This window comes from Pristiophorus japonicus, chromosome 4, assembly GCF_044704955.1.
Source record: "Pristiophorus japonicus isolate sPriJap1 chromosome 4, sPriJap1.hap1, whole genome shotgun sequence".
NCBI lineage: Eukaryota > Metazoa > Chordata > Chondrichthyes > Pristiophoridae > Pristiophorus > Pristiophorus japonicus.
The window spans coordinates 296223522-296367700 of NC_091980.1; the positions used below are offsets into that span (position 1 = coordinate 296223522).

Consider the following 144179-nt stretch of genomic DNA (forward strand, 5'->3'; position numbering starts at 1 on the left):
TGAGGTTATCCACTTTGGTGGTAAAAACAGAGAGACAGACTATTATCTGAATGGTGACAGATTAGGAAAAGGGGAGGTGCAACGAGACCTGGGTGTCATGGTACATCAGTCATTGAAGGTTGGCATGCAGGTGCAGCAGGAGATTAAGAAAGCAAATGGCATGTTGGTCTTCATAGCGAGGGGATTTGAGTACAGGGGCAGGGAGGTGTTGCTACAGTTGTACAGGGCCTTGGTGAGGCCACACCTGGAGTATTGTGTACAGTTTTGATCTCCTAACTTGAGGAAGGACATTCTTGCTATTGAGGGAGTGCAGCGAAGGTTCACCAGACTGATTCCCGGGATGGCAGGACTGACATATCAAGAAAGACTGGATCAACTGGACTTGTATTCACTGGAGTTCAAAAGAATGAGAGGGGATCTCATCGAAACACTTAAAATTCTGATGGGTTTAGACAGGTTGGATGCAGGAAGAATGTTCCCAATTTTGGGGAAGTCCAGAACCAGGGGTCACAGTCTAAGGATAAGGGGTAAGCCATTTAGGACCGAGATGAGGAGAAACTTGTTCACCCAGAGAGTGGTGAACCTGTGGAATTCTCTACCACAGAAAGTTGTTGAGGCCAATTCACTAAATATATTCAAAAAGGAGTTAGATGTAGTCCTTACTACTAGGGGGATCAAGGGGTATGGCGAGAAAGCAGGAATGGGGTACTGAAGTTGCATGTTCAGCCATGAACTCATTGAATGGCGGTGCAGGCTCGAAGGGCCGAATGGCCTACTCCTGCACCTATTTTCTATGTTTCTATGGATGTTGTAGATTTGGATTTTCAGACGGCCTTTAATAAAGTCCCACTTAAGAGGTTATTGTGCGAAATTGAAGCACATAGGATTGGTTGTAATGTATTTTGACATGGATTGAAAATTGGTTAACTGACAGGAAACAGAGAGTCGGAATAAATGGGTCTTTTTCGGGATGGCGGACAGTGACTAGTGGGGTACCACAGGGATCAGTGCTTGGGCCCCAGTTATTCACTATATATATATATATATATATATATATATATAAAAATAAAATTATATATATATATATATATATATATATGATTTGGATGAGGGAACCAATGGGATTGTGAGTTTTGAGGAGGATGCAAAGACGCTGCAAGGCGATTTAGATAGGTTGAGTGAGTGGGCAAACACATGGCAGATGCAGTATAACGTGGATAAATGTGAAGTTATCCACTTAGGTAGGAAAAACACAAGGACAAAGTATTATTTAAATGGTGATGGCTTGGGAAGTGTTGATGTACTGAGGGACCTGGGTGTCCTTGTACACTAGTCATTGAAAGCAAAAATGCAGGTGCAGCAAGCAATTCGGAAGGCAAATGGTATGTTCTCCTTCATTACAAGAGGATTTGAGTACAGGAGCAAGGATGTCTTACTACAGTTATACAGGGCCTTGGTGAGACTGCACCTGGAGTATTGTGTGCAGTTTTGGTCTCCTTACCTAAGAAAGGATATACTTGCCATAGAGGGAGTGCAGCGAAGGTTCACCAGACTGATTCCTGGGATGGCAGGACTGTCGTATGAGGAGAGATTGGGTCGACTAGGCCTGTATTCACTAGAGTTTAGAAGAATGAGAGGGGATCTCATTGAAACGTATAAAATTCTGACTGGGTTGGATAGAATGGATGTGGGAGGATGTTTCCTTTGGCTGGGAAGTCCAGAACAAGGGGTCACAGTCTCAGGATATGGGGTCGGAAATTTAGGACCGAGATGAGGAGAAATTTTTTCCCTCAGAGGGTGGTGAACCTGTGGAATTCTCTACCACAGAAGGTTGTGGAGGCCAAGTCAGTGAATATATTTAAGAGGGAGATAGATAGATTTCTAGAAACCAAAGGCATCAAGGGGTATGGGGAAAAAGCAGGAATATGGTGTTGAGATAGAGGATCAGCCATGATCATATTCAATGACGGTGCAGGCTCGATGGGCCAAATGGCCTACTACTGCTCCTATTTTCTATGTTGCTATGTCTATACCAGAGCCAAAGCCTAGGCCTCTGACCAAATAGTTGTTATTTAATTATTGTGATGTGATATTAAATCCTTAAAAGGAGGAATTGAAATGCTAATTTGACCTGGCAGACCACAAATGAGGTCCCATTGGTGAGGGGTACGCACCTCAAATATTAACCCGACTTTTCTCTTTACCGACGCTGACTGACCCGCCTTGAGTTTGCAGCATTTTCTGTCCTGATTTCAGAATTTGCAGCTGCTCCTTTGCATTCTTCCATTGCTTACCCTGTGTGTGAGAGACGTGTACAGCAGGTAACCAGCCTGTGTGTGTACCACACCCTTGGGCTTCCCAGTGCTTCCCGATGTATACAACAAGAACAACATATCCTCACTCTCCATGGCAACTGGGTCACATGCTGTTTCCTCTTTCATCATTTCCTGGAAAAACAAGCCATTGCTTAGTCACTATGCACTATTATATAGCATTACATAGCTTTACATAGTATTTACAGCACAGAATCAGGCCATTTTGCCCAACATAGGAACAGGAGTAGGCCATTCAGCTCCAACCCCCCACCAACCAAGCCAGCCTATTCTGCCATTCAATGGGATCATGGCTGATCTGCCATCTAATTCCATATACTCGCCTTTGCCCCATATCCCTTAATAACTTTGGTTAGCAGAAATCTATCAATCTCAGATTTAAAATTAACAATTGATCTAGCATCAATTGCCGTTTGAGGAAGAGAGGTCCAAACTTCTACCACCCTTTGCTTGTTGAGTTTCCTCCAACTAAATACTGGGAAAACCAAAGGCTATTCCTCTTCGGTCCCCACCACAAACTCCGTTCACTAGCCACCGACTCCATCAATCTCCCTAATCACTGTCGGAGGCTGAACCAGACCGTTCGCAACCTGTGTGTTGCATTTGACCCCGAGGCGAGTTCCAACTGCATAACCGCTCCATCACAGGGCCGCCTACTTCCACCTCTGCAACATCGCCCGACTCCGTCCCTGCCTCAGCTCATCTGCTGAAACACTCATCTGCTGAAACCCTCGTCCATGCCTTTGCTACCTCTAGACTTGACTATTCCAATGCACTCCTGGACGGCCTCCCATCTTGCGCTCTCCAGAAGCTTTAGCTCAATAAAAACTCTGCTGCCTGTATCCTAAGTCCCATTCACGCATTACCAGTGTACCCCCTAATTTTGTTCAGTGTGCGATCCCTTTAACTGGCTGTGTGTCCCATTCAAATTTTCCTGCATATGGGTTTCTTCGCTGTAGAAGCCAGTGAGTGACCTGCATGGGACCTCCAAACTGCTCAGCCGTAACATTGCCCATCACCCCTGTGCTTGCTGACCTACATTGGCTCCTGGTCTGGCAACGCCTGTGTGTGAAAATTCTCATCCATGGGCTCACCCCTCCCTATCTCTGCAACCTCCTCCTCCGAGATCTCTGCGCAAATGTTCCCTTCAAGGCGTGCAGCGCACTGCAGTTCCCACGCAGTCGGCTCACCAGCTTTTAAAATGGGAAAAAACGCGCATACGCGGTATTTTGAATGGGCCATGCAGCCCCTTAAAGGGACCGAGTACCCCCCAAAAAATTAAAGGGAGATTGCTCTGCGCTCCTCCAATACTGGCCTCTTGCGCATTTCCGAATTTAATCCCTCTGCCATTGGTGGCCGTGCCTTCAGCTGTCAAGGCCCCAAGCTCTGGAATTCCCTCCCTTAACCTCTCCGCCTCTCTAACTCTCTCCTACTTTAAGATGCTCCTTAAAACCTACTTCTTTGACCAAGCTTTTGGTCATTATGTTCTAATATCTCCTCAGTGTCAAACTTTGTTTGATAACGCTCCCTTGAAGCAACTTTTATATGTCTTTGCACATTAAAGGGGCTATATAAATGCAAGTTGTTGCTTCTATTCCTTTCTCCCTCATGTGCTTATCTAGCTTTCCCTTAAATGCATCTACGCTATTCGCCTCAACAAGTCCTTGTAGTAGTGAATTCCACATTCTCATCACTTCGGGTAAAGATGCTTCTCCTGAATTCCCTCATGAATTTTTTAGGTGACTATCTGATATTTATGGCTCCTAGTTCTGGTCTTTTCCCCCCCAAGTGGAAACATCTTCCCTATCAAAACCTTGCATAATCTTAAAGACCGCTATCAGGTCACCCCTCAGTTTTCTACTTTCTCGGGAAAAGTGCCCCAGCCTCAACCTTTCCTGATAGGTATAACCTCTCAGTTCTGCTGTCATTCTAATAAATCTTTTTTGTAACTTCTCCAGTCCCTCTCTATTCTTTTTATAATCTGGAGACCAAAACTGTTCTCAGTGCTCGAAGCATTGTCTAACCAAGGCTGTATATAAGTTTACCATAAATTCTCTACTTTTCAATTCTATCCCTCTAGAAATGAACCCTGTGTTTTGTTCGCCTTTTTATGGCCTTATTGACATGCATCACTACTTTTAGTGATTTGGGTATCTGCACTCCCTGATCCCTCCGTTCCTCTACATTTTCCGAGGAGTATGTGGCCTCTTGATAGTTCCTACCAAAATGTACCACCTCACACTTATCAATATTGAGGTTCATTTGCCAATTACACACCCATTCTGCAAGTTTATTAATGTCTTTCTGTATTTTGTCGCAGTCCTCCTCTGTACTAACTACAGCCCCGAATCTGGTGTTGAGCTCAAATTTTGAAATTATACTTCTGATTTCCGAGTCCAAATTGTTTATGTAAATGGTGAACAACAGAACTATGAAGACATTCAAATACTATCCAATCTATATTCGAAACATGTGTTTCTTAAGTTTAAAGTTTCACATACACAGGAACAGAAGGATGAGAAAAGGCCAACTGATCCCTTTTTCTTGTGCACTCTCTTCATTTGGGGACTCAGCCCTCCCGAGGGGCAGAAAATATGGCTGCCTGCATTCACAGAGGGGGAGGGGTGGGTTGGCATTAAAAAAGGAGAAAGAAAGGCTTGGATTTATATTGCGCCTTTTACGACCATTGGACATCTCAAAGCGCTTTACAGCCAATTAAGTACTTTTGGAGTGTAGTCACTGTTGTAATGTAGGAAACACAGCAGCCAATTTGTGCACAGCAAGCTCCCACAAACAGCAATGTGGTAACGACCAGATCATCTGTTTTTTGTTATGTTGATTGAGGGATAAATATTGGCCAGGACACCGGGGATAACTCCCCTGTTCTTCTTCGAAATAGTGTCATGGGATCTTTTACGTCCACCTAAAAGAGCAGACAGGGCCTCGGTTTAATGCCTCTTCCGAAAGGCGGCAGCTCCGATAGTGCAGTGCTCCCTCAGCACTGCATTGGAGTATCAGCCTAGATTTACTCCAGAGGTGGGCCAAAGATAATATACAGAGGGGAAAAAGAAACTTACAAAATAAAAGATGATTAAAATTGCTGACTCCGTAAAGGATTGAAGGTTAGAAGGATAAACGACGACACAAATAATCAAACGTTCTGTTGCCTCTGTGTTCCCAGTCCGCCTGACACTGTGGCAGTGTAACCACAGAACGCAGTGTGGATTGCAACATGCCAAGGTTCCCGCGAAGCTGCGTGCAGCAATCTGCAAAGGCGCGCGCAATCAGCTCACCGGCTTTTACAGTGTAAATACTGCGCATGCACAGGAATTTAAAGAGACAAGCTGCACAGAACAAGACGCAGCTCGCTGGGAACGCTGGTTGATACCGGGAACTTTTTCTCAGTTCCTTTTCATGGACAGCACCAATGACAGTGCAAGTTGAGCCCACTCTGTAGGTGGGAGGAGGTTTAATTGAACAGCTGATCTTTTATGCTTTCACTGCCATGGAATTTTCCAGTGCGAGTTAACACGTTAGCATGACATTCCTTTGACCCCTTGTTAACCCATTTACTCTGTATGGCTTAGTGCCCGTGTTAAAATAGCGACTAAAGGAATTTCATACAAATGTACATGTGGTACTATTCACGCTGTGTTATCTCCAGGTCTTTCCACTCCTATAAACTCCCACCACCAGAGACTGCTTTAAAGCTCACTTCAATAAAAACAGTCTACTCCAGGGACTTGACCACAAAAATCTAAGCTGGCAGTCTACTGCAGTACTGAGGGAGTGCTGCACTGTCGGAGGTGCCGTCTTTCGGATGAGACGTTAAACCGAGGCCCCGCCTGCCCTCTCAGGTGGATGTAAAAAGATCCCATGGCACTATTTCGAAGACAAGCAGGGGAGCTCTTCCCTGATGTCCTGGCCAATATTTATCCCTGAACCAATCTCGTTAAAAACAGATTATCTGGTCAGTATCACGTTGGTGTTTGTGGGAGCTTGCTGTGCGCAAATTGGCTGCTGCAGTTCCTACATTAAAACAGTGACTTCATAGGCTGTAAAGCTCTTTGGGACATCCTGAGGTTGTGAAAGGCGCTATGTAAATATATAAAGACCTGTGGCAAAGGAATGGAACATGTGACTTAGTTTTATCATTCCAGCAATGTACCTCCTCCAGGGGGATATCGATATTCGACATCAGGACTTTGTTCTCTGTTCTCATAGCCACAAACACTCGTTTGACGGAAGGACACAACTTCACAGCTTGGTCTACAGTTTTCTTCAACTCAATCACCCGGCCGCCCCTCACAGCCTGGTTGCTGGTGATTATGGTTTCAGAATGTGCTTTAGGAATGAGAACAGGATGGTTAGGAGATTATACAGTAACAGCGGCTGACACTTGTATAAAGCGCCTTTAAATAAATCAGTAAGCCCCCAGGCACCTCACAGTCAGCTCGATCAGACCCGAGTAGCCCTCGGAGGGGGACCTGTGGTGCTGTTGAAGAGGCGAGATTGAAGGAGGCTTTTAAAAGTGGGAGGGGGTTTAGGGAAAGAGCTTGAAAATGTGGGATAGCGACGAAGGTAGTGGCTCTACTACTGATGGTGAAGCAGAGAGATTGGGGAGCGTGCTGTAGGTCAGAGCTGGAAGTGCAGAAGATGAAGCCAGGGACAGAGGCTGGTGGCGGTTACAAAGGGAGTGAGGGACAAGGCCACGGAAAGACTGGAGGACAAGCCTGATAGATTATTCCAAACCATTTCTCGTTCTTTTAGCAAATAAATTCATCCTGACATCCTGTTTAAATTTACCTTTCATTAGTTCTCCTTCACGCCTCTGGTCCAATTCTCCTGACTTACTTTGAAGCAATAATCTGGGTTCACCTTCTCTACGCTATTAAATATTTGATATACCTTTATGACATCCCCCTTGACCACTTTTGCTCTAGGCTAGAGAAGCTGGGAATGTTCTCCTTAGAGCAGAAAAGGTTAAGGGGAGATTCAATAGAGGTGTTCAAAATTATAAAGGGTTTTCATAGAGTTAATCAGGAGAAACGGTTTCCACTGGCAGGATGGTCAGTAACCAGAGGACACGGAGTTAAGCTAATTGGCAAAAGAGGCATGATGATTTGTTATGATCTGGAATGTCATCACAGGTAGTCCCTTGAAATCAAGGAAGACTTGCTTCCACTCTAAAAGTGGGTTCTCAGGTGACTGAACAGTCCAATACAGGAATTACAGTCTGTCACAGATGGGGCAGACAGTGGTCGAGGGAAAGAGTGCGTGGGGAGTCTGGTTTGCCACACGCTCCTTCCGCTGCCTGCGCTTGATTTCTGCATGCTCTCGGCGACGAGACTCGAGGTGCTCAGCGCCCTCCCGGATGCTCTTCCTCCACTTAGGGCGGTCTTTGGCCAGGGATTCCCAGGTGTCAGTGGGGATGTTGCACTTTATCAAAGAGGCTTCGAGGGTGTCCTTGAAACATTTCCTCTGCCCACCTGGGGCTCACTTGCCGTGTAGGAGTTCCGAGTAGAGCGCTTGCTTTGGGCGTCTTGTGTCAGGCATGCGGACGAAGTGGCCTGCCCAACGGAGCTGGTCGAGTGTGGTCGGTGCTTCAATGCTGGGGATGTTGGCCTGATCGAGAAAACCGACATTGGTGCGTCTATCCTCCCAGTGGATTTGCAGGATCTTGCAGAGGCAGCACTGGTGGTACTTCTCCAGCACTTTGAGATGTCTACTGTAGATGGTCCACGTCTCTGAGCCATACAGGAGGACGGGTAGACCATAAGCTTGGTCTCAGATTTGAGGTCCTGATCTTTGAACACTCTCTTCCTCAGGTGACCGAAGGCTACGCTGGCGCACTGGAGGCGGTGTTGGACCGCGTCATCGATGTCTGCCCTTGCTGATAGTAGGCTCCTGAGGTATGGAAAATGGTCCGCATTGTCCAAGGCCGCGCCGCTGGCTGACAGCCATGCCATGCGAGGATTCTTCACCACAATCAAGGCCACCCCCGGCCCAAGCACCCAAAACCCCACCCCACTGCTGGCCAAGAATGGGTGGATTCTCATTAAGGACACTGAGGTAGTCAGGGCCCGCTGGAAGGAGCATTTCGAAGATCTCCTTAACTGAGACTATGCCTTTGACACGAGTGTCCTCGACTCCATCTCGCAGCATGCTACCCGCCACCATCTCAGCAAAGCCCCAGCCCTGCACGAGATAGAAAAGGCCATCCGTCAGCTCAAGAACAACAAGGCATCAGGAGCAGATGGAATCCCCACTGAGGCACTAAAGTATGGCGGAGAGGCACTATTGTCAAGAATGGATGACCTCATCTCTCTTATCTGGAAGGAGGAGAGCATGCCGGGAGATCTCAGAGATGCCGTAATTGTGACCATCTTCAAAAAAAGGTCCGACTGCGGCAACTACAGAGGAATCTCCCTGCTGTCGGCTACTGGGAAAGTCATCGCTACAATCCTCCTCAACCATCTTCTCCCCGTGGCTGAAGAACTCCTCCCAGAGTCACAATGCAGATTCTGTCCACTAAGGGGTACAACGGACATAATCGTCACCACGTGATAACTACAGGAGAAGTGCAGGGAACAGCACCAACCCTTGTACATGGCCTTCTTTGACCTCACTGTTAAGCGTGAGAGACTATGGAGCGTGCTCCTCCGTTTCGGTTGCCCCCAAAAGTTTGTCGCCACCCTCCGTCTGCTCCACGACGACATGCAGGCCGTGATCCTTACCCCAGACCCAATCCACGTCCGGACCGGGGTCAAGCAGGGCTGCGTCATCGCACCATTGCTCTTCCTCACTGCAATGCTCCACCTCACTCTCAACAAGCTCCCCGCTGGAGTGGAACTAAAATATAGAACCAGTGGGAATCTGTTCCACCTTCGTCGCCTCTAGGCTAGATCCAAGGTCGTGCCATCCTCCGTCATCGAACTACAGTACGCAGACGACGCTTGCGTCTGCGCACATTCTGGAATGTATTGCCTGAAAGGGTGGTGGAAGGAAATTCAATAGTAATTTTCCAAAGGAAATTGGATAAATACTTGAAAAAGAAAAATCTGCAGGACTATGAAGAAGGAGTGGGAACAATTGGATAGTTCTTTCAAAAAGCCAGCACAGACACAATGGGCCAAATGGTCTCTTCCTATGCTTTAAGATTCTATGATCCTATGATAATGCTGTGTCAATCTCTCAGTATAATAATACTCTATTACAATAGGATAACACTTGGAATACAATTCTTAAGACCAGATCATTTCTGTATATAGTGAATAACAGTGGCCCCAACTCAAGGCCCTGTGGATCAAAACCCATCACACCGTTCCAGTTTGAGGAACTTCATCGTATCTTTGCAAACCATCCTTTGTTTTCTGGCCTCCAACCATCTCTCTATCCGCGTGTCTACATTCCCTTTAACTCCACTAGCCATTATCTTTATTATGCTGTAGTTTATCAAAAGCTTTTGACAGTCCATGTAAACCACATCCACTGCACGTCTTCATCTATCCTCTCTTTTATTCCTCCACCAAGTTCTATCACATTGGTCAAAATGGTCCACAGTATGATGGTGGTATTAAAAAGACATGAAATGGGGACAATATCACAGCTGGCCAATGCCTGAATCAGGGATGTCACGACATATATTCCCCATTGCTGAGCTAATGATGTCCAGTTGATACTTGCTGCAATTTACGTTTTATATACCTGCCCTATCGCTGTCTGAATGTCAGTATAAGATATGCTCAGAGTTATTGGAAGGTTGCGCTGATCGGGTGAGATAAAGTAGGGTGGGAGGAGGCTTGTTTGGAGCATAAACGTGTTGTGCCAAATGGCCTGATTCTGTGCTATAAATTCCATGTAATTCTATGTGTTTTAATATTCTTAATATATTTGTGGTCCTCTAGATGAAAGGCATCAAAGGTTAAGAATACAATACCCTCTCATTTGAATACTCTGTCCAACATCATGCCGATCGGGTCCAGCACAGACCAGAGTGCACTGTTTCCCAGCAGTGAGCCTCAACTCAACCTCAGAAATGCACACATATTGCCATATAGAATCATATACAGCACAGAAGGAGCCATTCAGCCCATCGAGCCCATAAGATCATGGCCGATCATCGACCTCAACTCCACTTTCCCCCCCCGATCCCCATATCCTTTCATTCCCATAGACTCCAAAAATCTATCTATCTCAGCCTTGAGCATACCCAACGACTGAGCATCCACAGCCCTTTGGGGCAGAGAATTCCAACAATTCACAACCCTCTGAGCGAAGAAATTCCTCCTCATCTCAGTCTTAAATGGTTGACCCCTTATCCTGGGATTATCCAATTAATCCCACTCCCCTGCTCTTTCCCCATAACCTCGTCAATTTTGTCCCCCCTTCATCAGCGTTCATTTACATTTCCCGCACCGGTTGTCTTTGAAATCTCTTGAATGAGACTGCCAATTTACTGTCAACATATGGCAGATCTAGGGCAGTATTTGTGCTATGGACTCCCACACACTAACAGCGGGGTTGAGTCTGCCTACACCTGTCGCACCTAGACTCCTCACAGGCAGGAGACTTTCAGCCCATTAGTCTCAGTCCCAGTGTGCTAACCAGCTGGCTACACAGTCGGTCCAAAGTTTCCTATTAATTGCTCATAAAGTCAGAATTCTCTGAAGTGTGCACTCAACTTGTATTTACAGCCACCCAATGCTGCCACAGCAATTTGGAATCTATTCCGTGGCTGTTATCAGTATCATTTACAGGTTCACACCCCCAAAAGTCTTGGTCCCGATCATAGAAATTTACAGCATTGAAGGAGGCCATTCAGCCCATCGTGTCCATGCCAGCTGACCAATAGCTATCCAACCTCATCCCATTTTCCAGCTCTTGGTCCATAACCTTTAGATTACGGCACTTCAGGTGCACATCCAAGTACTTTTTAAACATGGTGAGGGTTTCTGCCTCGACCACGCTTTCAGGCAGTGAGTTCCAGACTCTCACCACCCTCTGGGTGAAGAAATTTCCTCTAAATTCCTCTCTAAATCTTTAACTCTATGCCCCCTGGTTGTTGACCCTTCTGTTAAGGGAAATAGGTCCTTCCTATTTGCTCTATCTAGACCCCTCATCATTGTATACACCTCAATCAGGCCTCCCCATCAGCCTCCTCTGTTCCAAAGAAAGTCCAGCCTATCCAATCTTTCCACATAGCTAAAATTCTCCAGTCCAGGCAACATCCTCATGAATCTCCTCTGTACCCTCTCTAGTGCAATCACATCTTTCCTGTAATGTGGTGACCAGAACTGCACACGGTACTCTAGCTGCGGCCTAACTAGTGTTTTATCAATTTTAAAAAGAGGTAAAATATTAACAGAACCAATCTTCTAAGAGAAAATGAACGGAGAAATAAAACGGACAGACTCTCACCATCTTGAATCCTGTCGGCCAATGCATCTGCACTGAACCCAGCAAAGACAACGGAGTGCACTGCCCCAATGCGGGCACACGCCAACATCGAAGCCACTGCGATTGGCGAAGCTGGCATGTAGATGGTCACCCGATCTCCTTTGCGGACACCTTGCCTTTTCAGAGTGTTAGCCAGGCGGCAAGTTACCTCCAGCAGCTGCCTGAAGGTACAGAATTAAGCAGTGAGCACAGTACATGCCAATGACCTGCGAATCATTCAGCATCTTCCCATGGACATGCCTTTCCTAAAACCTCAGCCCTCCTGTCAGACCTACGATGCTGTTGATCTCATTAAAACAGACACCCCATTAGTCACGTACAACATCGTTGTGACTAAAATGACAAACTTCACCTAGCTCTTTTCTGTCCCAAAACATTCCAAGATTGTAGCCACACCTGTGGCTAGTCAGCGATTTCATTTGGACAACACTGCTCGACTGTAATGGGAGTGTTACAATCATGACTCAGTGGGTAGCACACTCGCCTCTGAGTCAGAAGGCTGTGAGTTCATGTCTCACCCCAGAGACTTGAGCACAAAAAAAAAATCTAGGCTGACACACCAGTGCAGTGCTAAGGGAGTGCCGTCTTTCGGATGAGACGTTAAACCGAGGCCTCGTCTGCTCTCTCAGGCGGACGTAAAAGATCCCATGGCACTATTTTGAAGAAGAGCAGGGGAGTTATCCCTGGTGTCCTGGCCAGTATTTTAATCCCTCAACCAACACCCCTAAAAAAATCAGATTATTCGTCATTATCACATTGCTGTTCGTGGGAGCTTGCTGTGCGCAAATTGGCTGGTGCGTTTCCTACATTACAACAGTGACTACACTTCAAAAAGTACTTCACTAGCTGTAACTTCCTGAGGGTGTGAAAGATGCTACGGAAATACCAAGTCATTTCTTGTTTTTCTTTTACAATCCTTGGGTTTGTTTTCAACCCCAACATCTCCACACTCTGCTCTGGACACTGACCTGTAAGTGATCTTCACCTGAGCACCAGGTTCATCTCTCTCCCAGATTAAAGCCACCTTGTCGGGCGATTTGTGGACGTGACGGTCGATGCAGTTCACTGATCAGGAAAAATAGGAAAGGAAAGGGTTAATCAATGTCGGGCCACAAGGACCTGGTCACTATTGCAGATGGCGCCAAACTGCAAAGGGCAGTGGATACAACGGAGGCAGCTCAGAAAATACTAAATGAGTCGCCCGAAATATGTAAGTGGGCAGAACAAAGGCCGATGGAATTTAAGTACTCGCCTCAAAGAAAAATGAGCAACACACATACTGTACGCATGGTGATAAAACTGTGCTATTAAAGTTGGAATAGGCCAAGAAATTATGGTGGATTCAACGCTCTAAATGTTCAACCAGAACAGAGCAGGAGGCAGAAAACCCAAAACAATTGAAAACAAGTCAGAGAAAGTCATGATCAAACTGATCAGAAAATGTCTTTCTGTATCTTTTCATCTTTATTACCTGGGCACGGGACAGAGAGGAAAATCGGGCATGCTCATCAAGGATCCCATCGGATTTTCCTTCCATGTAAGACAATGTCCATGTCTGGGCGGCATGAGCTTGGTTACATAGTTACATCAGGTCTACAGCAGAGAAACAGTCCATTCGGCCCAACTGGTCTATGCCAGCGTTTATACTCCACATAAGCCTCCTCTCACCCCTCTGCATCTAATCCTAAATGAGACGTTGCCGGACCCAATGTAGGACAGCATCAGGGACGATGGGTGAATGGGACTTGGTGCGAGTTAGGAGACAGGAAGCAGAATTTTGGATGAGCTCAAGTTTATGGAGGGTGGACGATGGGAGGCCGGCCAGGACTGATTTAGTGTCTCCTTAAATGCATCTATGCTATTCACCTCAACTATGCCCTGTGGTAGCTCATTCCACCTTCTCAACACTCTTTACCCAAAGAAGTTATTCCTGAATTCCCTATTGGATTTATTAGTGACCACCTTATATAACCACACTCTGGTGCTGAAAAGGCCATTTTGTTTGTCACACATGAACTCATTCCAGAGAAGTGTGTGGTAATGCATTTGGGAAGGGCTAACAAGGCAAGGGAATACACATTAAATGGTAGGACACTGAGAAGTGTAGAGGAACAAAGGGACCTTGGAGTGCAGGTCCACAGATCCCTGAAAGTATCAGGCCAGGTAGATAAGATGGTGTAGAAGGCATACGGAACACTTGCCTTTTGTAGCCGAGGCACAGAATGAGAGAGCAGGGGGGTTATACTGTGTACTGTTCTGGTCACCACATTACAGGAAAGATGTGCTTGCACTAGAGAGGGTACAGAGGAGAATTACGAGGATGTTGCTTGGACTGGAGAATTTTCATTATGAGGAAAGATTCGATAGGCTGAGGTTGTTTTCTTTGGAACAGAGGAAGCTGAGGGGAGACTTTACTGAGGCGTATAAAATTATGAGGGGCCTAGATAAAGTGGAGAGGAAGGACCTATTTCCCTTAGCAGAGAGGTCAACAACCAGGGGGCACAATTTTAAAATAATTGGTAGGAGGTTTAGAGGAGATTTAAGGAAAAATTCTTCACCCAGAGGGTGGTGGGGTCTGGAACTCACTGCCTGAAAGGGTGGTAGAGGCAGAAACCCTCACCACATTTAAAAAGTATATGTACTTGAAGTGCCATAACCTACAGGACTACGGACCAAGAGCTGGAAAGTGGGATTAGGCTGGATAGCTCTTGGTCAGCCAGCGTTGACACAATGAGCCGAAATGGCCTCCTTCCGTGCTGTTAATTTCTACGATTCTATGTCAAGAAGGATGGTCTTGGTTTCGGTCACATGACCGGGGATTTTGAATGTTGCTACTACACATTCTGATTTCCGCATTAGTTTTATACAGTTTTGGTCTCTTTACCCAAGGGTGGATATACTTGCCTTAGAGGGAATGCAACAAAGGTTCACCAGACTGATTCCTGGGATGAGTGGCGGGCAAGAGAGATTCAGTAGACTAGGCCTATATTCCCTAGAGTTTAGAAGATTGAGAGGTCATCTAATTGAAACGTATAAAATTCTTAAGGAGCTTGACTGGGTAGATGCTGGGAAGATGTTTCCCCTGGCTGGGGAGTCTAGAATTAGGGATCGGCCATTTAGGACTGAGATGAGGAGAGATTTCTTCACTCAGAGGGTTGTGAATCTTTGGAATTCTCTAGCCCAGAGAGCAGTGGATGCTCAGTTGTTGAGTATATTTAAGACAGAGATCGATAGATTTTTGGATACTAAGAGAATCAAGGGATATGGGAACAGTGCAGGGAAGTGGAGTTGAGGTAGAAGATCAGACATGATCTTATTGAATGGTGGAGCAGACTTGAATGGCCTACTCCTGTTCCTATTTCTCATATTCTTATGTTTGTGAAGCATCTCAGCAACTGCACTGATTGGACAGCTTCTGACGGGTAAGAGTATCAAATTCGCTCGGCACGAATACCATTTCGGAAACTCAGAAGCGCCCACCAGTGCAATGAGCAGGTGCTACTCACAAACAGAAACAGGTTAATTTTAATCATTATTTTCGAAAATTACCTCCTGCTAACTGCAAACTTTTTGAAGTCTTCATCGGTGTTGTGTTAACAGATCTCAAACACTGGCATTCCTGAAACACCACACCCTCGCTCCGCACGGGCCGGGGGCAAGATTTATTAACTCCTTCTCCGATACACAGCGCACGGCTTGTTTCAGTGCAGAACATGAGCTGCCGGAAAGGAACCGAGCGTTCTGATAGTGTCCAGCAAGGTCATCGATCTCTCGCTTTCATATTTCTTACTGAGTATTCTTCCCAATCTGGCCCCGGTGCCAGGTTGAGAGTGGCAGGTATAGGACAGTAAACTTCTCCGCCTCTGCCCCTCTCTCTCCTCCTTAAAACCTACCTCTTTGACCAAGCTTTTGGTCACCTGCCCCAATGAATCCTGACGTGGCTCGGGCTCAGATTTTGTTTCATAACGCTCCTGTGAAGCACCTTTGGGCGGGAGTCGCCATCAACGCCGGGCAGGTGTGGGATTTGGTGCGGCCACCTCTGGGGCTCTGGGATAAGGAAAGTGCTCAGGGAAGAGGTCTGGAGATGATTGCAGTGGGGTGGGGGGGGGGAGGGAAGCCCAGGGAAGGGGAGCCCCAATGGGGTCTTTGTGTGGGCCGGGAGGAATACTCCTTCTCTATCTGACTCAGAAGGAAACCATGAAAACAAATCTGTAAACTTAAGCAGGCCTCTTCTGTTTCAGCGGCGGGTCGGGCACCGAGCGCCACTGCCGCAATTGCCAGTTAAAATCGCGGCAGGTCCGAGTGATGTCACTAGATCCCGACAGTGAAATATTAATGAGACCCTCGCCTGTCTGCAACGGGACCTTCCCCGCGACAGGAATCAGCAAGGCTAACATGACGACAGGCAAAAACGCAGCCGGAAGTGCTCAGTTGCCGCTTTAACCGGGCGGGCAGCGTTAAAATGGGGCCAGCAGTGTAGATTCACTAGGTTGTTACCAGGGATGAGAGCTTACAGTTAAAGAGAGAGAGAGAGAGATGAGAGAGGTTAGGCTTTTTTCACTCGAGTTGAGGGGTGACCTGATAAGAGGTCTTCAAGATTCTGAAGCTTTCTGAAACGGTAAGATAGAGAGAGTTTGTCTCCGTTGGTTGTCGATATTCATAAAAAGGAATAAAGCATTTGGAAAAAAACTTTATGCAGTGCTCGATTCTAATGTGTAATTCTCTGCCACAAACCATTACTGAAATAGAGGAGGCCGTCAACTCTTTTAAAAGGGAATCAAGATAACTGTTTGATATAGGAATTTTACGATAGTGGGACTAGATTCGGTGACTCAGAGAAAAACAACAATACAGAGGTACTGGACATTGTCGCCTGTTCCTGTGCTGGAATACTCGCTGATTCTATGTAATGTATAATAGATATCTCACCCAAGTGACAATGTGTGCGCCATATCAGCCATGGCTCAGTAGGTAGCACTCTCTTGCCTCTAAAATCAGAAGGTTGTGGGTTCAAGCCCCACTCCAGGGACTTGAGCACAAAAAAAAAATCTAGGCTGACACTCCAGTGCAGTGCTGAGTGAGTGCTGCACTGTCGGAGGTGCCATCTTTCGGATGAGATGTTAAACCGGGGCTCAGTCTGCTCTCTCAGGTGGATGTAAAAGATCCCATGGCACTATTTCAAAGAAGGACAGGGGAGTTATCCCTGGTGTCCTGGCCAATATTTATCCCTCAATCAAAAAACAGATTATCTGGTCATTATCACATTGCAGTTTGTGGGAGCTTGCTGTGTGCAAATTAGCTGCTGTGTTTCAAACATTACAACAGTGACTACACTCCAAAAGTACTTCATTGGGAATGGTATCACATTGAAAACAGGGGCATACAATGTAGGAGGCTAGAGGGTTGGGAAACTTTTAAAAGCCAGCAAAGAACAACTAAAAAAAAATAAAGAGAGGGAAGATAGATTATGAAAGTAAACTAGCACAAAATATAAAAACAGATCGTTTCTACAGGTACATAAAAAGGAAAAGAGTGGCTAAAGTAAATGTTGGTCCCCTAGACGATGAGATTGGGGAACAGGGAAATGGCAGAGACTTTGAACAAGTATTGGTCTTCACAGTAGAAGACATTAAAAACATCCCGATAGTGGATAATCAAGAAGCTAAAGTAGCACTTGATAAAATAATGGGACTAAAAGCGGACAAATCCCCTGGACCTGATGGCTTACAATCCTAGGTTCCTAAAAGAAGTGGCTGCAGAGATAGTGGATGCATTGGTTGTAATCTACCAAAATTCCCTGGATTCTGGGAAGGTCCCAGCGGATTGGAAAACCGCAAATGTAACTCCTCTATTTAAAAAGGGAGACAGACAAAAAGCAGGAAACTATAGACCAGTTAGCCTAGCATCTGTCGTTGGGAAAATGCTGGAGTCCATTATTAAGGAAGCAGTAGCGGGACATTTGGAAAAGCATAATTCAATCAAGCAGAGTCAACATGGCTTTATGAAATGGAAATCATGTTTGACAAATTTGCTGGAGTTCTTTGAGGATGTAACGAGCAGGGTGGATAAGGGGGAACCAGTGGATGTGGTGTATTTCGATTTCGATAAGCTTTTCAGAATGCATTCGATATGGTGCCACATAAGGTTACTGCACAACATAAAAGTTCACTGGGTTGGGGGTAATATATTAGCATGGATTGAGGATTGGCGAACTAACAGAAAACAGAGAGTTGGGATCATCGGATCTTTTTCAGGTTGGCAAACAGTAACTAGTGGGGTGCTGCAGGGATCAGTGCTGGGGCCTCAACTGTTTACAATTTATATTAATGACTTGGATGAAGGGACCGAGTGTAATGTAACTACATTTGCTGATGTTACAAAGATGGGTGGGAAAACAAATTGTGAGGAGGACACAAAAAATCTGCATATAGACAGGCTAAGTGAGGGCAAGAATTTGGCAGATGGCGTATAATGTGAGAAAATGTGAGGTTATCCACTTTGGCAGAAATGCTAGAAAAGCAGTTTATAATTTTAATGGAGAAAAATTGCAAAGTGCTTCAGTACAGAGGGATCTGGGGGTCCTTGTGCATGAAACACAATAAGTTAGTATGCAGGTACAGCAAGTAATCAAGAAGGCAAATGGAATGTTGGCCTTTATTGCAAGGGGGAGAGAGTATAAAAGCAGAGAAGTCCTGCTACAACTGTACATGGTATTGGTGAGGCCTCACCTCAAAGGATATACTTGCATTGGAGGCTGTTCAGAGAAGATTCACTAGGTTGATTCCGGAGATGAGGGGGTTGACTTATGAAGATAGGTTGAGTAGGTTGGACCTAAACACATTGGTGTTCAGAAGAATGAGAGGTGATCTTATCGAAACATATAAGATAATTATTATTTTCGACAAGGTGGATGCAGAGAGGATGTTTCCACTCATAGGGGAAACTAAAACTAGGGGACATAGTCTCAGAATAAGGGGCTGCCCATTTAAAACTGAGATGAGGAGGAATTTCTTCTCTCAGAGGGTTGTAAATCTGTGGAATTCTCTGCCCCAGAGAGCTGTGGAGGCTGGGCCATTGAATATATTTAAGGCGGAGACAGACAGATTTTTGAGCGATAAGGGAGTAAAGGGTTATGCAGAGCAGGCAGGGAAGTGGAGCTGAGTCCATGATCAGATCAGCCATGATCGTATTGAATGGCGGAGCAGGCTCGAGGGGTAGTTGGCCGACTCCTGCTCCTATTTCTTGTGTTCTTGTATTGACTGTAAAGCTCTGGGACATCCTGAGGTCACGAAAAGAGCTATAATAAATATAAGTCTTTGGGGGAGAAATTTGCCCTGGAGCGGAAATTTGGTAGTGCCCTGTGAGACTGCAGTGGGCAATACCTACGTCAGCACTGTGGGGCGCGTCCCGGGCTTCAGTCCGCTCGCGGGGCGAAAATTAAAGGCGAGGTGCAGCGCTGACATTTCTTCAAATGGCCGATTTACCGCTCGCGGCCTTGCCCTCCTCAAATCGCGGGGTTTCCGGCTCCAATCCTCCAATCCCCCCCCAGTCCACCACCCGTGCCCAGTCCCGTCCCCCCCCCCTCCAGGCCCCAGTCCGCCCCCCCCCCCCAGGCCCCAGTCCGCCCCCCCCCCCCAGGCCCCAGTCCGCCCCCCCCCCCAGGCCCCAGTCCGCCCCCCCCCCAGGCCCCAGTCCGCCCCCCCCCCCAGGCCCCAGTCTGCCGCCCCCCCCAGGCCGCCGCCCCCCCAGGCCCCAGTCCCCCCCCACCCCCAGGCCCCAGTCCGCGTCCACCCCCAGGCCCCAGTCCGCGTCCACCCCCAGGCCCCAGTCTGCCCCCAGGCCCCAGTCCGCGCCCCCCCCCAGGCCCCAGTCCGCGCCCCCCCCCCAGGCCCCTAGAGGAAGTGGCGCACGAGAATTTGCGTTCCATTTCCTCTCAGGGGCGGTAGGCTTCATTTAGCTGCTGGGGTCCCAGCGCAGGAAGGCCTGCCTTGCTGCTGTTACCACCCAAAACCAGGGGTGCGGGCAGGCTATTCCACCATGGGGTTACACCGCGGAGCCTGGCTGTTCTAACCTCACATCAACTGCACCATCCAGTAATATCCTTGTAAGAGAGTGTGTTGTTACAGTAAATAAATGCTGGCCTTGCCAGCAAGCCCCACATCCGGTGAATGAATTTTGAAAAGTACACACTATGAACTCTGAACACACAAGCGAGCTACAAGCTATGTGATTGGATCAGTTTATCATCTTGTTTCTCCATTATCTGCTTTGTCTACAGCCAGTGTAGACACAGTACATTTAACCTTTAACTCTTTACACCAAGCTTTGTGTTTGCACAGATAAATACCAGAGCCTTGGGGACAACAGCTAAAGATTAAATCCCCTGCCTTACACCACCCATCTGCTGGAGGGGGAGGGATGGTTTACAGAAACCTTTCCTCGAGGAGACCCCACACTGCCCTCGAATCATTAGCTGGTGTAATTCAATCCATATTTTCCCACATTCTTAGGAAGCAGCTGTCCCCTCATAGCAGCCCAGCTATGAAGCTGTTCCCGGGATCACTCTTGGAAAGCTGTACGTGAGATGACAAGGCAGTCGTGGAGGCTGAGACCAGCATTCCTACACTTCAAGCCCTAAAGCTAAACAGTGATTGAAAATAAAATATTCCAACAGTTAACGGCCCTAGTCACAGCGAAAGGTTAATGGACACCGTTGAGTTCATGAAGAGTGTGGAAGGACTGCATGTTGGGAGGGTCGTGTCCTGTTACTGTAAAGTACAATTGTCAGTCAGTTCACTTTTCCTCTCCCACACATCCTCGCAGTCCTTTACGGCAAGCTGCCGGGAGGTTATGCTAGAACTGTATAAAACATCATTTACGCCACTACCACTTCAAAGGTTAAGTTACGAGGAGAGATTACATAAACTAGGGTTATATTGCCTACAATTTAGAAGGTCAAGGGTTGATCTGATTAACGTTTTCAGGATATTAAAAGGGAACAGATAGGATAGATCAAGAGCAACTATTTCCGCTGGTTGGACATTCTAGGACACAGGGGACGTAGTCTAAAAATTAGAGCCAGACCTTTCAGGAGTGAAATTAGGAAATACTTCTACACACAAAGGGTGGTAGAAGTTTGAAACTCTTCCGCAAATGGCAATTGATGCTAGATCAATTGTTAATTTTAAATCTGAGATTGATAGCTTTTTGTTAACCAAAGGTATTACGGGATATGGGGCAAAGGCAGGTATAAGGAGTTAGGTCACAGATCAGCCATCGCTCATTGAATGACAGAACAGGCTTGAGGGGCTGAACAGCCAACTCCTGTTCCTATAGAAGGGGGCAAGGAGTGGAGGTGGGGGAGAGGAGTGGAGGTGGGGGAGAGGAATGGAGGGGTGAGAAGTGGAGGAGGAGAGGAGGGCAGGGAGAGGAGGGGATGAGGAGAGAAGGAGAAGGAGTGGAGGGGGGAGGGGAGGGGATGAGGGGGGATGAGGGGGGAGGGGAGGGGATGAGGGGGGGATGAGGGGGGGGGGGAGGGGATGAGGGAAGGGAGGAAGGGAGGGGGGAGAAGGGAAGGGAGGAAGGGAGGGGGGAGGAGGAAGGGAGGGGGGGGAGGAGGGGAGGGAGGGGGGGAGGAGGGAAGGGAGGGGGGGAGGAGGGAAGGGAGGGGGGGAGGGGGGAAGGGAGGGGGGAGGGGGGAAGGGGGAAGGGAGGGGGGAGGGGGGAAGGGAGGGAGGGAGGGAGGGAGGGAGGGGGGAGGAGGGGAGGAGGGGAGGGAGGAGGGGAGGAGGGGAGGGAGGAGGGGAGGGAGGGGGGAGGAGGGGAGGGAGGGAGGGGGGAGGAGGGGAGGGAGGGAGGGAGGGGGGAGGAGGGAAGGGAGGGAGGGAGGGGGGAGGAGGGGAGGGAGGGAGGGAGGGGAGGGAGGGAGGGAGGGGGGGAGGAGGGGAGGGAGGGAGGAGGGGAGAGAGGGAGGGGGGGAGGAGGGAAGGGAGGGAGGGGGAGGAGGGGAGGGAGGAGGGAAGGGAGGGAGGGAGGGGAGGGAGGAGGGAAGGGAGGGGGGAGGGGGGGAGGAGGGGAGGGAGGGGGGGAGGAGGGGAGGGAGGGAGGGGAGGGGGAGGAGGGGAGGGAGGGGGGGAGGAGGGAAGAGAGGGGGGGGAGGGGAGATGGGAGGAGGAAGTGGAAATGGAGGGGGGGGGGGGGAGGGGGAGGGGGAGGGGGAGGGGGAAATGGAGGGGGAGGGGGAAATGGAGGGGGAAATGGAGGGGGAAAATGGAGGGGGAAATGGAGGGGGAGGGGGAAATGGAGGGGGAGGGGAGGGTGAAATGGAGGGGGAGGGGAGGGTGAAATGGAGGGGGAGGGGAGGGTGAAATGGAGGGGGAGGGGAGGGGGAAATGGAGGGGGAGGGGAGGGGGAAATGGAGGGGGAGGGGAGGGGGAAATGGAGGGGGAGGGGAGGGGGAAATGGAGGGGGAGGGGAAGGGGAAATGGAGGGGGAGGGGAAGGGGAAATGGGGGAGGGAGAAGGGGGGAGAGGGGGAGGGAGAAGGGGGGAGAGGGGGAGGGGGAGGGGGAAGTGGAGGAGAGAGGAGGAGGAGGGAGGGGGGAGGTAGTGGGGAAGAGAGGGCAGGGCTTCCCTCTGTGAGGGACGCACGGATGAAGAGCTGCCCAGACACTCACTCTGTCACTGACCTGAGACATTGAGCTGACCTCCCTCGAACCATCTGATGCTGCCCTGGCCCAGGTCACAGTTGCTGACCGAGTGGAAGGGGCTGATCCAGCACAGCCTCTCCCTGCCCAGGGCGCCCCAGAAGCGGTCGGGTTGTTGCAGCGAGAGGGCGCGGAGCCCCGGGAAGTCCCGCACCCCGGGGAAGGACGCCGCCTCCGGCATGTAGCCGCTGACATTGAAGGTGGAGGAGCGGCGGAGCGGAGGCCGGCCCCTGTGCCGGAGTGCAGCCGTGCCGGCTCTGAACAACAAGGACATGCTGGGGTCCTCCCTCCCGGATCGCTCTCGGACACTACTCGCTGGAGCGGCTCCCAGCCAGTGAAAGCTGAGCCCGCCACTTGCCCCGTGCGCTGTGACGAAATTCACATCTCTCTGGGTTTTAAGGGCGGTAATGTGATGGTGCCGACACCTCTCGGCTTCAGCGTCTGACTGCACCCCAGGTTTTAATACGGTCTTACACTTTCTCTCCAGTGTGCCTGAGATGCAAAGTCCGTCTGCAGCGAACTGTTTGATGAACCAGAGTCTCAATTTACAGCGGAGAAAGTTCAGGGGAGACTGAAAGTTATGAAAGGGGTTTTGATAGAATGGGACTTTTTCCACTGGAGGGTCGGTAACCAGGGGACACAGATCTAAGATCTGGCAGAACAACCAGAGGGGAGATGAGAAGATTTTTTTACCCAGTGAGTTATGATCTGCAATGCCCTGGCTGGTGGAAGCACATTCAATAGTAAGTTACAAAAGGAAATTGGGTCTCTATTTGAAAAGCAACAACCTGCAGAGGTTTTGGGAAAGCGGGTGTGGGAGAGGGACTCGCTGAAGTGCTCTTGTAGAGAGCCGGCACGGGCTCAATAGGTCATAGAAGTGTTACAGAACGGAAGAAGGCCATTCGGCCCGTCGAGCCCGTGCCGATTCTCAGCTCGTCCCACCCCCTCACTTTCCCCATATCCCTGCAAATTTCATCTGCCACAAGTCCGCCCATTTCACCAGCATGTCTGTCTTCCTGAGGTCTAGCACTCTCCTCCTCACTGTTCACTATACATTCCAAGTTTTGTGTCATCTGCAAATTTTGAAATTGTGCCCTGTACACCCAAGTCCAAGCCAAAGCAGTGGTCCCAGTACCGACCCCTGGGGAACACCACTGTATACCTTCCTCCTGTCTGAAAAACAACCGTTCACCATGACTCTCTGTTTCCTGTCACTTAGCCAATTCTGTATCCATGCTGCCACTGTCCCTTTTATTCCATGGGCTTCAACTTTGCTGGCAAGCCCTTTATGTGGCACTTTGTCAAACGCCTTTTGGAAATCCATGTACACCACATCGACCACATTACCCTCATCAACCCTCTCTGTATACCTTGTCAAAAAACTCGATCAAGTTGGTTAAACACAATTTGCCTTTGACAAGTCCGTGCTGGCGTTCCTTAATTAATCCGCACCATCCAAGTGACTGTTCATTTTGTCCCTGATTACTGTTCCTAAAAGTTTCCCCACTACCGTGATTAAACTGACTGGCCTATAGTTTCTGGATTTATCTTTGCACCCTTTTTTGAACAAGGGTGTAACATTTGCAATTCTCCAGTCCTTTGGCACCACCTCCGTATCTATGAAGCACCCCTTCATAAATCCATGCTGACTTGGACCGATCCTATCACTGCTTTCCAAATGCGTTGCTATTTCATCCTTAATAATTCATTCCAACATTTTCCCCACTACTAATGTCAGGTTAACCGGTCTATAATTACCTGCTTTCTCTCGCCCTCCCTTTTTAAAAAGAGGTGTTACATTAGCTACCCTCCAGTCCATAGGAACTGATCCAGAGTCGATAGAATGTTGGAAAATGATCACCAATACATCCACTATTTCTAGGGCCACTTCCTTAAGTACTCTGCGATGCAGACTATCAGGCACCGGGAATTTATCGGCCTTCAATCCCATCAATTTCCCTAACACAATTTCCTGCCTAATAAGGATATCCTTCAGTTCCTCCTTCTCACTAGACCCTCAGTCTCCTAGAACGTTCGGAAGGTTATTTGTGTCTTCCTTCGTGAAGACAGAACCAAAGTATTTGTTCAATTGGTTTGCCATTTCTTTGTTCCCCATTATAAATTCACCTGATTCTGACTGCAAGGGACCAATGTTTGTCTTCACTAATTTTTTTCTCTTCACATATCTAGAGAAACTTTTGCAGTCAGTTTTTATGTTCTCGGCAAGCTTCTTCTCGTACTCTATTTTCCCCCTTTTAATTAAACCCTTTGTCCTCCTCTGCTGAATTCTAAATTTCTCCCAGTCCTCAGGTTTTCTGCTTTTTCTGGCCAATTTATATGCCTCTTCCTTGGATTTAACACTATCCTTAATTTCCCTTGTTAGCCATGGTTGAGCCACCTTCCTCGTTTTATTTTTACTCCAGACAGGGATGTACAATTGCTGAAGTTCATCCATGTGATCGTTAAATGTTTGCCATTGCCTATCCACCATCAACCCTTTAAGTATCATTTGCCAGTCTACTCTAGCCAATTCACGCCTCAAATCATCGAAGTTACCTTTCCTTAAGTTCAGGACCCTAGTTTCTGAATTAACTGTGTCACTCTCCATCCTAATAAAGAATTCTACCATGTTATGGTCACTCTTCCCCAAGGGGTCTCGCACAACAAGATTGCTAATTAGTCCTTTCTCATTACACATCACCCAGTCTAGGATGGCCAGCTCCCTGGTTTATTCCTCGACATATTGGTCTAGAAAACCATCCCTACTACACTCCAGGAAATCCTCCTACACCACATTGCTACCAGTTTGGTTAGTCCAATCAAAATGTAGATTAAAGTCACCCATGATAACTGCTGTACCTTTATTGCGTGTGTCATGTATGTAACCACAATGTATTACTGTATACACTCAACCTAGATGCACACCTTGACCACAAGGGGTGAACTTGTGGAAGACACTCCTTACCTGATCACCCAGGTATAAAAAGGGAGGTCCCACGCAGAGTCATCGTCTTTGGAGTCCTGTGAATAAAGAGTTAAGGTCACAGAGTGACCTTGTCCCCAGAATGTGCCTCGTGTGGTTTCATACTGTAGAGTAAGGACTTTACATTGGTGACGAGAAACGGGAATTCACGACCCACGAGAATGGCCACCGGTAGCACAGAGGAACGGTTCTGTGTTGGGGAAGACTGGGATGATTTTGTCAAGAGGCTTCAGCAAAGCTTCATTACAAAAGAATGGCTGGGGGATGCAGTGGCCGACAAGCGAAGGGCTAATCTTTTGACCAGCTGCGGACCAAAGACTTACGCACTCATGAAGGACTTACTCGCAACCGAAAAGCCGGCGGACAAAACTTTTGAAGAACTTAGCAAATTGATCGGGTTGCACCTCAAACCGGCGAGTAGCATACACATGGCCCGACACAGATTCTACACCCACCGACGTCGTGAAGGACAGAGCATACCGGACTTCGTAGCGGACCTCCGGTGTTTGGCCTGCCTCTGTAAGTTCACAGACGCCTGCAGGGGGGAAATGTTAAGGGACTTCTTTATCGAGGACATCGGTCATGCGGGAATTTTCCGCAAATTAATTGAGAACAAGGATTTGACCTTGGAAGCGGCGGCGCTGATAGCTCAAACTTTCATGGCGGGGGAGGAAGAGACGAAAATAATATATGCGTGCAATTCTGCCTCTAACGCGGCGATGGATCAGGGAGCCAACATCATCAATGCGACTCAGAGCCCCGCAGGCAGGCAGAGCAGTCCAACACTCCCCAGGCAGCAATAGACCCCAGAGTAGGACTTCAACAGAGACAATTGCAGGCTGAACGGACATTCACGCCATCACAGTGGACAATGCGGCCCGGGAAGGGGCCATTGACACCCACTAATAGGGTACTCAAGAGCAGTCAAAGGGACAGTCGGCATGGAATGCCTGGCCATAGTCCCTTTGTTCCCAACAATGGAAACTTTAACTCATGCTGGAGGTGTGGGGGAAAACACTCAGCTAGATCTTTCAGATTTCAACAATTTGTCTGCAGGAACTGCAATCTCAGTGGCCACTTAGCTCGAATGTGCAGGAAGTCTGCAACCAGACTAATATATGAGAAGGATGGACCAGAAAAGGGTTCTTTGAGGCAGGATGACTTTTGGGGCAAATCGATGGATGCCGAGGTTCAGCGGGTCCATGTGGCGAATATTCACAGTTCATACACCAAAATGCCACCAATGATGATGAGGGTTTCATTAAATGGTATCCCAGTACGCATGGAGCTGGACACTGGGGCCAGCCAGTCACTCATGGGCGTTCAGCAATTTGAGAAGCTATGGGCACTTAAAGCCAGCAGACCCAAATTAGCATGTATTGAGACACAATTACGGACTTACACTAAAGAAATCATTCTGGTGCTAGGCAGTGCAATGTTGGCTGTCACACACAATGAGTTAGTGAATCGGCTGCCTCTCTGGATTGTCCCGAGCAATGGTCCCGCACTGTTGGGGAGGAGCTGGTTAGCCGAGATGAACTAGAAATGGGGGGGATGTTCATGCAATGTCAGCTGTGGAGCGAAGTTCGTGCTCACAAGTCCTACAACAATTCGATTCACTATTCCAACCTGGCGTCGGGTCTTTCAAAGGCACTAAAGTAGTGATATACATCACCCTGGATGCCAGGCCAGTGCACCACAAAGACAGAGCGGTGCCGTATGTGATGCGGGAAAAGATCGAGAGCGAATTGGACCGGCTGTTGAGAGAGGGCATCATCTCGCCTGTTGAATTCAGCGACTGGGCGAGCCCCATTGTTCCCATCCTAAAAGTGGATGGCTCTGGTCAGGATCTGTGGCGACTACAAGGCCACCATCAAGTGGGTGTCCCTACAAGATCAATACCCGCTCCCGAGAGCGGAGGACCTCTTCGCCACGCTAGCAGGTGGCAATCTGTTCATCAAGTTGGACCTCACTTCAGCCTATATGACCCAGGAACTGGCCGACGAATCTAAACTACTGACCACCATCACCACGCACAAGGGACTGTTCGTTTATAACAGGTGCCCGTTTGGCATTCGATCAGCGGCCGCGATTTTTCAAAGAAACATGGAAAGCCTGCTTAAATCCATTCCTGGAATGATCGTATTCCAGGACGACATCCTCATCACGGGTCGAGACACCGAGGAACACTTCCACAACCTGGAGGAGGTGCTACGCCGACTGGACCGGGTAGGCCTGCGACTCAAGAAGTCCAAATATGTGTTCTTAGCTGCTGAGGTTGAGTTTCTGGGCAGGAGGGTTGCTGCAGGTGGGATTCAGCCCACAGAATCCAAAACAGAGGCGATTCGACGAGCACCCTGGCCCTGCAACACATCGGAGTTGCGTTCATTCCTGGGACTGTTGAACTATTTCAGGAACTTTCTGCCGAACTTGAGCACGTTGTTAGAGCCGCTACACGTGCTCCTGCGTAAGGGTTGCAATTGGTTTTGAGGGGACTGTCAGGAATGGGATTTTGATCGGGCACGGAACCTACTTTGTTCAAACAAGTTGTTGACCCTGTACGACCCCTGTAAAAAATTGGTTCTGACATGTGATGCATCATCCTATGGGGTTGGGTGCGTGTTGCAGCAGGGCAATGCTGAGGGTCAGCTACAACCTGTGGCTTGTGCCTCCAGGTCGCTCTCTCAAGCAGAACGGGGATATGGCATGGTCGAGAAGGAAGCGCTTGCATGTGTCTATGGTGTAAAAGAAATGCATTAGTACCTCTTTGGTAGGAAGTTTGAATTAGAGACGGACCACAAGCCATTAACATCCCTGTTGTCAGACAGCAAGGCTATCAATGCCAACGCATCAGCTCGCACACAGCGATGGGCTCTCACGCTGGATGCTTATGACTACTCCATCCGGCACCGGCCCGGCACTGAAAACTGCGCCGCCACGCTCAGCAGGCTTCCACTGAGGGGGCAGTGGAGCAAAGCGCTGAGATGGTCATGGCTGTCGATGCCTTTGACAGCGCAGGCTTCCCCATCACAGCCTGCCAGATCAAAATCTGGACAAACAGAGATCCCCTCCTATCCCTGATTAAGAAATGTGTCCTGACTGGGGATTGGGCATCCGCACACGGAGCATGCCCTGAGGAGGTCAGACCGTTCCACAGACGGATGGATCAGCTCTCCATCCAAGCAGACTGCCTACTATGGGGCAGCCGGGTAGTTATACCCCAGAAGGGCAGGGAGGCATTCATCAGGGAACTCCACAGCGAGCACCCAGGCATTGTGCTGATGAAGGCCATTGCCCGGTCATACGTTTGGTGGCCTGGAATTGATTCTGACCTGGAACACTGTGTTCGCAGGTGCACGACGTGTGCCCAGCTGGGGAATGCCCCCAGGGAGGCCTCGCTCAGCCTGTGGCCCTGGCCCAGCAGGCCATGGTCACGCATTCATGTTGACTACGTGGGCCCGTTCATGGGAAAGATGTTCCTTATTGTGATAGATGCGTACTCGAAATGGATCGAGTGCATTATTCTGAATTCATGCACGGCATCCACCACCGTGGAAAGCCTACGTGCGGTTTTTGCAACCCATGGCTTGCCGGACATCCTCGTTAGTGATAATGGCCCATGTTTCACAAGCTACGAATTCCAAGAGTTTATGTCGGGCAATGGCATCAACCACGTCAGGACTGCGCCGTTCAAGCCGACCTCCAATGGCCAGGCAGAACGTGCGGTCCAAATCATTAAGCAAGGTATGTTCAGGATTCAAGGACCCTCCCTACAATGCCGCCTATTGCGATTCCTGCTGGCCTATAGATCCCGACCGCACTCACTCACGGGGGTCCTGCCCGCAGAGCTACTAATGAAATGGACACTCAAATCTCGGTTGTCCCTCATTCACCCAGTCCTAACCGACATAGTTGAGGGCAAGTGCAAGTCACAAAACGAGTAGCTTAACCTTAATTCGAGGGGGAAATGTATGGAAATAAATGATCCTGTATTCGTCCTCAATCACGCCATGGGGCCCAAATGGCTTGAGGGCACTGTAATTGACAAAGAGGGGATAAGGGTCATCGTGGTAAAACTCAACAATGGTCAGAAATGCCGTAAGCATCTGGACCAAGTAAAAAAAATGTTCAGCATCGACACGGAGGAACCTGAAGAAGACCATGAGATGGAGCTCACAACACCACCAGTGAACGAGCAACAAGAATGCACAGTCCCTGTGGTCAGTCCAGACAGGCTGGAATCACCACAGGTGACAGACACTCACGTCAGTGTCCAACAACCAGAACCTCAACTGCGGCGCTCCACCTGGGAGCGTAGACCACCTGAAAGACTAAACCTATGATCGCAATTAGACTTTTGGTGGGGAGGTGATGTCATGTATGTAACCATAATGTAACACCACTGTATTACTGTATACACTCAACCTCGATGCACACCTTGACCACAAGGGATGAACTTGTGGGAGATACTTCTTACCTGATCACACAGGTATAAAAAGGGAGGTCCCACGCAGGGTCATCGTCTTTGAAGTCCTGTGAATAAAGAGTTAAGGTCACAGAGTGACCTTGTCCCCAGAATGTGCCTTGTGTGGTTTCATACCGTAGAGTAAGGACTTTACAGCATGCATCCCTTATTTCTTGTTTGATGCTGTCCCCAACCTCATTACTACTGTTTGGTGGTCTGTACACAATTCCCACTAGCGTTTTCTGCCCCTTGGTATTCCGCAGCTCCACCCATACCGATTCCACATCATCCAAGCTAATTTCCTTTCTTACTATTGCATTAATTTCCTCTTTAACCAGCATTAATTTCCTCTTTAACCAGCAATGCCACCCCGCCTCCTTTTCTTTTCTGTCTATCCTTCCTAAATGTTGAATGCCCTGGATGTTGAGTTCCCAGTCTTGGTCACCCTGGAGCCGTGTCTCCGTGATGCCAATTACATCATGCCCGTTAACTGCTATCTGTGCAGTTAATTCGTCCATCTTATTCCGAATACTCCTCGCACTGAGGCACAGAGCCTTCAGGCTTGTCTTTCTAACACACTTTGCCCCTTTAGAATTTTGCAGTAATGTGGCCCTTTTTGCATTTTGCCTTGGGTTTCTCTGCCCTCCACTTTTACTTTTCTTCTTTCTATCTTTTGCTTCTGCCCCCATTCTACTTCCCTCTGTCTCCTTGCATAGGTTCCCACCCCACTGCCGTAGTGGGATCTTGCTCTGCGCAAGTTTGCTGCTTGTTTTTACCATGTGACAGGAGCCACTCTTTCAAAGATAGTTGCATTATTTGACAGGGGGTCCGTGGAATTTTTATAACATGGAGAAGGTCCAGAAGCAAAGAGGTTGAGAACCGTTGATTGAGACCATGGGCCGGGTTTTTGAGAAGTTTGCGACAGGGTTTTGGCCGTGGTTTGACCCTGCCGCGGGATCCTCGGGTACCTGATTGCGATGGCGATAGGACATACCGCCGGGGAGAGGTGCGCCGATGTGCAATGCTGCAGATTGCGTTACTGTCGGACATTCGTCACTCTCCCGACCCGTACACCGCGCCCTGAATACCGACAGGCAGCCCTGCCAGCAGCGGCAAGTATGAAAACCTGCAAAAAAGTGAGAGTTTTTTCATTCTTTTTTCAGCGGTTCGATAGATAAGGTTCTTGTAAATGTTTTTTGAATGTTTTTTAGAATTTTCCCAGCCCCCAGCCCCGGACTAAATTTGGCGAAACTCGTGTTTTTGTGCCGCAAATCCTCGTGCAACGCACCGCTTACCGACAAACGTAAAAGTCCAAAGTTTGGCCTAAAAACAGTTAAGCAGCGCATATGTTAAGATTCACGTATCGCTATTGTTTTTGCCGAAAAAACCCAAAAGCCTAAAAAAACATGTGCGTGCTTCAGTCCTCTCATATATTTCCTCAACGCATGCTGACACCAAAGCTTCCCTTTGTATGGCTAGAATTGGGTGCCCTCTGGTGGAATGTTCGGGAGACTGCAATGTCTGGAACCTGTTGGAGCAGTAAATGGCTGTAAATTGCTGCAACATGTCAGACAGTTTGTTGCCAGCGCTCCACACGGTCAAACGCAAGGCCCATTCCTTCAAAGATTTTCACTTCGTCAGTTGTGGCTCAGTGGACAGCACTCTCACCTCTGAGTCAGAAGCTTGTGTATTCACAGTTCCACTCCACAGACTTGAGCACAATAATCTAGGCTCACATAGAAACATAGAAAATAGGTGCAGGAGTAGGCCATTCAGCCCTTCGAGCCTGCACCACCATTCAATACGATCATGGCTGAACATGCAACTTCAGTACCCCATTCCTGCTTTCTCTCCATACCCCTTGATCCCTTTAGCCGTAAGGGCCACATCTAACTCACTTTTGAATATATCTAACGGACTGGCCTCAACAACTTTCTGTGGTAGAGAATTCCACATGCTCACAACTCTCTGAGTGAAGAAGTTTCTCCTCATCTCGGTCCTAAATGGCTTAGCCCTTATCCTTAGACTGTGACCCCTGGTTCTGGACTTCCCCAACAGCAGGAACATTCTTCCTGCATCTAACCTGTCCAATCCTGTCAGAATTTTATATGTTTCTATGAGATCCCCTCTCATGCTTCTAAATTCCAGTGAATATAAGTCTAGTCGATCCAGTCTTTCTTCGTATGTCAGTCCTGTCATCCCGGGAATCAGTCTGGTGAACCTTCGCTGCACTCCCTCAATAGCAAGAATGTCCTTCCACAGATTAGGAGACCAAAACTGCACACAATATTCAAGGTGTGGCCTCACCAAGGCCCTGTACAACTGCAGTAAGACCTCTCTGCTCCTGTACTCAAATCCTCTCGTTATGAAGGCCAACATGCCATTTGCCTTCTTCACCGCCTGCTATACCTGTATGCCAACTTTCAATGACTGATGTACCATGACACCCAGGTCTTGTTGCACCTCCCCTTTTCCTAATCTGTCACCATTCAGATAATATTCTGCATTCCTGTTCTTGCCATCAAAGTGGATAACCTCACATTTATCTACATTATACTGCATCTCCCATGCATTTGCCCACTCATCTAACCTGTCCAAGTCACCCTGCAGCCTCTTAGCATCCTCCTCACAGCTCACACTGCCACCCAGCTTAGTGTCATCTGCAAACCTAGAGATATTACATTCAATTCCTTCATCTAAATCATTAATGTATATTGTAAATAGCTGGGATCCCAGCATTGAACCTTGCGGTACCCCACTAGTCACTGCCTGCCATTCTGAAAAGGACCCATTTACTCCTACTCCTACTCTTTGCTTCCTTTCTGTCAACGAGTTCTTTATCCGTGTCAGTACCCCCAATACCATGTGCTTTAATTTTGCACACTAATCTCTTGTGTGGGACCTTGTCAAAAGCTTTTTAAAAATTCAAATACACCACATCCACTGGTTCTCCCTTGTCCACATGCTCAAAAAATTCTAGAAGATTTGTCAAGCATGATTTCCCTTTCATAAATCCATGCCGACTGGGACCGATCCTGTCACTGCTTTCCAAATGCGCTGCTATTACGTCTTTAATAATTGATTCCAACATTTTCCCCAGTACCTATGTCAGGCTAACCGGTCTATAATTCCCTGTTTTCTCTCTCCCTCCTTTTTTAAAAAGTGGAGTTACATTGGCTACCCTCCAGTCCATAGGAACTGATCCAGAGTCTATAGAATGTTGGAAAATGACCTCCAATGCATCCACTATTTCTAGGGCCAATTCCTTAAGTACTCTGGAATGCAGACTATCAGGCCCCGGGGATTTATTGGCCTTCAATCACATCAATTTCCCTAACACAATTTCCCGCCTATATCCTTCAGTTCCTCCTTCTCACTAGACCCTCGGTCCACTAGTACTTTCGGAAGATTACTTGTGTCTTCCTTCGTGAAGACAGAACCAAAGTATTTGTTCAATTGGTCTGCCATTTCCTTGTTCCCCATTATAAATTCACCTGAATCCATCTGCAAGGGACCTACGTTTGTCTTCACTAATCTTTTTCTCTTCACAAGTCATTAGAAGCTTTTGCAGTCAGTGTTTATGTTCCTGGCAAGCTTCTTCTCGTACTCTATTTTCCTCCTCTTAATTAAACCCTTTGTTCTCCTCTGCTGAATGCTAAATTTCTCCCAGTCTTCAGGTTTTCTGCTTTTTCTGGCCAATTTATATGCCTCTTTCTTGGATTTAACACTATCCTTAATTTCCCTTGCTGAGCCACCTTCCCCGTTTTATTTTTACTCCAGACAGGAATGTACAATTGCTGAAGTTCATCCATGTTATCTTTAAATGTTTGCCATTGCCTATCCACCGTCAACCCTTTAAGTATCATTCGCCAGTCTACTCTAGCCAATTCACTCCTCAAACCATCGAAGTTACCTTTCCTTAAGTTCAGGACCCTAGTTTCTGAATTAACTGTGCCACTCTCCATCTTAATAAAGAATTCTACCAAACAGGTGCTAAATGGGTGACTAGCCTGTTTGAAAGTGCCAGATTTAGCACACAAGTTTTGTACTAATTGCTGGTTACTATAATTTGAACATGCTTGGAGGTGCTAAATCAGAAACCTGCAGGTTTAGCACTCAAATGCTGATTAATTGCAATTTTCGTGGAGCAGTATGTGTGGGCTATACTAAAGGTATAGAGTGTGCTGGATGACACACAGCCAGGTTTCAGGGTGGCTCAGGGAACGAGCGAGAGAGCACACAGGTTCACCGACACAGCACTGGAGGTCCTGGTGGAGGAGGTCCAGAGAGGGAGAGATGTCCTGTGCCAGCAGGGGAGGGGAGGGAGGGGGAGTACACCTTGGCCTCCTCATCCTCCTGTCCCTCTATCCTGCAGCAGCTAGTGTTGTTCTGCCTGGATTCATGTCCTCCTCCCATTCCTCGTCCAGACCAAGGGGGCCCCCTAGCAAGATACCGATGACCGAACCTTTCTCCTGGTGACTCCTATAAGGTGTCCAATAGGTAGAGTAGCACTCCTTTTAGGTGAAATTCTCAGAAAATTTCCAGAATAACTGTTGCTGAAGTGTTGGTGAATTCTTGAAAAAGTGAACCAGAAAGTCTCCCAATGTGACTCAGAGGTTCTCTTCACAGCTCCAGCAGCAATGACCATGAAATGGTGAGTATCCCTTTCAGTAGCGCTTGAAATTGATATCAACACCGTGTTTATTCTGAAACAGCCAGTCCCTGTTAGGAGAGGGCGTTGGTTGAAGTGCGACCCACCAAAATGTTATGCAGCCTCTTTAATGAGCACGAGCAGGCAATTTCAGTGTCAATCAGCTGTTTAACGAGCTTCCAGGCGGCCATTCCTAGTGCAAGCTTCAAATCCCTTACCAAGATGGCGTTGTGTGCTGAATGTTGGCCAAGCCGGGGTTTCAGCTCAAGACCCACATCTTGGCCACCTCAGAGGATTGTTAGCACCCGAACGCGCTGCCTAAAATCACCCCCAGATTCTTGACGAACTGCAGCAAACAAAACTCGGGAGCAAAACTACAGCAAAGTCTCCTGATAACAGCAGGATTATTTCCCCAGAAAAATGCAGTGAGTGGAGCATATAATACAAATTGTGTATGTAAAATGAATTCCGGTCACTTGCAGCAGTGCGGTCTCCAGGTGTGACTGATGGGGGAATTATCCAATTATCTCCAATCTGGCCGCTGGTGCTGTCACTATACGTAGCCTAAAGCAAAACCCCGGTCTGTTCTAACATTCCTCCCTCAATCCATGTCACCAAGTAACATCGATCACTGTAATCACCAGATTGCTACCAGTGCCACATGGAAGAAATAGTGGGATAGTTAAGATGAATACGTGGGTTAAGGAATGGTGCAAGAGGGAGAGATTCAAATTCCTGGAACATTGGAACCGGTTCTGGGGGAGGTGGGGCCAGTACAAACCGGATGGTCTGCACCTGGGCTGGACCAGAACTGATGTCCTAGGGGGAGTGTTTGCTAGTGCTGTTGGGGAGGGTTTAAACTAATATGGCAGGGGGATGGGAATCTATGCAGGGAGATAGAGGGAAGTAAAATGGGGGCAGAAGCAAAAGGTAGAAAGAAGATAAGGAAAATTGGAGGGCAGAGAAATCAAAGGCAAAAATCAAAAAGGGCCACATTGTAACATAATTCTAAAAGGACAAAGAGTGTTAAAAAATACAAGCCTGAAGGCTCTGTGTCTCAATGTGAGGAGCATTCGTAATAAGGTGGATGAATTAACTGCGCAGATAGCTGTTAACGGATGTGATGTAATTGGGATTACAGAGACATGGCTCCAAGGTGACCAAGGCTGGGAACTCAACATCCCGGGATATTCAATATTCAGGAAGGATAGACAGAAAGGAAAAGGAGGTGGGGTAGCATTGCTGGTTAAAGAGGAGATTAACGCAATAGTAAGGAAGGACTTTAGCTTGGATGATGTGGAATATGTATGGGTAGAGCTGCGGAACACCAAAGGGCAGAAAACACCAGTGGAAGTTGTGTACAGACCATCAAACAATAGTAGTGAGGTTAGGGATGGCATCAAACAGGAAATTAGGGATACGTGCAATAAAGGTACAGCAGTTATCATAAGTGACTTTAATCTGCAAATAGATTGGGCTAACCAAACTGGTAGCAATACGGTGAAGGAGGATTTCCTGGACTGTATAAGGGATGGTTTTCTGGACCAATACGTCGAGGAACCAACTAGAAAGCTGGCCATCCTAGATTGGGTGTTGTGTAACGAGAGAGGTTTAATTAGCAATCTTGTTGTGCGAGGCCCCTTGGGGAAGAGTGATCATAATATGGTAGAATTCGTCATTAAGCTGGAGAGTGATATAGTTAATTCAGAGACAAGAATCCTGAACTTAAAGAAAGGTAACTTCGATGGTATGAGACGTGAATTGGCTAGGATAGACTGGCGAATGATACTTAAAGGGTTGACAGTGGATAGGCAATGGCAGATATTTAAATATCGATTGGATGAACTTCAACAATTGTACATCCCTGTCTGGCATAAAAATAAAACGGGGAAGGTAGCTCAACCGTGGCTAATAAGGAAAATCAGGGATAGTGTTAAATCCAAGGAAGAGGCATATAAATTGGCCAGAAAAAGCAGCAAAACTGAGGACTAGGAGAAATTTAGAATTCAGCAGAGGAGGACAAAGGGTTTAATTAGGAAGGGGAAAATAGAGTATGAGAGTAAGCTTGCAGGGAACATAAAAATTGACTGCAAAAGCTTCTATAGGTATGTGAAGAGAAAAAAATAGTGAAGACAAATGTAGGTCCCTTGCAGTCAGAATCAGGTGAATTTATAACGGGGAACAAAGAAATAGCAGACCAATTGAACAAATACTTTGGTTCTGTCTTCATAAGGAAGACACAAATAATCTTCCAGAAATACTAGGAGTCCGAGGGTCTAGCGAGAAGGAGGAACTGAAGGAAATCCTTATTAATCCGGAAATTGTGTTAGGGAAATTGATGGGATTGAAGACCGATAAATCCCCAGGGCCTGATAGTTTGCATCCCAGAATACTTAAGGAAGTGGCCCTAGAAATAGTGGATGCATTGGAGGTCATTTTCCAACATTCTATAGACTCTGGATCAGTTCCTATGGACTGGAGGGTAGCTAATGTATCCCCACTTTTTAAAAAAGGAGGGAGAGAGAAAACAGGGAATTATAGACCGGTTAGCCTGACATCGGTAGTGGGGAAAATGTTGGAATCAATTATTAAAGACGTAATAGCAGCGCATTTGGAAAGCAGTGACAGGATCGGTCCAAGTCAGCATGGATTTATGAAAGGGAAATCATGCTTGACAAATCTTCTGTAATTTTTTGAGGATGTAACTATTGGGGGGACAAGGGAGAACCAGTGGATGTGGTGTATTTGGACTTTCAAAAGGCTTTTGAAAAGGTCCCACACAAGAGATTAGTGTGCAAAATTAAAGCACATGGTATTGGGGGTAATGTATTGACGTGGATCGAGAACTGGTTGGCAGACAGGAAGCAAAGAGTAGGAATAAACAGGTCCTTTTCAGAATGGCAAGCAGTGACTAGTGGGGTACCGCAAGGTTCAGTGCTGGGACCCCAGCTATTTACAATATACATTAATGATTTAGATGAAAGAATTGAATGTAATATCTCCAAGTTTGCAGATGACAGTAAGCTGGGTGGCAGTGTGAGCTGTGAGGAGGATGCTAAGAGGCTGCAGAGTGACTTGGACAGGTTAGGTGAGTGGGCAAATGCATGGGAGATGCAGTATAATGTAGATATATGTGAGGTTATCCACTTTGGTGGCAAAAACTGGAAGGCAGAATATTATCTGAATGGTGACAGATTAGGAAAAGGGGAGGTGATATGAGACCTGGGTGTCATGGTACATCAGTCATTGAAAGTTGGCATGCAGGTACAGCAGGCGGTGAAGAAGGCAAATGGCATGTTGGCCTTCATAGCGAGAGGATTTGAGTATAGGAGCAGGGAGGTCTTACTGCAGTTGTACAGGGCCTTGGTGAGGCCACACCTTGAATATTGTGTACAGTTTTAGTCTCCTAATCTGAGGAAGGACATTCTTGCTATTGAGGGAGTGCAACGAAGGTTCACCAGACTGATTCCCGGGATGGCAGGAATGACATATGAAGAAAGATTGGATCGACTAGGCTTATATTCACTGGAATTTAGAAGAATGAGAGGGGATCTCATAGAAACATATAAAATTCTGATGAGCTGGGACAGGTTAGATACAGGAAGAATGTTCCTGCTGTTGGGGAAGTCCAGAACCAGGGGTCACAGTCTAAGGATAAGGGCTAAGCCATTTAGGACCGAGATGAGGAGAAACTTCTTCACTCAGAGAATTGTGAACCTGTGGAATTCTCTACCACAGAAAGTTGTTAAGGCCAGTTCGTTAGAGATATTCAAAAGGGAATTAGATGTGGCCCTTATGGCTAAAGGGATCAAGGGGTATGGAGAGAAAGCAGGAATGGGATACTAAAGTTGCAAAAATGATCAGCCATGATCATATTGAATGGTGGTGCAGGCTTGAAGGGCCGAATGGCCTACTCCTGCACCTATTTTCTATGTTTCTATGTTTCTAAGCTCACTGTGAGATGTGATAAGACACTATATAAATGCAATATGTAAAAATTGATCCAGTTTTATTTTCTCTATACTGGTTAACATCTGTTATACCACCATACACAGATAATGTAAGGTGGTCTGATTTTGCCTGGATGTTTCTGTGTAATCTTTCTGTGCCAGATTCCAATTTATTGCCATTTAGCAGAAAATTGTGGACAGTTTGATTAGCTAGGCCTAGAAATTTGATGCTTTAACGCCAGCCATTAAGGCTGGTTTGGCAAAAAAAATGGCGACCGCCTCGCTTTCTCCCACTTCCGGTGTGGAATACGATGGCTGCCCTATTGGGCAGGCCGACAGCAGTGCCATTGTCTGCACTTGCCGCTAGCCTTTTAATTAGCAGGAACATGGCGTCAATCGCGAATTGAGGCACGCTCATCGGTTTTGGACCTCGTCGCTCCTCTTTCTGCCCCTCCAAAGCACGCACGTTGGCAGTGCGTAGGGCCAGGAGAAAGTGGCGATGAGCTGTAAACCGAAACGGAAACAGCGGCTGAGGTGACTGGTAACTGTGGAGAGCTCAGACTTTGTAATTGCAGTGAGAGCTGCTTCTCACTGCTCTTCACCAAAATAGTGCCACGGGGATCCATTGCGTTCCCCTGAGAGGGCAGGCCGGGCCTCAGTTTAACGTCTCATCCAAAAGCCGGCATCTCTGACAGTACAGCACTCCCTCAGTATGGCGCTGGAATGTCAGCCTAAATTTTGTGCACAAGTCTCTGGAGTCAGAAATAAAAACAGGGAATGCTGGAAATACTCAGCGGGTCAGGCAGCGTCTGTAGAGAGAGAAACAGAGTTAACGTTTCAGGTCGATGACCCTTTGTCAGAACTGGCTTGCTTTCGATATTCTCTCAGGTATAGTGGTTCTAGTCACTCCCATAAGTGGTCTAAATTTATGATATTTAGGGGTGCACCCCCTACTGCCCAAACTCTGACTATGTAATAGTGTAACCCGTGTGTAACAATAGGACACTCCTATGATTAGAACCAGATATTCAAGTCTTCTCATCCTTGTTTTCAAATCTCTCCATGGTCTCGCCCCTCCCTATCTCTGTAATCTCCTCCAGCCCTACAACCTCTGAGATCTCTGCGCTTCTCCAATTCTGGACTCTTGCACACCCCAATTTTCTTCGCTCCATCATTAGTGGCCATGCCTTCAACTGCACTGCCCTTAAGTTCTGGAATTCCCTCCCTAAGCCTCTCCGCCTCTCTACCTTTCTCTCCTCCTTTATGACACTTCTTGAAACCTCCCTCTTTGACCACCTGCCCTAATATGTCCTTATGTGGCTTGGCGTCAAATTTTGTTTGATCACGCTCCTGTGAAGCACCTTGGGACATTTTACTACTTAAAGGCGCTATATAAATGCAAGTTGTTGTCGTTGTGTACCTCTCGATTTTGAAGGCGGACCAAGAAAACATTCAATCCTCCGTCATTCCAACCTTCTGGCCTAGATTTATCTCCCAGTGGTTCCTGAAGTGCTGGGATGTCCTGCCAAGAAAGGCAATCGGACCACAATGTTTAACGTAGCATTTAAGCGGTTGCAAATATTCTAGCATTTTGCTTGATTTACCTTCGGAAGTGTGGGAGGAACTATTGAGAATCTATCCCCGGAAGATGAAGTGGTTTGGGTACAATAACAGAGCAGGTTGTACACGGTGTGTGGATGGAATGGGATTGATGGGCTGAATGGCCTTTTCTCATTTTGCGCTTTCTTATGGTCTTATTCATTCGCCCAAAAAACACACATGTGACGTGAGACCCTAGTAAGGCCAGAAACAGTGCGAGGTTTTACAGGAGTACCAGGAGATCGGAGTGCACCTCAGTGCTGCTGCTTCAAGCACTGAGCAGCCTACCAATGACAGTTACGTGTTGCATGGACTATCACCAGAATTACACTGCCCCGTCCGGAGATCCTTAGTTCATTGTCGGAACATAAGTCGCTTGCAAAAATCCGGAAAATAAGACATCTAAGTTTTAATCATTTCAGTGAATTCTCATTGCACCATTTATTTTCTTTATGTGAATGTGATCTCCCATTCTTTTATACAGAAATTCAAACAAGAAACACACAATTTTAGTAACTACAATTCAATATATTTCAATATTCAGGATACCCCAGTAGAATTTGGGTCACAGTATGTACAATATTCACAGAGGTTTTACATTCCAATACTTTTCAGGTCCATTCAGTTAATATCACACCATCACAGAATGCATTCAGAAAACAATGAGATGAAGAAGGGTTGACGTATTTTGGAAGTTGCAATGAGTTGAGGGGGGAAGACTTTTGAAGCATCAGTGAGCCACTAGCCATCGGTGGTGACCACTAGCTTCCCCGTTTGAACAAGCGTCTGAAGTTTCTTCAGCTGTGGCCCAAGCCCCCATAGAGATTCACCCCAATCCCATTTCCCCTACAAGCCACCATGGACATAGAAACATAGAAACATAGAAATATAGAAATTAGGTGCATGAACAAGCCATTCGGCCCTTCAAGCCTGCAACGCCATTCAATAAGATCATGGCTAATCATTCAACTTCAGTACGCCTTTCCTGCTTTCTCTCCATACCCCTTGATCCCTTAGGCTGTAAGGGCCATATCTAACTCCCTTTTGAATATATCTAACGAACTGGCCTCAACAACTCTCTGTGGTAGGGAATTCCACAGATTAACCACTCTCTAAGTGAAGAAGTTTCTCCTCATCTCGGTCCTAAATGGCTTACCCCTTATTCAAGCAAGATATAGTCATGCCATCTGTCTAGAGTAGATTCAAACCTGGGTCACAGGCATGATCAGATTCACAGCCCTCGGGTCTTCAATGCAAAGAGTACACCTTTAGCTTATCTGCCTGGCATGAGAGCAACCCCAGGTCCTTTACCATAGCCAAGAGCTTTCATTTGAAATGTCCTCTGTCTGGCATAGATTGGAGCCCAAGCTCAACCTAGAGGTTGTCTATCGTTGACCAACTTACATCCCTCCAACAGAGAGATATTTGTATCACTGATCTATACTCGGGGTCTGGAGGAGAAAGTACAATGTTCTAATACAACGTATCACATTTATACCCAGTGTTTACATTTCTCTTCACCAAAGCAACTCTGATTGAGGCATAAAGGATGTTTCTTCAGCTTCTATCTCAGGGGAAGGTTGTCCAGCTGTCGCAGGAACTAATACAATGAGAAGAGATATGGAAACGACCAGTTCAATGGGCTAATTGGTCTGTTCAAAAGGGGACAAACCCTTAGATAACAATCCTGTTAGATTCAATTCTTATAGATCGCCACTCTCTTACTTAAGCAACCTGTAAGAATGTGCCATTTCTTTGGGCACGGCCCATTCTCTATCAGTTGTCCAATCCAACACACATTAAAGACCTGTGCATTTCCCTTCTTTTCTGAGTGATGGTCCAATAGTGCTAGCTCAACTCATTCATTACTAACGATGCTCATTTTATGTCATGTTCACTTCAGGCTCTGTTCCCAGGACACTATGAGATGGTATCACTGCAGGAATTAGCTGCAGACAAATGATTCCACAAGGGCAAAGTGTGCAACTGTATTTCTCTCATTTACAATGACTGTCGACCTATCCCCTTCCCTCATTCTGGAATACATTTGGCCATAAGTTGCTGTAGCAGATCATCTAAGTGCTTTACAAAGTACTTTTGAAGTGTAGTCACTGTTGTAATGTGGGAGTCGCGTTTTTGTTATTTTGATTGAGGGATAAATATTGGCCAGGATAAGCCCCCTGCTCTTCTTCAAAATAGTGCAATGGGATCTTTTACATCCACCTGAGAGAGCAGACGGTTCTTAATTTAGGTTTTTAAATGTTTTGGGCGGCAAGTTGCTGAAAGTGTGAGCTGGTAACGTTGCAGCGAGGGACACCGGATATCTGGGTCCTGAGTGAACAGGGAAAGTAACTGTGTATCTCCTTAACCAATCGGATTAAAGGTTTGGGAAATAAAGAGTGCAAGGACTGAGAAGGAAGTGTAAATGAGAGTGTGAATTCAATGCCAAATCAGGTACAGAAAGATAAATAAAGGGAACAAAAGGAAGATTGGATTAAGGGAGAGAAAAAAAAAGGCAGAAAGCAAAAGTAATTTTTTTTTAACTTTTACATTTTGAAAATCTCCAACAACAATTAAAACCTGGAGGGATGAGACACCACCCTTGCAATAGTTAATTTTCAGTGCCAGAGAGGTTGACTGGCAGTAATTAACACTTATCACATTGTTAAAAAGTGTACTTAGACTGAAATGGACAAGACTTAACTTTTTGTGGCAAGTTTAGTTCGTATCCACCACGGAAATACAGCAACTTCCACGCCATTCAATGCATGTCAATGGTGAGGCAGGAAGTGAGATGCCTTTTTCACGAAGCTAACGGCAGAGCAGTGCAACGTTTGGATATTTGAGTTTAACCGCGCATCTGCCCCTCGCCTGAAGTTGCTGCAGCATTTGTGCATAAATAACGGCAAGCGCCTTAGCCTCACCATCATTCTGACAACAAATTCTGGCCCATTACTGGTTAAACAAGGTGTATTTAGGTTTAGTTTGTAATGTGATTGAGTTACAGAATCAGTGAAGCATTTAAGCAACTTGGACCCACGAGACACAAGTTATGGAGAGAGTCACAAGAGAGTGAGAAGCCTTTGATTTGTGTTACACTGAGGAAAAGAATGGCTGATGATAATACAAGTTACGGGTGTAATCTTAAGAACATAAGAACATAAGAAATAGGAGCAGGAGTAGGCCATCTGGCCCCTCGAGCCTGCTCCGCCATCCAATAAGATCATGGCTGATCTGATCTTGCCCTCAACTCCACTTCCCGCCCGCTCCCCATAATTCTTGACTCCCTTATCCTTCAAAACTCTATCAATCTCCACCTTAAATATATTCAATGACCCGGCCTCCACATCTCTCTGATTTAGAGATTCTAAAAGTGCATGACCCTCTGAGAAGAAATTCTTCCTTATTTCCGTTTTAAATGTGCGACCCCTTATTCTGAGAATCTATGCCCCCTAGTTCTAGATTCCCCCACGAGAGAGGTTGTGTAAAGAAGAAAAATAACTGTAGTCTGTGATTCCATCTGTAATCTGTAATCGAGGATTACGAGCTGCTCAGCCTGATTATCAACAGGTCGCACACTTTTACATATTGACATCAGTCACAAGCGTCGGATTGAGAAACTCCCAGTGTTGTCACTGGCTTCCTGTTCTGTACCCACTTCACCACTACCGACCATTCCCGAATGAACATGCATCTCACCTACATGCGTTTATCGAAGGATTAAAAAGTAATCATACGTCCCATGCTTATAAACAAAGCAGAAGGGGCTCACCTCGTCAAGATCATCCTTTTAACACAGATTTGGCCAAATCATATGTATAATACAGTATAATCATAGCTCATAACCTTTGCTGCTCTTGGTCCAGGACCATCTCTCCCGGTCTCCAGGTGATTAGGACTCGCTTACAGACAAGCATCTCTCAGGGCTGGTTTCTGCCATTCAGTCGGTTTTCCGTCAGTGACCGTATAGAACCAGCGTCCAGCATGAGTGGCGCGGCAACAATGCACTCAGATGGGATCGTTGCCTCTCAAGATAGCAGCCATTGACCGCACGTACTCCTGCCACAATGGTAGTACCTCGGGGCAGCGCTTGACTAGGGTGAAGAGTTCCCACTTCACACACCAGCACCAAGAGGAGGCGCAATGTCAAGGAGCTACGATCGGCCACACGCACACACGTATCATGGGCATCGATTAAAATGATCATTAGGTGATAGTCATTTTTGGCCAGTGACTTTAATCAGGTGGCATTTATGGTTGATGTGCATGAAGGAGATTCAATGTGACGCCGTATTAGTGTTGGGAAGCGGAAGAGGTTTGTGCATTGGCTACATGTGGTAGTCAAAAAGTCCCTGTGTTAGCAATGGGCCAAATGTACCAGGAAAGTATCTATGCTTGGGTCTTCAAAGCCTTAATGAGGTGGTAACGCCAGAAAATGGCATGTCATTAGCACTTTATTTAAATATGCCCGCCCACACTAGGATGGGCACATCCGCCCAGTATTATTCTCTACCCGCTTATGGCACGAAACAGGAATTGCCACTATTTTGGAGGGAATCAGACCAGGTGCGATGTTACGACACTTTGGCCGTACGTTGTGGGTCATCGCAAACTAATCTCACGAGATTGGATCAGCTGGCCATTTTACTTTTCATGGACTTTAAAATCGGCAGCAGATCCAATCCAGTCACCCTCCTGCCTCGTAGGTTGGGTTCAAATGACTTCCATTAACCCTAAAAATCCTGGACTCTGGAAGGGCGGAAAGGAAAGGGTAGGGGTCAAGGATTTGGGATCCCACCCTGTGGAACTTAAATTTCAGTGGGGAGGCTGTGGGGAAACTCTATAGGCCACCCTACCCCACCATGTCAAGGGGGCATGCCTCGGGGGAGTTTCCTGGGGAAATTCCATCCTTATTACATCTACTGGCCGATACAAGTTCCCCCACCCTCCGAGGTCTTTCAAAGAATCCCAAATTTTTACTTGGGAAAGGGTAATCATCAACCACAGAGCGGACGACTGCGCCAGAGAAGTCCTTCGGTGAGCCTCTACAATGTTGGGGTGGTACGGTGGTGCTCTGGCATTCTGCCAGCGGTTCAGGGCAGGCTTCCCAGAGCAACCCCCCCCCCACCCCCACGTCCCTGACATGCAAAGTGACCCATCCCAGGGACTTGAAACCAGGTCTCTGGTTGTAGGCTAGGGTTGGTGGGCATTCCATTCCTCAGGAACTTCAGGGGTGATGACTTGAGCCCCCCTTTAATACATCTGTTGGGTGAGAGTAAGTGCTGCTCACCAGACTGGGGTTAGGAATTTCTCAAACCTATTCCAGATAACATAGGGGGAGAGGCTGGAATTTGGAAAATAATCTGCTTGACCATATTAAGTGTTTTTTACCATCACAAATTTTGAGCTTTCTCCACCTACTTCTAAGTTGGTTATTTCGGTATCACCACATAATACTGCACGGAATTATTAGAGAATAACAGAAGCCAGGATCATTTTAATAGAGTCAATCTACTTGAGTTCAGATGGTTTATATATAGAATAATGGGTACCTATGAATGAGTTACAGGCTGGAATCTAATCGAGGGGTTCAGGTGGTTTATATATAGAATAATGGATACCTGGGAGTGAGTTACAGGCTGGAATCTGATCAAGGGGTTCAGGTGGTTTATATATAGAATAATGGATACCTGGGAGTGAGTTACAGGCTGGAATCTAATCGAGGGGTTCAGGTGGATTATATATAGAATAATGGATACCTGGGAGTGAGTTACAGGCTGGAATCTGATCGAGGGGTTCAGGTGGTTTATATATAGAATAATGGATACCTGGGAGTGAGTTACAGGCTGGAATCTAATCGAGGGATTCAGACGGTTTATATATAGAATAATGGGTACCTGGGAGTGAGTTACAGCAGGAATCTAATTGAGGGGTTCAGGTGGTTTATATATAGAATAATGGATACCTGGGAGTCAGTTACAGGCTTGAATCTAATCGAGGGGTTCAGAAGGTTTATGTATATGGAATAATAATAGATACCTGGGAGTTGCAGACTGGACCCAAGGCTATGATGGTAGGTACCATCATCAAGTACACAATGTTCAGGCTCACACAGGCAGAATAGCCACTTGATTGAGATACCAGAGGGCTATCAGGACCCATGGAACTGCCCCTTGCAAGAATCATCATCTTTTATGAAAGCAGAGATAAGGAGAAAAAACTGGAGAAAAAAAAGACCAATGCATTGTGAAAATATCACATAACGTAACATAAAATGACTCTGGATTTGAGGGCTCCTTCCTTTCCATGAACACGGCAACAATTTGACTTAAATAAAAATGTAACACATCTCAAAACCGGAACCTGCACTGTCAAATATTGTAGTGCGCTGTGACAGCCCATTTTCTCATCACTGTTCCCAAGGCAACAGTGTCAGCTGAGTAAATTCCAAGATGGCTGCCATAACAGAAGTGTCTGCTGAACCAGAAAGCATGAATGGACACCGCACGCTGAATCAAACTCATAGCAGGAACTGCTTCACACTAAGGTCGACCATTTATGGAATTGAATGCCATTTTGCACAGTGACACGGACTCAGCTGAAACTTTCAGAAAGGAAATGGACAGATTTCCAACTGAACAGAGTATAGAGGGCTATGGGTTTCTTGCCAACAGAAGAAAGGATTCCGAAGTTGTGCCTACACATGGACCTTTGATGAGCTGGATGGGCTGAATGGCTTTGCGTGTTTATATTTTTATCATCAGGTGTCCCTTGTAAGTCTGTTCTACAAAAGATGGATCAATAGTCATTGAGAATGTAGAATTTGACACGAATGCTGCAACTAAGACTAATTCTGGAATATCCAAGTACATTTTGAACAGAATGAAATTTTAAAACACATCAGAGAAATTAAAAGGAAAAAATAAACTACCAAAATCCACCAGTGTTTCACTTTGGCGCGACTCCGAATGAGTAATTATAGATTATAGTTAGATAACAAGTCAATATACCAACAACAAATCGTTAAAAAAAAACACATCTGTCAAGAGTAACCTCAGTAAAAATAAAATGGAGGGAGGCCTGGAAGTTAAACCAGAGCCAATGTTGGGTAGTCTTTGACACCGTGAAACAGTCTCGGAGATACTGCATCGTAAAAGACTGCGGAGATAGAAAGAGCTAAGAGTTTGTGTATAAAGTTTTAGAACTTTTCAGTCGACATCTCATCTTGCGCCACTTTTGATGGCTCGCTCTTCGTCTCCTCAGGCCTTTCCTCCTCTGCCATCTTGCCTGGCCCATCACTGGACACCTTTCCTAACACCTTAGCACTGTGCTCCTGTGCTTTCGCCCTGAGGGCAGCTATGCTGCTCTCCCGCAGTTCCTCTTTAGAAATGGCCGTCTTGGAATCCTTGCTCTTGTCTTCACGCTCGTTGTCCTCCTGGCTGGGCAGACTGCCGTGTTCAGCTTCCACTTTCCTCACCACCTCAGATGCCTCGAGGGATTTTTTGTGCATTCCTAGAAAGAATTGTTGGTACTCGGTTTTAGAAAATCGTCTGGTCATTGGTAAGCCATCTTGAACTGAAAACGGTAAGCAAAGAAAGATGCCAAGATTAAACTGTAGTAGGAACCTGGGAGCTAGGCTCCATTTAACATAGACACGTCAGGTCAGGTCATTAGACACAAAGGTTTCACTGGAGAATAAACTCATTTGTGAATAAAGCGAGTGATCCCCAGGGACATATCCAAACCTGGGCGCCATAAAACCAAGTATTGGGGGGAACAGGAAACTTCCAAGTGCCATTCTGTTTCTAGAAATTGCCCAGTACATGTGTCATTGCTGAAGCTCTGGTTCCAACCAAGGCCTTGTTGAATCTTCATAAATAGTAAATAAGGAGGCAAATTACTTTCCCTCTTTTAATAGGGTTTATCTTGGGCAATGCGAAATGCTGATTGCAGATAAGGACATTGAGATCGGTTCCTGGGTTTAGGGTCTAAACTTATTAAACCCTCCTCCAAATAGAACGCGTGGACGTCACTGCTTATTTTGATAACACTGAAAATAAGGGGTCAAAAGCATCATCTTTGCTGGATAAAGCTAAATTCTACATGTTTATTTTGTCTAACAACATTTCCTCTAAAATAAAAATGCTTATTTCTCCTCAACAGTGATAGAGGGGATGCATTGTGGGGTAGAAATTGGTTATCGCCCGTTTCAGGCTCATAACTAACAGACTTGATGGTCTTTCCCTGTTCCTAAAATAAAGAAATCTCGATGCATTCTTGGTAGTTAAAGAGATTGCGGAGAATTTGTTTACAGCAGGGGTCCAACGCTTATATCACCAGCTTCTGAAGAAGAAAAAGAGTTCTCAACAAGACAGCTGTGCGCGGCAGTTGAAATTCAAGAAAGGAAAAGATATTTGATTCCTAGAGTTAGCCGGATTTCACACGCAGCTCATCGTACAGGCAACTCTCTCCACTAGGGACAGCCAGTTTGGACCAGTTGATAGCGTCTTGCGCTCCAGGCTGTAAACGGTTTTGAATGGCTACTTTGAATCCATTGAAAATTGGGAAACCCTTGTGTTTAATGTCTCTGACGTCCTCATAACTGTGACTGTGATGAAGTCTGGTGGGTTTCTACAGGAGAGGTAGGGAGGGGTTGGTTAGTACGAGTGCAGAGGAAGCAAAGCAAATCTGAAATGGAAGATGAATTGTTTTGGAGCACATGCTTTTAAAAAAAAAAAATCTTTAATTTGCAATTGTTTAAATATACACACAACAACAAACAAACAAAACACACAGCAAACTACAGAATGTGAAGGCTGTTTCTTTTTTATAGTTGGAGTGGAAGTGGAGAAGAGTTCTGTGGCCATCAAGCTGAGGGACATCAGCGTTGGGAGCTAGTTTTTTTGCAGCCAACCTCAGCACATTAAGTACTCCCAGATCAGTTATGGGTTAGGTGCACAGTAAAGCTCGCTCTACGCTGTCCCACAAATGAGCAAAAACTCCAACCAAAAACACCATTTCCTATTCCAACTCCTGTCATTCCTCGCACTATTGGAGTGAGACAGAGATATTGATGTCAATTAATACTGAATCCTGGTTGTTACGATGCAGTGGACCCTATCCATTTGGAATTGGGATTACATTGGCCCAATCTCATTTCCTATTGGACCTTACAGAAGAGACTTTCCTTTTATCAGTTGAGGCTGGATTGAAAACGAGTTGAAAGTTCAGCATTCCGACCTATTTTCCAGTCCCGTGATGTTTGGCTATTTATTTCCCCAATGTGAAATGTTTCACTTATCCTGAGCCATAAGGTGACTGCTCGAAGGGTCATATGGCCTACTCCTGCTCCTATTTCTTTTGTTCTTTTGTCATGACACATGACACCGGGCTAGGGCTATTTGTTCTGAGGTTGAGATCGAGGTAGAGTGGAGATACACAGTAAAACGTTCTTTACTCTACCTCAATCTCACCCTCAATCTCAGCAGAGTTACCCGAGCCCAGTGTCATGTATCATGACATAAGAACATAAGAAATAGAAGGAGAAGTAGGCCATATGGCTCTTTGAGCCTGCTCCGCCATTCAATAAGCTGATCTTCAACCTCAACTCCACTTTCCTGCCCAATCCCCATATCACTTGATTCCCTTAGAGTCCAAAAATCTATTCATCTCAGCCTTGAATATACTCAATGACTGAGTCTCCACAGCCCTCTGGGGTGGAGAATTTCAAAGATTCACAATCCTCTGAGTGAAGCAATTTCTCCCCATCTCAGTCCTAAATGGCTGACTCCTTATGCTGAGACTATGACCCTTAGTTCTAGACTCTCCATCAGGGAAACATCCTCTCAGCATCTATCATGTCAAGTCTTCTCAGACTCTTATATGATCCAATGAAGTCACCTCTCATTCTTCTAAACTTCTGAGATCATAGGCCCATTGTAGTCATTGGACAACCCTCTCATCCTAGGGATCAATCATTTTCTTTTTCCCACAGCAACCATCTTGCAGTGAGACAGACATTTTGTGTCAACTTAAGGACAATTTTGTGTTGTAGTTCCATGCCTGGCAAGAACTGCCCAAATGAATTTAACGTTGACCCCTTTGAGATCTTCACTCCATCAGTCTGGATTTGACCCCAGCTTCCTGAGGTGATAGAGGTTAATGCGTAAACCCCTCTATTACCCAGGATATGCTCACATTAAAAAACACTGAGGGTAATTTTCACATACAAAGTAGGAGTTTATATCAACTGTAAATAGTCTGCATTTATGAGGGGTTTCGATAGAGTAAATAAGGAGAAACTGTTTCCATTGAGTTTTTGATGAGGTAACAGAGAGGGTTGATGAGGGCAATGCTGTTAATGTGGTGTACATGGACTTCCAAAAGGCGTTCGACAAAGTGCCACATAATAGGCTTGTCAGCAAAGTTGAAGACCATGGAATAAAAGGGACAGTGGCAGCATGGATATGAAATTGGCTAAGTGACAAGAATGGTTGTTTTTCGGACTGGAGGAAGGTGTACAGTAGTGCTCTCCAGAGATCGCTTATAGGAACACTGCTTTCCTTGATATATATTAATTAATTGGATATGGGTGCAGATGACATGAAACTTGGAACCGATTAACAGTGAGGAGGATGGTGATAGGCTTCAAGAAGACATAGACGGCTGGTGGAACGGGCAGACACATGACAGATGAAACTTAACGCAGGAAATTGCAAAATGTTACATTTTGGTAGGAAGAACGAGGAGAAGCAATATAAACTAACGGGTACAATTCTAAAGGGGGGGGCAAGAACAGAGAGACCTGGGGTATGTGTGCACAAATCATTGAAGGTGGCAGGGCAGGTTGAGGAAGTGGTTAAAAAAGCTTACAGGATCCTGGACTTCATAAATAGAGGCATAGAGAATAAAAGCAAGGAAGTTATGGTGAACCTTATAAAACATTGGTTCGGCATCAAATGGAGCATTATGTCCAATTTTGGGCACCGCACTTTAGGAAGGATGTGAAGGCCTTAGAGAGGGTGCAGAAAAGATTTATAAGAATGGTTCCAGGGATGAGGGACTTCAGTTATGTGGATAGACTGGAGAAGCTGGGGTTGTTCTCCTTGGAGCAGAGAAAGTTGAGAGATTTGATAGAGGTGTTCAAAATCATGAGGGGGTCTAGACAAAGTAGATAGAGGGAACCTGTTCCCATTGGCGAAAGCGTCGACAACCAGAGGAGGCAGATTTAAGGTGATTGGCAGAAGATCCAAAGGTAACATGAGGAAAATCTTTTTTATGCAGCGTGTTTATAATCTGGAATACACTGCCTGAGAGGGTGGTGGAGGTAGACTCAATCCTGGGTTTCAAAAGGGAATTGGATAAGTACCTGAAGGAAAAAAATGATCAGGGCTCCGGGGAAAGGGTGGGGCAGTGGGACTGGCTGGAATGCCTTTGCTGAGAGCCGGCACGGGCTCGATGGGCCGAATGGCCTCCTTCTGTGCTGTAACTCTTCTATGAATCCATGATTTTATTGGCAGGAGGGTCGGTAACCAGGGGACACAGATTTAAGATAATTGACAAAAGAGCCAGAGGGGAGTGGGAGGAGGATTTTTATTCTGCAGCGAGTTGTTACGATCTGGAATTCACTGCCTGAAATGGTGGTGGAAGCAGATTTAATAGTAACTTTCAAAAGGCAATTGGGATATATATTTGAAAAGGACTGTGGGAAAAGAGCAGGGTGAGGGGGACTAATTGGGTGGCTCTTTCAAAGGGCTGGCACAGGCACGATGGGCTGAATGGCCTCCTTCTGTGCTGTGCCATGTTACCTGCTGTAACCAAATCCATTCGGCAGCACATGAAGCTCAGTCCCCCGCCTATGTTTTTTAAACCACCTCGATGTATTTCCATATCGACCTCTCTCGAGCGACGCTGTGACCCGGAACAATTAAACAATTACCGAGAAGCCACGGGGCGCAGGATTCCATGATCCCGTCCTTTGCTGATTTCAGGATCGATTCCGGCAGTGGTATGGAATGCCGTACCATCGCTCCGTACAGCCCGTATTCGGCCATGACGCTGCTGCGACCCCAGCATTTCTCGCGTTTCCTCCACTTGGCTCGCCGGTTCTGGAACCACACCTGTCCGGGGGGGGGGAGGTGGATTAAAATATCAGCAACATCAGCACATCTGGAGGCAAGAAATCACCAGCCCAAGGCTCAGTTTTGAACATATCAACAACAATTTACAATTATATAGCGCCTTCAACCTAACATCCCCAGGCGCTATTCAGACAGTATCTGGCGCCGAGCCGCATAAAGAGACACTAGGTCATGTGATCAGAAGTTTGGCCAGAGGAAGCGTTGAACGAGCAACTTAATGGTGGAGAGATAGTCGGAGAGGTTCAGGGGAGGGAGCCCCAGAGCTTAGGCCCTAGGCAGTTGAAGGCACGGCCGCCAATGGTGGAGCGTTTAAAATCGGGGAAGCTCAAGAGGCCGGAATTGGAGGAGTGCAGAGTTCCCGGAGGGTTGTAGGGCTAGAGGTGGTTATAGAGATGGGGAGTGGTGAGGCCATGGCGGATTTCAACACAAGGATGAGGATTTTACAATCGAGGTGCTGAAACCGAATTATTTACATTCTGACGAAGGGTCATCGAACTGAAACGTTAACTCTGTTTCTCTCTCCACAGATGCTGCCTGACCCGTTGAGTATTACCAGCATTTTCTGTTTTCATTTCGGAATTCCAGCATCCGCAGTTTGTGGCTGTCAGATTATTTATATTTGTGGTGCAGACATTTTTAAGTTATAAAAAAAGTTCTATTAAGAGTTTTCTGCTTAGCAAAGTGAGAGATATCAGTGTATGGAGAGTCTTTTCTTGATTTGTGTACCGGTTTTCTGAATCCAGCACTCTTGGGTCAGAAGAGTGCCACTAACAACACCTGTTATATCAAGCCCAAGAAGCCTGAGGCCTACAATGGGCTCAAGTTGTCTACTGCACCTCACCGTGCTCGACCAGCCTTTGAGTGGCTGGGAATCGCCACAAACTGTATGCAAGACTCAGTATGGCCCCTGAAAGTTTAAAATGTGTTTGAGGGGATGCGGGGGATCTCCTAATAATGTAACTAGAGCACCTGAGCTGTGCATGGAGCCCATTTATAACAGGTTTCCCTTAGCAGAGGGGTCAATAACCTGGGAGCATAGATTTAAAGTTGTTGGTCGAAGGAATAGAGAGGAGGTGAGGAATAATGTTTTCACCCAGAGGGTGGTGGGAGTCTGGAACTCACTACCTGAAAGGGTGGTAGAGGCAGAAACCCTCATCACATTTAAAAAGTACTTGGACGTGCACTTAAAGAGCCGTGAACTACAGGGCTACGGATCTACTGCTGGAAAGTGGGATTAGGCCGGGTAGCTCTTTTTCGACTGACACGGAAATGATGGGCCGAATGGCCCCCTTCTGTGTCGTAATTTTCTATGATTCTAGGTGCTGAATGAAGATACCATTGAGAACAAATCCTGTGTACCCTACCCTGGTATTAGCTCTGCCTCTAGCCCACAATGGAAAATGCTGCCGATGCTTAAGAGGCATCCAGCAGCTCTCGAATGGCTGCTGGTGCTTGAAATTCTAGCAGCCACATCCCCCGGTGCTCCCGGGAGGGGAGGGGGTTCATGAGTGATGCCCCCAGAGAAATATTCAAATGAGCTAATCTCAAATCTGGACAGGTGCGTGGAGTACCTGTATCACACAGCAGCGCCGAGATCAGTAGGTGAGGCCGACTCATTCCTGCCCAGGAGTGCCTGACCAACACCGGCTCAGCGGGGACTGGACTGTTGGTCCCCAAGTGGTGGGGCAGATACTAAGGGGTTGAAGTTCAGTTGCTAACGCCTGCTGATAACGCTGGTCTCAGGTGTTAACTGGGAGTTAGGCAGTTGGGAGTGGCATTGGGTGTTGCTCACACCTGACGTGAAATGCAGTGGTCATTTCTTTTAAGGGCGTTAAAACGTCACCTCCCGCCAGCTAACATCATGACGTCAGTACGCCTGAAACGCCTCCTTGGTGCCTCTATCGCGATATTTCGTTTGTACGGCTGCCGTACAGCCTGAAAAAAGTGGTGGTTAAACAATGGAACTCGAGCAGAATCGCCCAGAGAGCAAGGTACATTTTTTTTCTTTTTTTCTTTCTGCATATTTTTATTAGCTGTAACAGTGAGGAAGTGTAGGTGTGGGTCGGAGAAGTTTGAGTTTTTCTTTTCTTTCTTCGCGTGTTCCAGCTAGCATGGCAGCAGCCTCCTGATGGGAAATTCAGTCGGCCTCCTGAGCTCCTGCCTGAGGACAAGTGTGCAACGCCACTTTTTAGCACTGCTCCCTCATCTTTGGACGTAAAAACTGAATTTGGCAGTCGGAGCCTGCACCTAATGCCTGGCAGTAAAATCAGCATTGGGGCACTGACACCGCCTCGAAAAAGGCGGTACTAAATATCGATCCCTAAGTTTGCTGCAATCAAACTATACACTTTAACCTCCACGTCTCAGAACAGTGTCTCCCCTCCCCCTCTCAGAATAGTGTCTCCCCTCCCCCTCTCAGAATAGTGTCTCCCCTCCCCCCCCGCACTGAATGTCATGTATTCAACTGTCATTGTAATCCATGTATAAACTGACCTAAGTTGTTCACCATGAGAACATTGACCACTAGGTGGTGAACTTGTGGGAGACACTCCTAACCTGGACTTTCAGGTATAAAAGGGGAAGCCCCACCCACCTTCTTCACTTCAGTGCTGGTTAATAAAGGTTACTGGTCACAGAGAGACCTTCTCTCAAGTATGGGCCTCGTGTGCATTTATGCTGTATAGTAAGGACATATTATTGGCGACAAGAAACTGGGATTTAAACCACTCGAGCATGGCCACTAGCAGCACAGACGAGAGGTACTGTGTTGGTGATGATTGGGACGATTTTATTGAGAGACTACAGAAAAGGAATGGCTGGGACAGGATTCGGCCGACAAACGCAGGGCTCATCTCCTGATGGTTAGTGGATCCAGGACGTATTCCCTGATGAAAGACCTTCTAGCGCCAGAGAAGCCGGCGGACAAGACTTTTGAAAAGCTCAGTAAGTTGATCGGGGAACACTTAAAACCGGTGAGCAGCATGCACATGGCAAGACACTGGTTTTACGCGCACCGGCGGCGAGAAGGGCAAAGAGTTCCAGACTTCGTGGCAGACCTCTGGTGACTGGCGAGCCTATGTAAGTTCCCAGATGCATGCAGAGCAGAGATGCTGCAAGACTTTTTTCTTGAGGGCATCGAGCACGCTGGGGTTTTCAGGAAACTGATTGAGACCAAAGACTTGACCCTGAAAACGCGGCTTTCATGGCCCAGACATTTATCTCAGGGGAGGAAGAGACCAGAATAATGTTTGACAAAAATCTTGGTTTAAATGCAGCAAATGGACAGGGAGTCAACATTGTTAACACGGCACACAGTTCTCCAGGCAGAGAGGGGCAATCGGATATGCCCGAGCATGTAGTTGAACCCAAAGGTGGAATTCAATAGAGACAATGGCTAGCGGAACAGCTATTCATGCCATCGCAAGGGACAATGGGGCCAGTAATGGGGCCATTAACACCTGTCAATGATGCGCTTAAGGACAGTTACAGAGACAGTCAGAGAAGATCGACTGGTAATGGACCTTTTGTTTCCAACAACAGCTCATGTTGGAGGTGTGGAGGCAAACACACAGCCAGATCTTGCAGGTAGCAGCAATATACCTGCAGAAACTGCAACATCAGCGGTCACTTGGCGCGTATGTGCAGGAAGCCTGCAGCCAGGTTGATGTACAAGGAGGACGGGGACGATGTAAGCCCTACGAGGCCAAATGGACATTGGGGGAAATCGCTGGAAGCTGAAGTTCAGCGAGTTCATGTGGAGCACATATACAGTTCATACACCAGGAAGCCACCGATAATGATGAAAGTGCTCCTCAATGGCATCCCAGTATCAATGGAGCTAGATACTGGGGCCAGCCAGTCCCTGATGAGTATCAAACAATTCGACAAGTAGTGGGCGTCCAAGGCCAGGAGGCCAAAATTATTGCCAATTGATGCACAGCTACGGACATACACAAAGGAGATCATTCCGGTGCTAGGCAGCGCCACGGTATTCGTGACCCACAAAAATTCAGAGAACAGGTTGCCACCCTGGGTTGTCCCGGAGGGAGGAGTTGGCTGGCTGTCATGAATTGGAAATGGGGTGATGTCAATGCAATTTCTTCTGAAGAGCGAATATCATGCTCACAGGTCCTGGACAAATTTGACTCACTATTTCAGCCCGGCATTGGCACTTTCATGGGGACCAAGGTAGTGATTCACATAAACCCGGACGCCAGGCCAGTACACCACAAGGCCAGAGCGGTGCCGTACGTGATGTGGGAAAAGATAGAAGGCGCATTGGACCGCCTGCTGAGGGAAGTCATCATCTCGCCAATCGAATTCAGTGACTGGGCGAGCCCGATTGTGCTGGTGTTCAAGGAGGATAGGTCGGTCAGGATATGTGGTGATTACAAGGCCACCATCAATCGGGTGTCACTCCAAGACCAGTACCCGCTACCGAGAGCGGAGGACCTCTTTCCGACGCTATCCGGTGGCAAACTTTTTTCAAAATTGGACCTGATCTCAGCTTACATGACCCAGGAGCTGGCGAATGAGTCAAAGAAGCTGACCACCATCACGACACACAAGGGGTTGTTTGAGTATAACAGATGCGCGTTTGGGATTCGCTCGGTCGCTGCGATCTTTCAGTGAAATATGGAAAGCCTCCTCAAGTCGATTCCAAGGACAGTGGTTTTTCAAGACGACATCCTCATCACGGGTTGCGATACTGAAGAACACCTCCGCAACCTGGAGGAGGTGCTACGCAGACTGGACCGGATAGGTATGCGACTGAAAAAGGCGAAGTGCGTCTTTCTAGCTCCAGAGGTAGAATTCCTGGGGATGAGGGTAGCAGCAGACGGGATCAGACATACTGCATCCAAAACAGAAGCGATCCAGAGAGCACCCAGACCCCATAATACGACGGAGCTGCGTTCGTTCCTGGGGCTCCTGAACTATTTTGGAAACTTTCTTCCCAAATTGAGCACGCTGTTAGAGCCGCTACACGTGCTCCTACGCAAAGGTCGTGAATGGGTCTGTGGGGACAGCCAGGAAAGGGCTTTTGACAGAGCACAAAATTTGTTATGCTCCAACAATCTGTTAATGCTATATGACACATGTAAGAGACTTGTTTTAACGTGCAATGCGTTGTCCTATGGGGTCGGGTGTGTGTTGCAGCATGTTAATGCCAAGGGTCAGTTACAGCCAGTAGCTTATGCCTCCAGAAGTCTGTCCCAGGCAGAACGGGGCTACGGGATGGTAGAAAAGGAAGCGCTTGCATGTGTATATGCTGTTAAAAAAATGCACGAGTATCTGTTTGGCAGGAAATTTGAGCTGGAGACAGATCACAAACCCCTAACGTCCCTTTTGGCCGACAACAAGGCCATAAATGCAAATGCATCGGCCCACATACAGAGGTGGGCACTCACGTTAGCCGCCTATGACTATACAATTCGGCACAGACCAGGCACTGAAAACTGCGCCGAAGCACTCAGCAGGCTCCCACTAGCCACCACTGAGGGGGCAACCGAGCATGGTGCTGAGATGGTCATGGCTGTTGAAGCTTTCGAAAACGACGGCTCACCCATGACAGCCCGTCAGATTAAAGTCTGGACAAATAGAGACCAGCTACTGTCTTTAGTCAAGAAATGTGTCCTGAATGGGGACTGGGCAGCCACGTACGGGGCATGCCCTGAGGAATTCAAACCATTTCACAGGTGCAAGGATGAACTCTCGATTGCCTACTATGGGGAAACCGAGTAGTCATGCCCCAGATGGGCAGAGAGATGTTCATCAGAGAACTCCACAATGAGCACCCGGGCATCTTCATGATGAAGGCAATTGCCAGGTCACATGTTTGGTGGCCAGGGATAGATGCAGACCTGGAACTTTGTGTTCGCAGGTGCAACACGTGTGCCCAGCTGGGCAATGCGCCCAGGGAAGCCCCCCTTAGCCCCTGGCCTGCCAAGCCATGGTCACGCATCCATGTGGACTACGCAGGTCTTTTCATGGGAAAAATGTTTTTGGTTGTAGTAGACGCCTACTCCAAATGGATCGAGTGTGACATTCTCAATTCAAGCACATCCTCTGCCACATTAGAAAGTCTACGGGCAATGTTCGCCGCCCATGGTCTACCGGACGTCTTTGTCAGCAACAATGGCCCGTTCTTCACAAGCATTGAATTCCAGGACTTCATGGCAGGAAATGGTATCAACCATGTCAGAACGGCACCGTTCAAGCCGGCCTCAAATGACCAGGCGGAACGAGCAGTGCAGATAATCAAACAGAGGATGCTCAGAATCCAAGGGGGTTCCCTACAAAGCCGCTTATCACGTCTCCTGTTGGCCAATAGATCCCGACCACACTCGCTCACAGGGGTCCCATCCGCAGAGCTGCTAATGAAAAGGACGCTCAAAACCAGGTTATCCCTTATACACCCCACCATGAAAGAAATTGTTGAGAGCAGGCGCCAGTCACAATGTGACTACTATGACGGGAATGCGAGGGCGCGATGTATTGATGTCAATGACCCTATCTTTGCCTTCTACTACACAGCAGGGGCTAAATGGCTCGCAGGCACTGTGATTGCCAAAGAGGGGAATAGGATTCTGGTAGTTAAACTTACCAATGGACAAATCTGCCGCAAATACGTGGATCAAACAAAAAGGAGGTTCAACAACCCCACAGAAGAAGCAGAGGAAGAACATGATGTAGAGTTCACTCCTCCACAGGTGACCGAACACCGGAACCAAGCAGAGGAGAGCCCAGTCAGTGTGGGCAGTCTGGACAGGCCTGAGGCACCGCAAACAGCAGACACTCAGGCCAGCGACCAACAGCCGGAGCCCCAACTCAGGCGCTCTACAAGGGAGCGTAAACGGCCAGAGAGACTTAACGTATGATCCCAATAAGACTTTGGGGGGGAGGTGATGTCATGTATTCAACGGTCATTGTAACCCATGTATAAACTGACCTAAGTTGTACACTATGAGAACATTGACCACTAGGTGGTGAACTTGTGGGAGACACTCTTAACCTGGACTTTTAGGTATAAAAGGGGAAGCTCCACCCACCTTCATCACATCAGTGCTGGCTAATAAAGTTTACAGGTCACAGAGTGACCTTCTCTCAAGTATGGACCTCGTGAGCATTTATACTGTATAGTAAGGACATATTACTGAATGGGTCTGGAACTTGCATTTCTCACAGCAACTGTCCATGTTTGACGGATCGCTCTTGGGCTGGATCTGACTGACCTGGTTTTGAATCCCAGCCCTGTAGGTGAAATGTCAGAGTGGGGTGCACAGGCACCAGCCCTATAAACTGCAAAGTATCCAAGAACTATTTTGTCATGAGACGAATTTGTTTCACTGTCTGAGCGCCGCAGTTAATATTTTATCGCACAGTCACAGCTGGTGGAGTGCGGTTACAGTGCAGTAATACAACCAGTCAGGTGCCATTATGCCCTAAGCTGCTGTAGCAACACTCAAGCAGTTAATGAACCTGAACAGGGTGTTTAGATTGAACCGACTAAGTGCCTTAAATTTTATGTCAAACATTGATTATTCTTCACAGCTTGTAAGTTAACAAGTGTTATAGAAAATGCAAGACACGGGTGAAAGGATAACGAACTATTTATCATATCCTCCCACTTTTGACACGCCATTGAAATAAATATTTAAGCTACTTAACTCAAACTACTGGATAATTTAATTTTTTTGAGCAAATGTGGCTTCAAATTAACTGTGGACGGAATGTATTATACATTGCATAATACAAAGTCTTGTGCATAGTGAGCATTTCCTGTAAATGTCACACTTACTTCCTGTAACACGTTTCCCATCACACTTTGTTCATTTGATTTGGCAGATCAGAACTTGACTTCCTCAGTCACTATATAAATCAACACACTTCAATACCAACTAATTACCTTGTGCACACCTATAGGTATAGATACCTTAACTTCTGACACACCAGCAGTAGTTCTGTGGCAGACCAACTACTGTAACATGCTTCAAGAGTTCCACCGATCAGCCACCTGAACTTCAGCAGCAGATTGGCAGAAGCCCCATTAATGTGGGTATTTCGACAGAACTTACGGCAACCGATCGTGAAAACCACCGCCACCACTCACCCCAAAAGGAATTCCTGGCAGTAATGCACCTTATGGTAAAATGTGAACCCTACACTACACTATCTCACAATCTCAGGATGTCACAAAGCGATTTACAGCTAATTAAGTATTTTTTTTGAAGTGTAACATAGGAAACGCAGCAGTCAATTTGTGCACAGCAAGCTCCCACAAACAGCAATGTGATAGTGTGTTCATCGGTGTTGGATGAGGGATAAATATTGGCAATAACTCCCCCTGCTCTCCTTCGAAATAGTGCCGCGGGATCGTTCACATCCACACGCGATAGCGGTCGGGGTTTAACGTCTCATCTGAAAGACGGCGCCTCCAACAGTGCAACGCTCCCTCAGCACTGCACTGGGAGTTGTTAACCTGGATTTTGTGCTCAAACCCCTGGACCGGAACTGAAACCCCCGACCTTCTGGCTCAGAGGCGAGAGCGCTCCACGGCTGACACTAAAGCGGACACTGGTGCTTTAGCCACCAACATGGGTTAGGGCGTTGGGATAAAGAATCCTATCAGTCTTCAGATTTAAAAAACAACACAATAATTAAGTTTTTAACAGGCAAAATTCATTAAAAAAACACAAGAAAGCTGTCCCCAGAGGTAAATTTAATAGCAGCTGCAGATCAAGCTGCCTAACCTGCTGTTGCCTGTTAAAGTGCCAGTCAATGCTAAAGAAGCCACAAGAGCGAGAGGTTCCACAGATGTTGGCCAAATGCCTGGCGAGCCATTGCTACCTTGTTGGTGTTGTTGCTGATGACGAGTTGGGGGTGGGAGGCGAGAAGGGAAAGGGGGATACAACATTGTCAAAATCATTCAAGGGTCTTTTGTAATTCGTGACGGCTCCTCTCCCCATCAAAGACAGCCGCTGATGAAAAATCGCTTCAGCTGCAAAAGAGGCAGGCAAGAGGCGACCCAGGGGGCAGCCGGAGTCTGATTGAAAAATAAGTTAATTTCTGCATCAATCGATGGGACAGCTTAGCGACAGCCGCTCAAATATCACGGGAAATTAAACTAGCCGGACTCGAGGGAGAGGATGCATTGACCCGTCCTAATTACAGCCATGTAGTTATCATTTTCATCTTAACTGATCCCACCTCACAGCCTCCCGGGGGACAGCTACATCTTCTGATTTAACTAATTAAAATGGGAAAATTGGGTGTTAATTTTGTGGTGGAAATCTTTCAGAATTACCCTGTAATGGAAATGAAATTAAATCGCTGGCAGATTGATGGCGCAGGTCAAGACATAATCTTCTCCTCCTGATTGCCTGATTAAGGCTGTTATCATTTTAGAAATCACCTCGTGTCCTCGACTCCTTGATAAGTTGGATGCGCGGAATCGTTTGGTATAATTTATCGCTCTCTCTCTCTCTCCCCAGCTCACTTGTATTTTAATCAGACGCCACCGAGATGGGGCCTGGGGGGAGGGAGTTACTGACACCTCTTTAGTGCGGGTCATCGTGAGGTTCAGCTCCCCTCGCCAGCAGTGATGTTGTGGCCCAGTGTGAAAGTCTTGCTGAAGCTTCCTCTCACACTTGATTATTTAAAACAGAGTTGCCCCCCCCCCCCACAAGGGGATAATTTTCATCTGTTATTGCATGTCAAGAATATTTTTTTTTCTAATAATTATCGGCTTGGTCAATGGCACTAAAGTGGCTCAGTGGGTCGCCCGAGTCAGAAGGTCATCAGTTCACATCCCACTCCGGGGACTTGAGCACACAAATCTAGCCCGACACTCCCAGTGCAGTGCTGAGGGAGTGCTGCACTGTCGGAGGCGCCATCTCTCAGATGAGACGTTAAACCGAGGCCCCGTCTACTCCCTCAGGAGGACGTAAAAGATCCCACGGCACTATTTCGAAGACGAGCAGGGGAGTTATCACCAGTGTCCTGGCCAATATGTAACTTTCAATCAACGTAACAAAAACAGATTATCCAGTCATTGTCACATTGCTGCTTATGGGAGCTTGCTGTGCGCAAATTGACTGCCACGTTTCCCACAATAAAACAGTGACTACACTTCAAAGGTACTTCATTGGCTATAAAGTGCTTTGAGACATCCGGTGGTCATGAAAGGCGCTATATAAATGCAAGTCTTTATTTCTTTCTAAAGTGGGTGTAATAATGAAGTTTCCATGGTTCCCCAGCAGGGAATTGAAGGGCCAGAGGGCAGGCATCCATTTTGGTACAGTAGAAGAACAAAATGGTGGCAGGGAAAGTGAGAAGCCAAGGCAGGTGGAGGTGGATGGGCCAATTTTAAAGTTCAACCTCAGGAACTGAAAGATTATTTTTCCACTCCAAAATTTTCCTCCCTCTTCCTCTCAACCATGCTAGGGTATAGTTCCACAGTTGTTCCACTTTCTGGAACCTTGCCCAATTGGTCATTCTCCGTCCAGATAATGATTGTCAATGAGCCATTTCACACGTGCCCTATCCAAGGATCGCTGGCTAGTAATCAGGAGGGAAAACCCTACCTCATTTTCCCACTCTATAACCCCATGGCACAGATACCAATTGTAGCAGCCATAGTCACTGCCACCCTTACTGGGATCACCTAGCTCAGAGACTTACAACACCATCAACTAGGAATGTTCCACTTTAGTCCCCCCCAACCCACCCCCTCAGCAGTAGACAGCACTGTAGAGCCGAGCTATTCCCACAAGTCAGTGTGACAGATAACAATTCCTCAGAAATGAAAGGACAATGTAGAAATGCACCTTTTTAGAAAATCAATTTATAAAATCTTTATAATGTTGGCAGGCCTAGAGAGCAGAGTATTGTTCCTCCAATGTTGCTTCCAGCGTGACTCATCAAACATAGGGAAATGTTCCTGATCTTCAGTGTTACTGGTGGAAGGAAATGCACCTCCTCATAGACGGGATGTATGTTCACAGATTTAGAGAGCTGTTGAAGGTCGGAGGGCCTCCTCATAGGTCGGCTCCTGGGCCTGGCCAAGATGGCCATCAGCAGGTCCAGGCAGAGGGCAGTCGAGGGGGTCGTTCAGCCTGACTGCCTGCCTCTCTTCCGCCGCTACATCCGCGCCAGGGTGTCCCTGGAGATGGAGCACGTTGTGTCAACTGGTACGCATGTGGCCTTCCACGAGAGGTGGGTATCATCGTCCCGGCAATCAAATTTTAATTTAAACTAAGTTTCCTTTAAAGTTTTATTTGGAAATGTGTGTGTTCTCGTGTTCTTATCAAAAGGGGACACTTGATTCAAAGTTGGGCTCGAAATAGTTTTACAGCTGTTGGGTTGTGAGTGGCTGAGCCAGTCATGTGATGTTCACAAGACTCAATAAAACCCCAGCCAGTTGGGTTCGGGGATCCACGATGAGGCAGGTGGTTGTGAGCCTGGTGGATGAACTGGTAATGTATAGTGTGATTGTTAAACCTTTGCTAATAAACCAACTAGTTCTTAATAGCAAAGTGTTGCGAAGAATTCTTAAGCGAAGAACCCATGAAGCAAATATATTACAGGGCCCAAGAGCAACATGGGAAGGAGTAGATCGACTGGACCTTAGTGAATCATCCTCTCAACCAGGGATTGGCATGTAAATGGAAGAGAGAGGGATACGAGGGTGTAGTGGACACACTAGAGGTGAGAGCACTCACACATAAGAGATATGTGGACGGGGTCAAACATCGGTTTTATCCCTCTCCACTCATTCCCAAGATGAGCCACACTAAGTGAGACGGCACTCAGCTCTCAGTAAGGAGGGAAAATTAATGTCAAGTTAAACAGTTACTAGCACCTCCTGATGCCTGTTCACTCGGAGTAAACCATCTGGACACCCTTTGGATAACAGTAAGGTGTATGCCAGGAGTGGGAACACTTACATTGAAAAATGTAAAATAGAATGGAGGAAAAAAATGGTTTCTGATTTCCTGCATTGTGAGTTATTTATCTCAGTGGTGTTATTGTGGGGAGGCATAGTGTGAAGCCCAAGCAGAATCATCCTGGGTCACTTTTCATACCCGTCAACAGCCATCCACAAAATGGCACCCGCAGAGGTCACGGAGCAGGTAGCCTCCCTGTACAAAAAGTGAGAATGGACACTAAAATGCATAATGTTTGTGATGATGAGAAGTAGTTATGAATGGGTTTTGAGTGCTGGCTCTTAATGGGTCCTCCTGTCAACTCTATACCCACACCAATCAATAGTTTCTATCATTACGCCCAGTGCTAATTTTAGGAGCTCAGATTGAGAAACCTCCTCTCTTTAAAATGGTTCCAATGCTGAGACTCTACTTTAATAAAGCTCCCTTTCTTAAAGGGGTACAAGACAGTGAGGCTCCCTCTCTCCCCTAAAGGGGTATAAGATAGTGAGGCTCCCTCTCTCCCCTAAAGGGGTATAAGATAGTGAGGCTCCCTCTCTCCCCTAAAGGGGTATAAGATAGTGAGGCTCCCTCTCTCCCCTAAAGGGGTATAAGGTAGTGAGGCTCCCTCTCTCCTCTAAAGGGGTATAAGATAGTGAGGCTCATTCTCTCCCCTAAAGGGGTACAAGATAGTGAAGCTCCCTCCCTCTCCTAAAGGGGTATAAGATAGTGAGGCTCCCTCTCTCTCCTAAAGGGGTACAAGATAGTGAGGCTCCCTCTACTAAAGGGCTATAAGATAGTGAGGCTCCCTCTCTCTCCTAAAGGGGTACAAGATAGTGAGGCTCCCTCTCCTAAAGGGGTATAAGATAGTGAGGCTTCCTCTCTCTCCTAAAGGGGTACAAGATAGTGAGGCTCCCTCTCCTAAAGGGGTATAAGATAGTGAGGCTCCCTCTTTTTAAAAGGCCCTCACGGTGAGATCTCCTCTCTTAAAGAGGCTCAGAGGGTGAGACTCCCTCTTTAAGAGATTGAAACTGTGGTGCTTCCTGTACAAAATATGAAAAGAGTTAGGTTAGATGTCAGGAAGTATTTCTTTCCACAGAAAGTCATCAACCTCTTCAATAGATCACCAATTGTGTGTCAAGTATGGATACATGCAATCCTTCAAAGGGGAGCTGGATGAGGTCCTCAGTAACTGGCCGCACTGATACCAGTTACTGTTGTGTCCTGGAGTTTGCTTTATTGCCTTTGGGGGTCAGAGAGGGACTTCCTATTCTCCACCTCCCCCCCCCCACACCCCCGCCCCGCCCTAAGTTGGTCCAAGTTGTTTTCATCTCCCTGCCCCACACCTCCCTCGGATAATTGTGTGACTGCGGAGGGGACAAGTGGGGTGGGGTGGCGAGGGTCAGGATTGATGGTGGATGTAGGCTGCACTGTGTCTGGAAAGGACAGATTAGATGGACCAGTTGGCAATTTTCTGTCTTTTATGGAAAAAAAAATCGCAGAGTCCAATGTGATACGGGAATGCTGGTTTCTGACATTGGCGGGGGTCGGGGAGGGGTGGGGGATTGTGAGGGGGGGGTGGGGGTGGGTTCTGTGGGGGGGGGAGGGCAGATGCTGGGAGACAGAATCATTGTCACTTGGCTTTTTCACAGCTAAAATTATTTTTTTTTAAATGTCAAATCATCTATAAGAATGGAAACAGATTTTTTTAATAGAAATGACACAAAAAACTCATACAAATATCATTTCTGAGGATTTTCTTGTTCATGCCCCATCTCCATTTATTAAGCAGCGCTTGATCCATGGCACATCAAATTTAAGCAAAGACTTCAGGTAAATGGAATAAGCATGTTAATGGTTCACTAACATTGCTATATATATGGGATATAGTCAGGTCCTGTGAAAAAGCCAAGCCCTCCTGTATGGCTCAGAGATGTGGACCATGTACAGTAGACACCGCAAGTCGCTGGAGAAATGCCACCAACGATGTCTCCGCAAGATCCTACAAATCCCCTGGGAGGACAGACACACCAACATTAGCGTCCTCGTCCAGGCCAACATCCCCAGCATTGAATCATTGACTATACTTGATCAGCTCCGCTGGGCAGGCCACTTTGTCCACATGCCAGACACAAGACTCCCAAAGCAAGCGCTCTGCTGGGAACTCGTCCACAGTAAACGAGCCAAAGGTGGGCAGAGGAACCGTTACAAGGACACCCTCTATGCCTCCCTGATAAAGTGCGACATCCCCACTGACACCTGGGAGTCCCTGGCCAAAGACCGCCCTAAGTGGAGGAAGTGCATCCAGGAGGGCCCTGAGCACCTCGAGTCTCATCACCGAGAGTGTGCAGAAATCAAGCGCAGGCAGCAGAAGGAGCGTGCGGTAAACCAGTCCCACCCACCCTTTCCTTCAACCACTGTCTGTCCCACCTGTGATAAAGACTGTGGTTCTCGTATTGGACTGTACAGCCACCTAAGAAACATAGAAACATAGAAACATAGAAAATAGGTGCAGGAGAAGCCATTCGGCCCTTCTAGCCTGCACCGCCATTCAATGAGTTCATGGCTGAACATGCAACTTCAGTACCCCATTCCTGCTTTCTCGCCATACCCCTTGATCCCCCTAGTAGTAAGGACTTCATCTAACTCCTTTTTGAATATATTTAGTAAATTGGCCTCAACAACTTTCTGTGGTAGAGAATTCCACAGGTTCACCACTCTCTGGGTGAAGAAGTTTCTCCTCATCTCGGTCCTAAATGGCTTACCCCTTATCCTTAGACTGTGACCCCTGGTTCTGGACTTCCCCAACATTGGGAACATTCTTCCTGCATCTAACCTGTCTAAACCCATCAGAATTTTAAACGTTTCTATGAGGTCCCTTCTGAACTCCAGTGAATACAAGCCCAGTTGATCCAGTCTTTCGTGATAGGTCAGTCCCGCCATCCCGGGAATCAGTCTGGTGAACCTTCACTGCACTCCCTCAATAGCAAGAATGTCCTTCCTCAGGTTAGGAGACCAAAACTGTACACAATACTCCAGGTGTGGCCTCACCAAGACCCTGTACAACTGTAGCAACACCTCCCTGCCCCTGTACTCAAATCCCCTTGCTACGAAGGCCAACATGCCATTTGCTTTCTTAACTGCCTGCTGTACCTGCATGCCAACTTTCAATGACTGATGTACCATGACACCCAGGTCTCGTTGCACCTCCCCTTTTCCTAATCTGTCACCATTCAGATAATAGTCTGTCTCTCTATTTTTACCACCAAAGTGGATAACCTCACATTTATCCACATTATACTTCATCTGCCATGCATTTGCCCACTCACCTAACCTATCCAAGTCGTTCTGCAGCCTCATAGCATCCTCCTCGCAGCTCACACTGCCACACAACTTAGTGTCATCCGCAAATTTGGAGATACTACATTTAATCCCCTCGTCTAAATCATTAATGTACAGTGTAAACAGCTGGGGCCCCAGCACAGAACCTTGCGGTACCCCACTAGTCACTGCCTGCCATTCTGAAAAGTCCCCATTTACTCCTACTCTTTGCTTCCTGTCTGACAACCAGTTCTCAATCCACGTCAGCACACTGCCCCCAATCCCATGTGCTTTAACTTTGCACATTAATCTTGCTGCACCTTTATTGCATGCACCCCTAATTTCCTGTTTGATGCCCTCCCCAACATCACTACTACTGTTTGGAAGTCTGTACACAACTCCCACTAACGATTTTTGCACACATTGTGTGGGACCTTGTCGAAAGCCTTCTGAAAGTCCAAATATACCACATCAACTGGTTCTCCCTTGTCCACTCTACTGGAAACATCCTCAAAAAATTACAGAAGATTTGTCAAGCATGATTTCCCTTTCACAAATCCATGCTGACTTGGACCTATCATGTCATCTCTTTCCAAATGCGCTGCTATGACATCCTTAATAATTGATTCCATCATTTTACCCACTACTGATGTCAGGCTGACCGGTCTATAATTCCCTGTTTTCTCTCTCCCTCCTTTTTTAAAAAGTGGGGTTACATTGGCTACCCTCCACTCGATAGGAAATGATCCAGAGTCAATGGAATGTTGGAAAATGACTGTCAATGCATCCGCTATTTCCAAGGCCACCTCCTTAAGTACTCTGGGATGCAGTCCATCAGGCCCTGGGGCTTTATCGGCCTTCAATCCCATCAATTTCCCCAACACAATTTCCCGACTAATAAGGATTTCCCTCAGTTCCTCCTCCTTACTAGACCCTCTGACCCCTTTTATATCCGGAAGGTTGTTTGTGTCCTCCTTAGTGAATACCGAACCAAAGTACTTGTGCAATTGGTCCGCCATTTCTTTGTTCCCCGTTATGACTTCCCCTGATTCTGACTGCAGGGGACTTACGTTTGTCTTTACTAACCTTTTTCTCTTTACATATCTATAGAAACTTTTGCAATCCGTCTTAATGTTCCCTGCAAGTTTCTTCTCGTACTCCATTTTCCCTGCCCTAATCAAACCCTTTGTCCTCCTCTGCTGAGTTCTAAATTTCTCCCAGTCCCCTGGTTCGCTGCTATTTCTGGCCAATTTGTACGCCACTTCCTTGGCTTTAATACTATCCCTGATTTCCCTTGATAGCCACAGTTGAGCCACCTTCCCTTTTTTATTTTTACGCCAGACAGGAATGTACAATTGTTGTAGTTCATCCATGTGGTCTCTAAATGTCTGCCATTGCCCATCCACAGTCAACCCCTTAAGTATCATTCGCCAATCTATCCTAGCCAATTCACGCCTCATACCTTCAAAGTTAGCCTTCTTTAAGTTCTGGACCATGGTCTCTGAATTAACTGTTTCATTCTCCATCCTAATGCAGAATTCCACCATATTATGGTCACTCTTCCCCAAGGGGCCTCGCACAACGAGATTGCTAATTAATTCTCTCTAATTACACAACACCCAGTCTAAGATGGCCTCCCCCCTAGTTGGTTCCTCGACATATTGGTCTAGAAAACCATCCCTTATGTACTCCAGGAAATCCTCCTCCACCGTATTGCTTCCAGTTTGGTTAGCCCAATCTATGTGCATATTAAAGTCACCCATTATAACTGCTGCACCTTTATTGCATGCACCCCTAATTTCCTGTTTGATGCCCTCCCCAACATCACTACTACTGTTTGGAGTTCTGTACACAACTCCCACTAACGTTTTTTGCCCTTTGGTGTTCTGCAGCTCTACCCATATAGATTCCACATCATCCAAGCTAATGTCCTTCCTAACATTGCATTAATCTCCTCCTTAACCAGCAATGCTACCCACCTCCTTTTCCTCATGCTAGAACTCATGCTAAGAGTGGAAGCAAGCCTTCATCGATTCTGAGGGACTGCCTATGATGATAATGAGTCTGGGATTCAAGAATAATCAGCTGGAATGCTCATAGCAAATATATTTCCAGTTTGATTATTTAATTCCTTTCTAAATTACTGTGTCAGCTGTGGCTCAGTGGGTAGTGCACGTGCCTCTGAGTCAGAAGGTTGTGGGGTTTAATCCCATTCCAGGGACTTGAACCCACTCCAGGGACTTGAGCACATAAATGTAGGCTGAGATCTAGTGCAGTGCTGAGGGAGTGCTGCACTGTCGGAGATCCCGTCTTTCATATGAGGGATTGAACCGAGACCCTTTCTGCTCTCTCAGGCGGATGTAGAAGATCCCATGGCACTATTTCAAAGAAGAGCAGGGGAGTTCGCCCTGGTCAATATTTATCCCTCAAGCAATATAACAAAAACAGATTATCTGGTCATTATCACATTGCTGCTTGTGGGATCTTGCTGTGTGCCGCATTTTGCTACATTACAACAGTGACTACACTCAAAGTACTTAATTGGCTGTAAAGCGCTTTGAGCCACACAGTGGTCATGAAAGGCGCTATATAAATGTAAATCTTTCTTTTTTTTTACTTTAATCTGGTCTGCAGCACAAGTGCTGATGCCTCCCAAACAGGTTGCAACCTTAGTGAATAAAGGACAAAGGATGTACTTCCATTTCAAATATGTTGGACATGCTGTTCACACCATCTTCCTCACCCTAGGTGCTGCTAGCTCATTCCGTCTCCAAAACCTTTTGTTTCAGTCACTCAACATCTTGTACAAAATCTGAAATAAAATCTACAAAGGTATAGGAATGGACGGGTCTCTCACAAAACATGGACTGGCTTATAGTTGAAGCTGAAGGAATGAAAGTGTCCCATCATAAAATGCAGACTGGGATATAGCTAATTACACTGCAGCACTACATCCATTGGTGCGTCCAATTGCTCAATGTGACTACTTGGCCAATCAATGATTAAGTGTTTTGCCATCATCACTGTTATGTCTTTAGATGCTCTGATAATGACTCCACGAGGCAATGTATTGTACTTGAACTGTAATGACCTTAGTCCATTTAATGCAACTCCAGAGTGAGGATCACACATGGTGGCCTGCCTTTTATTGAAGGCCTGGCACACCTGTACAGCTAACCTACAAGACTCCCACTGCAGTGCCCTCTGGTGGCACCCCTTAGTCATCATACAGCTGGTGTACAAGTTTCCCATAGTAGTGCCCTCTGGTGGCATATCATATGTAATAGTACAGGCAGTAACATGCCTAGATACATGACATCACTCTCCCCCCAAGTCCTTAGTGCAAATCGCCTTCATGTATTGATTGTGCTCTGGGCATAGCTCTGTCTGGTTGGGGTGTCGTTTCTTTCATGTATTCAACTGTCATTGTAACCTACGTATAAACTGACCTAAGTTGTACACCGTGAGAACACTGACCACTAGGTGGTGAACTTGTGGGAGACATTCCTAACCTGGACTTTCAGATATAAAAGGGGAAGTTCCACCCACCTTCATCAATTCAGTGCTGGAATAAAGGTTACTGGTCACAGAGTGACCTTCTCTAAAGTATGGGCCTCATGTGCATTTGTACTGTATGGTAAGGACATATTATTGGCGACGAGAAACTGGGATTTAAACCACGCAAGCATGGCCACTAGCAGCACAGACGAGAGGTACTGTGTTGGTGATGATTGGGACGATTTTATTGAGAGACTACAGCAAAGTCTCGTCACTAAGGAATGGCTGGGACAGGATTTGACCGACAAACGCAGGGCTCATCTCCTGACGGTTTGTGGATCCAGGACCTTCTAGCACCAGAGAAGCCAGCGGACAAGACGTTTGAAGAGCTCAGTAAGTTGATCGGGGAGCACTTTAAACCGGCGAGCAGCATGCACATGGCGACACACCGGTTTTACACGCACCGGCGGCAAGAAGGGCAAAGCGTTCCAGACTTCGTGGCAGATCTCCGGCGACTGGCGAGTCTATGTAAGTTCCCAGATGCATGCAGAGCGGAGATGCTGCGAGACTTTTTTATTGAGGGCATCGGGCACGCTGGGGTTTTCAGAAAACTGATTGAGACCAAAGACTTGACCCTGAAAACGGCGGCTTTGATGGCCCAGACATTTATCTCAGGGGAGGAAGAGACCAGAATGATGTTTGACAAAAATCTTGGTTTAAATGCAGCAAATGAACAGGGAGTCAACATTGTTAATGCGGCACACAGTTCTCCAGGCAGATAGGGGCAATCGGACATGCCCGAGCATGTAGTCGAACCCAAAGGGGGAATTCAACAGAGACAATGGCTAGCTGAACGGCGATTCATGCCATCACAAGGAACAATGCAGCCAGTAACGGGGCCATCAACATCTGTCAATGGTGCGCTTAAGGACAGTTACAGAGACAGTCAGAGACGATCGACTGGTAATGGACCTCTTGTTTCCAACAACGGCTCATGTTGGCGGTATGGAGGCAAACAGACAGCCAGAGCTTGCGGGTATCAGCAATATACCTGCAGAAACTGCAACGTCAGCGGTCACTTGGCGCATATGTGCAGGAAGCCTGCAGCCAGGTTGATGTACGAGGAGCATGGGGACAATGTAAGCCCTATGAGGCCAAATGGACACTGGGGGAAATCGCTCAAAGCTGAAGTTCAGCGAGTTCATGTGGAGCCCATATATAGTTCATACACCAGGAAGCCACCGATAATGATGAAAGTGCTCCTCAATGGCATCCCAGTATCAATGGAGCTAGACACAGGGGCCAGCCAGTCCCTGATGAGTATCAAACCGTTCGACAAGTTGTGGGCGTCCAAGGCCAGGAGGCCAAAATTATTGCCAATTGACGCACAGCTACAGACATATACAAAGGAGATCATTCCGGTGCTAGGCAGCGTCACGGTAGTTGTGACCCACAAAGATTCGGACAACAGGTTGCCACTCTGGATTGTCCCGGGGGATGGTCCCGCACTGCTGGGGAGGAGTTGGCTGGCTGTCATGAACTGGAAATGGGGCGATGTCAATGCAATTTCTTCTGTGGAGCGAATGTCATGCTCACAGGTCCTGGACAAATTTGACTCACTATTTCAACCCGACATTGGCACTTTCATGGGGACCAAGGTAGTGATTCACATAAACCCGGACGCCAGGCCAGTACACCACAAGGTCAGAGCGGTGTTGTACATGATGCTGGAAAAGATCGAAGGCGAATTGGACCGCTTGCTGAGGAAAGGTATCATCTCGCCAGTTGAATTCAATGACTGGGCGAGCCCGATTGTGCCGGTGCTCAAGACGGATGGGTCGGTCAGGATATGTGGTGATTACAAGGCCACCATCAATCGAGTGTTACTCCAAGACCAATACCCACTACCAAGAGCGGAGGACCTCTTTGCGACGCTATCCGGTGGCAAACTTTTTTCAAAATTGGACCTGACCTCAGCTTACATGACCCAGGAGCTGGCGAGTGAGTCGAAGAAGCTGACCACCATCACGACAGGAAAGGGCTTTTGATAGAGCACGAAATTTGTTAAGCTCCAACAATCTGTTAACGCTATATGACCCATGTAAGAAACTTGTTTTAACGTGCGACGCGTCATCCTATGAGGTTGGGTGTATGTTGCAGCATGTTAATGCCAAAGGTCAGTTACAGCCGGTAGCTTATGCCTCCAGAAGTCTGTCCCAGGCACAACGGGACTACGGGATGGTAGAAAAGGAAGCGCTTGCATGTGTATATGCTGTTTAAAAAAAATGCACCAGTACCTGTTTGGCAGGAAATTTGAGCTGGAGACAGATCACAAACACCTAACATCCCTTTTGGCCGAAAACAAGGCCATAAATGCAAATGCAGCGGCCCGCATACAGAGGTGGGCACTCACGTTAGCCGCCTATGACTATATAATTCGGCACAGACCGGGCACTGAAAACTGTGCCGATGCACTCAGCAGGCTTCCCCTAGCCACCACCGAGAGGGCAACCGAGCATGCTGCTGAGATGGTCATGGCTGTTGAAGCTTTCGAAAGTGAAAGCCCATCAGATTAAAGTCTGGACAAATAGAGACCAGCTACTGTCTTTAGTCAAGAAATGTGTCCTGAATGGGGACTGGGCAGCCACGTACAGGGCATGCCCTGAGGAATTCAAACCATTTCACAGGCGCAAGGATGAACTCTCGATTCAGGCCGATTGCCTACTATGGGGAAACCGAGTAGTCATGCCCCAGATGGGCAGAGAGATGTTCATCAGAGAACTCCACAATGAGTACCCGGGCATTGTCGTGATGAAGGCAATTGCCAAGTCGCACGTTTGGTGGCCAGGGATAGATGCAGACCTGGAACTTTGTGTTCGCAGGTGCAACACGTGTGCCCAGCTGGGCAATGCACCCGGGGAAGCCCTCCTTAGCTCCTGGTCCTGGCCCGCCAAGCCACGGTCACGCATCCATGTGGGCTACGCAGGTCCTTTCATGGGAAAAATGTTTTTAGTTGTAGTAGACGCCTACTCCAAAGGGATCGAGTGTGACATTCTCAATTCAAGTACATCCTCTACCACGGTAGAAAGTCTACGGGCAATGTTCGCCGTCCATGGTCTACCGATGTCTTGGTCAGCGACAATTGCCCATGCTTCACAAGCACTGAATTCCAGGACTTCATGGCAGGCAATGGAATCAACCATGTCAGAATGGCACCGTTCAAGCCGGCCTCAAACGGCCAGGCAGAATGAGCAGTGCAGATAATCAAACCGGGGATGCTCCGAATCCAAGGGGGTACCCTACAAAGCCTCCTGTTGGCCAATAAATCCCGACCACACTCGCTCACAGGGGTCCCTCCCGCAGAGCTGCTAATGAAAAGGATACTCAAAACCAGGTTATCCCTTATATACCCCACCATGAAAGAAATTGTTGAGAGCAGGCACCAGTCACAATGTGACTACCATGACGGGAATGCGAGGGCGCGATGTATCGATGTCGTTGACCCTGTCTTTGTCCTCAACTACACTGCAGGGCCCAAATGGCTCGCAGGCACTTTGATTGCCAAAGAGGGGAATAGGATTCTGGTAGTTACACTTACCAATGGACAAATCTGTCGCAAACACGTGGATCAAACAAAAAGAAGGTTCAGCAACTCCACAGAAGAAGCAGAGGAAGAACACAATGTAGAGTTCACTCCTCCACAAGTGACCGAACACCGGAACCAAGCAGAGGAGAGCCCAGTCATGGTGGGCAGTCCGGACAGGCCTCAGGCACCACAAACAGCAGACACTCAGGCCAGCGCCCAACAACCGGAGCCCCAACTCGGGTGCTCTACAAGGGAGCGTAAACCACCAGAGAGACTTAACCTGTGATCCCAATAAGACTTTGGGGGGGAGGTGATGTTATGTATTCAACTGTTATGTAACCCATGTATAAATTGACCTAAGTTGTATACCGTGAGAACATGACAACCATTTATTAACATTTAGATCAACTAGTATTACTTCGTTATTACAAACCACTCATTATAACTAACCTTTCCTCTGGTCTTTATGGGAGTTCCGTTTCAGACAGCAAAGAAAGAAAGACTTGCATTTATATAGCACAGTTCGCAACTTCATGATGTCTCAAAGCGCTTTACAGCCAATGAAGTACATTTGAAGTGTAGCCACTTTTGCAATGTAGAAAACATGTCAGCCAATTCTTGCATAGCAAGCTCCCACAAACAGCAATGAACTAAACAACCAGATCATTTGTTTTTGGTGTTGTTCAGGACATCAAGGAGAACTCCACTGCTCTTTTTGAAAATAGTGCCATGGGATCTTTTACATCCACCTGAGAGGGCAGACAGGGCCTCAGGCATAGGGAAAATGCTAGAATCTATTACTAAGGACTTAGTAACAGGGCACTTAGAAAATAATAATAGCATTGGGCAGAGTCAGCACGAATTTATGAAAGGGAAGTCATGTTTGACAAATCTGTTAGAGTTTTTTGAGGTTGTAACGAGTAGACTAGATAAGGGGGAACCAGTGGATGTGGTGTATTTGGATTTTCAGAAGGCATTCGATAAGGTACCACACAAGAGGTTATTGAACAAAATTAGGGCTCATGGGATTGGGGGTAATATACTAGCATGGATTGAGGATTGGTTAATGGACAGAAAACAGAGAGTAGGAATAAACAGGTCATTTTTGGGTTAGCAGGCTGTAACTAGTGGGGTGCCGAAAGGATCAGTGCTGGGGCCTCAGCTATTCACAATCTATATCAATGATTGAATGAGGGGACCAAATGTAATATATCCAAGTTTGCTGATGATACAAAGCTAGGTGGGAATGTAAGTTGTGAGGAGGATGCAAAGAGGCTTCTAGGAGATATGGACAGGCTAAGTGAATGGGCAAGAACATGGCACATTTAATATAATGTGGAGAAATGTGAAATTATCCACTTTGGTAGGAAAAATAGAAAAGCAGAGTATTTTTTAAATGTTGAGAGATTGAGAAATGTTGGTGTTCAGAGGGACCTGGGTGTCCTTGGTACACAAATCACTGAAAGTTAACATGCAGGTACAGCAAGCAATTAAGAAAACAAATGGCATTTTGGCCTTTAATACAAGAGGATTTGAGTATAAGAGTAAAGATGTCTTACTGCAAGTAAATAGGGCCCTGGTGAGACCACACGCTGGGGCCGAATTCGGTCAAGGCCTCTGCCCGTCAAAGTGCCGCCCAAATTGCCGCCGATGGCTGCCGAGGTACCGGACGGCACTTTTGGCGGGGTTTTCATCGGCAAGGTCACTCGAAGGTCGGCGGGCGGCAAATCGACGTACACCCACCAATCTGGGCAGCAGCGGGCGGGAGCTCTCATTCTCAGCAGCAGAGGCGCTTGCCGCCCAAGTGCTGCCAAGGACGGAGTCGGGCCCACGGAGGGTCGAAGAGATAAAAATAAAAATCATCGACAAAACAAAACATCTGAGGACCTTCAGGGGACCTCATCCAGGTAAGTACCTGTAAAGAAATAATTTAAAAACATTCCACTTACCTTTTTTACAGGATCTTGACACTCACCATTCAGGACCGAGCAGCCGCCACGCACCGGTCCACCGCCGACTCCCGCCCGCACCAATCTGGCATCTCGGTGGGCGGGAGTCTACTTACGCGCATCGGCCGTCCGCTGACGTCAGCGGGCGCTTCCCGGCGGCTCTCCCCTGCCGCCTGCTCCAGGTCACGTCGAAAGTGGCACTGGGCGGTTCGAGCAGAGGAATGTCAGCGGCGGTAAGTTCACCAATTTCGGCCCCCGACAATATCGTGTACAGTTTTAGTCTCCTTACCTAAGGAAGGATGTACTTGCCATAGAGCGAGTGCAACGAAGGTTCACCAGACACTTCCTAGGGGTATTGTGTTATGAGGAGAGATTGAGCAGACTGGGCCTATATTTTCTAGAGTTTGGAAGAATGAAAAACATACAAAATTCTTATATGCCTAGACAGGATAGATGCAGGGAGGATGTTTCCTCTGGCTGGGGAATCTAGAACCAGGAGTCACAGTCTCAGAATAAGGGGTCGGTCATTTAGGACGGAGATGAGGAGAAACCTCTTCACTCAGAGGGTGATGAATCTTTGGAATTCTCGACCCCAGAGGGCTGTGTAGGTTCAGTCTTTGAGTATATTCAAGACAGAGATCGATAGATTTTTGAATATTAAGAGAATCAAGGGATATAGGGACAGTGCAGGAAAGTGGAGTTGAGGTAGAAGATCAGCTATGATCTTATTGAATGGCAGCGCAGGCTCGAGAGGCTGAATGGCCGACTCCTGCACCTAATTCTTATGTTCTTATGGTTGACAGCTTATCCAAAATACGGCACCTCCGACAGTGCTCCCTCAGTACTGGCACTGGAAGTTTCAGCCTAGAATTTGCGCTCAGATCTCTGGAGTGGGTCTTAAACCCACAAACCTTCTGACTCAGAGGTGAGAGTCCAACCACTGAGCCATGGCCATAGACAGCCAAGAAGCATAAATCTCAATAAAATTAAATCTTGATTTAAAGGGAAAATCAACAAATTTGTGTGTTCAGTGAGTGGAATAATGAGATTCACATGTATATACTTATCAAAAATTGCATGTAGGCTCCATTCTGCGGGGATACATACATTAAAGGAGAAAATAGGGAGAGTTTAAACAGGAAGTCTGGTCACTGGCACATCTTTTAAAGAGAGGGTTCTAATATTGGAACCCTCTTTCAAAAACGCTTGATGCATCGGAGGCAGGCTAACGCCAGAGACAGGTAGCCCTCCCACAACCATTCTACTGCCCATGTCACCAGCCTTCCCATCAATCATGCTTTCAAAGGTGATACCAAAACAATGTTTAAAAAAAAACTACAAGATTACACCTTAAGGACATCAATGGCAAAATGGTTCGCTGTCTTGGATGGGAGGATGGGGGGAATTCACAATTACAGGCAGGATGACTTCTGATCTAGAGCAATACATCTGTCACATAATCACAGACTGCTTGGTGATGTAAGAAGGACTGTGGTGCAGGGAAACTCTGCAGAAGCTCCAAATAGCAGTGAGGAAAATTAACGTTCATTTGTCAGCAGCCAAAGAAGGATCAGTGCCCTTATTATTAGCCAATAATATTAGTTCCGATAAGCTTGCTAGCAATGCAACTTCCCCAATGGCTCAGTGGGCACCAGTAGACGTGGTGCCTGTTGCAATACTGAGCCGCACAGATCAGGAAGGAGTCAGGTCCAATCCCCAGTCTGTGCTTTAGCTCAGCCGAAAATGGAGCCACAATGCTACCATTGGCTGCAGGAACTCTTGGGTTAGGCAGCGGGAAATAAACTGTGATCCCATTCCACAACACTCGCCGGTGAGTCTTGCTGGAATGTGCGTATGCTGCAACGCTGGGGGAAGAACAGACTCATCTGCGATGTGCCCCGTGGTTGAATAGCCTGCCGACACTCTCTGCAGAAGTAGAATGTCCAATTGGAGAAGGCACCAGATGTGCATCAGCTTTCATGGAATCATACAGCAGGACAGGAGAAAACAGTAATAGTAGAATCATCGCAGATAGTAGTCATTTGGTGTGACCGGCTGTGGGAATTATCTAATCACAATCAGATGGTAGATCGAGCTTTACTCACTCAGTATAGATGACCATCTAAGCTCGATTACATTCCTGCCTGTAAATGTCAACTTGGCTCAGTGGTTGCATTCTTGCCTTAGTCAAAAGGCCAAAGTTCAAGCTGCAATCCAGGATTTGAGCATGTAATCTAAAAGGAAAACGATGTCCCAAAGCACTTTTGAAGTGTAGTCACTGTTGTAATGTAGAACATGCAGCAGCCAATTTATACACAGCAAGCTCCCACAAACAGCAATGTGATCATGACCCAATAATCTGTTTTTTTAGTGCTGTTGGTTGAGGGATAAATATTGGCCAGAACACCAGGGAATCTCCCTTGCTCTTCTTGGAAATTTTTGCCATGGGATCATTTATGTCCACCTGAGAGAGTAGACAGGACCTTGGTTTAACATCTCATCTGAAAGACAGCAACTCTGACAAGTGTAGCACTCCCTCAATACTGGACTGAAATATCAGCCTAGATTGTGTGCTCAAGTCCCTGGAGTGGGACTTGAACCCACAACCTTCTAACTCAGAGGCAGGAGTGCTACCCACTGAGCCACAGCTGACACTTCAGGGTAGTACTGAAGGAGCACTGCACTGTCAGAGGTGCTATATTTCAGATGAGACGATATGCTGAGGCCTGTCTGCTTGCTCGGAGCATGTAAAAGATCATATGGCACGATTTGAAGAGCAAAGAGTACTTCTGATGCCCTGGCCACATTTATCCCACAATCACACCAACAAAAAAACCCAGATTATCTGATAATTCATCTCACTCCTGTTTGTGGGACCTGGCTGTAATGTTTCCCTACATAAAGTCACTGCTTCAGAGGCACTTCATTGGTTGTGAAGCAACCTCGGGCATCCTGTGCTATATAAATGCAAGTTCTTCCTTTCTTCTTTCAGTCACTCCCAGGTTTCTATTATTCTATATATAAACCACCTGAACCTCTCGATTAGATTCCAGCCTGTAACTCATTCCCAGTATCCATTATTCTATAAACCACCTGACCCCTCGATTAGATTCCAGCCTGTAACTCACTCCCGGGTATCCATTATTCTATATATAAACCACCTAAACCGCTGTAATCTCTCTGTCAAACACACGCTCTACCAATATCGCATTGAGTTTGGTCACTGAATAAAATGTAATGTTTTGTCTCTTTTCCAATCAAATCGTTAAATTTATTTAATAGATTTAATTTGGAATCTGGTAAATGATAAAGGTTAGATCTCTATCTATTGTGCATTATCTATTTATCTGTAATGCGTCCATCTATATATTGATCCATAGGGCATCCGTTATCAATAATATCCATCTGTCTAGTTTTGTTTCATTCATTTATGGTATGTGGGCATTGCTGGCAGGGCCAACATTTATTGCCCATCCCTAATTGCCCTTCAGAAGGTGGTGGTGAGCCGCCTTATATAACTGAGTGGCTTGCTAGGCCATTTCAGATGGCAAATAAGAATCAACCACATTGCTGTGGGTCTGGAGTCACATATAGGCCAGACCGCAGATTTCCTTCCCTAAAGGACATGAGTGAACTAGATGGATTTTTTTTTTACAACAATCCGATAGTTTCATTGTCACCATTACTGACACTAGCTTTTTATTCCAGATTTATTTAATTTATTTAACTTATTTAATCTATCATCCATCTATAATGTGGAGGCAATATAAACTTCTGTCATAAACGGGTGTGAAGCTCGCTAAGTGACCATGCCATCCGTCCAAAGCCAGGATCCATCTATCTACTTCTCTACAACATTTTCTACAGTGAATCGATCTCTTTGTTTATGTAGCTGTTATATATACATATTTATCTATGTGTTGGTCTATACAGTAACAATTTCAGGTAGGAGAAGACCTTCAGTCCATCTAGCCTACCTCTCCACAGTATTCTATTGGTGCATCCCTATTAACCCAGTATCCCATTTATTGACAAGAACCAGTTTTGTTCCTTCTTGAAACCCATTAAGTTTTCTTGTTCCACCAACCGTGCTGGTAATCTGTTCCATATACGTACCATCCTTTTAGTAAGAAAATTCCTCCAGCATTTCCTATTTTTTTTCATTGACCTTAATTTGTAAATATAACTGCATTTGTGCCTAAATTTTGTACATGACAGAAAAGTATACTCAGATTCAATTTGTCCAAATCTTTCATAATTTTAAACACTTCTTGTGCCCTCTCAGTCTTGTTTTTTCAAGAGAGAAGGGACTCAGGGTAGTCAATCTTTTCTCATGAGTCATTCGCTAAAGTTTTGGGATCAACCCTTTGGCTCTTCTCTGTATCCCCTCCAATAGCAAGATAGAGAGACTAAAACTGCCCACAGTACATAGGATTACACAGAAACAGGCCATTCAGCCCAACCAGTCCATACTGGCATTTATGCTCCACTCGAGCCTCCTCCCGTCTTTCCTCATCTAATTCTGTCAGCATAACCCTCTATTCCCTTTCCCTCATATACTTATCCAGCCTTCACTTAAATACATCTATACTATTTGCCTTAACCACTCACTGTGGTAGTGAGTTCCACATTCACACCACTCTCCGGGTAAAGACGTTTCTTCTGAATTCCCTGTTTGATTTATTGGTGCCTATCTTATGTTGATGGCCTCCAGTTATGCTCTTCTCCACTCTGTCTGTATCTGCTCTAACAAAATCTTTCATAATGTTAAAGACCTCTATTAGGTCACCCCTCAGCTTTCACTTTTCAAGTGAAAAGAGACCCAGCCTGTTCATCCTTTCCTGTAGTATGCCAGATGTGCTCTCATCTGGGCCAAATACAGTTTTAAAATGACCTCTCTGCATATATATAATACTGACCTCAGTAGTGGGTAAAATGATGGAATCAATTATTAAGGATGTCATAGCAGTGCATCTGGAAAATGGTGACATGATAGGTCCAAGTCAGCATGGATTTGTGAAAGGGAAATCATGCTTGACAAATCTTCTGGAATTTTTTGAGGATGTTTCCAGTAAAGTGGACAAAGGAGAACCAGTTGATGTGGTATATTTGGACTTTCAGAAGGCTTTCGACAAGGTCCCACACAAGAGATTAATGTGCAAAGTTAAAGCACATGGGATTGGGGGTAGTGTGCTGACGTGGATTGAGAACTGGTTGTCAGACAGGAAGCAAAGAGTAGGAGTAAACGGGTACTTTTCAGAATGGCAGGCAGTGACTAGTGGAGTGCCGCAAGGTTCTGTGCTGGGGCCCCAGCTGTTTACATTGTACATTAATGATTTAGACGAGGGGATTAAATGCAGTATCTCCAAATTTGCGGATGATACTAAGTTGGGTGGCAGTGTGAGCTGCGAGGAGGATGCTATTAGGCTGCAGAGTGACTTGGATAGGTTAGGTGAGTGGGCAAATGCATGGCAGATGAAGTATAATGTGGATAAATGTGAGGTTATCCACTTTGGTGGTAAAAACAGAGAGACAGACTATTATCTGAATGGTGACAGATTAGGAAAAGGGAAGGTGCAACGAGACCTGGGTGTCATGGTACATCAGTCATTGAAGGTTGGCATGCAGGTACAGCAGGCGGTTAAGAAAGCAAATGGCATGTTGGCCTTCATAGCGAGGGGATTTGAATACAGGGGCAGGGAGGTGTTGCTACAGTTGTACAGGGCCTTGGTGAGGCCACACCTGGAGTATTGTGTACAGTTTTGGTCTCCTAACTTGAGGAAGGACATTCTTGCTATTGAGGGAGTGCAGCGAAGGTTCACCAGACTGATTCCCGGGATGGCGGGACTGACCTATCAAGAAAGATTGGATCAATTGGGCTTGTATTCACTGGAGTTCAGAAGAATGAGAGGGGACCTCATAGAAACGTTTAAAATTCTGACGGGTTTAGACAGGTTAGATGCAGAAAGAATGTTCCCAATGTTGGGGAAGTCCAGAACCAGGGGTCACAGTCTGAGGATAAGGGGTAAGCCATTTAGGACCGAGATGAGGAGAAACTTCTTCACCCAGAGAGTGGTGAACCTGTGGAATTCTCTACCACAGAAAGTAGTTGAGGCCAATTCACTAAATATATTCAAAAGGGAGTTAGATGAAGTCCTTACTACTCGGGGGATCAAGGGTTATGGCGAGAAAGCAGGAAGGGGGTACTGAAGTTTCATGTTCAGCCATGAACTCATTGAATGGCGGTGCAGGCTAGAAGGGCTGAATGGCCTGCTCCTGCACCTATTTTCTATGTTTCTATGTTTCTATGTTACTCTTACTATGCATCCCAACATTCTGTTTGCTTTTATAACAACCTGGGAACATTGTGCTCTTGGTTTTCGTGACCTGTTCAGTAAAACCTCGAGAGAGAGAGAGAGAGAGAGAGAGTGAGAGTAAGATCTCTCTTGTGCTTCAATATCTCAAGTATATTTGAGCATGTGTATTCCCCACACTACAGCAGTGACTACACTTCAAAAGTATTGTCATTATTACACTCCATTGGCTGTAAAGTGCTTTGGAACATCCTGAGGTCATGAAAGGCGCTATATAATTCCACATTTTATCCTACGTAAATCAGAGCTGCCCGTGTCCTAACTCGCACCAAGTCCTGCTTACACATCACCCTGTGCTCGCTGACCTACATTGGCTTCTGGTTAAGTAACATCTCGATTTCAAAATTCCCATCCTTGTTTTCAAATCACTCGCCCCTCCCTATCTCAGTAATTTCCTCCAACCCCACAATCCCCCCGAGATGTCTACGCTCCTCTAATTCTGCCCTCTTGAGCATCCCTGATTATAATCGCTCAACCATTGGTGGCAGTGCCTTCTATTGCCTAGGCCCCAAGCTCTGAAATTCCCTGCCTAAATCTTTCCACCTCTCTACCTCTCTTTCCTCCTTCAAGACGCCCCTTAAAACCTACCTCTTTGACCAAGGGTCACCTGCGCTAATTTCTACTTATGCAGCTCGGTGTCAAATTTTTTATCTCATAATATTCCTGTGAAGCACCTTGATATTTCACTACGTTAAAGGCGCTATATAAATATAAGTTGTTGTTATAATGACATTTCTTTCCTATTGATCGGCTTTGTTGGCCTGAACCTGTGCTCCAACCTGGTGTATCTAAATATATATCTGTCCAAGTATACGTGCCCATGTATCTACCTATTTATCTATTTGTGTTGTACATCACTCTATCCCACCCATATTCGATCATCTCTCCTTATAATTTTAGTTATTTACTGCAGCATGTATATGGGAGCTGGTCACTGCCTGCTCTGGGCCATCTGTGTCTCTCTAAACTGTATTTGTTGCCAAATTCCCTTATCAAATTCCCTCCTCATTCACAAAAATACATGTAGGATGGGGAAGTATGCCAAAAATTAGACATTTACTCAATTAAATGGAGTAATGCTTTACCTTCTGTGCATTTGACAGAAAGGATCTGTTACTGTATTGAAATATTCAGTTTTCCGACACAAAATATTTCAGCAATAGATTTACGTGCTCTCTGGTGATGATAACTGGGAGGATGGTTACATTGAATGCTAAGCTTCTTCCTTTCTTTACCTTGTGTGAGATTCTCTTCCTGCACTAATCTTGGAACAGCATCCTCCCCAACGCCAAGCCTGCCCTGTCTACTACAATTCACAGGGAGCCCTGGCTTCTGGCAGTTACTAAAACTTCATAACTTCATGTTCGAAAAATGGAAAAGATGAATTGTGCTACTCGCACGTGAACTTACCGAGAGGAAACCGTGTAAATCACAAGTAAAGTTTAAAGGAATCAATTTGGGCCAATAGTGTTAATTCAAGTCCGGAGACTTTATTCAAAAATTATATTCCCATTATTATTTCTTTAGTTTTTACACATTGTTATGCATGTTTTACTCACTCCCCCATATGTGCATCTCTGTCTGTGTCTGTCTCTTTCTCTGTGTCCCTCCATCCATATCAATCTTTCTCTGTCTCTCTCACTGTATCTGTCTCACTGATTCTCTCTGTCTGTGTCTGTCTCTCTGTGTCTCTTCACCTGCCTCTCGCTCTGTGTCTTTCCATCTGTATCGGTCTTTCTCTGTCTCTCCATCTGTATCTGTCTCTCTCACTTTTCTCTCCGTCAGTCTCTGTCTCTCTCACTGTGTTTCTTCATCTGTATCTGTATCTGTCTTTCTGTATCTCTCCATCTGTATCGGTCTTTCTCTGTCTCTCCATCTGTATCAGTCTTTCTCTGTCTCTCCGTCAGTGACTGTCTCTCTCGCTGTATCTCTCCGTCTGTCTCTCTCACTCTTTGACATTCTGTCTGTGTCTGTCTCTCCCTCTCTCTCTCTCTCAATTTACCTGAATCCTGTCCTCTGGTAATTCTGTTTTCATGGCCAGCATTTCCCGTGCGTACACATCTGGATAATGAGCTTCGTTAAATGCCTTTTCCAGCTCCTCCAACTGGTAAGAGGTGAAAATAGTCCTTATAATTGGAAAGAAAAGAAAATTAGTAGGCAGTGAGAGATCTGCAGCAAACACTGAATTCTGAGCATCCATCAGCACTGCCACCCAGATGTTAAGAACAGTGAAACTTGGAATACAGCACGGATAGATGAACATGGCACAGAACAGCTGGAATACAGCATGGATAGGTGAACACCTGGCTAACTAACAGGAAATAAAGAGTCGAGATAAATGGGTAATTTTCAGGTTGGAAAACTGTAACTAGTGGGCTACCATAGGGGTGCTGGGGCCTCAACTATTTACAATCTATATTAATGACTTGGATGAAGGGACCGAGTGTAATGTAGCCAAATTTGCTGATGATACAAAGATGGGTGGGAAAGCAAGCTGTGAAGAGGATACAAAGAATCGGCAAAGGGATATAGACAGGCTAAGTGAGTGGGCAAAAATTTGGCAGATGGAGTGTAATGTGGAAAAATGTGAGGTTATCCACTTTGGTAGGAAGAATATAAAAGCAAATTATTATTTAAATGGAGAGACTACAGAATGCTGCAGTACAGAGGGATCTGGGTATCCTTGTCCATGAAACACAAAAAGTTAGCATTTAGCTACAGCAAGTAATTAGGAAGGCAAATGGAATGTAAGCCTTTATTGCAAGGGGATGGGGTATAAAAGTAAGGGAGTCCTGCTACAACTGTAGCAAGTTGGTGAGACCACACCTAGAGTACTGCGTGTAATGTAATATCTCCAAGTTTGCAGATGACAATAAGCTAGGTGGCAGTGTGAGCTCTAAAGAGGATGCTAAGAGGCTTCAGGGTGACTTGAACAGGTTAGGTGAGTGGGCAAATACATGGCAGATGCGGATAAATGTGCGGTTATCCATTTTGGTGGTAAAAACAGGAAGGCTGATTATTATCTGAATGGTGACAGATTGGTAAAGGGGGTGGTGCAACAAGACCTGGGTGTCATGGTACGTCAGTTATTGAAGGTTGGCATACAGGTGCAGCAGGTGGTGGAGAAGGCAAATGGCATGTTGGCCTTCATAGCGAGAGGATTCGAGTATAGGAGCAGGGAGGTCTTACTACAGTTGTACAGGGCCTTGGTAAGGCTACACCTTGAATATTGTGTACAGTTTTGGTCTCCTAATCTGAAGAAGGGCATTCTTGTTATTGAGAGAGTGCAGCGAAGGTTCACCAGACTGATTCCCGGATGACAGGACTGACATATGAAGAAAGACTGGATCGACTCGGCTTGTATTCAATGGAATTTAGAAGAATGAGAGGGGTCTCATAGAAACATATAAAATTCTGATGAGATTGGACAGGTTAGATGCAGGAAGAATGTTCATGATGTTCGGGAAGTCCAGAACCAGGGGTCACAGTCTAAGGATAAGTGGGAAGCCATTTAGGACCGAGATGAGGAGAAACTTCTTCACTCAGAGAATTGTGCACCTGTGGAATTCTCTACCACAGAAAGTTGTTGGGGCCAGTTCGTTAGATATATTCAAAAGGGAGTTAGATGTGGCCCTCACAGCTAAAGGAATCAAGGGGTAAGGAGAGAAAGCAGGAATGGGGTACTGAAATGCATGATCAGCCATGATCATATTGAATGGTGGTTCAGGTTCGAAGGGCCGAATGGTCTACTCCTACACCTATTTTCTATATTTCTATAGTTTTGCTCTCCTTATTTAAGAGGGATATACTTGCATTGGAGGCAGTTCAGAGAAGATTCACTAGGTTAATTCCTGAGATGAAGGGGTTGTCTTATGAAGAAAGGTTGTGCAGGTTGGGCCTATACTCATTGGAGTTTAGAAGAATGAGAGGTGATCTTATTTGAACATATAAGATTCTGAGGAGGCTTGACAGGGTAGATGCAGAGAGGATGTTTACCTTCATGGGGGAATGTAGAACTTGGGGGCCATAGTTTCAGGGGTCGCCCATTTAAAACGGAGATGAGGAGGAATTTCTTCTGCCAGAGGATTGTGAATCTTTGGAATTCTCTACCCCAGAGAGCTGTGGAGGCTGCGTCATTGAATATATTTAACGTGGAGATAGACAGATTTTTGAACGATAAGCGAGTGAAGGGTTATGGGGATCGGGTAGGAAAGTGGAGTTGCGGCCAAGATCAGAACTTATTGACTGGCGGAGCAGTCTCAAGGGGCCAAATGGCCTACTCCTGCTCCTATTTCTTATGTTCTTAGAATGGATAGGCGATTAGCTGGAATACAGCACATCGGTGAATAGCTAGAATACAGCACGGATAGGCGAACAGCTGGAATACAGCACAGATAGGCGAACAGCACGGATAGACGAAAGCTAGTATGTAATGCAGATAGGCGAACATCTGTAATGTAGTGCAGATAGGTGAACAGCTGGAATACAGCATGGATAGGTAAACAGCTGGAATACAGCACGGATAGGCGAACAGCTGGAGTGTAGTGTAGATAGGCTAACGGCTGGAATACAGTACGGATAGGTAAACAGCTGGAATACGGCAGGGATAGGCGAAAAGCTGGAATATAGCAGGGATGGTCGAACAGCTGTAATGTAGTGCACATAGACGAACAGAACACGGATAGGCGAACACACAGCCTATAGGCGAATACAATCCCCACATACTGCAGACACACAATAGTCAGAATGATGCCAGATACCATGAAACAGACACACCTGACTACAGACAGGCTGGGAACAGACATTCTTACCTGTGGCGTCTTTTCTTTCGTTTTTTCGTTTGACTCAGGTTGGATTTGGAAAGTTTCCTGTCGATAGATGAAATGTCTTCGGAATCTGAATTAAACAATATACAAAACAGATTTTAAAATCACAGTGTGGTCCAGTATATTATTTGGATGGAGAGGCGATAGGTGGTCAGTTGCAGCAGGGTCAAGCGCACTGGGATATTACAATGACCCGGCATCTCAAATGAACCCAAATCAAATATTGTGTTGCCCATTACTTTTTCTATTTATTAAATTCATTCCTCTAATTGATCGGAACTAAAACTGAATAATCTTTTACTGTGTGTTTATTTAAAAAAAATGTCAGTCCAACTCTGACACTCAGTAAACACATTTTCATCCATTTTATATTTTCAATAGAAATCAAAAGATTCTGACAGATCAAGGCTTTAAAACCGGAACCTCCTCCGGTGCATTTCATGGGCCTCCCCATGAATTCATATGCAAAAAATGTATTAATTTAAAAAAAAATTTGCGCTTCTCATTCGAATTGGGGGGAAAAAATCAATTTCGCACCAAGGAATTTCTCTCCCGACCAATAAGAATCGAATTGAGGCACAGCAGGCGCGGTCTGCGAGTGAACCGACTTTCCCGCCCAGGTCTGCCCAATCCAGGTCTGCCCACCCCGGGCCTGCCCAATCCAGGTCTGCCAAATCCAGGTCTGCCAAATCCAGGTCTGCCCACCCAGGTTTGCCCAATCCAGGTCTGCCCAATCCAGGTCTGCCCACCCAGGTTTTCCCAATCCAGGTATGCCCACCTAAGTCTGCCCGCCCCTGGTCTGCCTGCGCCGGGTCTGCCAAATCCAGGTCTGCCCACCCAGGTCCGCCCAATCCAGGTATGCCCGCCCTGGGTCTGCCCAATCCAGGTCTGCCAAATCCAGGTCTGCCCACCCAGGTCTGCCAAATCCAGGTCTGCCCGCCCTGGGTCTGCCCAATCTAGGTCTGCCCACCTAAGTCTGCCCGCCCCGGGTCTGCCTGCGCCGAGTCTGCCCACCCCGGGTCTGCTCGCCCCGGGTCTGCCCACCCCTGGTCTGCCCACCCAGGTCTGCCCGCCCTAGGTCTGCCCAACCCTGGTCTCACCATCTCCTGGGGAAGAGATACTTGTTCTGTGGATTTCGTCTCGCATCATCATAAATGCGTTTTTAAAATCACAAGCTGTTTCTGATTCTGTTACACATAATAACCAGAGCAATTCTTTCCCTTTGTGTACTCTCCAGTGCCTTTAATTAAAATGGTCACTGTAAATTGTAAAATAGTAACTGTGGCGCTGGGGAAATGAGAAGAAAAATGAGGAAGGAGGAATGGAAGTTTTTTTAAAAAAGATATGCAAAATTATTATTACTTTTTAATTCCCCAGTGTTGACTGGACTGTGGGATCATTGACAGGTGAAAATGTGTCAATTGCGGTAAGTCTGTGAGCGGATCCTTGGGATTACAGAGGTCGTCAGATTTTAGCGTAATTTTATATTTGTTAACATAGTAGCATAGCTATTTCTATTGTTTTATGTTAGTAAAATGGTATCTGCAATGATAGCACAGTTTTCCTTTGATATCTTATTCTGTCTTTTGAAGTTAAGACCCATTTGCACTGGATCCATGTGAGTGTGTAAATATTGCACGAAGTCCCCAGCGACTATGTCAATATTTGCACTCGGTCACTGGGGGGTGTGTCAATATTTGCAGGCAAAACCCCTGGGAGTGTGAATATTTGCAGGGGTGGGTGTGGGGTGGGGGGGGAGGGGGTCCCTGGGAGTGTGTCAAACCATTAGAGTAATCAAGAGCCTTTCAGGGTTTGGAGGTACTGTTAATTTTCTATCATATATTCCAAAATAATCTGTTTATTTATAACAATGCTAATTATAAATTGAAAATGAAGTATGGAGCTGTGTGGCTTTTCATGCCAGTCTTCTCTCCAAAGTGTAACGTTCCCATATCCTTTATATTGGTGATGTTGAGTGAGGCTTCAGGGCTGATGATATTAGGTGAGGTTCAGTCAGACCCCATTCACAGCACAGATTTTGAAATTTGAAGCAGTTTACAATCATCCATTATATTTATCAATGTTATTCATTCGATGGGAGTTGCTTTGAAAGTCAGTGTTCTGAGAGTGTAATTTTGTTAATCTCTACACATTTGCAGAGACTGACTCCAAAATTATCCAAAATATGTCAAGAATGGCACCTGCATATATTAATAGGTAAACCACAAAAACATCCAGGGGTTTTGCCTGCAAATATTGACACAGTTAGACTGCCCAAATATACAAGCAAGCCCACTCAAAATACTTCTGCAAACCCACCCAACTCAATATCAAATCCAACAGAAACCAGAGGAAACCCATCAAGGCAAATAAAGTGCATCAATTCCATTCAATACTTTCGATCGATACAAAAACATCTTTATGCCTACCTAAAATGTTAAAGCAGCCCTGCCCATATATACCATCAAAACTAACCTGAAGTTCCCACAAATCCAACTGTAGACCATAGCAAAATCGCCCTACGGATCCAGCTAAATTGAACAGAAAGCACAAATGTGTCCAAATATGCCATAAAACTCCACCTTATACACTGTCAAATACATCCAACCAATTTCAATATGCATCGAATCCAATCAAATTAGCCCAATGGCACCATTAGACCCACAAATACACTGCAAAACCCACACAATACATCAAAATCACCCAAATACTCTACACTCACTCAAATATGTTAGCAAGCCTACCATAAAACTCCACAAATACATCAAAACCACCCAATATACCACCCAAAATGGAATGCATTCAGGATGATTTCCTAGAACAATATGTCATGGAACCAACCAGGGACCAGGCTATTTTAGATCTTCTGTTGTGTAATGAGTCAGGGTTAATTAGCAATCTCATAGTAAAGGATCCTCTGGGGCAGAGTAAACATAATACAATAGAATTTCACATTACGGTTGAGAGTGACGTGCCTAAGTCCGAAACTAGAGTCTTAAACTTAAATAAAACCAATTACATAGGCATGAAGGGCGAGTTGACTAAGGTAGATTGGAAAAATAGATTAAAAGGTCTGGCAGTAGATAAGCAGTGGCTAGCATTTAAAGAAATATTTAATAATTCTCAACAAAAATACATTCCATTGAGAAACAAAAACTCCACAGGAAAAGTGATCCATCCGTGGCTAACTAACAAAGTTAAGGATAGCATTAGATTGAAAGAAGAAGCTTACAATGTTGCGAAGAATAGTAGTAAACGTGAGGATTGGGAGAGTTTCAGAAACCAGAAAAGGATGACCAAAAAATTGATAAAAAGGGAAAGATAGACTATGAGAGAAAACTAGCAAGAAATATAAAAACAGATTGTAAGAGCTTATACGAGTATGTAAAAAGGAAGAGAGTAGCAAAAGTAAACATTGGTCCCTTAGAGGCTGAGACTGGAGAAATTAGTATGGGGAATAAGGAAATGGCAGAAACATTAAACAAATATTTTGTATCTGTCTTCACAGTAGAAGATGTAAAAAGCATACCTAAAATGGTGGGGAACCAAGGGACTAATGAGGGTGAGGAACTTAATGTAATTAATATAAGTAGAGAAAAAGTACTGGAGAAACTAATGGGACTAAAAGCCAACAAATCCCGTGGACCTGACGGCCTACATCCTAGGATCCTAAAAGAGATGGCTGCAGAGATAGTGCATGCCTTGGTTTTGATCTTTCAAAATTCCCTACATTCTAGAACGGTCCCAGCGGATTGGAAGGTAGCAAATGTAACACCGCTATTCAAGAAAGGAGGGAAGAGAGAAAACAGGGAACTATAGACCAGTTAGCCTGGGCAGGAAAGTGGAATTGAAGTCGATGATCAGCCATGATCTTATTGAATGGTGGAGCACACTCGAGGGGCCGAATGGCTTTCTCCTGCTCCTTTTCTTATGTTCTTAAAACCCACTTATATGCCATGAAACCCATTTGAGTAGGTCAAATATTGCAGTGTCAACTGTGGCTCAGTGGGTAGCACACTTGCTTTTGGGTCAGAAGATTGTGGGTTCAAGCCCTCCCGCCCCCGAAATAACCCATTAAAACTACATAAAGAAAGGAGCATAAGTAAAATGTGCTTTCAAAGTAATTGATTTTAAGCAAGTGCCATATAGTAAGTTAATATAGTAACACCTTTTTAAATAAATATACTCCAAAACTCCACATAGAGGAAAAGCAGAAGGTAATGGTCGAATTGTGTTCTGATTAGTTTCAGCTTAAGTCATAGATTATGTCTCCCAGATATTGATAATTCAAAGTAACATTATAATGGGTCAATTTCTAAGTGAAAAATTTAACAGCTAAATTAAAAAGTCGGACTTCAAGGGTCATAATCTCAGGATTGCTATTCGAGCCACGTCCTAATTGGCATAGGGCCAAACAGAGCAAGCAAGTAAATGCATGGCTGAAAAACTGGTGTCGAAAGGATGGGTTCCATTTCACGGGACACTGGCACCAGCATTTGGGACAGGAAGGAGCTGCACCTGAACTGGGCTGGAACCAAGGTCCTAGCAGAAAGGATAACTAGGGCTAAAGAAAGGACTTTCAATCTATAGGGGGAGGATAGAACAATAACAATTTGTATTTATATAGCACCTTTAACTTAGTGAAATGACCCAAAGGCGCTTCACAGGAGTATTATGAGATTAAAAATTTGACGCCGAGCCGCATAAGGAGAAATTAACGCAGGTGACCAAAAGCTTGGTCAAAGAGGTATGTTTTAAGGAGCATCTTGAAGGAGGAAAGAGAGGTAGAGAGGCAGAGAGGTTTAGCGAGGGAGTTCCAGAGCTGGGGGCCTAGGCAACAGAAGGCACGGCCACCAATGGTTGAGCGATTACAATCAGGGATGCTCAGGAGGGCAGAATTAGAGGAGCACAGACATCTCGGGGGTTGTGGGGCTGGAGGAGATTACAGAGATAGGGAGAGGTGAGGCCATGGAGGGATTTGAAAATAAGGAAGAGAATTTTGAAATCGAAGCGTTGCTTAACCAGAAGCCAATGCAGTTCAGCGAGCACAGGGGTGATGAGAATCACAGAAAGAATAGTAACATATAGATAATAAAAAGAAAGGATGAGAGCAAAGGTTCGAGTATAAAAAGTGATAAAGATAATACAAGAAACATTATAAGATGCCCGCTTAAAAATAGGGCAGGATTAATTTAAAAGAAAAGAACATATTAAATTGCCTGTACAACAAAGCATCAGCAAGAAAAAGCATGATGTCGAAATGTGTGACCAGAGCACCATTAAGGCAGATGGGCAGAATGGGAACAGTTTCCCAAATAAGGGGGTGAAGGCTGGGCCAATTGAAGCTTTCAAGACTGAGATCGATAGATTTTTTGTTAGGCAAAGGTATCAAGGGATATAGATCAAAGGCAGTTAAATGGAACCGAGACACGTGATCTGATTGACTGGTGGAACAGGCTCAAGGGACTGAATGACCCACTGCACTTCCTATGTTTCTATGTTCCTTGGAACAATGAACTGGTTTGGAGAGATCTTTGTGCTCCCCTTCCCCCTCACCCCCGGGCCCACCATCACGATGTTACGCCACACTGTGGCTGAAATGGCATGTTAATCTAAGAGTTCTGAATATTTTAAGTTTAAGTTTTATTACCAGCCGAATTCGTTTTATAAAACCGAATCTAATTTGGAAATATCTACTTTATGGAGCTTTTCACTGGCAACATCCAATAGATACCCAAAGTACCAGAATTGTGCTGAATGTGTACAGAATCCAGCCTCCAGTGAGCAGTATAACCTTTCTGAACTGGAACAAATAAAACCAATGCAATGCATCTGCTCCCAGTCTGGCAAGATCTCAATTTTAAAATTATCATCCTTGTTTTCCAAACCCTCCATGGCAGCACCCCCTCCCTATCTCTGCAACCTCCTCCAGCCCTGCAACCCCCTGAGATCTCTGCGTTCCTCTAATTCTGCCCTGTGGAGCATCCCTGATTATAATCGCTCCACCATTGGCGGCTGAGCCTTCAGTTGCCTGGGCACTAAGCTCTGGAACTCCCTGCCTAAACTTCACTGCCTCTCTACCTCTCTCACTTCCTTTAAGACGCTTCTTAAAACCTACTTTTTTGACCAAGCTTTTTGTTATCTGTCCTAATATCTCTTTATGTAGCTCAGTGTCAATTTTGTTTAATTGCACTCCTATGAAGTGCCTTGCAAAATTTTACTAAGTTAAAGGCGATATATAAATGGAAGTTGTTGTTCTTCAGTTTTGTTCTTCCAGTCTTCGGATTCTGGTTGCACAGAATTCCAAGTTGGTATGACTTCTGTTTTGCTCTCTAGAATGCATAGTGCAATAACGTCATCACATCATTTTTCAATGCATTCTGAGCCACTTACGCTCCTGAACTTACAAACAAGATTATACGAATGAATGAACCATAAAATGCATTTCTAGTACAACCAAGATGAGCAGACAGGGCCTCAGTTTAACATTTCACCCAAAAGACAGCATCTCCGACAATGCAGCATTCCCTCAGTACTGCATTGGAATGACAGCCTAGATTTTTTGTACTCAAGTCCCTGGAGAGGGACTTAAACCTACAACCTTCTGACTCAGAGGTGAGGGTGCTACAAACTGAGCCACTGGCTGTCCCCATCTGCTCACTCAGGTCGATGTAAAAGACCCCCTGGCACTATTTCAAAGAAGAGCAGGAGAGTTATCCCTGGTGTGCCTGCCAATATTTATCCCTCAATCAACATCACTAAAACAGATTATCTGGTTATTATCACATTGCTGTTAGTAGAATCTTGCTGTGCACAAATTGGCTGCCGCGTTTCCTACACTACAACAGTGACTACACTTCAAAACGTACTTCATTGGCTGCAAAGCACTGAACTCACTTGCGCAAAATGCTGTGGGTGCTGGGACAATTGAAATTTACAAGACCGAGATCGATAGACTTATTGTTAGGTAAGGATATCGAGGAATTATGGAGCAAAGATGGGTAAATGGAGTTGAGCAGCCATGAGCTAACAAAATGAGTGAATAGGTTCAAGTGGCTGAATGGTCTACTCCTGTTCCTAAGTATCAGAAGGCTAATGACAATTATAATTAGTTTGTTAAAAATTAGTAAACACCCCACCCCCACAGTAAACAGTCCACACAGCAACATATTTTACAAGGATGATACCAGAAATGCAAGGGTACACCTATCTGGAAAGGATATGGGATAGAAATGGGTTTCTTTTCTCTTGAAAAGAGAAGGCTGAGGGGTGACCTAATTGCGGTCTTTAAAATTATGAAACGTTTTGATAGAGTAGACACCTAGGTCCTGATATTGGTGGCCTTACCGCTCACTGCCGCTCACTGCCGCCGACTGCCGCCGAGTTTTGCTGTCATTTTCCTCTCGCTCCCAGTCTCTACTTGGGCTGGAGCGGGCGGGAGGGGAGCAGCGCCGGGAAGCGCCCACTGACGTTCTCTGGCGGCCAAGTCGCATAAGTGGCCTCCCGCCCGCCGAGATGCCAGATTGGTGCAGGCAGGAGTCGGCGGGAGTCGGCGACAGCAGGGGGAAGGACTGCTGCGTGGAGGCTGGTCTTAACCCAACGGTAGGTGTGAAGACCTTAAAGAAAAGGTTCGTGAACATGTTTAAAAACATTTTTTTTTACAGCGACTTACCTGGATGGGGTCCGCTGAAGGTGTTCCAGTGTTTTTTTTTTGGTAATATTTTTTAATTTTCAGAGCTCCCCACTCCCTGAGCTCGACTCCATCCTCAGCAGCACTTGGGCAGCAAACTCATTTGCCGCCGCGATAGAGAGCTCCCGCCCGCTGCCACCCAGATTGATGGCGTAAGCCGCCAAGCGGTACTGGCTCCTCTTTTAGAGGAATCTTTCAGGCAAAGTACTGCCCGGTCTCTCGGCGGCCATCGCCGGTCCTGTGGGCGGCAAATGGGCGGGCCTTGCAGCTCATGAAAACCGGGGCCAGAGAGTGTGTTTCCACTTGTGGGGAAAAGCATAACTAGAGGCCATCGATATAAAATAGTCACCAAGAAATCCAATAGGGAATTCAGAAGAAACCTCTTTACCCAGAGAGTGGTGAGAATGTGGAACTCGCTACCACAGGCAGTGGTTGAAGCGAATAATATAGATGCATTTAAGGGGAGGTTAGATAAGCCTAAGAGGGAGAAGGGAATAGAGGGTTATGCTGACAGATTTAGATGAGGAAAGACGGGAGGAGGCTTGAGTGGGGCATAAACGCCAGCATGGACTGGTTGGGCTGAATGGCCAGTTTCGGTGCCGCATATCTTGTGTAATATGAGCACAGCTGCCAACATCCACAAAAACACACACCTCTCTCTAAGCTTTGCCATTTATGTAATGCATCTCTACAATCTACCATTATATGACCAACATTGCAAATAGCGACAGAAGTTATTTTCATTCTTCTGAGCGGATCCATTGAATATAAAAATAATTAGTCCCAGAGCCTAGATATTAGACGAATGCTATGGCTAGATATTCCAAGTTATTTGAAAGCTCAACACTGTTACAGGAGGAAAGATGAGTGACAGACATGCATGTAAAAAGAACTTCAAAACAGGAAATATATTAAAATTAGATTCCGTTTCATTGTACCCACCATCAACATTTACATGTTACTGTCTATTAACCAAATTGAAAATTATTTCCTAGTAAACAGTTATTACTTTGCAATGGTTAATCCTTCAGCACGCAATCAATGCATCAATGTCACGAAGTGCAACATATCAGTATCAATGACCAGTATCTACAAGAATGGCTGCTGTTGACAAAGAAATAAACCAACAACTGTTTAAAGGCACCTAATGGACTTTACAGCCCATGTAATAACAATGCAGATACCCCAGAATTATTCCAGAGCAGTAGTCCAATTTCAGAATTTACCAGCAGTCATAAGAAGCCTGTGATTTTCTCCCAATGCTTATAATATGTTATGAATTCCTTTATTAGATTCCAGCCTATAATTTACTCCCAGGTATCCTTTATTCTATATATAAGTACTTTGGGCTGACCAGTGGTTGGGAAAGGCCAAAAATAAATGCAAGTCTTTTTTTCATATAATTAAACCATCTGAACCTCCCCTGTAACTCACTCCCAGGTATCCATTATTCTATATTCAAACGACCTGAACCCCTCAATTAAATTCCAGCCTGTGGCTCACTCCCAGGTATATATTATTATATATGTAAACCATTTGAATCCCTCGATTAGATTCTAGCCTGTAACTCACTCCTGGGCATATATTATTACATATATAAACCATTTGAATCCCTCGATCAGATTCCAGCCTGTAACTCACTCCTGTTTATATATTATTTTAACTATAAACCATTTGAATCACTCGATCAGATTCCAGCCTGTAACTCACTCCTGTGTATCCATTATTCTCTGTATAGAGATGCAACATGCAGTGAGAAGGAAATGGATTGTTGAAAGGAATCGAAGCTTTTGAAAGAAAAACAAGATATTTGCATTTTACTGATATTTGTGTAGAATTACTGTATGTTAATACCTTTGTGAAAATCTATTTTTGGATACTTTTGCCACCTATTGCTATAGCCATTGTGAGCAGCTAAGCAGCAGTTCAGTGCCACATTGGAAAGTGTTTAAATGTCAAGTCAGATATCAGATGGGAAAATGTAAAAGGGGCTAACTGTCCTCAAGAATGCTCGCTTTAAAACATTTGACTGAAAAAGAATGAACAGTGTGATTCTCTTTCAGCATAGTATGGACAGTTAATGCACACGCATGTCACAGAATCAAAAGCAAACAATTTGTATCCTGCTCAATGATTTCGGTCCCTCCTATACCTCCCTCCCCCATCCGGCTGTCTGTCTACATGTCTCCCTCCACTATTAATGGTCCATTGTACTAAATGTACCAGTTCAGAACTTGCATTTTCAATAATGAGCATTCGGTTGTAACCCAGCCTGAGGAACGTGATGAGGAATGAGCCATGCACAAGTGCTTAAACGCCCTTGCGTGGACTGTGATTGACTAAACTCTCTGTACGGGCAGTGAATTTTCTATTGAGTGAAATGAGCTGATGCTGATGGCAGCTTTTCAATCTGTATGAATTGTGAGATATATTAAACAACAGTGGATAAAAAGGCACATGTTATGTACACGAATGAAACCATGGTCAGCACAAAGAAACCCCAATGCAGGGAGGTGGTTTTGCAAAAATTACCCAAACACCTTCAGAGATCCCCAGTTTTGAGTGTAAGCACACTGCACTGTCTACATTCAGAACTATGGAACTCTTCACCTCCCTGCTGGTGTGATGGAAGGGAATGGTCTCTTTCTGTGCTGTCAGTTCTGCCATTCTATATTTTGCTCAATCTTCCCTTAAGCTTTTCTAGCACAAGCTCAGATCCAGCCAACCATCACGATTTGTTAATCTACCTCCTCTCTGCTCCTCTTAACCTTGGTGGTGCCCTGCATTGTAAGGCCTTGGTCTTTCACCTGGGGTTCTCACTGAGGGAAAATGAAAACTTCTGGGAGCCAACAGGGCTTGGCAGGGTAGATGCTGAGAGGATGTTTCCCCTTGTGGGGGAATCTTGAACGAGGGGGCACAGTTTCAGAATAAGGGGTTGCCTATTTAAAACGGAGATGAGGAGGAATTTCTTCTCTCAGAGGGTTGTGAATCTTTGGAATTCTCTACCCCAGAGAGCTGTGGAGGCTGGGTCATTGAATATAGTTAAGGTGGAGATAGACAGATTTTTGAGCGATAAGGGAGGCAAGGGTTATGGGGAGCGGGCGGGGAAGTGGAGCTGAGTCCATGATCAGATCAGCCATGATCTCATTGAATGGTGGAGCAGGCTCAAGGGGCCAAATGGCCTACTCCTGCTCCTATTTCTTATGTTCTTATGTAGAAGGAGAATTGTGGGCCCAAAAATATGGCAATGACAACTGCACAAGACCGAGCCAGAAGTGCCTCATATGAGTCTGACAGATTTAGACCTGGTCTGAGGATCTATCTGAGCCTATCTCAGGATTTATTACCTAGGTTTTAAAATATCATGAAATAGCTATGGTAACAGATATACTTGTTAAAATGTATTTTAAGCCTGGCATTATAAAATGCCACACGGATAAATAAATAGACAATGTGTTAATAAGGCTTGCTGGTTTTTTTATGTTTTCAGTTTATTTCCCTCTTGTGATGGTTCATTCAATGTCAGGTATGACTGGTTTATATGGGAAACGTATAGTCATACCCAGAGCTATGGCAACATTATCCTCTGGTTGGTACTATACATTGTGCTGGAATGTATAGCCTTGTTTATGACTATATGGTTTTCAAAAACACATAAAATCCAGCAAATTCACAGCAGCAATCCCCAAAACTGGTGGAAAAGAACACAGCGATTTTAGACTGAAGTTGTGTCTGTTGTGTGTGTATGTAAGTGTGTATGTCTGTCTCACTATATGTGTGTGTAGGGGTGTCTGTATCTGTGTGTGCATGTGTCTGTCTGTCTGGGTGTGTGTGTATGTGTGATGTGTGTATCTGTGTATCTGTGTGCATATATGGGTGTCTGTGTATGTGTGCCTGTATGTGTGTTGGTCTATGTGTCTGTGTGTGTGTGTGTGCGTGTGTGAGAGTGAGAGAGAGTCTGTCCGTCTATGTGTGTGTGTGTCTGTTGTGTGTGTATATATGTATGTATGTGTGTCTGTGTATAAGTGTGTATGTGTTTATGTGTATGAATGTCTGTGTGTGTCTGTCTGTGCGTGTTTGTGTGTGTATATCCGTGTGCATGTATTGGGTGTCTGTGCATGTGTGTGTGCATGTATGTGTATATCAGTGTGCTTGTCTGTGTGTGCGTTTGTCTGCCTGTGTGTGTATCTTTGTGCGTGTCTGTCTGTGTGCGTGTATGGGTATCTATGTATGTGTGTGTTTGTGTGTTGTCTGTGCGTGTGTGTGTGTTGGCGGGAAGAGGATAACAATTGTGTTTTCGTTCGCATCGGTTTTAATTTTCTGCAAACTGCTGGAAATAGATTTCGCTGGGAGTTGGAATCAAATCCAGCAGACACCTCGTTTCATTTTATTTACAGTGTGCTATAAAGGTGATTGCTTAAAAGGTTACTAGCTGGAGAGCGGAGAGACGGGGGTCGGTTTGAATTCCACGCCACCAATACCAGGCTGACACTTAGCCGGGAGGGAGCGGCGCCGGAATCGGCACCAACCTTGGGAAATCCCTGTGGTAGGGAGATGGGGAAAGCTGGGATCGGGCTGGGTGGCCCCTTCGTCTCACTGTGAATCGGCTCAAAAAGGACACAGAGGAGACTGAGGAAGGGAGAAGTTTTCTTTGGTCTCTATTTCGAGCGAAACTGAAGAGGGGGGACCCTGAAATATCTCTCTGTGAAGTTTCTCTCTGCTTTTTTTGGTAACTAGAACGGATCCAGGGCCTGTTGGTCGAGCCCTGGGCATCACAGGTTGGCTGCTGTGGCGAATATTTTACCAACTGTTTCCCTGCAGACACTTCCGCCTGCATGATTCAATCTAATGCAAGTAAAAGGTTAAGGTTTTACAGTTCTGGGAAAGCGGTGTAAATGTGTCGGTGGGTCACAATGCAGTCTGTATAATCGGGGGCAGGGTAGGGGGAGTGGGACCAATCGGAGAGCTCTTTCAAACAGCCAGTGCAGGCACGGCGGCCCGAATGGCCTCCTGTGTTACTGTGATTCCATAATGTTAACTTATTATTACTACATTGTTTCTTGCCTGGTAGTTTCTCTCCTGATTTGTATTATTTAATTTGAGACAAATTCTCACTAAGCTTTTTTTTTGGATTCTGTACTGAAATGAGTTTGTTTTCAAACTCTGATCTTAAAGTTCCTTTTCGGACAAGTAATGGGACTCGTTTTTAAAAAGTACAATCCCACTAGGTTAAGTTATTTCTGATTCTGGCGAGGGCGACCTAACCCGGAACAGTGTGATTCCCCCTTTCCCCCCAATGGAATCAATTAGAATTAGAATCTTGATATTGACGGGGGATTATAAAATACCATTTCGTAAAATATCACTTTGCGAAGTATTACATTTAACATATACAATGTCAAGCGTTACTCAGCATGTACATGTTGGGGAAGGGAAGGAGAGATGGGTCCTTCTATCCAATAACACACGTATATATAATCAGAGAATGCTGAAAATCTTAGCGGGTCAACTTGCCTGATCCTGACCCACTGAGATTTCCAGCATTCTCTGTTTTTATTTCAGATTCCAGCATCCGCAATACTTTGCTTTTGAATAAAAGTATTATCCCAGTTACACTTAGCACTATCAACGAGATTATTTTTTACAATACATTTAACAATGTAAGGTGTAGCTCGTTCAAAAATGTTCCGATGAGCAGAATAACTGCTTACCGCGGAAGAGTTCAGGGTCTCACACCTGCTCCTGGTTGTGGAGGGGGGGGGGGGGCTAAGGGGAGTGGGGTTTGCGAATATGAAAACCTTCACTTCGCTAAAACCATTTCGAAAATCGACTTTTCCACCGAGGAAAAGTATGAGCCCAACAATATACCGTAGAGTGCCTCCCCTCTACTTATTGAGCGCAATTGAAATGAGACTTCTCAGGGGCGTGGGTTCTCAATGGGAGCCAGGGACATCTCAGGGCAAAATATTAATAGGAATTGCTAGGTTTTAAAAAAAGGACCAAGGTCCGTCTAATTGGCCTTCTACCATCCGAGTAGTGCACGATACAACGATAATGGGAGTTGTTCCTGATCACAGCAATCAGTCTCTATCAATGAGTCCACAACCGACCCAGACATGAGACATGAGACCAGTGGTGGAGAGTGTTGGGAACCATAGGTCCAAACAACAGATAGAGTGGATAGAGTGAAACTCTTTCTGCTGGTTGGGGATTCTAGGACTAGGGGACATAATCTAACAATTAGAGCCATATTTTGCAGGAGTGAAATTAGGAAACACTTCTGGGTGGTAGAAGTTTGGATCTCTCTTCCACAAGGCAATTGATGCTAGATCAATTGTTAATTTTAAATCAGAGATTGATAGCTTTTTGCTAATTCAAGGTATTAAGGCATATGGATGAAAGGTGGATATATGGAGTTAGGTCTACATTCATCTTGGTTAATCCTTGCCACTGGACCAAGACCTAGCTCTGTCAAGCCCCGTGTGGTGGCTGGTGTGCAACGGTCACCACACGTTAAAAACAAATCACGCACAGGCATCTTCCACCCTTCAATTGGAGTTCAGGACTGGAACATCGGGTCCTTCAAACACCTGTGAACTCCTGGAAGCAAGTCATCCTCGTTCGAGGGACTGCTTATGATGAAGCCATGATCTCATTGAATGGCAGAACAGGCTCGAGGGGCTCAGTGGCCTATTCCTGTTCCTATGTTCCTATGTACTAAATTTGCTACACTCACCATATCCCAGGGCACTATTTCGAAGACGAGCAGGGGAGTTCTCCCCGGTGACCTGGACAATATGTATCCCTTATTCTACAACACTGAAAAATTATCTGGTCATTATCACATTGCTGTTTGTGGGAGCTTGCTGTGTGAAAATTAGCGTTTCCTACATTACAACAGTGACTACATTTTTTTAAAGTATTTAATTGGCTGTAAAGTGCTTTGGAACGTGAAAGGCGCTATAGAAATGCAAGTGTTTCTTTTCTCAAATTGCTCATACACTGTATACCAAAATGTTATTTTCTGAAATAAATTCTCCTTTTAATAAATGCGCCGTTCTATTTAATTCACCAGGACAGATGGGAGCTGTTTAGCGAGCTCATTGCAGTAGATTAACTCCGGGTAGGATCAGGATGAAGAGTAAAGCGATTTATATTTATAGTGGGGAGAGTGGGGACTAAGAATGAGACTTTATGGAATTATGAGCGCGCCAATCCAATTCCATGGAGAGGTACAGGAGGCCAGTCTTTACGTGCATAATACACACATGTATAGTATTAACAGGGATACAGTAACAGTCCCGGGGTGGCCGACTCCAGTGGAACCCATTTAATGTGTTGGAGGAGCTGAATTTCCCGCCATCCTTGATCCGATTATCAATAAATCAAATCGACCCCTGGCGGCCCAGAAGTCCAACACTTTCTCTGGGAATTCGCCCCCCCCCCCCCCCCAATCTCCTGTTAAACGGGACGATGAACGTGCTTGATTCACGTAAAAAAGCCGATTGGGTAAATGGGAGGAGTGTGGGGGTCCCGGGGGCTCTTGGTGTCTTTATGTCACAGGGAGCTTCTGCTCAACTCAATAAATAGCCTGGTGTCCCCGGGAGGGGTAGGAGGGGCTGGAGATTCCGGGTTATAACCTCCCAATTCAGCACCCTGAGCTCCCAGCCTGATATATAATATATAAAAGCAAAACACTGCGGATGCTGGAATCTGGAATAAAAACAGAAAATGCTGGAAATCTCAGGCAGCATCTGTGGAGAGAAACAGAGTGAGCGTTTCAGGCGACTGGTTATATAAGTGGCTCATCGGCTCGCTGTCAATTTTTTGTCTTATAACAATCCTGTGAAGCGCCCTGGGATGAATTACTACGTTAAAGGCGCTATATAAATTCAACTTGTTTTTGCTCGCAACATTGTTCAACATCTTTAACCCAGGAATCTCGTCAGTCCGTTGATCTATTTAGCTTGTGTTGTGTATTTCTGCAATTGTAGGTGTCAGTCAATCAGTTCGCACCCTCCCTCGCTCTGTCCTGCATTTATACGGGTCTATTTTGTTCAAAGTTTCGACTAAAATGTACCGAGACACCATTTCTAGGTAGTTTAATTTATTTTTAACATGTAACAGCAAGTCTTATCTTAAAAAAAACACCAATGAATCTATAATTACGATTTGGGAGGGGGGAGGACCGGGATGGTTTTGTTTGAACGACTATCATTGCGAGGGAAGTTTGACATTCTCACACTGGTTCAATGGGAGTACAGCAGGCCGTGTGTCTGACCTCTGCTCACCTGTGAAGCCGGGTTCCGAGACGGCCCGGTCTGATCACAGACACTGAAGCGGGTGCTCTCTTGCTACTGTTCCCCTATAATCGCTGTACCGCTTCAGGCAGCCTGAGGGTCCTGTATAACCAGTAACTTTTGCATAATCCCATCACTCCTGGCTGGCTTCGTTACTTCTGCACACGTGTGTTACTCCGGTCCGGGTCTGTTACTCCTGGATACTCTTGTATAGCTCGACATTTATTACCTCTGCACAGACCTGGTACTCCGTTATTACCTTGTTACAGACTCTTGTACGTGTTTGTTATTCCCCAAAGCACTGCTACTCCTCTTTATTCTGGTCGTTCCCGTATAACCTGTTATTCCGGTATAATACTCCTGTACAACCTCCTTAATTCAGTCGAATCCTGTAATTCGTGTACTCCTGTTGCACCCGTTCAGCCCTATTACCCCTCGCGTCAATCCGTATACAACTACTCATACTACTACACGATTCGAGATGCTTCAGATGCTGCGTTCTTCCTTCCATTTCTATATACTCCCGGTTACCGGGCGCACTCCGCTCTCTCCCTTTCACTTGTCTATAGACCGACTTCTTCCATAGACTGGCATGGCCCCTTGATTCCTGTTCAAAGCCTTCCATCTAAACCTGTGGGTTTTGAACGATCGGGATGCTCCCGTTACTTGTATAATTTTGACTCCTGCAACATCCCGTTTTACAGTGTACATCCTTTGCGCGAGGTCCCTGCAAATCCATAGTTTCAGCGTCCCTGTACCTTGCCCGGTTACTGTACAGCCCGGATTGCTCTGTCGTTCCCACCCCCGGTCTACATCCTAAAACTCAGCACTAAATAAAACATCCATCTGTTTTACCCAGAGATGGGCTTCGCTCGTTCCAGGCACACCCTACCCGTTGGAGTGAGCCGTTCCCAATATTGTGTCCTCCCCCCACCCCCCCCCTCCATTCCTTCCCCTCAGTCCCATTCCATATTACAACCTGACACGGAATCTCAGCATGTGTGGGTAATAGAATTCTATACAGCAATCGTCCATTAAAATTCCATATACGCAGCATCTTATATAACTCTAAACACCCAGCATACGGCCACATACCCTCAGGATTCCATATTACCCTCAGCATCCAACATCGTATATCCTATACCCACGGTATCCTATACAACGCTGCACACCCAAACAATAGCATCCTATAGGGTCATATCCACCCATTATCCGGCACACCGAACGTCTTCTACAAGCTTATACACTCAGAATCCTTTACAACTCATAAACCCAGAATCCTACACTCTCATATACACTGTATTCTGTACAACCATAAACAACCAGCATCCTATCAAACTCTGTACATCCAGTACCTTGTACAGACCAAATATACTCCGCATCTTATACAACTCTAAATACCCAGCATCTTATATAGGATGTTGGATATATAGATCTCTACAAGATTATACTCGATTATGTGCATCCCATCCCGCACAAAGTCCCACTCATCTATAACCTCTGTCCATACCAATTTATATTGGCTCCTCGCCCCTCAATGCATTGAGTTCAGGATCCACATGCTCAGCTACATATATGGCCTCACTCCGTCTGGCTCTGCACCCTGCTGTAGCCCTATGTTTCTGTTCACTCCCTCTACTCTTCGAGCTCATGGTTACTGTGCGTTCCTGCCCCCAGTGTCCATTCTACACTCGGCGGTATAGACTACACCGTCTTATGGCCCTCTCTGGAACTCTCCCTAAACTCCGCCACATCTCCGCCTACCTATCTTCAGAAGCCTTTCTAAAACACATCTTTGACCACCTACCCTAACTTTCCCTCTCCTCCTGATTCGGTCTAACCCCCAACTGCGAAGTGCCTCAAGATGATTTGCTATATTAATGGAAGTAGTTCTATATACTCAGTAACTTATATACAATCACACTCATCCAGCATTCCATACAGCCTTATACAACTAGTGTCCTATCTAACCATCTACACCCAACACCTGAAATAACTCTATATTATATATGGTTTCTGGTGCCACCCTGCGTGCTGTCCTGCACAATCCTACATGCTACATCACATGCAATCCATACATTCCACACCGCAGATTCCAAACATTCTATACAATTATACATTCTACATACTATACAATCCATATGCTTGCCATCCTGTATAATGCATAGAGGCGTCCTATACAACCCTACAATTGCCATCAGTTACAGTCCACACACTGGCAAGCTATAAAATAATAGACACAATCACTGGACGAGGTGAGAGGGTGCAGGTTTGTCCCTCCAGTTTTCCCATGACTTGTTTCCTCGCATCCCCGTGCCCCCATATTACTAATGTTCCTTTCAATTCTTTGTACATGTTTGCGCCTCTGCTACATCCTATACAATGCTGTCTAATCCGGCACTTCCTTAGGATTGTGTACACCTATCATAAACAACCCCATATACCTACTTCCTATATACATCATTCATCATATACCGTTACACATAGTCTGTGTCCTACACAATCCTATAGAGTCACTGTCGCACATAGTAGTGCCCAGCCAACAATGCACATTATCCCATAGTTCACATTCAACGTATTCCTGTACTCGTTGTGCCATATACAATGTTGTGCTCCATATCCAGTATATTAAAATGTGTAGGATTGCATATGATAACAGGATTTGCAGGAATTTTGGATATCCAGTGTATTGTATAGGATGCTGATTTTATACGTTCGTATAAAATTCTGGCCGTGTAGGTCTGTATAGGATTGTAGGACTGTAGGATTGTAAGGGGCTCTGGATTTATAAGATCACATTGGATGCAGAGTATATCGGATTGCATTGGTGCATGAAGTATATAATTGCATCGGCTACAGAGTGTATAGGACGAGAGAAGAACTACTTAGCTTACAGAATTGTATTAGGTCAACAATACATCATTGCATTGAGTGCATTGTTCATAACAATGTATAGAATGCTGGATGTAGAAATGTATATCGTACAAATTAGTATACAATGTACGATGTGCTTACCTCTGTGAAATGATTAATACGACAGTGTATGTTTGTATATAGTGCTATCTGAACAGCACTGTATAACATGCAGAATTACATTAAATTAGATACAAAATGCTTAAAAGTGTTCGACGTATGGGATGTATGGTATAAGTATATAAGATTATATATATATATGTATAATTTTGTAGGATGTTGCGTATACGATGAAAATTTAAGACCGAGTACTTAGGACAGCATACCACATGCACGATTTGGGAGGGTGCTGGTTATATATGGTTATACTGGATATGGAGCACAACATTGTATATGACTAAAGGAGTACAGGAATATTTAGAATGTGAACTATGGGATCGTGTGCAATGTTGGCTTTATGTTATGTGCGACAGTGACTCTATAGGATTGTGTGGGACACAGAGTGTGTGAAGGTATATGATGAATGATGTATATATATATAGAAGTAGGTATATGGGGTTGTATATGATAGGTGTACACAATTCTAAGGAAGTGCAGGATTAGACAGCATTGTATAGGATGTAGCAGAGGTGCAAACATGTACAAAGAATTGAAAGGAACATTAGTAATATGGGGGCACGGGGACGTGAGGAAACAAGTCATGGGAAAACTGGAGGGACAAACCTGCACCCCCTCACCTCGTCCAGTGATTGTGTTTTGTTTTATATGCTATGTCCTATACTGTTCTTTTACAACAGAATGTGATACAAATCCTCGTGTGTATGTATGCAAGTCCTGCACATGTAGATCTCATGCATTGAATCCCACAATCTGCCATCAATGACTGGAAGTGCTTTGAGTTTCACAATCCGAAATCACTGGAGAACGTGACGCCCCGCAAGTAACGAAGGCCGAAAGTGCAATCCGTAGTTCTGGCTGTGTGTGCTGACCTCTCCTATCGATCTATCTGTCATATTTAGTGGGCTCCATGGTGTAGATGAAGCGACCGGAGTCCCGCAACAGCAAGTGTGGGACTCGAACTAACCCAGATGGTAGTTACACTCCAACCCCCGCAGAATACAGACAGTAATACCCGTGATCAGACCAACTCTCGAACTTAAATCACGGCTCCAAAATAGTCAAACTTTCTTACTGCAGCGCAATGCTACATATTATTAATTCGACACGGCGCCAATATATAGCCACGCTATCGAAACACCAACATTTACCGCATTCTGGCACACACGCGTTCAAAGCATTGAATGATTATATACAAGGCAATTTACAAAAGCACTTACTGCAACTTTCCATTAACTAGCTCAAGATGTAAGAAACGGGGGCATGAGTGCATTGCATGTCTGGCAATTAAATACATAAACACGTTTCTGTTTTTTTTTCATGGCCTTCGACCGAAAACAAAATTCTAAGGAAGAGTAAGTGTACACTAATCGCCCTGTACATTAGATATGCATCATTCTATTATGTATAGATCTGATATTTTTATATACTAATGCATTTATATATAAGAAAGAGAGATTACATATACAAATACACCGAAGTGTTGTTATATTGATATTATATGCAAGTAGAATCCTTGAGTTTAAATTGGAGTGTGCGATTTTCTTCTCCCTTACCATAACAAACCGAGTGTACGGGAGCTCGCTAAAACGGGGCAATGCGACACTGGCGCTCTTCGCCCGGGGAGGAGAGTCGGGGACATTTATACTCTCGGGTGATAATCGCAACAGGCTAGATATAGATGCTTCCGTTTCAAATTCCAGTGCATTAACAAATGAATACAATTCCCAGGTTGAGACAGGATGAATAGTTTATATTTATACACCCTAATGCAGCTGTGATGTACAAGTACACAGAGCCATTTTCAAAGCATTGGATTAGAATTGTCAGATTGTTAAACACGCATATATTATTATATTAGACATACCCAGTTCAAATTTACAACAGTCCCGATTCATGAGATTTAACAATAAATATTCTAACATGCATTTTTTTTTAAATCTCGATTTAAACCCTTTCTGATTAGCGGGAATACCTGAACATCAGAATGGAATGGAGCTGGATCAGAACCTCACTGATCCCATGCAACTGAATGGTATGTAACTGACAGCAAACATTGACTTCATATTGTAAAGTGGTATCAGAATAACTGCAAGCGAACGCTTTTTTTGGTATCTGTGATTCTACATTTAATACGGTGCATGCCTTGCGGTTTTAATATCCCATTCAATTATTTTAATATTATAAAATTCAACGACTCGACATCTGTTAAAATCGAATTATTTCACCAAAATGTCTTTTGAAACGAAAATCTCAAGCTTGCCTAAAAAAAAAGTTTGTTATGGAATTTAAACGTCATGATCTGTCGATGTTTGCAGATTGTAATTAAATCGCAGTGGTTGAAACCGAAGAGAAAATCATAAAATACTTTTAAATGCATCAATTTGCTCTACGAATCTCTGCACGTCCGATATATTTCTAAGTAACGTTTTTACTATGAAATAGCGGATGATCAAATTTGATTCCGCGGAGATTGTTCCCTGCATCTCCATGGAAGCTGTTTAGTAAATTAAGTGATTTGCGCCCCGGCACTAGACAAGGTACGTCTCAAACCCAGCAGGCGGATTCTGTCTCTCCCTCTCCCTCTCCCTCTCTCCCTCTCACCTGAACTGACTTCCTGACTGGCCTCCAGGTGGATCGCGGCTCGGTGTAGGGGTTGCAGGTGTACGGGAAGAGCTGCGTGGACGCCCGGGTGGTCAGACAAGACGTCGAGGAAGGCAGATTGCCCGTAAAAAGCCGGCAGCCCGGCGGCGCCGATCAGCCCCATCCCGGCGGGTGTCAGCACGGTCCTGGCCGCCACCAGGTGCGCCGTGGCCGGCGGGGAGTCTGAGAGCATCCGCGTCGGCGCAGGCGGATCTTTATTCAGTCCAAGAATTTCCTGAATCCCAAAACCTGTGCACCTCGACGAATTCCCGGAGCCTGGAAGACCTTTCGACCGCTCATTGCTAATCAGATTGTGGGAAACCGAAATACTTTTGGACTTGCTAAAATTCTCTGAAACCATTTCTTCTTTGCCTGTCATTTTGGGGGAACTTGTTCTGCTTAGGTTTTTTTTCTCTCTCTCTTTTCCCCCTCCCCTCTCCACTGGTCCCAAGTGCACTGTCCAATGTGCAATAGTCTGATCCCTTTACAAATTCCCTATTTATTTAACGGGGCAAACCCACCAGGGGCAACAACCTCGGCGACCAATCAGCGGCACGGGAACAATTAGGGAATCAGGAACTCTCTCCCTCCCTCCTCCAAGGGGAAAAAAACCGCTTTCACGCAATCTGTCAATTTCACAGTCAGGAAATCCTTCAATATCTCTTTCCAAGCACATCTCGGGCTTACATTTACTCTTTGTGTGTTTTTTTAATATATATCAAAACAGGTTTTTAAAATAAAAATAGCAACACGCCCCCGTTTCTTTCCTCTCCCCCCCTCAACTTGCAAGACACTAATGGCGAGGAATGTTTAAAAAAAACTGCACCATCCCAATCGATATTTCAACCACTTCGCTTGTTTGTTTTGTTAACGGTCGGTTAGGAATACAAACAAGGTGTGTGTGTGTGTGTGTTGGGGGCGGGGGTAACCGCAGGTGTGCACTCCGTTGGCCCGCAGAGATTTCAAGCATTAAAAGTGGCTTCTTTCAGCATCTGTTGTGTTGTTTTTTTGTTTTACTCACAGTGGAAATATTAATGTATTTACATCTGTAACTGCTGCTAAGTACCAAAAATATTGATCTATTTTATGGTGTTCACCCACATTTTTAATAATAAATGTAACGCAGCATTCTGTCTCTGCAACATCTCTTTCGCCCTCTCTCTCCAACTTTTTCGTCCCTTTCTCTTTCTACTTTCACCATCTCCCATTCCCCGAGTTCAATTCTTTCGTTCTCCCGTTCACTTGGTCTTTTCTCTCTCAGTATATCTGGTAGTATAGTATTAGGCAGTCCTTCGTATCGAGGATATATATATATCTGCATTGATCCTTTCTCCCCCGAACCCTCTTAAAATAATATCTAATTTGCAACTCCCCCAAAAAAATTGCATCTTAAAGTGAGAAAAATGAGATGAATATCATCGCCAATCTTTCAAAGGAATTGGAAATTGAAGGGCCGGTTAGGGGAGGAAAGTGAAATGGAAAGAGTTAGGTGCAGAAACTGTAAATATATACACACACGTACAGAGAGAGAGCGTGAGAAAACGTTTATAGCGGAGAGATAGACACTTTTTTTTTTCCAGAACCTCTCCTTCGCCTTCTCTACCTCAAGACATTTTCCAACGAATCTTGTGCATTGACTGTCTCACAGCGCGCCATCACCACTAAAACACACAGTAATTGCAACGTGTCAGGGCTCAAATCCTCATCTTTACAAAATATGATTTCCGCTTTAGCCTGCGTCTTGCAGCCGGGAGACTGATTGGGGAAATAAACTGGATCTAAGGTGCGGGTTGTCTCTTCCCAGCATTTTGCCTTAAATCGAGCTGGAGTATTTCTGGGCTTCCGTTCAGTTAATCTATTTGAATTCATTAGCATTCTCCCCCTCCTATTTATTTGCTTGAAGAGATTTTTCTTCGGCCCCCGCCCCCTTCTCTGCCTTGTTTCTGCTTGATTTGCACTCTCCGGGTAAACGGCACCGGGTAAAATCGGTCGCAACATCACCAGCAATTACGGGCGCTCGGGAGTTTGCTCGGATTGGGAATGGTTGGTGATTTGAGTAAAATGAGCGATTAGATTTTTTTAAATTTGAACGGTCGCTGTGAATTATTCGTTAGCTATCTGATATTGAGAACGTTCTGTTTACTGAATCCCGGATCAGATACTTTGTTATCCAGTCTGAACCACCGAATTATCATATTAATAACCACAGTCGCTTGTGGAAGGAAAGTAGAAAAAAATAATAATTACACGAATAATTACATGAATACACGTAATAATCAACAATTATATTAATGCACCCAATTCATAATAATGACAGGAATATACTCGACTATATTAATATTGTTAATATTAATCAGTGTAATGGTAGCTCTATCATTCGCTATCAATTTGACAATTGTTGCAGTAAACATTTTAATATGATCTCATATTTGTTCATTTTGTGCCGTTCCAAAATTAAATTTCACACAATTGCTTTTAAAAAATTGCATTTTATCTGACATTTCTGGAAGGGAACGTGTTTGAATTCGAAATGGCAATTGGTGTAAAATGGTCTTATTTCACCCCGGCCTTCGCCAAGCTTGTTCCACACAAAGCCATTTAATTTTTGACTTTTCCCCCCTCTCCACACACACAAATCAATACGAATTATAAGATTCATACTTTCACTGGGTAGCTTTTATTTGTTGCAGAGAATAACCCCTCCCAACCCTCCCCCCTCTCTCTAGTAATCAAAGGACTTTAATCCTGACATCAGTTCCATGAGGGGATCTTTCTATATGGGATAAACCCCTCGTTCTAAATGTTATGAGTAAATCAGCTTACCTTGTAGTAATTTGCTGCAGTTCAAAGGAGGGGAGGGGGCATTCTGATGGATTTGAATGTTAAATTATCTGCCTGATATTACATTTGCTTGGTTGGCCTGCAATATGCGAACTGCTTCTCTTCTCTTCCTTCATTCTGAAGGATTGTCCCAGAAAAAATACTTACTGCCTAAAGTCTGTATTTAGCGAGTAATTTCCTATTTTGTAGAATTAGACGGGGTCTAGATCGGAGATGGAGGGGTTGGGCGAGGGGGGGCGGGGGTGCGAGTGCTACAATGTACAGACAGTGATGGGGGTAGGGGCGATTAAGCTTTGCTTTTGCCGGGCTCTGCCAATTTCTCCACAATAATGAAACGGTAAAAAAAAATAGCGAGAGAGCTAGACACGAAGTTAGAGAGATGAAAAGACAGAATTATAAAGAGAAAAAAACAAGGAAATTGAGAGAAATAAATAGGAGAGATGGAAATACAGAAAAACAGAGGAAAAGAGATAGAAAGAAAGAAACTGATAGAACGAAAGATAGAAAAACAGATAGAAAGAGATAGCAAGGAAGAAACTGACTGAAAGAGAGGGATGGAAAAAGACATGGATAAAAAGAGAGCAGAAAGAGACAGATAAATGAGAGACAGTGAAATATGCGCGCACACATGGGGAGGGTGATTTTATTCTTTATATGATTATGCCGGATTGCGAGAGATTAAACCCACTGGAGGAAATGTCCCGTTCCTAGTTTTATGTAACAGTAATCCCTACTAATCAGTAATTATTACATTATCTTCTATTTTTCTCCCCTAAAATGGTTGGTGGCTAATTGGTAGCACAACTCCTGTCCGTGATGGTTTTATTAGAAGGATCGTTTGTTAATCCCGGTTTTGAGTCTGTGTGTGTGTGTGGGGGTGGGGGGGGGGGGGGTACATGTCTGTGCAAAGAAAAGGGAAAATAGGATAATATAGAAAAGGAATTGATAGGAGAGTGCAGCACAACACATGCATATATCAAAATAAAGGGAAGGCAGGCAGACGATCAATGGAGCAGGCAGGCAAAAGGCACTAGGAATATATAATATTTATAATATGTAGAGAGACTACAATGAAACATACAGCTAATAAAATATTTTTTTTTAATGAGAAAGGAATTAAAAGGACACCGGGTATTAGGAAATAAATCCTTACCAGTGACACTTACTACAACACAAGGCATTTAAATTGAAATTAAACAGATTATATATACATACACACATATAATAGGCGAATAAAAGAGAGGAAAGCATAGAGAATGAGACCATGGAAACGTGAAGGAGAGATGATTTGGAAAAAGGAAAATGAAAGAAAACATGGGAGACAATGAAAGAGAAAATGTGGAAAAGAGACAGGACGAGAGAAATAAGCAGAAAATGAGCGAGAGAGAGAGAAGGAAAGCCGGTTGTTGCAGGTCGGAGGCAATGTGAAGGCATCGTGCAGGATGCACACGGCAGTGACACTACAAACAGGTGGGCACCAGATGCTGGGGAATCAGTAAATCATTAGATAACCTCGCGGTACGGCGACCAAGAGAGGTGTTCCTCTCCGCACTGACTGCCCTTCACTGGAGCTATCTGAAACAACACCACCCACAACAGATGTACATACACACACACACACACACACACACATAAATATACACATATGTGTACACGCACACACACATATATACACACATATGTGTACACACATACACATATATACACATACACATACACACACATATATATATATATATACACATATGTACACACACACATATATACATATGTGTACACACACATATATATGCACACATATACACACACACATATACACACACATGTGTGTAAACGCATACACACACATATACACATACACACACACATATACATACACACAAATATAAACATATACACACATATATACGAATACATACACAAATATATACACATACATGTGTATATATACACACTTACATACACATATATAGAGATATGTGTTTGTATGTATGTGTTCGTATATATATGTGTGTGTGCATGTTTGTGTGTATATGTACATATATGTGTGTGTATACACATACGTGTATATATATATATATACACACAGATATACATATTTATGTATATATACATATACACAGAAATATATACATATATATATATACACACACGCACCCATAGATATACACACATATATACACAACCTATAGAGGTAGACGCATACTACAGCAGAGGCGAAACGAGATTTTTTTTTAAAAAGACACCAAACAAGTGAAAATCGAATGGAATAGAAAAACGAAAGCAGGTACGGGATTTTGCAATTTACAAGGTGAGTTGACAATGCGATACTGAACTGGCCCTCGGTGTATGACGAGCAATATTCACAGACAGTAAACCCTCAAGTGGCGGTGGTGGGTTATTGGTGGCAAGGCCGTGGCAGTCACGGGGTTAATGACACCGGGCTCGGAAATAAATTCCAACCTAATCTACTCTGAAAGTTTATGGCTGATTTTGAACACTCCGCCCATATATTAAAATGACATGGTCCTGATTTACATGCATAAGGAGGATGAGTAATAATGTGGTAGATTATGCGAAGATTTAGTCCGCTGTTTGCTCAGGGTTCTATCCTATTCCAGGCCAGATCGAACGATTAGAGATTAAAAAGCAAACAGCTGTTGCTCGATTTTGTTCCGTGGCTTTTTTTAATTTTATTTTTTTATTTTTTATGAGTCTCATTAACATACAACTCTGCTACATCCGTCTACTCTTAAATCGGCTTTCTAATCGTTATTGGGGAAGTTCGGCAGCACAAATTATTTACTGACGCAGCTTGTCTCCGACTCCTGCCTTATCCTTAAAGCAACAGTGTTCCTTCCCTGTTTGGCTTCAGCAGGTTCGGCAGAGGCTGAGCCCAGCCAGCAGATTACAGTTTCTCACTCGCCCCTAAACTGTTGGTGCTCTGATCTGGGCTCCTGCCGGTGCCTCTGTTCCTCTTCTCTACAACACCTCCTCTCCTAATTCAGATAAATCACAGAGTTGTCCTTGTGAAACCCTCTTTGCCCATTATGAAGAAAGACTTGCATTTATGTAGCGCCTTTCACGACCACCGGACGTCCCAAAGCGCTTTACAGCCAATGAAGTACTTTTTGAAATGTGGTCACTGTTGTAATGTAGAAAACTGGGCAGCCGATTTGCGCACAGCAAGCTCCCACAAACAGCAACGTGATAATGACCAGATAATCTGTTTTTTGTGATGTTGGTTGAAGAATAAGTATTTTCCAGTGTACCAGGGATAACTCCCCTGATTTTCTTCCAATACTGCCACGGGATCTTTTACGTCTACCTGAGAGAGCAGACAGGGCCTCAGTTTAACAGCTCATCTGAAAGACGGCACCTCCGACAGTGCAGCACTCCCTCAGCATTGCACTGGAGGGTCAGCCTAGATTTTGTGCTCGAGTCTAGCCCTCTCTAGTCCCTGCAGCAATTGAGTCATCTCCAGAGATAAGAGGCCATCTTGTTAAACGTGGTTTTCTTTCAATATTCTCCTCTTCATATCCTAATAGTGACCCCTGTGAGGTCCAATTCCATGGACCACGGACACCCTTCCCTAGATGCCATTCTGCATGCATGAGATTTAGTGGGCTATTCAACTGCAGAAAGCATCCCGGACAAGTGCAATTCTATTCACACTCACTCTCCATGGAGACACTCACACTTTCCACTGAATAAATATGTCCCGTTCGCCTATTGCTCCTGTGCTCGCTGCCAACATTGGATTCTGATCTGGCAATGCGTCAAATTTAAAATTTTTATCCTTGTGTTTGAATTCCCCATATGGCCTCGCCCCTCCTTATCTTTGTAATCTCCTCCAGCCCTACAACTCCCCGAAACCTCTGCACTCCTCCAATTCTGGTCTGTTGCACATCTTCGATTTTCAGCGCGCCACCATTGGTGGCCATGTCTTCAGCTGCCTCGGCCCTAAGCTCTGGAATTCCCCCCTAAATCTCTCCGCCTCTCCACCTATCTATCCACTATTGACGCTCCTTAAAACTTACTTCTTTGACCAAGCATATGGCCACCTGTTCTAATATCTCTTTTTGTGGCTCAGTGTCACAGTTGTGTTTGATAATGCTCCTGCGAAGTGCTTTGGGACATTTTACGACATTAAAGATGCTCTATAAATGCAAGTTGTTGTTGTTGAATAATGAACAGGAGAAGGAATCATGGCCAATATCCCCTCCCCCCGCCCATCGGTTATCAGCCATCTCAGCATGGACCAGCAAACAAAACAGCACCCTTGCTCCCTGTAGCTTCATAAGAACAATAAGAACATAAGAAATAGGAGCAGGAGTCGGCCATATGGCCCCTCGAGCCTGCTCCACCATTCAATAAGATCATGGTTGATCTGATCATGGACTCAGCTCCACTTCCCCGCCCGCTCCCCATAACCCCTTATTCCCTTATCGTTTAAGAAACTGTCTATTTCTGTCTTAAATTTATTCAATGTCCCAGCTTCCACAGCTCTCTGAGACAGCGAATTCCACAGATTTACAACCCTCTGAGAGAAGAAATTCCTCCTCAACTCTGTTTTAAATGGGCGGCCCCTTATTCTAAGATCATGCCCTCTAGTTCTCGTCTGCCCCATCAGTGGAAACATCCTCTCTGCATCCACCTTGTCAAGCCCCCTCATAATCTTATACGTTTTGATAAGATCACCTCTCATTCTTCTGAATTCCAATGAGTAGAGGCCCAACCTACTCAACCTTTCCTCATAAGTCAACCCCTCATTCCCGGAATCAACCTAGTGAACCTTCTCTGAACTGCCTCCAAAGCAAGTATATCCTTTCATAAATATGGAAACCAAAACTGCATGCAGTATTCCAGGTGTGGCCTCACCAATACCTTATATAGCTGTAGCAAGACTTCCCTTCTTTTATACTTCATCTCTTTGCAATAAAGTCCAAGATACCATTGGCCTTCCTGATCATTTGCTGTACCTGCATACTATCCTTTTGTGTTTCATGCACAAGTACCCCCAGATCCCGCTGTACTGCGGCACTTTTGCAATCTTTCTCCATTTAAATAATAACTTGCTCTTTGATTTTTTTTCTGTCAAAGTGCATGACCTCACACTTTCCAACATTATAATCCATCTGCCAAATTTTTGCCCACTCACTTAGCCTGACTTTGTCCTTTTGCAGATTTTTTGTGTCCTCCTCACACATTGCTTTTCCTCCCATCTTTGTATCGTCAGCAAACTTGGCTACATTACACTCAGTCCCTTCTTCCAAGTCGTTAATATAGATTGTAAATAGTTGGGGTCCCAGCACTGATTCCTGCGGCACCTCACTAGTTACTGGTTGCCAACCAGAGAATGAACCATTTATCCTGACTCTCTGTTTTCTGTTAGTTAACCAATCCTCTATCCATGCTAATATATTACCCCCAACCCCGTGAACATTTATCTTGTGCAGTAACCTTTTATGTGGCACCTTATCAAATGTCTTCTGGAAGTCCAAATGCATCACATCCACTGGTTCCCCTTTATCCACCCTGTTCGTTACATCCTCAAAGAACTCCAGCAAATTTGTCAAACATGACTTCCCCTTCATAAATCCATGCTGACTCTGCCTGACCAAATTTTGCTTTTCCAAATGTCCTGCTAGAGCTTCTTTAATAATGGACTCCAACATTTTCCCAACCACAGATGTTAGGCTAACTAGTCTATAGTTGCCTGCGTTTTGTCTGCCTCCTTTTTTAAATAGGGGCGTTACATTTTCAGTTTTCCAATCTGCTGGGACCTCCCCAGAATCCAGGGATTTTGGTAAATTACAACCAATGCATCTACTATCCCTGCCGTTACTTCTCCTAAGACCCTAGGATGCAAGCCATTAGGTCCAGGGGATTTATCTGCCTTTAGTCCCATTATCTTACTGAGTACCACTTCCCTAGTGATTGTGATTGTATTAATTTAATCCACCCTATAACCCCTTGACTATCCACTGTCAAAATATTGTTAGTGTCCTCTACCATAAAGACTGATACAAAATATTTGTTCAGAGTTTCTGCCATCTCCATGTTCCCCATTACTAATTCCTGGGTCTAGTCCTCTAAGGGACCAACATTTACTTTAGCCACTCTTTTCCTTTTCATATACCTATAGAAACTCTTGCTTTCTGTTTTTATATTTTATGCTAGTTTACTTTCATAGTCTATCTTCCCTTTCTTAATCATTTTTTTAAATCATTCTTTGCTGGCTTTTAAAGACTTCCCAGTCTTCTGACCTCCCACTTTCCTCGTATTGCAATGGGTGGTGCATTAATCCATAAGGTCACTGAGGGAGTCTGTCCTATACCTTTAAAAGGAGCATCATTATCCCCATAAAGTGGTCCCACTGTTTAATTTGGTTATGTAATTATAAAATATATTTCAACATTATTTATTTGCATCAGAAAATATTATGATGCCCCTTTCAGGTTCCTCCATGACGAAAATGATATGGAGCTTTTCAGACAAATCCAAAATTGAATGGGGCATGGAGTTGGGGTAATGAAAATGCATTAGAAACCTTAATTATTAATACATCCACATCTTAAGGCATAACAATGAATTGGAAAAATACATGTATTTCTAGTTATTTATCATATATTTGGTGTCCAGTTTTCATGTTAGACCATTCTGGACACAGCACTCAAAAACTGGATTGTCCGGTCAAGAATGGCCATCCCTACCTGCGCTCATTCGCTCCAAAAATTGTGACAGTCCCCTTCAAAGTCCATCCCTGTTCCTTTCCCCCTCCTCGTTCTGACTTCCGTTCTTAGCTGTGGCAGTTTGTAATTTCATCTCTGAAATCATTTTCATTACAAGATTAATTTCTTTTAGTTGCCCTAATTCTTTTTATATATTTTCATTTTGAAAACAAAAGGTTTATTTCATATAAATTGATTTGTCTCCAATTTAGTTATGAAAGGATTAAGAACACGTTACTAACCTGAATTCTGAGCTACCCCCTGTCAGTCTGGCTGTGTAGTATTGTTATTGTAACAGAGCTGAATAGCTCATATATTACAGAAGGAATTGACTCAGAAACTTACCTCAGGGTCAGTAGATCGTCTGCCTTCTCAGGCGGAATGTAAAGATCCCACCAACAGTGGGAGTTCTCCCTAGTGTCCTGGCCAATATTTATCCCTCCACCAATATCTCTAAAACAGATTATCTGGTCATTATCACAGAGCTGTTTGTGGGACCTTGCTGTGTGCAAATTGTCTGCCACATTGTCTACATTACAACAGTGACTACACTTCAAAAGTACTTCATTGGCTGTAAAGCACATTGGAACATCCTGAAGTCGTGAAAAACGCTATATAAATACAAGGTCTCCTTCTCATGTCAAGTAAGGATAGTAACTTATGGTGCCTCTCAGACATTTTTGATATATTTAAAGAGCAAAGTTTTCATTCCATATAAAGTACAGTCATCCCCGTGGCACAAGGAGCAGCCATAGATGTGGCATCACAAAGCGGCAGCAATTGGGGCAACATGTGTGTCTCGTCCATGTCAATGCTCTGATGTAATAAGGAACTCAGAAACAAGATTAACCACCATTGATGGACAGAGTTCAACATACAAAGCTTTAGAGTATACTGCAATAAACACCACCAAGAAAACAGATTAATCGGGCATTCATTCATAAGAACATAAGAAATAGGAGCAGGAGTAGGTCATAAGGCCCCTCGAACCTGCTCCGCCATTCAATAAGACCATAGCTGATCTGATATTGGACTCAGTCCCACTTCCCCGCCCACTCCCCATAACCCCTTATCATTTAAGAAACTGTCTATTTCTGTCTTAAATTTATTTAATGTCCCAGCTTCCACAGCTCTCTGAGGCAGTGGATTTTACAGATTCATAACCCTCTGAGAGAAGAAATTTCTCTTCATCTCAGTTCTAAATGGGCGGCCCCTTATTCTAAGACCATGCCCTCTTGTTCTAGTCTCCCCCACCAGTGGAAACATCCTCTCTGCATCCACCTTGTCAAGCCCCCTTATATTCTTATACGTTTCGATAAGATCACCTCTCATTCTTCTGAATTCCAATGAATAGAGTGGTGTTTGGAGGACCTGGTTGTGTATGAATTTGCTGACCAGTTTTCCGACAGCACAATGGTGATTGAACTTCGAAAAGTACTTCATTGACTGTGAAGCACTTTGTAATGTCCTAAGGACGTGAAAGGTTGTATAAACGCAAGTTCTTTCTATAAGTGCACTGCTGGTGCAAAGAATCAATGTTCAAATTGTAATTTAAATGTATCCTTAAAGAGGTCACAAGTAGGTAGTGTAGGAAGGGTGTACAGAAGGCATGCTGATGACATTGGTGGTGAGATATACATTTAGTCTGCCTCTAACCTCTGTTGTACCCAGGGCCAGGGCTGGCGTCCACCTTGTGGGGGACCTCATGATAAAGTTTAATTTGGGGCCCCATACGTTGCAGTAGACAAACCTATCACTGGATCTGCTCAGGGCTACCGATTGGCTTGGGGCCCCGTGGGTTGCATGGGCCTAACGCAGCCCCTGGGAGTGTTTCACATGACACTGGAAAAGAAAAGAAAAACTGATTCGCAGTTACACAGCATTTTATCACATCTCAGAAATGTCTCAAAACACATCATAGCATCATAAGAAATAGAAGCAGGAGTAGGCCCCTCGAGCCTGCTCTGCCATTTAATAAGACCATGGCCGATCTTCTACATCAACTCCAGTTTCCCGCCCTATTCCCATATCAATGTTCCCTCTAAGCTGTGCGACCGCCCTGCTGCGCTGTACTGGGAAAGGTCCCACGCAGGCCGCTCACCGGCTTCTCCATTGTAAATGCTGCCCATGTGCAGAAATTTAAAGGGACCGCGCACTAAAAGAAACAGTCCGCGCGGAACAAAGTGCAGCTCACAGGGAACATTGCTCCATATCCCTCAATTCCCTTAGTGCCCAAAAATCTATCGTCTTCAGCCTTGAATATACTCAACGACAGAGCATCCACAACCTTCTGGGGTAGAGAATTCCAAAGATTCACAATCCTCTGAGTGAGCAAATTTCTCTTCATCTCAGTCCTAAATGGCCAACCCACTCCAGGGACTTGATCACAAAAAATCTAGGCTGATACTCCAGTGCAGTGCTGAGGAAGCCCTGCACTGTCGGAGGTGCCACCTCTCAGATGAGACATTAAACCGAGGCCCCGTCTGCTCTCTCAGGTGGATGTAAAAGATCCCATGACACTATTTCGAAGAAGAGCAGGGGAGTTATCCTTGGTGTCCTGGCCAATATTTATCCCGCAATCAACATAACAAGAAAACAGATTATCTGGTCATTATCACATTGCTGTTTGAGGGAGCTTGCCGTGCGGAAATTGGTTGCCGTGTTTCCCACATTACAACAGTGACTACACTCCAAAAATACTTCATTGGCTGTAAAGTGCTTTGAGACATCCAATGGTCGTGAAAGGCGCTATATAAATCCAACCTTTCTTTCTTTCATTCTTTCTTGTTCTGCGACTATGACCCCGAGTTCTAGAATCTCCAGCCAGGGGAACCAGCCTCTCAGCATTTACCCTGTCAGGCACTCTTCCCCTACAATTAATTTTGTTGAAATGTAGGGAAATATGGCAGCCATTTTGCTCATAGACAGATCCCACAAAGAAGAATGAAATGAATGAGGAGCAAGTTTGTTTCGTTGGTTAGGGAAGGAATGGTTGCCAGGCCAGAGGGAAAATTCCTTGCTCTTCTTAAACTAGTGCCATGGGATCATTAATGTCCACCTGAACAGATGGACGGGGCTTCTCTGGATGACAGCACCTCCAATACTGCAACACTTCCTCACATTGCCAAAAGTGAGACATTTTAATTCCCTGAGTGTAACATGTCTCACCTTAATGAGCCTAAACAAACCCAACAATACAGAAAGGACAGTTGCCTGATACTAGGGCATTACAGATTCTTATGTTGAAAGGGAGCCTGTGCACTGACCTGCAGGAAAGGAGGGGAAATCCAACACAGGGCCATCCCGATGTCCCACACTGTATCCCCAACAAGAGCGCTGAAAATCAGCCATACAACTATCGTTCAGGCCTCTCCAATGGCACCTTGCAAGTCCATTACAAGAGCAGCCATTAATTACCATTGTTAACTGTATCTAACTGAAAATATGTTGTTGCTTTGAAAGTAGTCACTCTTGCAAGTGGATTTCAAACGGTCAGCTTCTCTTGCTATACACATGTCTTGTTACAAGAAGCTCTTTTAGTCCAGCCTAAGTATGGTAGTGTAGTGATTATGTCACTGGACTAATAATTCAGAGGCCTGGACTAATGATCCAGAGACTTGAGCTCAAATCCCAGCACAGCAGCTGGGGAATTTAAATTCAGATAAATAAATAAATCTGGAATAAAAAGCTAGTACCAGTAATGGTGACCATGAAACTACTGGCTTGTCATAAAACCCATCTGATTCACTAATGTCCTTTAGGGAAGGAAATCTGCCGTCCTTACCCAGTCTGGCCTATATGTGACTCCAGACCCACAGCAATGTGGTTGACTCTTAACTGCCCTCTGAAATGACCTAACAAGCCACCCAGTTGTACCAAACCACTATGATAAAGTTGCTGTGGGAGTACCTTCAAGTGGAGGAAGAGCATTTGGGAGGGCACTGAACACCTCGAGTCTGGTCGCCGAGAGCATGTAGAAAACAAGCACAGGCAGCGGAAGGAGCGTGTGGCAAACCAGACTCCCCAGCCACCCTTTCCTCCAATGACTGTCTGTCCCACCTGTGACAGACTGTAATTCCCATATTGGACTGTTCAGTCACCTGAAAACTCAATTTTGGAGTGGAAGCAAGTCTTCCTCGATTTCGAGGGACTGCTGCTGATGATGATGATGACCTTCACCACAAGGACTGCAGTGATTCAAGGGCAATTAGAGAGGGGCAATAAATGCCGGCCTTGTCAGCGATGCCCACATCATATGAACGAATAAATAAAAGAAAATGCCTGCAACAGGATTCCACTGGCCAACTGATGTTTTTGTTTTATTCACAAATTTGGAAATGCCAGAAATTATTTCAACAGTAATAGATTAATGATCTAAGGAGGGTTCCTGTAATATAATCCAGTCCCGATGAAGGCCTGTTTGCTAAGAAATTGTGTGCTTGCATGAGGATTACACTTGGATCTGGTTAGGATTTCGATAGATTGCTAAATAAGTGATCTATTTACAATATCTTGACCTGAGGTCGTTTCCTCTTCCATTCGGCAACAGAAGCAAACTCCAGTAGGAACACAGGACTGTACAGGCTTGGAAGAGACTATTTCAAAAATACCACACATAGCGTTCATACCCCATAATCACATTCTTTTGACAAATATCTATCAAGGTCCCTCTTGAGTTGGCCAACTCGACCCGCAGACAGCAGTTAATGGATATGATGTAATTGGCATCACGGAGACATGGCTCCAGGGTGACCAAGGCTGGGAACTCAACATCCAGGGGTATTCAACATTCAGGAAGGATAGACAGAAAGGAAAAGGAGGTGGGGTGGCGTTGCTGGTTAAAGAGGAAATTAACGCAATAGTAAGGAAGGACATTAGCTTAGATGATGTTGAATCGGTATGGGTGGAGCTACGGAATACCAAAGGGCAGAAAATGCTAGTGGGAGTTGTGTACAGGCCACCAAACAGTAGTAGTGAGGTTGGAGACAGTATCAAACAAGAAATTAGGGATGCGCGCAATAAAGGTACAGCAGTTATCATGGGCGACTTTAATCTACATATAGATTGGGCTAACCAAACTGGCAGCTATGCGGTGGAGAAGGATTTCCTGGAGTGTATTAGGGATAGTTTTCTAGACCAATATGTCGAGGAACCAACTAGAGGGCTGGCCATCCTAGACTGGGTAATGTGTAATGAGAAAGGACTAATTAGCAATCTTGTTGTGCAAGGCCCCTTGGGGAAGAGTGACCATAATATGGTAGAATTCTTTAATAAGATGGAGAGTGACACAGTTAATTCAGAGACTAGGGTCCTGAACTTAAGGAAAGGTAACTTCGATGGCATGAGATGTGAATTGGCTAGAATAGACAGGCGAATGATACTTAAAGGGTTGACGGTGGATAGGCAATGGCAAACATTTAAAGATCACATGGATGAACTTCAACAATTGTACATCCCTGTCTGGAGTAAAAATAAAACAGGGAAGGTGGCTCAACTGTGGCTAACAAGAGAAATTAAGGTTAATGTTAAATCCAATGAAGAGGCATATAAATTGGCCAGAAAAAGCAGCAAACCTGAGGACTGAGAGAATTTTATAATTCAGCAGAGGAGGACAAAGGGTTTAATTAGGAGGGGGAAAATAGAGTATGAGAGGAAGCTTGCTGGGAACATAAAAACTGACTGCAAAAGCTTCTATCGATATGTGAACAGAAAAAGATTAGTGAAGACAAATGTAGGTATCTTGCAGTCAGATTCAGGTGAATTTATAATGGGAAACAAAGAAATGGCGGACTAGTTAAACAAATACTTTGGTTCTGTCTTCACAAAGGAAGACACAAATAACCTTCCGGAAATACTACGGGACCGAGTGGCTAGTGAGAAGGAGGAACTGAAGGAAATCTTTATTAGGTGGGAAATTGTGTTAGGGAAATTGATGGGATTGAAGGCCGATAAATCCCCGGGGCCTGATAGTCTGCATCCCAGCATACTTAAGGAAGTGGCCCTAGAAATAGTGGATGCATTGGTGATCAATTTCAAACAGTCTATCGACTCTGGATCAGTTCCTATGGACTGGAGAGTAGCTAATGTAACACAACTTCTTAAGAAAGGGGGGAAGAGAGAAAATGGGTAATTATAGACTGGTTAGCCTGACATCAGTAGTGGGGAAAATGTTGGAATCAATTATTAAAAATGAAATAGCAGCGCATTTGGAAAGCAGCGCAAGGATCGGTCCAAGTCAGCATGGATTTATGAAAGGGAAATCTTGCTTGACAAAATTTCTAGAATTTTTTGAGGATGTAACTGGTAGAGTGGACAAGGGAGAACCAGTAGATGTGGTGTATTTGGACTTTCAAAAGGCTTTTGACAAGGTCCCATCAGGAGATTGGTGTGCAAAATTAAAGCACATGTATTGGGGGTAATGTACTGATGTGGATAGAGAACTGGTTGGCAGACAGGAAGCAGAGAGTCGGGATAAGCGGGTCCTTCTCAGAATGGCAGGCAGTGACTAATGGGGTGCCACAGGGCTCAGTGCTGGGACCCCAGCTATTTACAATATACATCAATGATTTAGATGAAGGAATTGAGTGTAATATCTCCAAGTTTGCAGATGACACTAAGCTGGGTGGTGGTGTGAGCTGTGAGGAGGACGCTAAGAGGCAGGGTGACTTGGACAGGTTAGGTGAGTGGGCAAACGCATGGCAGATGTAGTATAATGTGGATAAATGTGAGGTTATCCACTTTGGTGGCAAAAACATGAAGGCAGAATATTATCTGACTGGCGGCAGATTAGGAAAAGGGGAGGTGCAACGAGACCTGGGTGTCATGTACATCAGTCATTGAAAGTTGGCATGCAGGTACAGCAGGCGGTGAAGAAGGCAAATGGTATGTTCGTCTTCAAAGCTAGGGGATTTGAGTATAGGAGCAGGGAGGTCTTGCTGCAGTTGTACAGAGCATTAGTAAGGCCTCACCTGGAATATTGTGTTCAGTTTTGGTCTCCTAATCTGAGGAAGAATGTTCTTGCTATTGAGGGAGTGCAGCGAAGGTTCACCAGACTGATCCCCGGGATGGCAGGACTGACATATGAGGAGAGACTGGATCGACTGGGCCTGCATTCACTGGAATTTAGAAGGATGAGAGGGGATCTCATAGAAACATATAAAATTCTGACGGGACTGGACAGGTTAGATGCAGGAAGAATGTTCCCGATGTTGGGGAAGTCCAGAACCAGGGGACATAGTCTAAGGATAAGGGGTAAATCATTTAGGACTGAGATGAGGAGAAACATTCTTCACTCAAGAGAGTTGTTAACCTGTGGAATTCCCTACCGCAGAGAGTTGTTGATGCCAGTTCATTGGATATATCAAAGAGGGAGTTAGATATGGCCCTTATGGCTAAAGGGATCAAGGGGTATGGAGAGAAAGCAGGAAAGGAGTACTGAGGTGAATGATCAGCCATGATCTTACTGAATGGTGGTGCAGGCTTGAAGGGCCGAATGGCCTACTCCTGCACCTATTTTCTATGTTTCTATGCATCCCCTACCTCCCGAAGCGGTCTATCCCAGTTATTTACCACCCTCGGTGTAAACTTAAACTGTTTGTTCATGTTCTCCTCTTCTGCATTTGGATCTTTGCACCCCTTGTATTTATGTTAATCATATTATTAAGAAAGAAAGACTTACATTTGTACAGCGCCTTTCATGACCACCGGATGTGTCAAAGCTCTTTACAGCCAATGAAGTACTTTTGAAGTGTGGTCACTGTTGTAATGTGGGAGTGTTCAATTTGTCTATGTCCCTCAGTAGCTGGAACACTTCAATAAGATCTCATCTGAGCCTTTTTTGTATATTCTCCTGCGATAAAAGGTCATTATTTCATTGCCTATCACTTCAATAATTGGCACAATACAATAGATTCAACACATATTGAATAGACTGAATGCAATATCCTTCAGCTGATGTTCTACATAGAGTTATGGGTTCTGAGGTATGATCACATCAAGAAGAAGAGTCACAATGACAACAAAGAATGGTAGCACAGCCACAACTCACGCCACCATGAGGTGGTAGGATGCAGAATTGCTCCATAATATTCTACACATTGCTTTCCTACAATCAGCAGGGCTGCCATAAAAAAGCATTGAGTGGAGTCAGGAGCTTCCTCAAAGAGAGGTGCAAGGCAAGTCAAACTCGGCTGCTTTTATGCAACACTTCAGTGTCTGATTTCAAATGGTTGAGGCCTGGGAGCAGGTTTTTTGTAGCCTTTTAATGCTTTACTTTTAGTGTCAGCCACGGCTCAGTGGGTAACACTCCCACCTTCTGAGTCACAAGGTTGTGGGTTCAAGGCCCACTCCAGAGACTTGAGCACAAAAATCTAGACTGACAGTGCAGCACTCCACTGGAGTATCAGCGGTGCCGTCTTTCAGATGAGACGTTAAACCGAGGCCCTATCTGCTCTCTCAGGTGGACGTAAAAGATCCCATGGCACTGTTTTGAAGAAGAGCAGGGGAGTTATCCCCGGTGTCTTTGCCAATATTTATCCCTCAACCAAACAGATTATCTGGTCATTATCATATTGCTGTTTGTGGGGGAAGAAATTGACCTGCTTTGCTCCTCCCATTAGTGCCTGGGGGGCGGGGGTGGTTATGGGGCATTAAGGTGTTACCGACTGGGCATGGCCCAAATCACCGGTTTTGCGCTGGCCTAACACTTACCGCCTTGCTCTCTTGCGCCCCGTAGATCGTGACGTCATCCAGTGTGCACCGCCCCGATATTGCCCCGGATGTAATATTTGCTCCCGCCCCCTGCAGCATCGCCGGGAGTCAACAACGGCAGCTGCAGGAGGCGTTGTCACCTCGGCTGGCTGCTCAAGGAGCGATATTTAAAGGCAGTGGTGGTCAGGTAGAGCAACATTTATTTATCTCCCCATTCTGATGCCCCCTGATTTGGTTTCATGCCGCGATTCCCCAGCCCTGGACTATCTTAGAGAGCTTGGGGCTGTTATGCATGCAGCACAGGTCCCATGGCCCCACAGAGATAGCATGAGGTTTGATTCAAACCAAAAGTGTTCCTTCCCTTTAAGCGAGGGAAGGAGTCTCCAAAGATAGCAGCGCTGCACAGAACATTGTGCAGTGCTCTGCCGCTACCGCCCTTCTCAGTAACTTTTACACAGCTTCTTACTTCTTCTTAGGTGGTGCCTCGTATCGAGGATGACTTGCTTCCACACCAAAAAGGGATGAGTTTACAGGTGTTTCAATGAAGGACCTGACATTCCAGATCCCAAACTACATCCTGAAGGGTGGAAGCTGCCTGTGCGCGGATTTTCTTTTAACGTGGGGTGACCGCTGCACACCAGCCACCACACGGGCTTGACAGAGCTAGGTCTTGGTCCAGTAGCAAGGGTTATCCAAGCCGACTGGAGACCAGCTCTGCTGCACGGACCTAGTGCGCACACATATCGCAGTGTGGGCTGGGCCCGGGCTGCCCCTGGGCCCACTTCTCTCCTGGGCCCCGATCACGTTGCTCCATGATCTCTCGCCGCTCCTTCGCCCCGCCCTCGCCGCTCCTCTGCTGCTGTACCTGCCCACGCTCCAATCAGCAACCTTGATTTTGGTGACATCCAATTCAGTCGCCCTTCTCCAAGCTGTTGCCCTCCTGCACCAGCTTACGCTGCTCCCTGAAGTGGGCGCCTCGCTGCCCCCGGGCCGCCACCGGTGGTTCCTCACAGGTCGGGGCCTCCACGCTGACACTCACATGCACTGAGTGTGGGAAGGGATGACTTCAGTCATCCCATCTTCTGACACACTGACGTGTTCACACTGTTAAGAGAGCATTTAAGTGTTCTGACTGTGAGAAGAGCTTTAAAAGCACAAAGGATCTGCTGACATACCATTAAGCTCCTCCATGTGTGGAAAGGGATTCGCTCAGTTATGCACTCTGCTTAGACGCCAGCGCCTTCACAACTAACTGTAGCAGTTGGATTTCACTAACTTTAGCATTCTAAGGGAAGTGATACTGCTTGATTTAGGGCTCCACTTCCCTCTTGGAAAGCTAAAGTGGAAGTTCCCAGGAGCAAAGATTATTTTTTGCCTGTCGATACCTGAAAAGTTACTGCCCCAAATAGGGCACTACGCAATTTCTAGCCCTGGAGCTTGCTGTGCGTAAATCAGCTGCCGCGTTTCCCACATTACAACAGTGACTACATTCCAAAAGTACTTCATTGGCTGTAAAGCGCTTTGAGACGTCCGGTGATCCTGAAAGGCGCTATATAAAAAAAATCCAAGTCTTTTTTTCTTTAATAGCCTATTATTTATTCTTCTTAATGTAATCTCTAATTGTGTCTATGTTTATAACAGCTTGCGTGTTTTCAAAAATAATGTGACTACAAACTGAACATGGAATTTAAGTAGGTTTTCAACTAAACTTTTAAATAAAAGCTGTTTATATTTTACTTCAGAAAGCATATCAAGCTGAGAAACAGAGACAGACAGGCAGTGAAAAAGACAGAGGCAGTGTGGCCATAATTACACTGTATAAGGTGTGCACTAGGTTCTGGTATGTAAGGCAGACAAAGGCCTGTCTCTGACGAAGGGTCATCGACCTGAAACGTTAACTCTGTTTCTCTCGCCACAGATGCTGCCTGACCTGCTGAGCGATTTCCGGCATTTTCTGTTTTTATGACTGTGTCTGCCACCTTTGTGTTTGATGCGTATTTCCAGGGGTGGCTCTGTTTTTAGCAGGAAGCTGTTGCCTTAATTTAAATACGATATAAATGACATCATAATGCCTTCTGTTGTCATTATCTGGGTCAAACACTCCTGTAACACACTGTATTACAGGAGTACAACACTTGGAATATATTATACAATAATAAACTTTGTAACACTCCTGAATATATTAAAGAAAGATTTGCATTTATATAACACCTTTCATGACCACCGGACGTCCCAGAGTGCTTTACAGTTAATTAAGTACTTTTGGAGTGTATTCACTGTTGTAATGTGGGAAATGCAACAGCCAATCAAATCAATGACTTGCATTTATAAAGCGCCTTTTTGTAAAACATCCCAAGCCAATTATCAAACAAAATTTGACACCGAGCCACATAAGGAGATATTAGGACAGGCAACCAAAGGCTTGGTTAAAGAGGTCCTAGATAGAGTGGATAGGAAGGACCTAGTCCCATTAGCAGAGAGGTCAATATCCAGGGGCATAGATTTAAAGTAAGTGGTAGGAGATTTAGAGGGGATTTGAGGAGAAATGATTTCACCCAGAGGCTGGTGGGGGTCTGGAACTCACTGCCTGAAAGGAAGAAACTCTCACCCCATTTAAAAAGGATTTGGATATACACTTGAACTGCCATAACTTACAAAGCTACGGACCAAGAGCTGGAATGCGGGATTAGGCTGGATAGCTCTTTGTTGGCCGGCACGGACATGATGGACTGAATGGTCTCCTCTGTGTTGTAAATTTCTATGATTCTATGAGGTCGGTTATAAGGAGTGTCCTCTGGTTTAAAAAGGGAAGCATCTATTTTGTATCTGCAGATGCTATCACAGTGACTGATATGTGGCCAGCAAAATAGCAACTATTGTGATCATGGGACTAGATGGCAGGAGTACAAAATTAATACAAATAAGAGTGGAGGTTAGAAAAAAAAAATCCTCACAGTTTACAGGACGTGCAAATAGACTCCCTCCCCCATCCAAGTCACTCCAGGTTCGATCCCTGGTCAGCGTTGAGTGAGCTGGGCTGTGAAATTGGCCTCAGAGCCCCCGGGAGAGGAACTATCAGTTGAGCTCCTGCTAGGAAGTGCATGGGCACGTGGATTTCGGTGAGGTCGGGCTCTGGCTCAACTGCAACGTCCTCAACAGTCGAAAAACCAGTTGCGACTCGCTATCTCGCCGCGCGCATGAACATTTGGCCACTGAGCTTCAGGAAGACATCGACAGGCTGGTGAAATGGGCGGACACGTGGCAGATGAAATTTTACGCAGAAAAGTGTGAAGTGATACATTTTGGTACAAAGAATGAGGAGAGGAAATATAAACTAAATATAAACTAAATGGTACTCCTAAAGGGGGTGCAGGAACAGAGAGACCTGGGGGTATATGTGCACATTGAAGGTGGCAGGCCAGGATGAGAAAGTGGTTAAAAAAGCACATAGGATCCTGGGCTTTATGAATAGAGGTATAGAGTACAAAAGTGTGGAAATTATGATGAACCTTTATAAAACACTGGTTCGGCCTCAACTGGAGTACTGTGTCCAATTCTGGGCACCATACTTTAGGAAGGTTGTGAAGGCCTTGGAGAGGGTGCAAAAAAGGTCTGCGAGAATGATTCCAGGGATGAGGGACTTCAGTTACGTTGATAGACTGGAGAAGCTGGATTATTCTCCTTAGAGCAGAGAAGGTTGAGAGAAGAGTTGTTCGAGGTGTTCAAAATCACGAGGGGTCTAGACAGAGTAGATAGAGAGAAACTGTTCCCATTGGCAGAAATGTTGAGAACCAGAGGACACAGATTTAAGGTGATTGGCAAAAGAACCAAAGGCGACGTAAAAAAAAGCTTTTTACGTAACGAGTAGTTAGCATCTGGAATGCTCTGCCTGAAAGGGTGGTGGAGGCAGACTCAATTTTATCTTTCAAAAGGGAGTTGGATAAGTATCTGAAGGAAAAAAAATTGCAGGGCTACAGGAAAAGGGCAGGGGAGTGGGACTAGCTGAGAGTTGGCACAGGCTCAGTGGGCCAATTGGCCTTCTTCCGTGCTGTAACCATTCTACGATTCTATTCTATGAGCAAGGCCTGCTGGCCTGTTGAACTATTTCTCCAGCGGGGCAGCAGAAGATGATTGGAGAACGTTAGGGATGGAAATGAGCCAGAGAAATATCTAGTTATGATAGGGGATTGATAGTATTAACGGAGGTCAAACACAGTATGGACTCGTATAGCTCCAGTCCTGTTCTGACCACAAGATTGTATTTTGTGGAATGCAACAAGTTGCCACTGATTACTGACAGACTCTTCTCAAATTATATTGGGAGGAACTACAAAGTTTTCTTTTCTGTCTATTTTTACTCAAGTTCGGGTTTCGTTTGTCTCCCTCAGTGGATGAAATATGGATTACACATGGTCTGTTGAAGAGAACAACGCTTGATGGGCCAAACTGTCTCCACTCTTTCCATATTTTTCTATGCCCTTATAATGTTGATCTATTTCCATTGCTGGACATGGAGATCAGTGACTTGAGCGCAGCATATTACAGTGGCAAATGTCATCTCCTAGCAAGTGTGTCCTTCAATGCAGGAAATTACATGTAGCTCTCGCTGACCTGTGGAATATGTTTTGCTTCTTATTAAGAACCTAAGAACATAAGAACATATGAGTAGGCCATCTAGCCCCTCGAGCCTGCTCCGCCATTCAACAAGATCATGGCTGATCTGGCCGTGGACTCAGCTCCACTGACCCGCCCGCTCCCCATAACCCTTAATTCCCTTATTGGTTAAAAATCTATCTATCTGTGATTTGAATACATTCAATGAGCTAGCCTCAACTGCTTCCTTGGGCAGAGAATTCCACAGATTCAAAACTCTCTGGGAGAAGAAATTCCTTCTCAACTCGGTTTTAAATTGGCTCCTCCATATTTTGAGGCTGAGCCCCCTAGTTCAAGTCTCCCTGACCAGTGGAAACAACCTCTCTGTCTCTATCTTGTCTATCCCTTTCATTATTTTAAATGTTTCTATAAGATCACCCCTCATCCTTCTGAACTCCAACAAGTAAAGACCCAGTCTACTCAATCTATCATCATAAGGTAACCCCCTCATCTCTGGAATCAGCCAAGTGAATCGTCTCTGTACCGCCTCCAAAGCTAGTATATCCTTCCTTAAGTAAGGTGACCAAAACTGCATGCAGTACTCCAGGTGCGGCCTCACCAATACCCTGTACAGTTACAGCAGGACCTCCCTGCTTTTGTACTCCATCCCTCTCGCAATGAAGGCCAGCATTCTATTCGCCTTCCTGATTACCTGCTGCACCTGCAAACTAACTTTTTGGGATTTATGCACAAGGACCCCCAGGTCCCTCTGCACCACAGCATGTTGTAATTTCTCCCTATTCAAATAATATTCCCTTTTACTGTTTTTTTTTCCAAGGTGGATGACCTCACATTTTCCGACATTGTATTCCATCTGCCAAACCTTAACCCATTCGCTTAACCTATCTAAATCTCTTTGCAGCCTCTCTGTGTCCTCTTCACAGCCCGCTTTCCCACTAATCTTTGTGTCATCTGCAAATTTTGCTACACTACACTCTGTCCCCTCTTCCAGGTCATCTATCCATATTGTAAACAGTTGTGGTCCCAATACCGATCCCTGTGGCACACCACTAACCATCGATTTCCAACCCGAAAAGGACCCATTTATCCCGACTCTCTGCTTTCTGTTAGCCAGCCAATTCTCGATCCATGCTAATACATTTCCTCTGACTCCGCGTATCTTTATCTTCTGCAGTAACCTTTTGTGTGGCACCTTATCGAATGCCTTTTGGAACTCTAAATACACCACATCCATCGGTACACCTCTATCCACCTTGTTCGTTATATCCTCAAAGAATTCCAGTAAATTAGTCAAACATGATTTCCCCTTCATGAATCCATGTTGCGTCTGCTTGATTGCACTATTCCTATCTAGATGTCCCGCTATTTCTTCCTTAATGATAGCTTCAAGCATTTTCCCCACTACAGATGTTAAACTAACCGGCCTTTTGTCTGCCCCCTTTTTTAAACCGAGGCATTACATTAGCTGCTTTCCAATCCGCTGGTACCTCCCCAGAGTCCAGAGAATTTTGGTAGCTTATAACGAATGCATCTGCTATAACTTCCACCATCTCTTTTAATACCCTGGGATGCATTTCATCAGGATCAGGGGACTTGTCTATCTTGAGTCCCATTAGCCTGTCCAGCACTACCCCCCTAGTGATAGTGATTATCTCAAGGTCCTCCCTTCCCACATTCCCATGTCCAGCAATTTTTGGCATGGTTTTTGTGTCTTCCACTGTGAAGACCGAAGCAAAATAATTGTTTAAGGCCATTTCCACATTTCCCATTATTAAATACCCCTTCTCATCGTCTAAGGGACCAACATTTACTTTAGTCACTCTTTTCCGTTTTATATATCGGTAAAAGTTTTTACTATCTGTTTTTATGTTTTGCGCAATTTACTTTCATAATCTATCTTTCCTTTCTTTATTGCTTTCTTAGTCATTCTTTGCTGTCGTTTAAAATTTTCCCAATCTTCTAAATTCCCACTACCCTTGGCCACCTTATACGCATTGGTTTTTAATTTGATACTCTCCTTTATTTCCTTGGTTATCCATGGCTGGTTATCCCTTCTCTTACCGCCCTTCTTTTTCACTGGAATATATTTTTGTTGAGCACTATGAAAGAGCTCCTTAAAAGTCCTCCGATGTTCCTCAATTGTGCCACCGTTTAGTCTGTGTTTCCAGTCTACTTTAGCCAACTTTGCCCTCATCCCACTGTAGTCCCCTTTGTTTAAGCATAGTACACTCGTTTGAGACACTACTTCCTCACCCTCAATCTGTATTACAAATTCAACCATGCTGTGATGACTCATTCCGAGAGGATCTTTTGCTAGGAGATCGTTTATTATTCCTGTCTCATTACACAGGACCAGATCTAAGATAGCTTGCTCCCTTGTAGGTTCTGTAACATACCGTTCTAAGAAACAATCCCATATGCATTCTATGAATTCCTCCTCAAAGCTACCCCATGCGATTTGATTTGACCAATTGATATGTAGGTTAAAATCCCCCATGATTACTGCCGTTCCTTTTTCACATGCCTCCATTATTCCCTTGGTTATTGTCCGTCCCACCGTGAAGTTATTATTTGGGGGCCTATAAACTACGCCCACCAGTAACTTTTTCCCCTTACTATCTCTAATCTCCACCCGCAATGATTCAACATTTTGTACATTAGAGCCAATATCATCTCTCACAACTACCCTGATATCATCCTTTATTAACAGAGCTACCCCACCTCCTTTTCCTTCTTGTCGATCTTTCCGAATTGTCAGATACCCCTGTATGTTTAATTCCCAGTCTTGGCCACCCTGCAACCACGTTTCTGTAATGGCCACCAAATCATACCCATTTGTAATGATTTGTGCCATCAACTCATTTACTTTATTTCGAATGCTGCGTGCGTTTAGGTAGAGTGTTTTAATACTAGTTTTTAAACCATGATTTTTTGTTTTGACCCCTCCTGCAGCCCCTTTATATTCATACATATTGTCCCTTCCTATCACCTTGTGGTTTACACTTACCCCAGTGCGACTCTGCTCTGTTGTCTCCTGCCTTTTGCATTCTTTCTTGGGGACCTGTTCATCTGAGCTCTCACCCACTCTAACTAGCTCAGAGCCCTCTCCTGGGTTCTGAATACTCCTCGTATTGAGGCACCGAGCTTTCATGCTTACCTTGATTAGGGCAGGGAAAATGGAGTACGAGAAGAAGCTTGCAGGGAACATTAAGGCGGATTGCAAAAGTTTCTATAGGTATGTAAAGAGAAAAAGGTTAGTAAAGACAAACGGAGGTCCCCTGCAGTCAGAATCAGGGGAAGTCATAACGGGGAACAAAGAAATGGCAGACCAATTGAACAAGTACTTTGGTTCGGTATTCACTAAGGAGGACACAAACAACCTTCCAGATATAAAAGGGGTCAGAGGGTCTAGTAAGGAGGAGGAACTGAGGGAAATCTTTATTAGTCGGGAAATTGTGTTGGGGAAATTGATGGGATTGAAGGCCGATAAATCCCCAGGGCCTGATGGACTGCATCCCAGAGTACTTAAGGAGGTGGCCTTGGAAATAGCGGATGCATTGACAGTCATTTTCCAACATTCCATTGACTCTGGATCAGTTCCTATCGAGTGGAGGGTAGCCAATGTAACCCGACTTTTTAAAAAAGGAGGGAGAGAGAAAACAGGGAATTATAGACCGGTCAGCCTGACCTCAGTAGTGGGTAAAATGATGGAATCAATTATTAAGGATGTCATAGCAGTGCATTTGGAAAATGGTGACATGATAGGTCCAAGTCAGCATGGATTTGTGAAAGGGAAATCATGCTTGACAAATCTTCTGGAATTTTTTGAGGATGTTTCCAGTAAAGTGGACAAAGGAGAACCAGTTGATGTGGTATATTTGGACTTTCAGAAGACTTTCGACAAGGTCTCACACAAGAGATTAATGTGCAAAGTTAAAGCACATGGGATTGGGGGTAGTGTGCTGACGTGGATTGAGAACTGGTTGTCAGACAGGAAGCAAAGAGTCGGAGTAAATGGGTACTTTTCAGAATGGCAGGCATTGACTAGTGGGGTACCGCAAGGTTCTGTGCTGGGGCCCCAGCTGTTTACATTGTACATTAATGATTTAGACGAGGGGATTAAATGTAATATCTCCAAATTTGCGGATGACACTAAGTTGGGTGGCAGTGTGAGCTGCGAGGAGAATGCTATGAGGCTGCAGAGTGACTTGGATAGGTTAGGTGAGTGGGCAAATGCATGGCAGATGAAGTATAATGTGGATAAATGTGAGGTTATCCACTTTGGTGGTAAAAACAGAGAGACAGACTATTATCTGAATGGTGACAGATTAGGAAAAGGGAAGGTGCAACGAGACCTGGGTGTCATGGTACATCAGTCATTGAAGGTTGGCATGCAGGTACAGCAGGCGGTTAAGAAAGCAAATGGCATGTTGGACTTCATAGCGAGGGGATTTGAGTACAGGGGCAGGGAAGTGTTGCTACAGTTGTACAGGGCCTTGGTGAGGCCACACCTGGAGTATTGTGTACAGTGTTGGTCTCCTAACTTGAGGAAGGACATTCTTGCTATTGAGGGAGTGCAGCGAAGATTCACCAGACTGATTCCCGGGATGGTGGGACTGACCTATCAAGAAAGACTGGATCAACTGGGCTTGTATTCACTGGAGTTCAGAAGAATGAGAGGGGACCTCATAGAAACATTTAAAATTCTGACAGGTTTAGACAGGTTGGATGCAGGAAGAATGTTCCCAATGTTGGGGAAGTCCAGAACCAGGGGTCACAGTCTAAGGATAAGGGGTAAGCCATTTAGGACCGAGATGAGGAGAAACTTCTTCACCCAGAGAGTGGTGAACCTGTGGAATTCTCTACCACAGAAAGTAGTTGAGGCCAATTCACTAAATATATTCAAAAGGGAGTTAGAAGAAGTCCTTACTACTCGGGGGATCAAGGGGTATGGCGAGAAAGCAGGAAGGGGGTACTGAAGTTTCATGTTCAGCCATGAACTCATTGAATGGCGGTGCAGGCTAGAAGGGCTGAATGGCCTGCTCCTGCACCTATTTTCTATGTTTCTATGTTTCTATTACACTTTGACCCTTTAGAATTTTGCTGTACAGTGGCCCTTTTTGTTTTTTGCCTTGGGTTTCTTTGCCCTCCACTTTTACTCATCTCCTTTCTGTCTTTTGCTTCTGCCTCCATTTTGTTTCTCTCTGTCTCCCTGCATTAGTTCTCATCCCCCTGCCATATTAGTTTAACTCCTCCCCAACAGCACTAGCAAACACTCCCCCTAGGACATTGGTTCCGGTCCTGCCCAGGTGCAGACCGTCCGGTTTGTACTGGTCCCACCTACCCCAGAACCGGTTCCAATCCCCAGGAATTTCAATCCTTCCCTGCTGTACCACTGCTCAAGCCACGTATTCATCTGAGCTATCCTGCGATTCCTACTGTGACTAGCATGTGGCACTGGTAGCAATCCCGAGATTACCTGTACCATGTGGGAACTCAGGGATGACTCCAGTGTCCCTGTCGACTATGTGTGCAGGAAGTGTATCCACCTCCAGCTCCTGACGGTCCGCGTTGCGGAGTTGGAGCTGAGGGTGGATTCACTCTGGAGCATCCACGATGCTGAGAATGACGTGAGTATCACGTGTAGCGAGTTGGTCGTACCGCAGGGAAAGGGTCCACAGCCAGATGGGGAATGGAAGACCAACAGGCAGAGCAGTGCAAGGAAGGTAGTGCAGGAGTCCCCTGTGGTCATCCCCCTGCAAAACAGATACACTGCTTTGGGTACTGTTGAGGAGGATGACTTATCAGGGGAGGGCAGCAGCAGCCAAGTTCATGGCACCGTGGCTGGCTCTGCTGCACAGGAGGGCAGGAAAAAGAGTGGGAGAGCAATAGTGATTGGGGATTCAATGGTGAGGGGAATAGATAGGCGTTTCTGCGGCCGCAACCGAGACTCCAGCATGGTATGTTGCCTCCCTGGTGCAAGGGTCAAGGATGTCTCGGAGCGGATGCAGGACATTCTAAAAAGGGAGGGAGATCAGCCAGTTGTCGTGGTGTACATTGGTACCAACGACATAGGTAAAAAAAGGGATGAGGTCCTACGAAACGAATTTAAGGAGCTAGGAGCTAAATTAAAAAGTAGGACCTCAAAAGTAGTAATCTCGGGATTGCTACCAGTGCCACGTGATAGTCAGAGTAGGAATCACAGGATAGCGCAGATGAATACGTGGCTTGAGCAGTGGTGCAGCAGGGAGGGATTCAAATTCCTGGGGCATTGGAACCGGTTCTGGGGGAGGTGGGACCAGTACAAACCGGACGGTCTGCACCTGGGCAGGACCGGAACCAATGTCCTAGGGGGAGTGTTTGCTAGTGCTGTTGGGGAGGATTTAAACTAATATGGCAGGGGGATGGGAACCAATGTAGGGAGACAGAGGGAAACAAAAAGGAGGCAAAAGCAAAAGACAGAAAGGAGATGAGGAAAAGTGGAGGGCAGAGAAACCCAAGGCAAAGAACAAAAAGGGCCGCTGTACAGCAAAATTCTAAAAGGACAAAGGGTGTTAAAAAAACAAGCCTGAAGGCTTTGTGTCTTAATGCAAGGAGTATCCGCAATAAGGTGGATGAATTAACTGTGCAAATAGATGTTAACAAATATGATGTGATTGGGATTATGGAGACGTGGCTCCAGGATGATCAGGGCTGGGAACTCAACATCCAGGGGTATTCAATATTCAGGAAAGATAGAATAAAAGGAAAAGGAGGTGGGGTAGCATTGCTGGTTAAGGAGCAAATTAAGGCAATAGTTCGGAAGGACGTTAGCTTGGATGATGTGGAATCTATATGGGTAGAGCTGCAGAATACCAAAGGGCAAAAAACGTTAGTGGGAGTTGTGTACAGACCTCCAAACAGTAGTAGTGATGTTGGGGAGGGCATCAAACATGAAATTAGGGGTGCGTGCAATAAAGGTGCAGCAGTTATAATGGGTGACTTTAATATGCACATAGATTGGGTTAACCAAACTGGAAGCAATACGGTGGAGGAGGATTTCCTGGAGTGCATAAGGGATGGTTATTTAGACCAATATGTCGAGGAACCAACTAGGGGGGGAGGCCATCTTAGACTGGGTGTTGTGTAATGAGAGAGGATTAATTAGCAATCTCGTTGTGCGAGGCCCCTTGGGGAAGAGTGACCATAATATGGTGGAATTCTGCATTAGGATGGAGAATGAAACAGTTAATTCAGAGACCATGGTCCAGAACTTAAAGAAGGGTAACTTTGAAGGTATGAGGCGTGAATTGGCTAGGATAGATTGGCGAATGATACTGAAGGGGTTGACTGTGGATGGGCAATGGCAGACATTTAGAGACCGCATGGATGAACTACAACAATTGTACATTCCTGTGTGGCGTAAAAATAAAAAAGGGAAGGTGGCTCAACCGTGGCTATCAAGGGAAATCAGGGATAGTATTAAAGCCAAGGAAGTGGCATACAAATTGGCCAGAAATAGCAGCGAACCCGGGGACTGGGAGAAATTTAGAACTCAGCAGAGGAGGACAAAGGGTTTGATTAGGGCAGGGAAAATGGAGTACGAGAAGAAGCTTGCAGGGAACATTAAGACGGATTGCAAAAGTTTCTATAGATATGTAAAGAGAAAAAGGTTTGTAAAGACAAACGTAGGTCCCCTGCAGTCAGAATCAGAGGAAGTCATAACGGGGAACAAAGAAATGGCGGACCAATTGAACAAGTACTTTGGTTCGGTATTCACTAAGGAGGACACAAACAACCTTCCGGATATAAAAGGGGTCGGAGAGTCTAGTAAGGAGGAGGAACTGAGGGAAATCTTTATTAGTCGGGAAATTGTGTTGGGGAAATTGATGGGATTGAAGGCCGATAAATCCCCAGGGCCTGATGGACTGCATCCCAGAGTACTTAAGGAGGTGGCCTTGGAAATAGTGGATGCATTGACAGTCATTTTCCAACATTCCATTGACTCTAGATCAGTTCCTATGGAGTGGAGGGTAGCCAATGTAACCCCACTTTTTAAAAAAGGAGGGAGAGAGAAAACAGGGAATTATAGACCGGTCAGCCTGACATCGGTAGTGGGTAAAATGATGGAATCAATTATTAAGGATGTCATAGCAGTGCAGTTGGAAAGAGGTGATATGATGGGTCCAAGTCAGCATGGATTTGTGAAAGGGAAATCATGCTTGACAAATCTTCTGTAATTTTTTGAGGATGTTTCCAGTAGAGTGGACAAGGGAGAACCAGTTGATGTGGTATATTTGGACTTTCAGAAGGCTTTCGACAAGGTCCCACACAAGAGATTAATGAGCAAAGTTAAAGCACATGGGATTGGGGGTAGTGTGCTGACATGGATTGAGAACTGGTTGTCAGACAGGAAGCAAAGAGTAGGAGTAAATGGGGACTTTTCAGAATGGCAGGCAGTGACTAGTCGGGTACCGCAAGGTTCTGTGCTGGAGCCCCAGCTGTTTACACTGTACATTAATGATTTAGATGAGGGGATTAAATGTAGTATCTCTAAATTTGCGGATGACACTAAGTTGGGTGGCAGTGTGAGCTGCGAGGAGGATGCTATGAGGTTGCAGAGCGACTTGGATAGGTTAGGTGAGTGGGCAAATGCATGGCAGATGAAGTATAATGTGGATAAATGTGAGGTTATCCACTTTGGTGGTAAAAACAGAGAGACAGACTATTATCTGAATGGTGACAGATTAGGAAAAGGGGAGGTGCAAAGAGACCTGGGTGTCATGGTACATCAGTCATTGAAGGTTGGCATGCAAGTACAGCAGGCGGTTAAGAAAGCAAATGGCATGTTAGCCTTCATAGCGAGGGGATTTGAGTACAGGGGCAGGGAGGTGTTGCTACAGTTGTACAGGGCCTTGGTGAGGCCACACCTGGAGTATTGTGTACAGTTTTGGTCTCCTAACCTGAGGAAAGACATTCTTGCTATTGAGGGAGTGCAGCGAAGGTTCACCAGACTGATTCCCGGGATGGCGGGACTGACCTATCAAGAAAGACTGGATCAACTGGGCTTGTATTCACTGGAGTTCAGAAGAATGAGAGGGGACCTCATAGAAACGTTTAAAATTCTGACGGGGTTAGACAGGTTAGATGCAGGAAGAATGTTCCCAATGTTGGGGAAGTCCAGAACCAGGGGACACAGTCTAAGGATAAGGGGTAAGCCATTTAGGACCGAGATGAGGAGGAATTTCTTCACCCAGAGAGTGGTGAACCTGTGGAATTCTCTACCACAGAAAGTTGTTGAGGCCAATTCACTAAATATATTCAAAAAGAGTTAGATGAAGTCCTTACTACTAGGGGAATCAAGGGGTATGGTGAGAAAGCAGGAATGGGGTACTGAAGTTGCATGTTCAGCCATGAACTCATTGAATGGCAGTGCAGGCTAGAAGGGCCGAATGGCCTACTCCTGCACCTATTTTCGATGTTTCTATTACTACTTTTGAGGTCCTACTTTTTAATTTCGCTCCTAGCTCCTTAAATTCTTCTCGTAGGACCTCATCCCTTTTTTTACCTATATCGTTGGTACCAATGTGCACCACGACAACTGGCTGTTCACCCTCCCTTTTCAGAATGTCCTGCACCCGCTCCGAGACATCCTTGACTCTTGCACCAGGGAGGCAACATACCATCCTGGAGTTTCAGTTGCGGCCGCAGAAACGCCTATCTATTCCCCTTACAATTGAATCCCCTATCACTATCGCTCTCCCACTCTTTTTCCTGCCCTCCTGTGCAGCAGAGCCAGCCACGGTGCCATGAACTTGGCTGCTGCTGCCCTCCCCTGATGAGTCATCCCCCTCAACAGTACTCAAAGCGGTGTATCTGTTTTGCAGGGGGATGACTGCAGGGGACCCCTGCACTAACTTCCTTGCACTGCTCTTCCTGCTGGCCTTCCATTCCCTATCTGGCTGTGGAGCCTCACCTGCGGTACGACCAACTCGCTACACGTGCTACTCACGTCATTCTCAGCATCGTGGATGCTCCAGAGTGAATCCACCCTCAGCTCCAATTCCGCAACGCGGACCGTCAGGAGCTGGAGGCGGACACACTTCCCGCACACGTCGTCGTCAGGGACACCGGAAGCGTCCCTGAGTTACCACATGGTACAGGAGGAGCATATCACGTGACCGAGCTCTCCTGCCATGACTTAACCCTTAGAGGAATAACCTATCAATCCTCTCAAAAAATAAGGTTCTGACATGTGATCCCACCCTACTCAGATGCTTTTTTTCCCTTCAATTTTATAACATTGACCCTTGAAGGGTCTGGACGAAACTGTGCCTTATGCTGATGGTGATCCATTGGCCAAAATAGTCTGAACGTGGGTGGATCGGTTGCAGGCGATCAACGTGGCGGGTCGTGACCCGATCTTCATACCATGCCGCTCCTCAAAATTGCTTTCTGTTAATGGGGCCTATTAAGGCGTTACCCTGCCCAATTAAATGGTGCAGGTCTGATGACATTAGCAGTGACACGCTTTCAGCTGGGATATTTAAAGGTGCCATGGCCGCAGTGCATTTGAAGGTTCATCTAGGAGTGTGCACTGCTACTAAGAGTGCCAAACATTACTGCACTGAAACAGAGGGCCACACCCAGGTTCTCCGATGACTCTCTCCCTATGCTTGTGGAGGGAGTGAGAGCAGGTAGGGACATCCCTTTCCCTTCCAATGGGCGGAAGAGACCTCCCCAGGAGACCAAAGGAGCCTGGCTCCAAATTGCAGAGGAGGTCAACAGCAGGGATGTGGTCAGGAGGACCTGGGTGCAGTGCCACAAACATTTCAATGAGCTTATTAGATCAGGAAAGGTGAGTACAAAGCCACACTCCACTTCATCCTGCTGTGCCTCTCATCACATTCCCCATCACTCTGCCTTCCTAACCCTACTCCTGTGCATCCTCACATGTCCACCCATCCTTCTCTGTCTACATTATCACATCCCCATCTGATTAGCCACCCCTCACACTCACCCTCATCCTAATGTAATCATACCAACTAACAACACACAAGGAGGCCACTTGGCATTGCCATCGCACTCCATCATAGTCACTCTCTACAGATCTAACCCATTCATTCCTTACACTCATTCCATCACTCATCTTTTCCTACTTGTAGAGAACTGGAGGTGGCCCTCCATCATTGGCCACCCGAACATCAGCAGAGGAGACTGCCTGGGAAGTCTCTGGAGTCGCCCAGCAGTGGGAGGTGGGAGACGGAGAGAGGAGGACATCTCAGCAACCTGGTGACAGAGTTACATCTCATACAGCTACAGCAGTCACTCATGTCAGCAGCCAGTGAATATTCATCATTTGCATAATGGGATCTGTACCCATTCTTCATATGACAAATCTAACTCATCTCTTTACTCTCCCACAGGTCCATCAAGAGCCCCCCCACCCCCCGCTCCCACCTCCACTGTCCAGGAGGAAGAGAAAGACAACTCCACAGAGGAGTCTCCAGCCTCTGAGGGCGCAGGGTCACCAGACATAAGCGCAGCCAGCACCAGCACAGAGACGCACAGAGACACACACCTCGGTGAGTCCTACGCGAGATAGAGTAGTGTTGTCACCTCGTGTCTCACAACTCACAAGTAAGCAAGAGCAGATGGTGGAGACAGGGACAGCAGTGGAAACTCCTCGCCGGAAGGTGCAGGACGCTCCCAGCTTTGTTCAGCTGCATGCAGACACTGAGCCACGGGGGCCATCCAGAAAGAAGGCCATCCTGGAGCTGCAGCAAGAAGTGCAGGAGGCTTTGGCAGGTTTTGTGACCACAATGTCTGCAAATGTGCAGCGAATGGAGGAGTCCATCTCCAATGTCAGCACCACC

General features: G+C 45.5%; 2 protein-coding genes across 2 annotated transcripts in view; both read right to left on the reverse strand.

The window, feature by feature from the left end:
- LOC139263465 (acetyl-coenzyme A synthetase 2-like, mitochondrial) overlaps positions 1–22854 on the reverse strand; it is an 84107-nt gene extending 61253 nt beyond the window's left edge. The window contains exons 1-5 of the mRNA XM_070879591.1: positions 22480–22854; positions 12761–12857; positions 11754–11953; positions 6502–6677; positions 2295–2447 (exon numbers count right to left, since the gene is read on the reverse strand). Of these exons, the coding sequence (XP_070735692.1) occupies positions 2295–2447; positions 6502–6677; positions 11754–11953; positions 12761–12857; positions 22480–22771 (918 nt within the window). The 5' untranslated portion in view covers positions 22772–22854. The remainder of the gene's footprint in view (positions 1–2294; positions 2448–6501; positions 6678–11753; positions 11954–12760; positions 12858–22479) is intronic.
- Positions 22855–47343: 24489 nt separating this feature from the next.
- Positions 47344–109805, reverse strand: vsx2 (visual system homeobox 2). Its single transcript, XM_070877577.1, has 5 exons — positions 109388–109805; positions 87749–87833; positions 84940–85063; positions 52084–52264; positions 47344–47720 (listed from the first exon to the last, which is right to left on the reverse strand). The coding sequence occupies exons 1-5, from the start codon at positions 109803–109805 to the stop codon at positions 47344–47346; spliced, it is 1185 nt and encodes a 394-aa protein (XP_070733678.1).
- Positions 109806–144179: the final 34374 nt, after the last annotated feature.

What these genes read in the sequence shown, in the direction of transcription:
- vsx2 (XM_070877577.1), bottom strand. Translation starts at nt 109,805, where the DNA reads ATGACAGGCAAAGAAGAAATGGTTTCAGAGAATTTTAGCAAGTCCAAA. An exon ending in CAGTCAGGAAGTCAGTTCAG is followed by an intron (nt 87,834 to 109,387) that starts GTGAGAGGGAGA and finishes TGTTTAATTCAG; the next exon opens with ATTCCGAAGACATTTCATCT. An exon ending in CGAAAGAAAAGACGCCACAG is followed by an intron (nt 85,064 to 87,748) that starts GTAAGAATGTCT and finishes TCCAATTATAAG; the next exon opens with GACTATTTTCACCTCTTACC.